Source organism: Leucoraja erinacea, chromosome 15 (genome assembly GCF_028641065.1).
Source record: "Leucoraja erinacea ecotype New England chromosome 15, Leri_hhj_1, whole genome shotgun sequence".
NCBI classification, from domain to species: domain Eukaryota; kingdom Metazoa; phylum Chordata; class Chondrichthyes; order Rajiformes; family Rajidae; genus Leucoraja; species Leucoraja erinaceus.
Window position 1 is genome coordinate 42,079,599 of NC_073391.1, and position 114,347 is coordinate 42,193,945.

At 46.3% G+C, this 114,347-nt stretch overlaps 1 protein-coding gene across 3 annotated transcripts; it reads left to right on the plus strand.

The window, feature by feature from the left end:
- Nucleotides 1-28,761: 28,761 nt before the first annotated feature.
- Nucleotides 28,762-98,354, plus strand: minpp1b (multiple inositol-polyphosphate phosphatase 1b). 3 transcript variants are annotated; one of them, XM_055647252.1, is made up of 5 exons: nt 28,762-30,228; nt 35,896-35,993; nt 36,960-37,093; nt 72,235-72,586; nt 94,599-98,354. In XM_055647252.1, exons 1-5 carry the CDS (start codon nt 29,460-29,462, stop codon nt 94,671-94,673), a joined length of 1,428 nt encoding a protein of 475 aa, XP_055503227.1. In that variant the 5' UTR covers nt 28,762-29,459; the 3' UTR covers nt 94,674-98,354. The 3 variants fall into 3 exon arrangements, with proteins under 3 accessions (XP_055503227.1, XP_055503229.1, XP_055503228.1); XM_055647254.1 differs by lacking the exon at nt 94,599-98,354 and adding an exon at nt 78,801-80,019; XM_055647253.1 differs by lacking the exon at nt 94,599-98,354 and having other exon boundaries at nt 28,766-30,228; nt 72,235-73,577.
- The last annotated feature ends 15,993 nt before the right edge of the window (nt 98,355-114,347 follow it).

Below are 114,347 nucleotides of genomic sequence, written 5' to 3' on the forward strand. Positions count from 1 at the left end.
ACCCTCTGATCCCCTTAGCCACAAGGGCCACATCTAACTCCCTCTTAAATATAGCCAATGAACTGGCCTCGACTACCCTCTGTGCAGAGAGTTCCAGAGATTCACCACTCTCTGTGTGAAAAAAGTTCTTCTCATCTCGGTTTTAAAGGATTTCCCCCTTATCCTTAAGCTGTGACCCCTTGTCCTGGACTTCCCCAACATCGGGAGCAATCTTCCTGCATCTAGCCTGTCCTACCCCTTAAGAGTTTTGTAAGTTTCTATAAGATCCCCTCGCAATCTCCTAAATTCCAGAGAGTTGAATCCAATGAATCTAAAAAAAGTTGAATCCAATTATTGCTGAAACCAATTACAATTTTATTTGCAATGGTTAGTTTGAAAGGCACATTATAATTGGATGGAATTAAAACTATAAAGTAAAATACATGGTAAAACGGTTCATTTCTTGATATATTAAAGCTGACTCAGTGTTAAACAGGACTTCAAACTGAATCCAGATAACATAATGTCACTCCTAGAGTGACCGATTAGATACTGTGATGACACAGGAAATCTTTATTCCATTTAGTCTGGTTTTAAATAGTAAGGCTAACTCCATGTTAAAATTTAAAACTTTCATTGAATGTGTATCAATGTTTCTGTTGTAGTTGATACTCTATGGATCGTTGCATGAATAATCTCACAACAGTGAGATTGATTAAATATCCACCTGAGGCACTTGTCAATTAATCTCAAGACACTTCTTCAACTGTGTTCATGTCAATGTGTAATCGAATGTATATTCTTTGTTTCTATCTGCGTCTGGCTGTCAAAGTGCAGCATAATCTTAGCTTCCACTGAAGCCTCTACAGGATTATTTTATGTGAGTTTATCAATCAAATGAATCGAATTGCCAACAGTTGTCACAATTGAAACAAATAAGTTGACACGTGACTGTCACTGAGAAGAGATATAGCTGGTATCCATTATTTAAAAGCTATTAGTCTGCTCGGATTCTGTTTGTTAAAGATAATCTTCAATGTAGCTGCATCTTCAACAAAGGCAAACAATATATATGTGTCAGCTTTGAAATCCTTCATTTCTATTCATTTACCTCTACACCTCTGTCAGCAGGGGCTATCTATATTCCTCCAGTGCTCAACGCAATGACCCTTAAAACAGGCAAAGAGTCACTAACGTACTTAGCACGACATAGACGGCCATTTGACCCATGCCAGAGCAATGTTAGCTGTCCCTTTTCCTCCTTATTTTAATTCCTTCTAGCCTTCGACCTATTCCCTTCCGAGTGCCCACTGAATCCCCTCTGCATCTTTTGCTACCTACCTATACGAAGGATATTTTGCAGTGGCTAATTAACCAACCAGGACATGTTAAGAGGTGTGGGAGGAAACCAGAGAGAGTCATCCATTGCCAGAGAGAATGTTTGAACAGATACTATGTAAGGTCAGGACCAAACCCAGATCACTGGACCTGTGAGGAAGCAACGTTCACTGCTGCACCACCCTGACACACAACGCGTGATTCACCAACAATGTGTCTGTCCTCTCCTTATTTCACGTGTCAAACCATCAATAAAGTGACTAAAACCATCATGCACGGCATGAAGCTTAATTGTGACTCTTAAAGGGGAAATGAATATGAAGAACACATTTATTTGGCTTAGTTTAGTTCAGAGATACAGCATGCAAGCAGGCCCTTCAGTCCACCGAGTCCGCGCCGACCAGCGATCCCCATACACTAGCCCTATCCTACACACTAGGGACAATTAAACTACAAACATGTACGTCTTTAGAGTATGGGAGAAAACCGGAGCACCCGGAGAAAAACCAGGCGGTCACATGGAATGTACAAATTCCGTACAGACAGCACCCGTGGTCAGGATCGAACCCGGGTCTCTGGTGCTATAAGGCAGCAACGCTACCGCTGCGCATCTGTGCCGCCCTTACCTGACCTGGCAATGTTCACTTTTGCCTTTATTCTTGAGAATGCAAACCAGTTAGTACACTCTCCACCATACACTTCTGGAAGTTCAATTGAATATCCAGTAACAGACTCTCCTTAAGACCTTTAAGAAAGAACTGCAGATGCTGGAAAAATCAAAGGTAGACAAAATTGCTGGAGAAACTCAGCGGGTGAGGCAGCATCCATGGAGTGAAGGAATAGGCGACGTTTCGGGTCGAGACCCTTCTTCAGAAGGTCAGAAGATCAGTCTGAAGAAGGCTCTCGATCCGAAAGGTCGCCTATTCCTTCGCTCCATAGATGCTGCCTCACCCGCTGAGTTTCTCCAGCATTTTTGTCTACCACCTTAAGATCTTGCTTGTTTCATTCAGATCATCTTTCATTCTTCCAAAACACCAGGATAGCAAAAGGATTTGAGTATAGGAGCAGGGAGGTTCTACTGCAGTTGTACAGGGTCTTGGTGAGACCACACCTGGAGTATTGCGTACAGTTTTGGTCTCCAAATCTGAGGAAGGACATTATTGCCATAGAGGGAGTGCAGAGATGGTTCACCAGACTGATTCCTGGGATGTCAGGACTGTCTTATGAAGAAAGACTGGATAGACTTGGTTTATACTCTCTAGAATTTAGGACATTGAGAGGGGATCTTATAGAAACTTACAAAATTCTTAAGGGGTTGGACAGGCTAGATGTAGGAAGATTGCTCCCGATGTTGGGGAAGTCCAGGACAAGGGGTCACAGCTTAAGGATAAGGGGAAAATCCTTTAAAACCGAGATGAGAAGAACTTTTTTCACACAGAGTGGTGAATCTCTGGAACTCTCTGCCACTGAGGGTATTTGAGGCCAGTTCATTGGCTATATTTAAGAGGTAGTTAGATGTGGCCCTTGTGGCTAAGGGGATCAGAGGGTATGGAGAGAAGGCAGGTACAGGATACTGAGTTGGATGATCAGCCATGATCATATTGAATGGCGGTGCAGGCTCGAAGGGCCGAATGGCCTACTCCTGCACCTAATTTCTATGTTTCTATGTTTACCAGGGAATCTATTGTAAGTTCCATAGATACGATCTGATTTCAGTGTGCATTACCACGGGGTGGTCAGTTTAGACTTTATTTTACTTCAGAGATACAACATGGAAACAGGCCCCTCAGCCCACCGGGTCCAAACTAATATTTTCCATCGCCTACATAGGTACATACTTTGCAGGCAGCACCCCATCTGTTCTTGAAAAAGCAACTTATTCTGATTGAAATTAATTTTTAAACTCATACCAGCTTCATGCAGAAGAGAATAAAAGATGCATGCCTTCATTATGGGAGCAGTCTGCGAATGGAAACTGTCAGTGAGTTACTTAGATGAGGAATGGTGTTGAAATGAATACATTAAGGTACAGATGGAAATCTGAATTCACTTTCCTACAATTGGTGCAAAACGGAAGGGTGACTTGACGTCACCAATGTGTTTCCACGAATGTTACGTCACACCAAAAGACAGACTTTATCCACCGATAGTCTCCTTCCAGAATGTTCATGAGTTCTAGGAGCAGAATTGGGCCATTCGGCCCATTACGTTTACTCCGCCATTCAATCATGGCTGATCTATCTTTCCCTCTCAACCTCACTCTCCTGCCTTCTCCCCATAACCCCCGACACCCGTACTAATCAAGAATCTGTCAATCTCCACCTTAAAAATATCCAATGACTTGGCAATGAATTCCACAGATTCACCACCCTCTGACTAAAGATATTCCTCTTTATCTCCTTTCTAAATGTACGCCCTTTTGTACTGAGGCTGTGGCCTCTGATCCTAGACTCTCCCACTAGTGGAAACTCTCCACATGCACTCTATCCAGGTCTTTCTATGTTCGGTAAGTTTCAATGAGGTCCCCCCTCATCCTTCTAAACTCCCGCAAGTACAGGCCCAGCGGCAGCACCGTCAAATTGTCCGTTAACTCAATCATTCCTGGGATCATTCTCGTAAATCTCCCCTGGACCCCCACCAACGCAAGAAAAGAGGTTAGTTGCTGCATGCCTTTTCTTTGGAAATGTCTTTTTAGACCCTTGTTAGAGGTTTGTATACCCTCACCTTTCCTCTTGAAATGCCTTGTTAGACCCACACGCTAAAGGCTTGAAAATCCTGCTGACCTGATGAGATTGCTCTAATTGGAGAAACAAGGAACTGCAGATGCTGGTTGACAAGATAAAAACAACACGAAGTGCTGAAGTAACCGAGCAGGTAAAACAGCACATGGACACAAAAAGCCGGAGTAACTCAGCGGGTCTGACAGCATCTCTTGAGAAAAGGAATATGTGACGTTTCGGGTCGAGACCTTTTTTCACCTATTATTTTTCTCCAGAGATGCTGTCTGACCCGCTGAGTTACTCCAGCTTTTTGTGTCTATGGTATAAACCAGCATATGCAGGTCCTTCTATAGGCTAAACAGCATCTTTGGAGAACATGGATAGGTGACGTTTCAGGTCTTCAGATGTCACCCATCCATGTTATCTAGAGATGCTGCCTGACCCGCTGAATTATTCCAGAGGTTGCTCTAAATGAGAGAAATAAACACTCTCAACGTTTCCTCTCGCTTGGTTTCAAATTCTCATGATGTCACCTGCATGAGACACATCTAAGCAGCCACGAGGGAAGTAAATATACACAATAATCAGAAAACATAAACTGCTTTTTGGCATTTCCAATTTACTAATCTGTAATATACCTTGTTATGTAATTGGCAACATTTGGTTTGAAGCTAAAGCTAATGGTGAACAGCACGTGCCATGCTGTAGTACCCACTTTGCTCTGATGTGCAACAATTGAATATTTACGGTATATCTATGCAATGCAAGGATATTTAGATCTGAATGCCAGATTTCATCTGTTCCTCGATTTACACCCTACTTTTACCTTTACATGGTCCACCTATGACTCCTTCCCATTCCCAATTTCTCGGCCACCATCTTAAGAGATAAACCAGTGACAAATATCCATTGTTTAAGAAAGAACTGCAGATGCTGGTAAAATTGAAGGTCGACACAAAATGCTGGTGTAACTCAGTGGGTGAGGAAGCATCTCTGGAGAGAAGGAATTGGCGACGTTTTAGGTCGAAACCTTTCTTCAGACCCTTCTTCAATCTGGAGAAGGGTCTCGACCCGAAACATCGCCAATTCCTTCTCTCCATAGATGCTGCCTCACCCGCTGATTTATTCCAGCATTTTGTGTCTACCGACAAATATCCATTCCCAGTCCTTTCTATTCCCAATCTCTCGGTCACCATCTTACGAGATAAACCAGCGACAAATATCCATTGCCAGTCTATAGACTGCTACAGCTATCGTAATGTACTTCCCCACCAACCTGTCTCCTGTAGCAATTCCATTCAATTCATCCACATTCTCCGTCTCCGTCACATTTACTCTGAAGATAAATATTTCCCTGCCGATGCCTCTGAACTCCTATGCATGATCTTGAACCAAGGCGTCTCCTCAAACTCATCCATATCCCATCCATTTCCACTGGAAACTCGAAATTCCAGGAGACATCCTTCACAATTTCTTCCATCCTCTATGGAAAACCATCACCAGATATATTTTCATATGTTCATAAGTTTGAGGACCAGAATAAGCCATTTGGACATCAAGTCTACTCTGCCATTCAATCTTAGTTGATCTATCTTTCCCTGTCAACCCCATTCTTGTCCTCCCAAGCCTCTTCCACCCCTTGTTCTCTGTGCAAAGACCTACTCATCATGTCATCTTTAAAACTCCTCTCTCACCTTAAACCTTTGCCTTCTTGTTTTTTAAACCCACCCCATGAGAAATAGATTTTGACTAAATACCCTATTTCTGCCTCATAAAGTAATATACGTCTATCAGGTTAGCCCTCAGTTTCTTTCTCTCTGAGGAAGACAAATGTGACATCCTGACCTCGGGTGCTGTCTATTTGGAGTTTGCACGTTTTCTCTCTGTGACTGCATGGGTGTCCTCCGTGTGATCCGGTTTCCTGCCTCATCCCAAAGACGTGCAGGTTAATTGCCGCTAGTGTGTAAGGAGTGGATGCGAAAGAGAGATAACATCGAACTAGTGTGAATAGATGATCGACGGTCGGTGTAGACTTGGCAGGCCGAAGGGCCTGTTTTCACGCAGTATCTCTCTAAACTTCTAACTCTCTAAAGTTCAATGGCTATATTTAAGAGGGAGTTAGATGTGGCCCTTATGGCTAAAGGGATCAGGGAGTATGGAGAGAAGGCAGGTACAGGACACTGAGTTGGATGATCAGCCATGATCATATTGAATGGCCTACTCCTGCACCTATTTTCTATGTTTCTATTAAGTCTGCTCTGCCAAGTTAGGCAGCAACTCTGGAGTAAAAGGATCAGTGACATTTCATGTCAGGACCCTTCCTCATTTTGTTAAACCTCTTCCCGATGTTGGAGGAGCCCAGAACCAGGAGCCACAGTTTAAGAATAAGGGGTAAACCATTTAGTATGGAAACGAGGAAACACTTTTTCACCCAGAGAGTGGTGAGTCTGTGGAATTCTCTGCCTCAGGGGGACGGTGGAGGCTGGTTCTCTGGATACTTTCAAGAGAGAGCTAGATAGGGCTCTTCAAGATAGCGGGGTCAGGGGATATGGGGAGAAGGCAGTAACTGGGTACTGATTGGGGTGGATCAGCCATGATCACATTGAATGGCAGTGCTGGCTCAAAGTACCGAATGGCCTACTCCTGTCTATTGAGCAACCTGTCCAAAGCCTCCACATCCGTCCTGCAATGAGGCCATCAGAAATGCGCACAATAATTCAAATGTGGCCCAACCAAACGACCATAAAGTTATAACATGACTTCCTAATGGGCCTGTCCCACTTAGGCGATTTTTTAGGCAACTGCCGGCGACTGTCATAGTCGTAGCAGGTCAGCGACAACCTACGTCATCCTGGCGACACCTTACGATAGCACCTACGCCAGGAGAAGTCAGGCCATGCTCATTGGCTTAAAGCCACTGTCCCCAAAACATGTCGAAAATTTAGCGGCGACCAGAAAGACGCTTCGACTTTGTGCGCGATGGAGGAGACGACTCTCGGTGACCAACTGGCGAACATGTGGCGACAAACTAGTCGCCTGTAGTTGCATTTAAAAAATCGCCTAAGTGGGACAAGCCCATAACTCTTGTACTCAATACCACAATTCAATATTAATTTCTACAACTTCTGCTCCCCGACTTTCTTGGCCCATGTCAGTTCTGCTGTAGATTATCTATCGGTTATCTTTGCTCAGTTTTTCTCACTCTGGTAGCATATCCTGCAGTTCTGCACTTTGCAGTATCTTGTTTATGTTCTCAGTCTCTGTTACAGTTGTTGGCTGTGTGTCCCTGTGTGTCTAATTGTCCTTTTAGCTCATCAACTTGAATGACAACATCCCTGACATATCCCCAGTGGCCTCACCTAATCAGAGATGTTTATTCCACCCATCCCTGTCCACTCTCTCTTCAACATCCTGCTGCTTCTGTCAAAACATGTTTGGATGGGAACAGTAAATTCATCATTTCACTGATGCTGCCAGATACGTTGAGTATTTCTACCATTTCCTGTTGTTTATTTCAGATCACCATCATTTATTTTAGTTTAAACGTTTTCCTTTACAAGGAATTGAATTCCCCACAGCAGGTTTTCCAGCTATTGCCGGCACCTATCATGGTACAAGTTCGTTTAGTTTAGAGATATGGCATGCTTTGTGAAAAGCATATATAATTGCATTTTTGAGTTTGGTTTATTCGAGTTACTTATCCCACAGTGAAATAAACGTATTTACAATACAATACAATATTTATTGTCATTTGAGCCTCAGTGAGGCTAAAACAAAATTCCGTTTCCACAGTCATACAAACAAAGACAATTTCCTACAGACATACACACAATTTAATTCACACAAACATCCATCACAGTGAACCCACTGTGATGGAAGGCAAAGTATTTTCTCTCCCCTGTTCTCCATGTCTCTCCCAATGTCCAAGCCCCAGGCGGGCGATGATAAGTCCCACGGCCATTTTAGGCCGTGCCGGGCGATTTACGGCCCCGCTCCCGGTCTAAAAGTCACAGGCGGGCGCTGGAATGTCCCACGGCCATGAAGCCGTGCCGGGCGATGTACGTCCCCGCTCCGGGACGTTCCAACCCCGCGACACGGGCTGGAGAAGTCGCGTTGCGGGAGCTCCGGAAAGCGGTCTCTCCCCCCGGACCCGCCAGCTCCCGATGTCCCAGTGCACCGGACCTGCGGCTGCGTTGCTGGAGCCTCCGAGCCCCAGGAGTCGAGTTGTAGCAACTCCACGATGGTGAGTAGTCCGCAGCTCCGCAGTCTCCCGAGCCCCCAGGTCGTTCAGGTTGGAGGCCGCTACACGGTGCTAGGACCCAACGACAACGGAGACCCAACAGGGAAAAAGTCGGGTCTCCCGGACAGGGAAGAGATTTTAAACGGTTTCCCCCTTCCCCCCCTCCACATATACACATTTAAAACCAGTATTAAAAAACACCAACACTACATTTAACTAGACACAAAATAAAAAATAGACAGACAGGCTGTAGGGGCCGCTGCAATGGGTGAGTCGCGCCGCCAAATTCTTAACTACGGGTTAAGAATTTGTTCCCTATTGTTCTGAATTATGCATGTATTTGTATTTTCTTTGGTTTTCAGAGATACAGCATGGAAACAGGCCCTTTGGCCCACTGAGTCCACACCCACCATCGACCGACCGCCTGTTCACTCTAGTTCTATATTTCCCACTTTCTCATCCACTCCCTACACTCTCCAGGGACAATTTACAGAGAGCCAATTGAGCTACAAACCTGCGCGTCTTTGAGATGTGGGAGGAAACCGGAGCACCCCTGGTGGAAATCCACACAGTCACGGGGAACGTGAAAACTCCACACAAACAGCACCTGGGGTCAGGATGGAACCTGGGTCTCTAGCGCTTGTGAGGCAGTGTCAAAATTGGATAATGACACATTATCTGTCTTCCTTATTTCTAGAAAAAATAACTTTCATATATTTACAAATTTAACACATTTAATCAAGCCAAAGGTTTCGAATGTCTTTTTTTGACACATGTACCAATTAAATGCCCATTACCATACAGCCGTACGAAAAAACCACAACAAGACACACAACTACATAAAAGTTAACATAAACATCCACCACAGCGGATTCCCATCATTCCTCACTGTGATGGAAGGCAAAAAAGTCCAATCTTCGTTCTCTTTATTCCCCCGCGCGTTCCGGGGCATCGAAACCATGTTTGAGATCACCGGGCCGCTGTGTCGAACTCCCCGCGGCGATCAATGCCCCTGTGGCTTGGAGTTCCCCGAAGTTGATCTCTGACGAGATCGCTGGCCCCCGCGATTTAAAAGTCCGCAGGCTCCCGCGGTTTGAGCTCTAAGGTCGATCCCAAACAAAGGGAGCGCGGGCTCCGTGATGTTAAGTCTGCAGGCAACCGCCGGTGGATCTCTCGAAATCGGTCTCCAGCAAAGGCCCCCAACTTCGATGTTAAGCCGCAGGTGCCGACGGAGTATACAGCATTGCATTAAAAACCATAACTAGACACAAAAATAAAAAATAGACAGACAGGCTGTAGGGGCCGCTGCAACGGGTGCAACTACGGGTTAAGAATTTGTTCCCTATTGTTCTGAATTATGCATGTATTTGTATTTTCTTTGGTTTTCAGAGATACAGCATGGAAACAGGCCCTTTGGCCCACTGAGTCCACACTGACCATCGACCGACCGCCTGTTCACTCTAGTTCTATATTTCCCACTTTCTCATCCACTCCCTACACTCTCCAGGGACAATTTACAGAGAGCCAATTGAGCTACAAACCTGCGCGTCTTTGAGATGTGGGAGGAAACCGGAGCACCCCTGGTGGAAATCCACACAGTCACGGGGAACGTGAAAACTCCACACAAACAGCACCTGGGGTCAGGATGGAACCTGGGTCTCTGGCGCTTGTGAGGCAGTGGCTCTACCAGCCGTGCCAAAATTGGATAATGACACATTATCTGTCTTCCTTATTTCTAGAAAAGTAACTTTCATATATTTACAAATTTAACACATTTAATCAAGCCAAAGGTTTCGAATGTCTTTTATTGACACATGTACCAATTAAGGTTGTGATATGCGAATTACCATACAGCCGTACGAAAAAAAAACACAAGACACACAACTACGTAAAAGTTAACATAAACATCCACAACAGTGGATTCCCCACATTCCTCACTGTGATGGAAGGCAAAAAAGTCTAATCTTCTTTCTCTTTATTCTACCGCGGTCGGGGCAGTCGAACCATCCGTTTGAGCGATCGAAGCTCCCGCAGCTGGCGGTCGAAACTCCCGCGTCGGGGCGATCAATGCCCCTGTGGCTTGGAGTTCCCGAAGTTGATCTCTGACGAGATCGCGGGCCCCGCGATTTTAAAGTCCGCAGGCTCCCGCGGTTTGAGCTCTAAGGTCGATCCCAAACAAAGGGAGCGCGGGCTCCGTGATGTTAAGTCTGCAGGCAACCGCGGTGGATCTCTCGAAATCGGTCTCCAGCAAAGGCCCCCAACTCCTCGATGTTAAGCCGCAGTGCAGACGGAGATACGATACGGGAAATAAATTGCATTAGAAAAAGTTTCCCCCAACACCCCTCCCCAACCCCATACATAAAACAAGCTAAAGAACACTAAAAACATACATTTAACATACTATTAAATCACAAAGAAGGAATTCAGGCTATTGGCGAGGCATCCATTGTTGGCGCCATCCAGTGGTTAATGTGGTCAATGATTCCTCTCGAGTAATCTTTGATTTGAACAGGTTACAGGGGTTTTGCGGAGAAAGCAGGAGAATGGGATTAGGAGGGAGAGATCATAGATCAGCCATGATTCAATGTACACAAAAATGCTGGAGAAACTCAGCAGGTGCAGCAGCATCTATGGAGCAAAGGAGATAGGCAACGTTTCGGGCCGAAACCCTTCTTCGGACTAATAGGGGTTGGGGGGAGACGGGTAGAAGAAAGGAAAAAGGAGGAGGAGCCCGAGGGCTGAGGGAGAGGTAGGAAGGGGAGGAGACAGCAATTGGGAGAATTCAATGTTCATGCCACCAGGATGCAGACTTCCCAAGCGGAATATGAGGTGCTGTTCCTCCAATTTCCGGTGTTGCTCGCTCTGGCCGTGGACGAGGCCCAGGAAAGAGAGGTCGGATACGGAATGGGAGGGAGAGTTGAAGTGCTGAGCCACCGGGAGGTCAGGATGGTTAGTGCGGACCGAGCAGAGGTGTTCGGCGAAACGATCGCCATGTTTGAACTGCGGAGTAGACTTGATGGGGCCGAATTACACTCCCATTCCTTATGACCTTGCGAGTAGCTTGTGGGATGCAAGCAGAAGCCTCCAGGTGGCGCATCCCGGGCAGTGCTGATGACAGAAACTGTACCACAGTGACCGACTGAAGTAGCCAATTCTGCAACCACCACTGCAACCATCAACCGTCACCGACCGACCGGACAGACGTAATATGGAAGATGGCCGGACACGAGGAAGAAGAAGTAACTTGTTACGTGGTACATTTGTGGGCGAGAAAGTTTGTGTTTTATTTGTGTCAGGCCCAAATTCTACCAAGAGGGTTGCCTTCCAAGGTATTTGAGATTAGAGAAAAAGAGGTGTCAGTGATAGTTCAAGTGAATTTGAGGTCAGGGTGGAAGTTAGTGGTGAAGTTAATGAAATCAACAAGTTCTGAACGGGTGCAGGAGGCAGCCATGAAGTAGTCGTTGGTGCTCTCAGCAGAGTCTTGATCGGAAACATCACCTATTAATTTTCTCCCTGCAAGCTCCCAGCTAGCTCTGTGTAGCTGACCAGGACTGAGTGAGGAGGGACGTCGGCGAGCGAGAGGGTCATCGGACCAGTAACCCGCCTGAACGCTCGGTCGGTTGGTGGGACTGGGAACACGCACAAAGGCTTGTCGGACGGCGTAACCGGGAGGGAGCTGGAGGCTTGTCGGAGGCGAGGAGCAAGGGCCGGCAGGAGGGTGAACCACGGTAAAGCCTCCAGCACCTTCAAGGCGGCCTCCGGGACACAAAGATGGCCGGGAGAGGAGAGGGACGTCAGATCGCAGGAACTGCTCCAGCACATTGAGCGCGCGGGCCGACCAGACTTTGGACTTTGAATAATGGCGCCAAAACATTGCGGGGCCCACACGTGTAATACATCCAAAGTGAATTTCACTGTGGAGTTGCACATGTGACAAATACACACCATTCACCTTGTCTACTGACCCTCTCCAGAGATGCTGCTCGACATTGAGTTAAGGGCCTGTCCCACTTGGCGATATCTTCGGCGACTCCCGGCATCGTTGACTGATGTATCAGGTCACCGAAAACGTAGCGGTGTGATGCGGGGGTGACGCGGCGTGATGACGTATTAACGCGCAGTGTTTCCTCAGGTGTCGCAACATTTTTTTTGTGTCGCCACTGGATTTTGAAACGTTTCGCCTGCAGTCGGCAAAAAAAAACGGCAAGTGGGACAGGCACTTTACTCCAGCCCTTTGTTCAAAGTCAGCTGCTCCCATCCCTGCAGCCAGACTCGCCGACATAAAGCCCAATAAAAGAAACTGTGCCGATGTCATCCGTTACAATGCATTTAGTATCGGCTGCAAAATAATTGTCTGTCACTGTGAGGCTGCTACCTCATTTAGTACAGTGACATGTGATTTGCCTGCTGTCTGTTTATAGCGATCGTCTGCATTATCTTGCTGAACCACTCTGCAGAGGCCCTGGACAGGAACAATGGAGCAGAGACGTAGAATATAACTCGAATTAATCTATAAATGCTGAGAATTTCCATTCAGCTTAGAGACACAGCGTGGAAACAGGCCTTTCAGCCCATCGAGACCACGCCATCCAGCCATCACCCCGTGCACTACTTCTATCATACACATTAAGAACAAAATACAGGAGCCAATTAACCTACAAACCGTTGGCTGAAGAAGGGTTTCGACCCGAAACGTTGCCTATTTCCTTCGCTCCATAGATGCTGCCTCATCCGCTGAGTTTCTCCAGCAATTTTGTCAACCTACACACCCTCACGCCTTTGGAATGTGAGAGAAAACTGGAACACCAGGAGAAAGCCCATGCCGTCATGGGGAGAACATACAGACAGCACCCGTAGTTAGGATCAATCCCGGGTCTCCGGCGCTGTAGGGCAGCTACCACTGCACCACCGTGCTGCCTGAGAAGGTCAGAAGAGTTTTTGCACTGTTCCTGTTTTGTATATAGTTATTATTCAGAATAAAGTTTATTTTTTAGGGGGTGGAAAAAAAGACACCCCTCCAACAAGGGCAGGGATAGCAACCCAGTGCCCACATCAGTGGCAAGGGTGCTTGGTTTGAGGATAGTTTTGTGAACATGACCGAATATAACACTAATGAATGTATAAACCCTGAGAATGTCGGCCTGAGAGTTCTTGCACTGTTCCTGTTTTGTGCATTTTTATTATTCAGAAGAAAGTTTATTTTGGGGAAAAAGAGATGCGTCAATAGACAATAGGTGCAGGAGTAGGCCATTCGGCCCTTCGAGCCAGCACCGCCATTCACTGTGATCATGGCTGATCATCCACAATCAGTACCCCGTTCCTGCCATCCCCCTTATCCCCCGACTCTGTGATCTATAAGAGCTCTATCTAACTCTCTCTTGAACGCATCCAGAGAATTGGCCTCCACTGCCTTCTGAGGCAGAGAATTCCACGGATTCACAACTCTCTGGGTGAAAAGGTTTTTGCTCATCTCCATTCTAAATGGCCTTATTCTTAAACTGTGTCTAGTCGATTCTTTGCCCACGAGATTATACATAAACCCCAGGGATTGGCAACCAGGATGCGAGTATCTGGGAAGGTGAACCATGTAAAGAAATATATGGTGTGTTGGGAACATTGGAAGTAAAGACAGCAAAACCTTGCCCAGGAGCTTGTTGTGTGACTAAAGGTGGCGCGGTGGCACAGCGGTAGAGTTGCTGCCTTATGCCCCTGTCCCACTTAGGAAACCTGAACGGAAACCTCTGGAGACTTTGCGCCCCACCCAAGGTTTCCGTGCTGTTCCCGGAGGTTGCAGGTGGTTGCCGGAGGTTGTAGGTAGTGGAAGCAGGTAGGGAGACTGACAAAAACCTCCGGGAACCGCACGGAAACCTTGGGTGGGGCGCAAAGTCTCCAGAGGTTTCCGTTCAGGTTTCCAAAGTGGGACAGGGACATTACAGCGCCAGAGGCCCAGGTTCGATTCTGATTTTAGACTGTAGTGACACAGTGTGGAAACAGGCCCTTCGGCCCAACAAGTCCATGGCGACCAGCGATCACCCCGTACACTATTTCCTACACACTGGGGACAATTTAACAAATTATGGAACCAATTAACCTACAAATCTGTACGTCTTTGGAGTGTGGGAGAAAACTGGAGCACCTGGAGAAAACCCACACGGTCACAGGGCATGGGCGAGTAAGGCCTAAGGGCCCGATTCCATTCTCGATGACTCTAAAGCATGGATAATATTAAAATTTGAAAACAATGGGACTGGAGAACATAGAACAGTACAAGACTGGAACTTGCCCTTTGGCCCACAATGTTAGTGATGAACAATTTGCCAAGATGAACCAATCTCCTTAGCCTGCACATGATCCATACCCCAATAATAACATTAAGATAGAATGTGGGTGCTGGGGCTAAAGGTCAGTCCATCATTGTTAGCTTGCCTGTCTAGTGTCCTCCAATGTAAATTGTGGATCAAATGAAGAGATGTATCTCTTAAAAAAGACATTCTGCTACAGAAATACATTTTTCAGAATATCCTTGAAATAATATTTTGTCTCTGGCACCCACCGTGGGCTCGTCCCATGTTTCAAGTCGAGACCCTTCTTCGGACTTCAGAAGGGACTGATGTTGGCCCCTTCTTTGTTCTTTCAGACACAAAAGGTCTGCAATCCACAGAGGCGATCAATTAAATGCTGCGGTGTTACAGTGTGCTTAGACAGGTGAAGCGGATGTAGCCGTGATGCCTCGCGGCGGTGGGGCCTTGGTGGTAGTGGTGGAGCCTCGCAGCGGTGGGGCATAGCGGCGGTGGGGGCCTTGGCGGTAGTGATGGGGCCTAGCGACAGTGGGCTTGGCTAGTGGTGGGGCCTAGCGGCGGTGGGGGCCTTGGCGGTAGCGATGCGGCCTAGCGGCAGTGGGCCCTTGGCGGTATTGGTGGAGCCTAGCGGCGGTGGGGGCCTTGGCGGTAGTGGTGGAGCCTCGCGGCGGTGGGGCCTTGTCGGTAGTGGTGGAGCCTAGCGGCGGTGGGGCCTAGCGACAGTGGGGCCTTGGCAGCAGTGGTGGAACCACACTGGTCGACCCGCAATCGATGGTCGATGAGAGCGTGGGGGGACTGCCGTGAGGAGGGGAGGAGAAGAACAATGGAGGAATCGGCGTTGGGGGGCCTGCCGTGAGGGAGGGGAAGGAACAATGGACAATGGGGTGGGAGGGGGGTGAGGGGAGGAAGAACAATGGAAACCCAGCATGGGGGAACCGGTGTGGGGGACAGGGGACTGCAAACGAGTAGCCGGCGTACTTTGTAACTTTCTCAGCACCTTAGGTGGCCGCTATTTGCATACCTTGGGTATGCAAGCAAAGAATTCCACTGTGCCTTGTCAATAATGTACTCCATTCCAAGATCGATGGGGGAAATGTGCGGTTGGAATCTGATGGTCATGGATTCACCTACAGTACAACTAATCACGGCCTTTCCATTGACATGCCTGGTGAAATGCTGAAGTATACAATTAAAGAGGAGAGCAGCAGAAGACAGATGGATGAGCGCAATGGGAGTGCGATCGATGAAAGCACTCACTGCAAGACAGATGAAAAGCCACAATAATTTGGCCTCAAGGACCTCGCGACCAAAGAAGATGCAAAATCAGCTCAACCAAGAATGAATATTGAAAAGCAAGACCACACAGCAATGATCAGCCCACGCAAGCATGGAAAGCAAGGAGGTCAAAAGGGCAAAAGTGGAAAGATGCAGTGTTTGGTATAGACCGAAGATAGACACGTCAAAGCTGGAGTAACTCAGCGGGACAGGCAGCATCTCTGGAGAGAAGGAATGGGTGATGTTTTGGGTCGAGACTCTTCTTCAGAGTGAGAGTCAGGAGAGAGAGCAACTAGAGATATGGAAAGGTACAAAGGGTTTGTAAGGTGAAAAAAAGACAGATCAATGTAGACGATGACAAGGAAATGTACAATGGTTCATTGGTGGCTGAGGCGAAGGTGACAACGAGGCATAGACTGACAGACTAGAAACAGACCCATAGGCCAACCCAGTCCACGCTGACCATCAATCGCCCATTCATTCTCGTTCTATTTTATCCCACTTTTAATCATTAGGGGCAATTATTACAGAGGCTAATTAACCTACAAACCCGCACGTTTGTACAGAGGGGGAGAGGGGGCGAGAGATTCAAGTAGCCCTTGCTTTCCCTCTCTCTCTCCTTCCCCTCCCCTTCCCAGTTCTCCGACCAGTCTTACTGTCTCCGACTACATTTTATCTCTGTACCGCCCACATCTGTTAGAAGAAGGGTCTCAGCCCGAAACGTCACCCATTCCTTCTCTCCAGAGATGCTGCCTGTCCCGCTGAGTCACTCCAGCATTTTGTGTCTAACTCAGAACTCTAATGTTAGCGGCTTGTTTTATTTTGAAGGTAGTATATCGTGGTGTGTTCCTAGGATACTCTAATGGAGGGGACACTCCATTCTAGTTAAAAGATGCCTATGTTCCATGTTCTGTGCAAAAAGCTAAGCTAGGTAGCTGTCAAACTCTACCAGGTTCCCTGTTGTTATCCTCTGCCATCCTAGCAGGCTCTACAATCACAGCCAACCTGCAGTTTAATCAAGATATTGATTAATCACGAATATTTTGTCTTGTGCTCACAGATCTGTTTTATATTATCTTATCCCCAGCACCGACTACTGGGTATTTTTTGTTTGGATTTTTTCATCGATTGAAAGATACAGCATGGAAAACAGGCCCTTCAGCCCACTGAGTCTACGCTGACAACCGATCACCCGTCCACACTCGTTCTATGTTATCCCACTTTCTCACTCACTGCCTGCACATCACGGGCAATTTTATTTTTGCAGAAGCCAATTTAACTTACAAGCCCGCATGTCATTGGGACGATGGGAGGAACCTGGAGGTAATCCATGCAGTCTCAGGGAGGACGTGCAAACTCCACACAGACAGCACCCAAGGCCAGGATTGAACCCGGCGCTGTGAGGCAGCAGCACTACCAGCTGCGTCAACATGCCTTTGTGTGTTGTTGTGCATTTACATCATGTGTTTCTCCAGATGCAGATGACATCTTAATCCAAGGCCTTACAATACTCAGACCATCCCCCTCTGAGCCGGGTGGCTGCCAATTCCAGATGCGATGCCTGTGTTTCTTTGCATTCACTGCCTGTTTTCTTTCCCTTTGCTGATAACAGCTCTTGGCCAGCTGGGATGAAAAGGGGTCAAAGGCTGAGCTGTGATAGAGCTCACAGGATAACAACGAAAGAGATAAGAAAGAAAGACTGCACATATCTATGCCATCTGCAGCTGCTTTGTGTCACAAAAGACTGTTGGAGAAGTGTAGAGATTGAGGAGTCTGAAGAAGGGTCTCGACCCGAAACGTCGCCCATTCCTTTTCTCCAGAGATGCTGCCTGTCCCGCTGAGTTACTTCAGCTTTTTGTGTCTGCCTTTGGTTTAAACCAGCATCTGCAGTTCCTACACAGAAGGAATAACTCTGTAGATGCACTCACCAATGGACTTTCCTGCCCCAGTCAGTCACAGAGTCTTTCCATCATCGATAGACAGATTTCTCCTCCATGGGTTAAAAAACTGCAGGTACATTTTTCAACATTGACAATAAAAAGTAAACAATATTTACATTCTACACTTTAGTGATGAAGCGCTGAAACAAGCCCCAAGGCCCACCGAGTCCGCGCCGAACGGCGACCACCCCATTCACTAACACTATCCTACACAAAATTTATAATTTTTACCGAAGGCAATTAACCTTCAAACCTGTACGTCTTTGGAGTGTGGGAGTAATCCAGAGCACCTAGAGAAAACCCACACGGTCACGGGGAGAACATCCAAACTCCGTACAGCCAACTCTCGTGGGCAGGATCGAACCTGGGTCTCTGGTACAAACTCTACTGCTGCGCCACCGTGCCACCCTCGTGTGAAGAAAGATAGAAATACAAAGTGCTAAGAGGGAGAGAGAGCTGAAGAAAAAGAAGCTTTTCAAAAAGGGGGATGGCATGACAGGATTACAAAAAAACTTAATGTGAAATAATGTGGGTTCAGATTCAGCCACTCCCGCCCGGGGACGGGAGAACAGAGAACTGGCCGATTGGGAAGGGGTACCAGGGTTACGTTTCTGATTTTCAAGCCTGCAGTAAAACTCATTCAGGTCGTTCGTCAGCTGACGATTTTATTGCTGGTGATTTCTTGCATGCCCTTCCAAACTGAAGAAGAGTCATTAGCCGAGTACCTCAACTTCTCAGCGTACCTTTCCTTGGCAGCTCTGATTCCTCTTCTCAGCTCTTTATCAATTAGGCTATCTTTTAACTCTTTAACGATTAGGCTATCGGCTTGACGCATATTTTCCCCCAACGGGGGCCCAGCTGGGCGGGGGGGGGGGGGATGGGGGGGTGGGGATGGGTTGGGGAGGGAGCTGGTGTGGGGGTGGGGTGGGACCAGCGGGGGTGGCATGCGCCCAGCGGGGGTCAGCGGGGGTGGCGAGGCCCGGCGGGGTGGCGTGGGCCCAGCGGGGGGTGGCGTGGGCCCAGCGGGGGTGGCGTGGGCCCAGCGGGGGGTCAGCAAGGGTGGCGTGCGCCCAGCGGGGGTGGCGTGGACCCAGTGGGGGGTGGCGTGGGCCGGGGGGTCAGGGGTGGCGTGGGCCCAGCGGGGGTGGCGTGGGCCCAGCGGGGGTGGCGTGGATGGAAGATGGCTTGGGCCCTGGCGGCGGGGGGAGGCGAGGGGAGCGGGCTCCACCACAGCGGTGTCTGGTGTTGGGGTTACAGCCGTTGGGTTCAGATTCAGCCACTCCTGCCCGGGGACGGGAGAACAGAGAACTGGCCGTTTCCAAAGTGGAAACGTTTATTTTTTTCCCCCGATTTTTTTTTTGGTGACTTTTTTCTTAAGGGGAAAAAACGAGGGGTGCGGTCGCACCCAACGCACTCCCCCCTTCGGACGGCCATGGTTACCCAACCAGATACAACTAAATTTAAAGTAGCTCTTTCTTCCCAATAACCCTTTCTCGCTTAAGCCCTCCCTTTACCACCTCCAGTTTAAATTCCATTTGGAATATTTTGGAGGACCAAGAAACCAAGAAAGGCAAAACTTCTTAGAATCTGAAGAAGGGTCTCAACCCAAAACGTCACCTTCCCTTTTCTCCAGAGATGCTGCCTGGCCCGCCGAGTTAACCAAGCTTTTTGTGTCTATCTTCGGTGTAAACCAGCATCTGCAGTTCCTTCCCACACAAATCTTGTTAACTGGGATTCGAAAGTTTCAGTGAAACACAATCTTATTGTCATCTCTACTTTTAATAAATGTCTTCACTGCGGTGCTCCACAAAGTGAAAACACGTACCAACATTACTTGTTATTTTGTCAACTGCTTTGTGGGGGAAGAGGAGGATTGGAGCAGAACTGGTTGTTTACACTAAACAATACAAAAACATTGAACTCAGGAAAACATATTATTCAATAAGAGAACAGATCAAAGTACTTACTGTGTGCTCCTGGCTTGCTGTTGTGTGCGTGCGTGCTGTTTAAACACATTATGCCGTCTCTTGCCAGCTGTTCGTTAATCCAATTTGTTGTTGCATTACTCCATTGATTGATAATAAAGGAGAATAAAAGTTTCTAAGCTGCTGCAGGTTTTCCACCGGCCACTGCCGAGGTTGCTTACCTCACATCTTCAGACTGCAAAACGGCCAATGAGGGCTGAAGTTTTGCTTCCTTAATCTGCACCAGGAGCGTCGACTTGTCTGGGACAGAGGAGAGGGGAGCAAAGCAGTGCATAGAATAATAGTCTTGCATCATGGAAACAGGCCCTTCGGCTCAACTTGCCCACACCATCAACATATCCCAGCTACACTAGTCCCACCTGCCTGCGTTTGGCCCATATCCCTCAAAATCTGTCCCATCCACGTACCTGTTTCTTAAATGTTGGGATAGTATCAGCCTCACCTACCTCCTCTGGCAGCTCCATACACCCACCTCCCTTTGTGTGATAAAGCTACCCATTAGATTCCTATGAAATCTTTTCCCCGCACCTTAAACCTGTCTCCTTGTTCTTGAATCGCCAACTCTGGGCAAGAGACTCTGTGCATCTACCCGATCTATTCCTCTCATGATTTTATACACCTCAATAAGATCACCCCTCATCCTCCCGCGCTCCAAGGAATAGAGTCCCAAGCCTACTCAACCTCTCCCTATAGCTCAGACCCTCGAGTCCCGGCAACGTCCTCATAGATCTTCTCTGTACCCTTTCCGGCTTGACAACATGATGGTGATGCAGGCGATCCAGAGAACTGGAGGGGCCCTGAGATGCTATTTCTTTAGCTGAAGTACAGCAGCGAGTTAGATGTGACAATAGACAATAGGTGCAGGAGTAGGCCATTCGGCCCCTCGAGCCAGCACCGCCATTCAATGTGATCATGGCTGATCATCCACAATCAGTACCCCGTTCATGCCTTCTCCCCATATGCCTTGACTCCGCTATCTTTAAGAGCTCTGTCTCGCTCTCTCTTGAAAGCATCCAGAGAACCTGCATTAATTGTGCAGAAGGCAGAGTGATGTTATTGCAGAGAGGTCAAATAGCTTCGAGGTCGGAGTTGTGCCATCGTCGGAGTCTCAAGGTCGGGCCCAGGTGGACGGTCTGCGTCGCCAAGAACATAGGGGGACCCAGCGTGGATTGGCCGCTGAGAACTAGTGGGGAGGGGGGGGCGACAAAGAAGGGACGAGTACTTTTTGAGGAACAGCTTTTCCAATAACACCATTACACTGCTGAACTCACAGTCCCGTCGCTAGCTATCTTTAGACTCTCCCATTTGTATACACTTATTTGCCTATGTACCAGTTTAATTCATCCACAGTCCACACATTGTTAACCAGTATTTTTATTTCTACTATCTTGCACTATAACCAGACGCTAAACTGCATTTTGTTGTACCTGTACTCGTATTTGTGCAATGACAATAAAGTTGAATTGAATTGAATTTTTGTAACTTTGTCGCCGCCTTTGTGGCGACACTTTTGTGCACTGTGTAAACAAGAAAAAAGAATCTCACCGTACCTACGTGCGTGTGACAAAAAAGTACCATCATCGTCATTCTAGGGATTGGAAGATTTTGTTTAGTTTAGAAGTACGGCATAGAACCAGAAGGACTCAAAGTGCTGGAGTAACTCAGCGGGTCAGGCAGCTTCTCTGGAGACCATGGACAAGTGACGTTTCGGGACAGGATCCTTCCTCAGACTGGAGTGCAGTAGAAATATGGGGTGCCACAGTGGTGGAGTTGCTGCCTCACAGTGCCAGCGACCCGGGTTCGATCCTGACCTCGGGTGCTGTCTGTATGGAGTTTGTCCATTCTCCCTGTGGCCGCATGGGTTTTCTCTGGGTGCTCCCACACCTCAAAGACGTAGAGGCTTGTAAGTTAATTGATTTTGTAAATTGTCCCTAATGTGCAGGATAGTGCTAGTGTTTGGGTGGATCGCTGGTCGGAGTGGACTCGGTGGGCCAAAGGGCCTGTTTCCACACTGCATCTCTGAAATCTAGTGAAAGGGAAAAGGGAAAGCAGTGAGAGATGGTCCAGTTTGAAGAAGGGTCTCAACCCAAAACATCTCCTATCTATGTTCTCCAGAGATGCTGCTCGACCTGCTGAGTTACTCCACCTTTTGCATATTAATCAGAATTTGCCGTTTGTTTCTACAGCATGGAAACTGTCACATCAACCCACTGAGTCCACGCCGACCATCGATCACCCGTTTACACTAGTTCTATGTTACCGAACATTCCTATATACTCTCTACACACTAGAGGCAATTTAGAGAGATCAATTAACCGTCTTTAGGGTGTGGAGGTTATTCTGTGTACGTGTACGTTACTGACTCAGCTAGTCAGTCGGCGGATGATGAGAGAATCTTCTACATCCTGAAGAGATTCCTATGTGTTTTGCAACCAATGTTAACAGAACATGTAGCAGACAAAAGACTCCCAACACAGATACACTGCCATGCGAGGAAATAGATAAATGGACAGAAAAAATGTCAAGAATATGTTGCAAGCTGCCTTGGAGAAGTTCACCTTCTCTGTTGACACTTTTAGAGGTACAGTATGGAAACAGGCCCTTCGGCCCACCGAGTCCACGCCGACCAACGAACACCCCATACACCACAGCACTCTACTGCACAATAGGGAAAATTTACAACTTACAGAAGCCAATTCACCTAGAAACCTAGACGTCTTTGGAGTGTGGGTGGAAACCATAGCACCCAGAGAAAACCCACAAGGTCATGGAGAGAAGGTATAAACAGCACCCCTAGTCGGGATCAAGCCCAGGTCTCTGGTGCTGTAAGGCAGCAACTCTACCGTTGCGTCACCGTGCTGCCCCATGGGAGCAGTTGGCCTGTGACAGCTGAAAGTGGAGGATTATTGGGAACCACAAGGCCATGCGTTAGGGGACAGCATTAGGAAACGCACCACCCCTCTGCCCTTTCAGCCATCTCCGGCTGCACTCGGATGGGATACTGGCCTCAACAGACACCTCAGAACCGACAAAACCAAAGTGGAACTTAGACATCCTCAGTCCCGAGGGACGGCCTGCGGGAGAAGAGATGCCTGAAGTGATAATTTGTAGGCAGAGGAACAAGGTTCCATAAATAACAAATGAATAAACAGCCATTTATCAAGTGCTATAAATAATTGGACAGAAACTGGTCATCTATCCCAAATGTCTGCAGTTGATTTTTACGCAGCTCACAAGCCTCTTGCCGCTAATTATCTATTCCGACTCTGCTCCTGCATTCTACGGTATCTCTTCCCTCACAATGTTCCCAACCTCCCAAAAATACTTTATCACCACCAGCTTCAGGAATAAAATCGTAATCAAACAACACCACTTCCATCAGTCCATGCTGCAGTAGGTTTCAATCTTTCACCACTTTCTTCATGAAGAAATTATATATATGTATATATATATATATTTGGACCATTCTTCGGAAAGTGAACCAAACTGTCACACGTTACAAAATGGCATCACATAAAGTAATACATTAAAACATTCTTGTAAGAGATGAATCGTATTCATTACTATTTTGCTACCTACAGAACCATAATGCATGTCTGCTGAAGATATGAACATTCTAGCCTTTTAAAATTCACAAGAGTTTGTAAGATAATTTATGAAAAAAATGCTTCCGTGGGGTCACACACGTGACCAGTCTTGTTTGACCTCTGAGCCTAAACAATGATTTTGTCAGCATTACAAATGTTTCACTGAAAAATATATATACAGTACAAAACAATAAACTCATAATGCTTTCAGAATCAGAAGAGATGTGTTCCATATTTTTCATATTTTTTGGTCATACACGTGTCTGCAGGCCATTTGTGAGTGTGTGTGTGTGAATAAATAAGCACACACATATTTCTTTGCATAGAAAGTGTTGAAAATTTGAATATAAATATATAAAACAAACATATCCACATATATATTTTCTACCTGAGTCAGCCAGAAATGGAAGCTTTTCATTCCAAGAGCAGCTCAAATTTGAAATAATAAACATCATCTCCCGCTCCCTCAGTCTGAAGAAGGGTGTTGACCTGAAACCCCACCTATTCCTTTTTTCCAGAGATGCTGTCTGACCTCCTGAGTTACTCCAGCATTTTGTGTATATCTCCCATTCATCTCTCCAAATCAATTATCTTGCCTTAGATTATTATCTAAATGGTGGCCGATTGGGAAAGGGGGAGATGCAGCGAGACCTGGGTGTCATGGTACACCAGTCATTGAAGGTAGGCATGCAGGTGCAGTAGGCAGTAAAGGAAGCGAATGGGATGTTAGCTTTCATTGCAAAAGGATTTGAGTATAGCAGCAGGGAGGTTCTACTGCAGTTGTACAGGGTCTTGGTGAGACCACACCTGGAGTATTGTGTACAGTTTTGGTCTCCAAATCTGAGGAAGGACATTCTTGCAATAGCGGCACTACAGAGAAGGTTCACCAGACTGATTCCTGGGATGTCAGGACTGTCTTATGAAGAAAGACTGGATAGACTTGGTTTATACTCTCTCGAATTTAGGAGATTGAGAGGGGATCTTATAGAAACTTACAAAATTCTTAAGGGGTTGGACAGGCTAGATGCAGGAAGATTGTTCCCGATGTTAGGGAAGTCCAGGACAAGGGGTCACAGATTAAGGATAAGGGGGAAATCCTTTAAAACCGAGATGAGAAGAACTTTTTTCACACAGAGAGTGGTGAATCTCTCTGGAACTCTCTGCCACAGAGGGTGTTGAGGCCAGTTCATTGATTTAAGAGGGAGTTATGTCCTTTTGTGGCTAAGAGATGTATGGAGAGAAGTCAGGTACCTCCTGAGTTACTCCTAGATCATATTGAATGGCGGTCTCCCTCGAAGGGCCGAATGGCCAAATGCACCTAATTTCTTGCCTTAGAATTATAGTATTTATGATCTCGCCACAGTAAAGACGTAGTCTGGAGTGGAGCCATAATGGTTCCATCAGAAAAGTAAGGTTTCCCAATTACTAAAGGTTGCTGAGGTGATCTGCAGCTGAGGAAGGTGCAAAAAAAACTTTGGAGATTGAAATGAAAAAGAAAATGTCGGAAAAACTCAGCATGTCATGCAGCATGTACAGAAAGTGAAATTGTTATGTGTAGTAATTTTAAGACCCTTGCTGTATATAATCTTTTGCCAGCAATTCTGCAGCCATTGCTACAGCACATGTGAGCAGAAGGGGTGGCACAGTGGTAGAGTTGCTGCCTTACAGCACCTTACAGCACGAAAGACACGGGTCCAATCCTAACCATGGGTACAGACTGTACGGAGTTTGTATGTTCTCCCTGTGACCGCGTGGGTTTTCTCTGGGTGCTCTGGTTTCCAACCCACCCTACAAAGACTTATGGGTTTGTAGGTTAATTGGCTTCGGTAAGTTGTAAAGTTGTCCCTAGTGTGTTGGATAGGGTACAGGATGATCGCTGGTCATTGTAGACTCAGTGGGTCGGAGGGCCTGTTTCCATGCTGTACCTCTGAAACATCTAAAATCAGAACAAGCAAATTTGCGTGAAAGACAGACGCCAAGAGTAAGAATAGTGATGATTAGTTGATATTTGCATGTAATTTAAAATATCAACTTGGTTCCGTTTTGCATTCACTAGCTTTTGTTATGATAAACAGTTGAGTGAAGGTACTTTATTGTCACATGTGGCAAGTCACAGTGAAATTCTTTGCTTGCATACCCAAGGTATGTAAATAGTCGCCAATAAAGGGCTCTGACAAAGTAACAGAGTATCAGCGCCAGGTTCCCCCCCCCCCCCCCCCCCCCCCCCCCCCCCCACGCCGAGTCCTCCATTGTGCTTCCCCCTCCCTCATGACGGACCCCCACGCCAGGTCCTCCATTGTTCCTCCCCTCGGCAGCGGTGTCCTCACTTCCACATGTCCGTCCTCGTCCATCGGTCGGTGTCATCATCGACCTGCACCAACCTCGTCACTATCGCTGCCGGGTCCTCTCTGGATCCCTCTGTGGCGCTGGCTCCGGCTGCAGCAGCCCGCCGGTAGGCGTCTGCCACAGATGGAAACGATGGGGATTTGTTTCACTATATTCATAAATGGAGTGTGGGCATTACTGACTGTTGCCCATCCATAATCTCCCTATATAAGGAAGTGAGGGATTACCTTCTTGAGTCTTGGACTCAGCAGCTGCCAAACCAAATATATTGACGCATCCTGGTAAGATGCTTCTAGAGTGCATTTGAAGAAATCGGTAAGAGTCATTGAAGACATGCCAATCTGTCCAAGTCTTCTGAGAAAGCTGAAGCACTGCACCATCTCTGTAGCTGTAACATAATTTTGAACTCTTTATTTTCCTCTTTGCACATCATCTCCGTCTTTTTCTTTACTTGCTTCATAATAATATTTCATCATAATTAGTGAGTGCAACAGTGCCATATTTTGTCATATTATTAAATTAAGTATTATATGTTTTATTGTACTAGTTATACACTGGGATGTAGTGATAGGCTATAATATTGTTTGACCCTCTTGGGAGACCAGCTTGCCCCCCGCAGAAAAACCTGAAATGATGCTCCTGTTTGCCAACTCCGGCACCTACAAAATTAGCACTGCAACACTGTCCAGAGGTAATATTGTAACCCTAAGTATTCCTGTGCAGCTCAGTCTGTAGATTCAAACATAGTCAAGTATTTCTAAACTTCCTGACCTTAAAACACATTACAGTAGTATAACGTGTGTTTATGTATAATAAAATAAATTTTACAGCGAGTCTGAAGAAGGGTCTCAAACCGAAACATCACCTGTTGCTTTTCTCCAGAGATGCTGCCTGACCCATTGAGTTATTTCAGCTTTTTGTGTCTATTTACAGTGAACCTGTTGAGTTCAATGAGCATTCTGGACTCCTGTTCCAGCCACAATCTAAACCTCATTTCTAATAAGACGATTGTGGAAATCTGAAATAAAGATGGAAAATGCTGGAAGTACTCAGCTTGTCAGACCACATCTGTCTCTTCCTGCAGATACCTGATCTATTTAATATTTCCAGCTTTTCTTGCTTTTTATTCCACATTCTGGATCAAAGCAAGGCTGCAGCCACACTCCAGACTCTCACTTCTGATGCGCACCCTACTTGGTGGTGAATCTGTGGAATTATTTGCCACAGAAGGCTGTGGATGAAAAGTCAGTGCATATATTTAAGGCAGACATAGATAGATAGATTCTTGATTAGTGCGGGTGTCAGAGATTACGGGGAGAAGGCAGGAGAACGGCGTTAGGAGGGAGAAATAGATCAGCCATGATTGAATGGCGGAGTAGACTTGATGGGCCAAATGGCCCAATTCTACTACTACTATCACTTATGATGATCTTGCATTCAGGACTAATGAGTGAACCAGACGCAGTACAATCAGTATTTCTGAACACTCAATATCATAGTATCAGAGTTTTAACTATAAAAGATCTAATCTAGCCTCCAACAAAGCCATGAAGTTGCAGATGAACCACATTTTACTCATTAGGGCAGCACAGTGGCGTATTTCCCATTTGTGTATTTTTGCCCGTACAATTTCTCAGTTCTATCCACAATAACTCTACATCTTCTGATTCTATGTCACCCCTCGCAAAGGACTGAATTTCATTCCCTACCAACAGTTCCCATGCCACACAAGGTACATCTGCCCATCTCACTGCCCTTTACCTTTACAAAATGAGGTTTACTACAATTATTACGTAGTATTTACAAACCCACAAACCACTAAAACACCTACCAAAACACCACACTATCATAAATCTTAGACACAAAGAACCACAGATGTCGGTTTACCAAAAATAGACAGTCAAGTGTGTTTTATTGTCATAAGTCCTGAAAAGGAACAATCAAATTCTTACTTGCAGCGGCACAACGTGTATGTAAACATAATACCCAGTATTATACATAATAAAAAAACAAGTTTAATAAATAAAAAAACAATATAGTGCAAAAAACAAAAACATTGCCTGTAGTGCTAGAGTGTACTCGTGTGTACTGCATCAGCATAATCTATATTCTTACACCTTTTCCTTAAGTATGATTGTACTTATGTATAATATGTATAGAGGAATTTCTTTAGTCAGAGAGGGGTGAATCTGTGGAGGCCAAGTCAACGGATATTTTTAAAGGGGTTAAGGGGAGAAAGTAGGCGAATGGGGTTGAGAGGGAAAGACTGAAAAATTCAGCCTTGGTTGAATGGCAGATTAGACTTGATGGGTCAAGTGGCCTAATTCTCCTCCTATAGGGTGATTTAACCAAAGGTCAAATGAGCGTAGATCCCCCCCTCACGTGACCGAAAATTTTAACTGGAGGACATATCTCAGTTCGGTACATGTTAGTGAATGGGGAAACGCGCACTTTGCCACCCGTTAAAAACATCGGAAACGGCCGATTTTTAAGCTGAAATTTTCTGTGCTAGTCGGGGTGACCGTGAAGCACAGCGACCTAAATTTTCAGGCAAAAAAAAAGATAGAAAGTAAGGTAATTACAAGACGGAACTGAAGGTAGAAAACAGCGGAAGTGAACAGCAGCCATTTGCCGTGGAAATTTAGATCCAAAATATCGGGAATTATCGCGTTTGCTCGCTGAATTTCATCAAAAGTAAGTTAATAATTCCTTACTTTTGATGAAATTCAGCGAGCAAACGCGATAATTCCCGATATTTTGGACCTGTAAATCACCACGGCAAATGTCAGCTGTTCACTTCCGCTGTTTTCTACCTTCAGTTCCCTCTTGTAATTACCTTATTTTCTATCTTTTTTTTTGCCTGAAAATTTAGGTCGCTGTGCTTCATGGTCACCCCGACTAGCACAGAAAATTTCAGCTCAAAAACGGCCGTTTTCGATGTTTTTAACGGGTGGGAAAGTGCGTGTTTCCCCATTCACTAACATGTACCAAACTGAGATATGTCCTCCAGTTAAAATTTTCGGTCACATGAGGGGGGATCTACGCTCATTTGACATTTGGTGAAATCACCCTATAACGGGAACATGAGTAAGATCTTATGGAACTGTATGCAAATAAAGAAGGCAGGGAAATAGGGTTCGGAGGGAAATATGGAGCAAACATCAATGAATGACGGAGCAGACTTGATAAGCCAAAATGCCTAATTCTGTTCGTATAATTTACGTGCTTATGTTTATTTATTGAAATTTTGATCACTGGTTTATTAATCCGTGTAATTCATGAACCTATGAGCAAGATCTCACTGATGTGGATGGATGCAAAAAAAAAATTCACTGTACTTGTATGTGGCCAAAAAAGTACCATTGATGGAGCAACTCAGTATCTGGCCTCAAACGCCGCCTGTCCTGTTCTGCAGTGATGCTACCGGACCTGTTGAGCGACTCCAGCCTTTTGTATGTGGGGTTTTTTTTTCAGAGCATAAATCTCAAACGACTAGTGTTTGCAGTTCTCAGTGTAAATCAGTAACCGGAGTACTCTCCCTGTACCAACTATAATTCAACACCGCTGCACAACCACCCACCCCTCCCCTCCCTCCTTTTCACAGCTACACCGGGTTTATCGCTAAGGTAAACCCCCTCCCTTGTGCAAGTACTTGTAAGCCGAAGCTTGAAGCCGCCGCGGCATCCAGCGGGGAGAAGGAGACGAGGAGGTGGCGGCGGCGGCGGCGGCAGCAGCAGGGGAAGTGATCCCATGTCGACTGTCTGGGGCAAGGCCGCAAGCCGCGGGCTCGGCCGGCGTCCGCTGCTGATCCTCTGTGCTTGTCTCCGGCTGTGCTCCACCTCCACCGACGGTCGTGGCGGAGGTTCTCCCTGGGCCGAGCATTACGGCACCAAGTCGAGATACCGGGCTGTGGAAGGTGGCGGCGAGGACGGCCCGTCACCATGGCGACCGCCGGCCCGCTGCGTCCAACTTCACCTCAGCGGCCTGATCCGCCACGGCACCCGCTACCCCACCAGCAGGAACGTGCCCCGCATGGCCGAGGCGCACCGGCTGGTGAAGGAGCGGGCGGACACCGGCCTGGGGCTGGTGCGGGACCTGGCCGCCTGGCGCATGTGGTACGACGGGCGGATGGACGGCCGCCTCCACCACCTGGGCGCCTCCGAGATGGCGGCGCTGGCCGAGCGGCTGTCCGCCGGTTTCCCGCGACTCCTGCGGCTCCGGAGCCGTGAGACGGAGCGCCTCCAGTTCTTCACCAGCTCCAAGCACCGCTGCGTCAACAGCACCCTCTCCTTCATCCGAGGCCTGGACGGAGCCTCGGGCCCAGGCCCAGGGGGCCGCTGGCAGGTCGATGACGGCCTCCTGCGCTTCTACGACACCTGCCAGAAGTTCATCCGGCAGGTGGAAAACAACGACACCGCCCTGTACCAGGTGGACAAGTTCAAGCAAGGCCCCGAGATGGGCCGAGTGGTCGGCAAGATGGCGAAGAAGCTTGGAGTGTCACCGGACGCCATCAGCGTTGGTGAGTACCCTCATCATACATACACTAAAAATAACTCTCCCTTTACGGTCTGAAGAAGGGTTTCGGCCCGAAACGTTGCCTATTTCCTTCGCTCCATAGATGCTGCTGCACCCGCTGAGTTTCTCCAGCTTTTTTGTGTAACCCTCATCATACATGTTCAATTCTCGGTCACTCACCTACAAGTAACTCACTCCTCCCCCTTTCCCACTTCCTCCCCCTTCTTTCTCATGGAAAATGGGTGCAGGAGTTGACCATTAGGCCCCCACCGCCACTCAATATGATCATGGCTGATCATCCAAAATCATTACCTTGTTCCTTCCCAATCCCCCCCTTCTCTCATTCACCCCCCCCTTCTCATTTCCCCCCCACCCCCCCCCCTTCTCATTTCCCCCCCTCCCCATTCCCCTTCTCATTCCCCCCATCTCCCCCCTCCCCTTCTCCATTCATCCCCCCCCCCCCCCCCCCTTCTCACCCCCCCCCCCCCTCCCCTTCTCATTCCCCCTTGATTCTGGTTGGACTTGAGAATGATCGTGTGGTCTGACTATAGATGGGTCTTTGTCTATACATTGTGTTCACTTTTACGGCATACGTTCTACCCGAGACCTGCATGGGTTTTCTCTGGGAGCTCCAGTTTCCCCCCCACACTCCAAAGACATACAGGTTTTTTAGGTTAATTGGCTTGGTAAAATTGTAAATTGTCCCTAGTGTGTGTGCAGGCGTTCATCGTCAGTTGATTAATATCACGAAAAAATGTTAACAGTTGAGATGACCTCTTGCAGTTCTCAGCTTCTGAGGTCTCTTTGTTTATTAGGGTCATAGCATGTCCTTTCATGTATCAACCCTTGTAAAAACTCTTAATCATGTTTCAGCCATCTGAAGTTGGCAGCTATCCAGTGGAAATTAATCGGTGAAATTAATCTGTATTTTGTCCCATCGGTCGCATGTTTGGAGAACACGATTTTAATCAAACGATCAGGTTGCAAGACATTTTCAAGGTTGAAATGAATACGAGGTAAATCATGAAGCAGTGACTAAAAGTCATTTATCACAGATTTACAAACTTATAATCGGTGAAAGAATTAAGTTTGAAGACGAATCCAACTTTAACTATGTTTAGCATCAGAGAAATGTTTGTGGTTCAGCATGGAAACAGGCCCTTTGGCCCACCAATTTCGCACCGACTAGCGATCCCCGCACATTAACACTATCTACACACACTAAGGACTATTTACATTTGTACCAAGCCACTTAACCTACAAACCTGTATGTCTTTGGAGTGTGGGAGGAAACCGAAGATCTCGGAGAAAACCCACGCAGGTCACAGGGAGAACATACAAACTCCGTACAGACATGCACCCGTAGTCAAGATCGAACCCGGGACCCGGGGTTCTGGTGCTGTCAGGCAGCAACTCTACCGCTGTGCCACTGTGTCACCCAGAATTATTTAGATCAGGAGAGTATTTGCTGCAGGTTGGTACAGTATATCGAGAGTCAAGAGTGTTTAATTGTTAAATGTACTGAGTGTTTCACGGCACTGGGCCTGTACTCACTGGAGTTTAGAAGGATGAAGGGGAACCTCATTGAAACTTACCGAATAGTGAAAGGCTTGGATAGAATGGATGTGGAGAGGATGTTTCCACTAGTGGGAGAGTCCAGGACCAGGCTGAGGCCATAGCCTCAGAATAAAAGGATGTACCTTTAGAAAGGAGATGAGGAGGAATTTCTTAAGTCAGAAGGTGGTGAATCTGTTGAATTAATTGCCACAGAAGGCTGTGGAGGCCAAGACATTGGGTATTTTTATGGCTTAGATTGATAGATTCTTGATTGGTACGGGTGTCAGGGGTGATGGGGAGAATGCTTGAGAGGGAAAGATAGATCAGCCATGATGGGGGGTGGAAGATTGCAACCTTCACGTGGTCCACCCTGTTTCGACGAATGCAATCAACTCGACGTGCACAAACGGAAGATCAAATAGAACATGTGGTCCAACAACTTTAGCCTGTGCACGCTACACGAAAGAAGAAGAAGAAGCCATGATGGAATGGCAGAGTAGACTTGATGGGCCGAATGGCCTAATTCTGCTCCTATAACTTAGGAACTATGTCCAACCATCTGCCTCTTAACCCCCCCCTCCCCCCCCCCCCCCTCGCCTGTGATTGTCTGACCCGCTATGTTACTCCAGTTTTTTGTGTCCGACACCTATTACCTGCAACACTTCGTTTTGTCCCTCCACACAGTTTTTTCCCCTACCCCCAACCCCCACAATCAGTCTGAAGGAGGCTCCTAACCTGATACATCATCTATCCATTTTCTCCTGAGATGCTGCCTGACCCACTGAATTACTCCAGCACTCTGTGCCCTTTTTTGTACTCCAGTACTTTGGGAGTTTTTTAAAAATCTGATTAAATTTGGGAGTGACTATTGTTTCATTCCTGCTCCATTTTAGAAGCCAAGATTTGCCCTGTAGTACGAGCATCCGAATGGTGACCATGCAACAAGTAATGGTCAGCTGTGACGAGTGTACTGCACTTTCCCAGAGCCATAATGCAATGCTGGGTTTGTACAGTAAAGTCATATAGCAGTCGAGATAAAATGGCCAAGTTCTCTACCATTATGAGTCTGTAGATTCACGCCCACTTCCTTGTCGTCATAGAGTGATACAGTGGGGAAACAGGCCCATCGGATCAACTTGCCACACCGACTAACATGTCCCAGCTACACTAGTCCCACGTCTGCATTTGGCCCATATCCCTTTAAACCTGTCCTATCCATGTACCTGTCTAAATGCTTCTTAGACGTAGCGATAGTCCCTGCCTCGACAACCTCCAGCTTTTTCCATACACCCAACACCCTTGTTAAAAAAGTTACCCCTCAGATTTCTATAATATCTTTCCTCCTTCACATTAAATTGATGCCTCTTGGTTCCGGCAGATACTTTCCTTCATTCTGGCTGTTGTAGGGGAAAGAACAGTGAGGGCTGATAACTAGTAAACGGGAACATGTATTGTGCTCATGTGATGACAGGGAACCGCAGACAAAGTCTAAAAGTAGAGGCATGAAATGCAGCAATAACAACGGCCACATTTCAGGAACTTCATTGATTATGTTCTGGAGTGTACCCATTGTTGTAACAGAAAATTGGATCTACTGTCAACTCCGTTAAAGTTGTGGATAATCATTTTATTCTGTGATCAAGACCTCATTTTATTGTTAATCAAGTTCTTGTGTAATCCTTGTGTCGGTAGTAACTGCAGATGCTGGTGTACACCGTAGATAGACACAAAACGCTGGAGTGGGTCAGGCAGCATCTCTGGAGAAAAGGAATAGGTGATGTTTCGGCTCGGGTTGAGGTCTGAAGTAGGGTCTCAACCTGAAACATCACCTATTATTTTTCTCCAGAGATGCTGCCTGATCTGCTGAGGGACTCCAATTTTTTAATATCTATCTGTGTAATCTAGCCAACTGAGAATATAAAATCGGTATGTACCAAAGTCGAAACTTGGCAGGTAGGCTTTGGCTTTTAATAAGTCGCCTGTTACTTTGAACGGCAACTTCATGTGGCCTTTTGCTCCTACACGGGCCCCATCTTCTTTCAGTCTCAGTGGAGGATGTTACTGAGTTGAGGTTGCGGACTAATACCCTCCTTGTCCTTCCTTTGAAATCTGCTCATAATTCGAATCAAATCGTTGACAAGGAATATATGGGCTAATGTTTTAATCAGTGAGCGTCTCCCCAGAGTCTAATCATTGTGCAATTAAGGTTGCATGCAAAAAGATTCAAGATTCAATTTAATTATCATATGTACCAATTAAGATACAGTGAAATTCGAGTTACCATACAGCCATACTAAGTAAAAAGCAAAAATACACACAGCACATAAAATACAGTTTAACATAAACATCCACCACAGTGGAATCAACATTTCTCACTGTGACAGAAGGCAATCAAGTTCAGTCATCTTTCTCCTTTGAATGGGGCCGTTGCTGACAGTCCGCTCTCGTCGGAATGATCGAAACAGCGTAGGGACAGATCGGAACACTCCGCGGCATGGAGCTCCCGAGTCGGCCGCTTCTTACCGGAGACCGCTGCTTCACGGTGTTAAAGACCCCAGGCCCCGCGGTCGGAGCTGTAATGCTGGCGATCCTCAGCAAAGGATCCCAGGCTCCGCGATGGTAAGTCCGCGCCGCAACCGCGGCTTGAAGCTCTGGGCCGGTCTCCAGGAAAGGCCGCAGCACTCCACATTGTAGGCCGCAAAGGGGGCGGAGATGCGACATGGAGAAAAATCACATCTCCGTCGAGGTAAGTGACTGAAAAAGGTTTCCCCCGATATCTCCCACCCCCGCACCCCCTACATAAAGCATAACAAGGGACATTAAAACAAACATTCAAGACATATTCAAAATAATGAAAACAGAGAAGGAACAAGACAGAGTGCTTGCGAGGCGGTCATTATGGGCGCCACCCGTTGGTGATGCACTACGCACAGTGATGAAAATTCCAAGCTCCTTGTGTCCATTCGGCAGATGTTCTGCCATGTGCTGGGTGAACCACAAGGTGGTGTTCTTACTTTGTTTGCTGGTGCAACATGATAGATTATTGTGGGAGAGGGGGGGAGAGGGAGAAAGAGAGAGAGGAAGGGAGGCAGAGTGAGTCACTGAAGTGTCACTAATGTGAAGGCAACACATTTGATCACACTGAGCTATACATTCTGATTATGAATTTATAATAGATTTACAGAGCTGTTTATGGAGTTTAAACTGTACATGTCCAGGAGTAACTCAGCAGGTCAGGCAGCATCTCTGGAGAAAAGGAATAAGTAACGTTTCGCATCGAGACGTTACTTCTTTGGACTGAAGTAGTCTGAAGAAGGGTCTCGACCCGAAACATCACCTATTCCTTTTCTCCAGAGATGCTCCAGAGATGCTGAGTTACTTGTGTCTATATTCAGTGTAAATCAGCATCTGCAGTTCCTTCCTGCACATATCCAGGTGTGAATTAAGTCCCGACGAATTGCAGCAAGAGTTTTGTTCTCCTAGCCCTTTGCAGTAATGGGCAATGTACCATTTGCTTTCCTAATTGCTTGCTCTACCTGAATGTTTATTTTCTGCACTTTATTGGACTAGTCTATCAGAGTCCCTCTGCACACCTGAATTAAATAGTTGAAACAAAGAACTGCAGATGCTGGTTAATACACAAAATGATACCAAGTGCTGGAGTAACTCAGCGGGTCATGGGCAGCTGACGCTTTGGGTCAAGACTGAAGAAAGGTCTCGACCCAAAATGCCACATGTCCATGTTCTCCAGGGATGCGACCTGACCCGTTGAGTTACTGCAGCACTTTGTGTCCTTTTGACTGTTAATAATTTATTGTATTATTGATTGTTATATATTCACCTGCGTGTTATTGCGTTAATGGTCCTGCAGCGCGTAAGAATTTCATTATTCTGTTGCCAGTATATATGACTATTAAACAATCTTGACTCTTAATCATTAACTGAGATCGGTCGATATTATACTTTATCTGTTTCCCCTTCATTATAACCTGCCCATATCCTTTTGTAAACTCATTGTGTCCTCCCAACATTGACCCACAGATCAACAGAGAAGTTGTCTATACTCTAATTAGCAAACCTGGATGGTCATGTTGTTTTTATTTTTGTATTGCAGATGTGGTGGAAGCAACATTTTATCTCTGCACTTACGAATTCATCCTTAAAGGCATCGTTTCTCCCTGGTGTGATCTTTTCGATAAGAAAGATGCAGAGGTAAAAATGAATTCATTGCAAATAAACTCTTAACAATTAAAGATAGACTCAAAATGCTGGAGTAACTCAGCGAAACTGGAATAACATTGAACTAGTGTACGGGTGATCGTTGGTCGGCGTGGAGTCGGTGGGCAGAAGGGCCTGTTTCCAGGTTGTATCTCTAAACTAATCTAATTCAGCAAATGCTGCCACATCTCGGCCTGGTGAATCATCTAAATATAATACACTTGTACACCAGTTATTGATCAAAATGGCCACTGCAAAAAATGGCTCAGTGCAAGGCTTGGATAGAGTGGATGTGGAGAGGATAGTGGGAGAATCTAGGGCCAGAGGCCGTAGCTGGAGAATAAACGGGTGCACTAGTATTTTCAGCAGTGGGAGACTCCAGGAACGGAGGGCACAGCCTCAGAATTAAATGGCATATCTTTATAATGGAGATGAGGAGGAATTTCTTTAGCCAGAGGATGGTGAATCTGTGGAATTAATTGTCACAGACGCCAGAGGTGACCAAGTCATTGGGTATTTTTTAGGGATTGATAGGTTTGTGATTAGTAAGGGCGTCAAAGATTACAGGGAGAAGGCAGGAGAATGGGGTTAAAAGAAAAAAATGAATCAGCCATGATTAAATGGCGAAGCAGACTCGATGGGCCGAATGGACAAATTCTGCTCCCATGTCTAATGATCTTATGTTTGTAATGCAGTGAGAGCAAAAAAATTATTCTCGTCATCGATACCAAAAAATGTCTAAACAGTACACTCATTTAAAATCAATTATCGCTCTCCAAGGGGTAAATCGGGCATCTGGCATATCACAAGAGGAAATATTGCTTTGTTGTCTAGAACACCATCTGTTACATCTGTTCATTCGCATTTAATGTTTTTGCTTGCTTTGCATGAGTAATGCTTCAATTGGAAAATCTAGAAAACCAATAGACTGACTGTTCCGATTATCTGTTTGGTTATCAGGTACTGGAATACTTGGGTGACCTAAAGCAGTACTGGAAGAGAAGCTATGGATATAAAATAAATGGTCTCTCTAGCCACAAGCTATTCCAGAACATATTCCAATATATGGACCAGACCATCGAAGAGAATGAGAGGTAATGATGATACCTTTGAAACGTGTCACAACACTGGATTAACTGTGTGTCAGTGTAATCAAGCCATGATTCTTGTGCAGATACATTATAGTTAATAAGCACAGGAAAATACTTTATGTTTTCAAATTGGATGCCACGATTAAACTTTGTACATTGTTTATCCTCCAAATTATAGTGCACTTAATCCCAAGGGTAACCAGAGCGCTGGGGGGGGGGGGAAAGTCCCAATCCAAAATGTCACCTATCCATGTTATCTGAAGATGCTGCCTGACCTGCTTAGTTATACCAGCACTTTGTGACATTTTTTCATAAACCAGCATCTGCAGCACTTTCTTTCTACAGCGAAATCGGATGTATCACCAGGCTGAAAGAGAAACAATAGTCTGTGGTCTCAGTGTCAGCAATGTGGCTGCATACTTAGAAAAACGGGAGGCAAAATGAAGGCCAAATGCATAGAACTTCTTCTAAGACCTTGTAAGAGGACCTTTCCAAACAAAACTCAACTTGCACTCCGCTTTAACCTTTCTTTTTAAATCATCAAATCTAATGTTATTATCTCAGCGACATTATCTGCTGTTCCAGGTGTGGGTTCCTGTAGGTGAGACCAAGCGCAGGCTCCGCGATCATTTCGCTGGACACCTCCGTTCAGTCCACCTGGACCTAAGCGATCTCCCGGTTGCCAAACACTTTAACTGCCCCCATACTGACCTTTCTGTCCAGGGCCTCCCCCACTGCTATACACAAATTGGAGGAACAGCACCTTATATTTCGCTTGGGCAGCTTACAACCCAGCGGTATGAATATTGATTTCTCTAACTTCAAGTAACCCTTGGTTTCCCTCTCTCTCCGTCCCTGTCCCACCGTAGTTCTCCGACTGGTTTCACTGTCCTCCTGATTCATTTTACTGATTGTATGCTTTGTCACCTTCCCCTCAACCAACAATGTACATTTCCTTCATCATCATCTACTCTGATCTGTCTTTGTTTCACCTTACAAACTCTCTGTACCCTTCTATATCCCTAGTTTCCCTTTCCCCTGACTCTCACTCCGAAGAAGGGCCTCGACCCAAAACGTCACCCATTCCTTCTCTCCAAAGATGCTGCCTGTCACGTTGAGTTACTCCAGCGTTTTGTGTCTAATCTTCTAATGTTATTATCTTTTGTTATACAAGTTTCCTGACAGCAGATGGGGATGTGAAACCATGATTAGTCAGATATGCAGCCTTTCCATAACCCTGTGGAGAGGAAGCTCTTTTGATGTCAAAGAATTCCAAAGGGAATTCCAAAGGCCCTTCTTCGTTTGGGTAGCATACACCCCGGCAGTATGAATATTGACCTCTAACTTCAAGTAACCCTTGCTTTCCCTCTCTCTCCATCCCTCCCCCTTCCCAGTTCTCCAACCAGTCTGACTGTCCCTGATTACATTTTATCTCTGTTTGCTTTGTTGTTACCTTCTCCTAGCTAACAATGATCTATTCTACGTTTTACTTTATCTCCACCCCTTTGATGTCTTGTTCTCACGCCTTACTTCCTTATCTCTCTATCTCACCCTCCCTTGACTCTCAGTCTGAAAGAAGGGCCTTGACCCGAAATGTCACCCATTCCTTCTCTCCAGAGATACCACCTGTCCTGCTGTTACTCCAGCATTTTGTGTCTATGGAATTAAAACACTTTGTTTTACGAGCTTTTGTTCTTCATGGGGAGTAAATTTAAATCTGTACATGGGTGAAACCTTGCTATCTCTTTTTAGCGTTGTTTTGTTTGTAATGTTGAACACCTAAACCAAAGGATACCATCCTAAAGTCTGTTTTCAAGGTCCCTTTTGTGAATTCTAGGCCAAAGTCAATAATTAAATCCGTGGGTGTACTAGGGCACTGTACTATACTGCAGAGCTTCCACTATTAATGATCTCTAATTGTTGAAATTGTGGTGCGTAGGTCCCGAAACGAAAGAGAGGAGTCAGGTATTTCGAGAGGCAGCTTTATTTATGTTCTTCCTGGTTGTAGGGAAGTCCACGAGAGAAAGATGGCACCCAAACCCTTGCCTTTAAACCCTCTGGTTAAGGGCCGCCTCTGGACTGAATCATTCCCGTGCCGAGGGGTTTGACAGTTAGGACGGCCCGACCCTTGGGAGCCGCCACAGGATCCCCCCCCCCCCCCCCAGAACGCGAGGCATGAAAAGCACCGGCGGGCACTCAACCCGGCCGGACTGCGTGCGGAAGTCAGCCGACTGGGGGGCTGGCGGAGGGACAGGTTGAGGGACAGGCTGAGGGACCGGCGGGAGGACAGGTGGAGTGACAGGCGGAGGGAGCCGTGAAGGGGGGCGCCCTCGAGGCCGAGGTTGGGCAATCAGCACCGGATTTTGAGCCGCCACAAAATATACAAATGCTTTATGTACTCAACATATAGTCCTTGGAAGAAACATAAAATCCTTAAGGGATTGGACAGGCGAGATGTAGGAAAAAAGTTCCAGATGTTGGGTGAGTCCAGTTTAAGAACAAATGGTTGGCCATTTAGGACTGAGATGAGGAAAAACGTTTTCACCCAGAGAGTTGTTAATCTGTGGAATTCTCTGCCACAGAACGCAGTGGAGGCCAATTCACTGGATGTTTTCAAGTGAGAGTTAGATTTAGCTCCTAGGACTAAAGGAATCAAGGGATATGGGGAAAAAGCAGGAACGGGGTACTGATTTTAGATGACCAGCCATGGTCATATTGAATGGTGGTGCTGGCTCGAAGGGCCATATGGCCTACTCCTGCACCTATCTTTCTTTGTTTCTATGCTGGTTTACACTGAAGATAGGCACGAAATGCTGGAGTAATTCAGTGGGGCAGGCAGTATCTCTGGATGGAAGGAATGGGTGATGTTTCGGGTCGAGATCCAATTTCAGACAAATCTCCAGCCTTTAAAAACATTTTTGATATTCAAGCGATGCCAGGTAACTTGGAGTGCGTTGGAATGCAGTGTCGCAATCAGAACATTCAGTCATTATCTTACTGAATGTGGAGAAGAATTCTGGGGCCTAATAGCCTACTACTGCTTCTGATGTAAAAACAAGGAACTGCAGATGCTGTTTCATTTTGAAAAAGAGTTCTGGTGTAGTTCGGCAGGTCAGGCAGGATCTCAGGAAACATAGAAAATAGGTGCAGGAGTAGGCCATTCGGCCCTTCGAGCCTGCACCGCCATTCAATATGATCATGGCTGATCATCCAATTCAGTATCCCGTACCTGCCTTCTCTCCATACCCCCTGATCCCTTTAGCCACAAGGGCCACATTTAACTCCCTCTTAAATATAGCCAATGAACTGGCCTCAACTACCTTCTGTGGCAGAGAGTTCCAGAGATTCACCACTCTCTGTGTGAAAAATGTTTTTCTCATCTCGGTCCTGAAGGATTTCCCCTCTATCCTTAACCTTGTCCTGGACTTCCCCAACATCGGGAACAATCTTCCTGCACCTAGCCTGTCCAACCCCTTAAGAATTTTGTAAGTTTCTATACGATCCCCCCCCTCAATCTCCTAAATTCTAGCGCGTACAAGCCGAGTCTATCCTGTCTTTCTTCATATGAAATTCCTGACATCCCAGGAATCAGTCTGGCGAACCTTCTCTGCACTCCCTCTATGGCAATAATGTCCTTCCTCAGATTTGGAGACCAAAACTGTACGCAATACTCCAGGTGTGGTCTCACCAAGACCCTGTACAACTGCAGTAGAATCTCCCTCCTCCCTATACTCAAGGGAGAACCTGGATAGGTGATGTTAAAATGCCGAGATGCTGCCTGACCTGCTGAGCTACTCAAAGTGCACCATCCCACACTTGCTCAGATAAATTTCCATCTACCATTTCTCCACCTTACCTGTAACTGGTCTATGGCCCGGTGTATCCTGTGACAGCCTCTCACGCTGTCCATAGCTCCATCAATGTTGTTGTTATCTATAAACTTACAAATCAACCCATCCTCCTAACCCCATTCTCCTGCCTTCTCCCCATAACCTCTGACACCCATATTAATCAAGAATTGATCTATCTCTGCCTTAAATATTTCCACTAACTTGGCCTCCGCAGCCTTCTGTGGCAAAGAATTCCGCAGGTTCACCACCCTCTGACTAAAGAAATTTATCCTCATCTCCTAATTCTGAGGCTCTGACCTCTAGTCCTAGACTCTACCACTAGTGGAAACATCCTCTCCACGTCCACTCCATCCATTTTATCTCTATCTATTTGTTGTGCTTTGATCGCCGATAAAGTCAGGGTTTGACTAGGACTGGTGGCTTCTGGCCTGGAATTTGTTTTGTCTCCACGGATGGGACTGGATTTAAACGTAGAAAATCCTACCACCGTACTGGCTTCAGCTCTGCTGTTGTAGCCAGCATCGATCAAGATGTTCTGGAAGATTAGAGGAAAAAAATAAACAGGTGCTTGGTCCAGAATTCAACAATCACAAATTCCAGGCCATCCTAATCAAATATCAAGCATATACAGTAAGTGCCTGTGATTCCGTACATTTTCTTCTCGTAAATATGCTTTAAATTTCTTCATTACATGGCAAACTTTGCTGCCAACAGTAGTTTAGTGTAGAGATACGGTGCGGAATCAGGCTCTTGAGCCTACCGAGTCTGTGCCGACCAGCGATCACCACACACTAGTGCTATTGTACACCCACCTGGGACAAATTATGATTTTGCCAGGCCAATTAGCTTACAAACCTGTACGTCTTTGGTATGTGGGCGGAAACCGGAGCTCCTGGAGCTAAACTACACTGGTCGTGGGGAGAATGTACAAACTCCATACAGACAGCACCCGTAGACAGGATTGAACCCAGATCTCTGGCGTTGTGAGATCTGGGGTCAACGGGTGCTGTCTGTATGGAGTTTGTACATTCTCGCCACGACCAGTGTAGTTTTTCTCTGGGAGCTCCGGTTTCCTCCCACCTGAACTCTACCACTGCGCCACCATTCCTCCAAGTAATTTAGTTTAAGGATTTTATAATAGGAAGGTTCTGCTGATGCTGGTTTATACCAAAGATAGATGCAAAGTGCTGGAGTAACCCAACGGGTCAGTCAGCATCTCTGGAGAAAAAGGATAGGTGACGTATCAGGTCTGCCAGTCTAAAGAAGGGTCCCGACCCGAAACGTCATCTATCCTTTTTCTCCAGAGACGCTGCCTGACCTTGTGTGCTATCCACTCAAAGAAAATAATCAAGAATCAATGAATACAATCAAGCCATCCACAGTGCACAGATAAAGGATAAAGGGGGACAACATTTTGTGCAAGATATAGTCCAATAAAGTGTGAACAAAAATAGTTAAAGGTTTCCAATGAGATAGATAGGTCAGGTCCGCACTCTGTAACTGATGAGAGGACCGTTCAGTATTTTCAAATGATGTCTTGAACAGTTTGGTTTACTTTGTGATTACCCATTTTTTGGCCTTCATTCTGATATGCTATTTGTAGACTGTTTCTGGTGTTAAATGTTGTGACTGTGAGCAGTTAACTCTGTTGGCCCGAGCTGTGAACTGCCCGAGGCAACATTCATACATATTTATATCGGTGAACCTTGTAGCATTGACTGATGCATTATATAAATGAACATCTAGCCCTGTCCTGCAGTTCCTTGCAAAGATCATAGATGGTCCACTTGGCGAAAAAGCCGTAGTAGGTCATGGGTAATTTTTAGCGCCATCTTCGGAACCGGCTTTGCGATTAGTATCTTTACCTGCAAGTGCAGAGAATGCAGCGCCCCTTTGGTTTCTTGTGTCTCCATCTAACCTTGTGAAGTGAAATGTACAGTTTTGCTCCTAAGAAAAAGAATGTATGTGTTTCTATGAAAAGTAATACATATCCTCTTTATGAAGGTGCAGCACAGTGGCACCGTGATAGATTTGCTGCCGCCTTACAGCTACAGAGACTTGGCTTCAACCCTGACTACAAGTGCTGTCTGTACGGAGTCTGCATGTTCTCCCTGTGACCACGTTGGTTTTCTCCGGGCGCTCCGGTTTCCTCCCACAGTCCAAAGATGTGCAGGTTTGTAGGGTTAATTGGCTTCCGTAAATTGTCCTTAGTGTGTAGGATAGAACTGTGTGTACCAGTTGATTTATTTCAGAGATAGATAGATAGATTCTTGATTAGTACAGGCGTCAGAGGTTATGGGGAGAAGGGAAGAGAATGCGGTTAAACCCCCTTTTCACGGGGCGACTTGACGCAAGAGGTAACCAGAGTTTAACATCGTGGGAACCTCGTGCGATAACAGTATGGCATTCGTGGACCACCGTGGCGCTAACGGCAGGTAATCGTGTAACTTGGGTACTCGGGAGAAAATTCAAACATGTTTGAATTTGTCCAAGAGTGACTTGTACACTTGTGGTTGAGCATTGCAACATTTTATGAACGTAGTGGCCAGTGCGATATCCGTAGTAACTCTTGCGGTCACCGTGGGAACTCCTGCGAACGGTGAACCCGGAAGTTGGATAGAGTGAATCCAGCCATTTACATACAAATCTAATAAAACTAGCTAACAAGCATTTCATTAATGTCAGTGTGTCTCTTTTTGTCTGAAAGCAGTTTCTAACTGGAGGAACTCCGCGGGCCAGGCAGCATCTACGGAGGGAAATTGACAGGCGAGCCTTTCCTCAGGCTGCCTTATCTCTCTCTACACCCCCACCCCCCCAACTCCCACCCACACACACAAATGCTGGAGAAACTCAGCGGGTGCAGCAGCATCTATGGAACGAAGGAAATAGGCAACGTTTCGGCCCGAAAAGTTGCTTATTTCTTGTGTATGTGTCGGAAGGAACAGCAGATGCCGGTTTAAAGAGAATGAGTTCGACGGCAGGCAGCATCTTTGGGGAGAAGGAATGGGTGACATTTCGGGTCGAGACCCTTCTGATATGCTGCTTGTCCCGCTGAGCTACATGTTGTGTCTATCTTCGTTTTAATCCAGCATCTGCAGTTCCTTCCTGGCCGAACCCGATTGAAAGATGAGAGGCTGGGCGATAGAAATCATTAATTGAATTAAATAACTAGATACCTGTCTAATCGTATCTACAGGATTGTACAGGCTAGATGGAGGAAGAATGTTCCCGATGTTGGGGGAGTCCAGAACCAGGGTCCCAGTTTTACAGTCTACCGTGGGAACTCTTTAATTACAGCGGGAAACCTTCAGTTTCCCAGGGGGTCGGGACGGGACTGGAGTTGGGAGGGAAAGGTGGGGGAGTCGAGGGGAGAGGAGGGGGAGACAGAATGGGGGTGTCTTCATTTACTGGCGGTGGGTGTCTGTCACTGAAACAGGCAGGTGAGATTTCACATTCACCTTGTGTGTGCCACTCTCTCTCTCTCCCTCCCTCCCTCCCTCCCTCTCACACAGGCATGAATGGAGGAACTCCGCGGGCCAGGCAGCATTTACGGAGGGAAATGGACAGGCGACCCATTCTTCAGGCTGCCTTATGTCTCTCTCCCCCCCAAACTCCAACCCACACACGCGAATGCTGGGAGAAACTCCGCGGGTGCAGCAGCATCTATGAACGAAGGAAATAGACAATGTTTCGGCCCCACTGCACCCGCTGAGTTTCTCCAGCATTCGTGTGTGTGGGTGGGAGTTGGGGGGAGGGGGGGGGAGAGAGACATAAGGCAGGCTGAAGAATGGGTCGCCTGTCCATTTCCCTCCGTAAATGCTGCCTGGCCCGCGGAGTTCCTCCAGTCATGCCTGTGTGAGAGGGAGGGAGGGAGGGGGAGAGAGAGAGAGAGAGAGAGAGAGAGAGGCAGTCCTGGTCAGTCCTTTGAAGATAGACACCAGTTGCTTGGAGCAACTCAGCGGGACAGGCAGCATCTCTGGAGAGAAGGAATGGGTGGCGAATGGGAAGGTCGAGAGCCTTCTTCAGACTGAAAGTTTCACCTCTCAGTAGATCATAAAATAACACAATCATCACGGTCAATGTGAGACACAGTCTTTATTCATATTTGACAATATAAAAAGACGACTTCTTGCACATATTGAGAGAAGGTGCATCACACCAAACAACATTTGTCTAAAAAAACACAGATTATTCTTCAGCTCATTAAAGAGCTCGGGTGAAAAAAACGAATATAGTGTGTGACAACAAAGTAACATCATTTGTGCCACGTGATTAACTACACTACAGTCCACGATGTTCATTCACGATTAACGGGAAAGATCGGGAGACGGACAAGTCACTCGCACAAATGACAGAATTGCCGAGTACCGTGGGAACTCTTTACTCTACCCCCGTTATATCGTGTGATATCGTGCTAGACCACGACCACTCCACTCTGGCTACATCTTGCGTCAAGTCGCCCCGTGAAAACTAGCCATTAGGAGGTGGAAGATAGATCAGCCATGATTGAATGGTGAAGTTGAGTTGATGGGCCGACCAGCCTAATTCCGCTCATTTCACTTGATCTTATATTGTTGACAGGACTGTGCTTGTGTATTATGAGCTGTCGTTCACAATAAGTCAGATGATGTTTAGTTTAGAAATATGGAGTGGAAACAGGCCCTTCAGCCCACCGAATACATGAAACATGAGATTGCGCGAGGGCGGGGGGGGTGAAGGGAGTCCGTCTACCCCACGACAAAAGGGGGAGGAGTTGTACAGTTTGATAGCCACAGGGAAGAAGGATCTCCTGTGGCGTTCTTGGTGGAACCAGTCCGTTGCTGAAGGTGTTCCTCAGGTTGACCAGTATGTCATAGAGGGGTCATTTCCATTTGTCATTTCCATTTTTGAAAAAATTATACACATTTCAGCTCTCAGCAAACCTTTGTATTCGTAATAATTAATTTAATAAGGGTAATGAAGGGTTGATAAAGGGATAGGGTTAATAAAGATTCAGACATTTTGTATCAGATATGTGACTTCCTGTGTATGTTTGCTCAAGTTGAGCAAAGGAATTTGTAACGTGGATGTATACCAGTCTACGACATTGCATAGAAAATACGTCTTGCATAGAAGTGTGACACAGGATATGCATCCTTGAAGCACCATGCTTAAACCATATGATAGATCTTTATTCATCCCCAGAGGGGAAATTGCCAACAGTCGTAACACACAACAAGGTACACGAAAACTTGACATTATAATTAAGGTGAAAGTGTTGGTTGGCTGTCGTGTGCACAGCGCTTTAACTGGAACGAACAATCAAACAAACGTAGGCTTATTCTCTGGGCAGAGGATTTTAAACCTAGAGTGCCTCCCTCCCCACACTGGGTCCCCCTTTGTTCTCCCACCGTCCCACATGGCTGTCCCCCCCCCCCCCCCCCCCGCCGCACCGGGTTCCCATTGTTTTCCCCTGTCACAGATCGATATTGTCACAGGTAGATAGAAACATAGAAATTAGGTGCAGGATTAGGCCATTCGGCCCTTCGAGCCTGCACCGCCATTCAATATGATCATGGCTGATCATCCAACTCAGTATCCTGTACCTGCCTTCTCACCATACCCCCTGATCCCTTTAGCCACAAGGGCCACATCTAACCCCCTCTTAAATATAGCCAATGAACTGGCCTCAACTACCTTCTGTGGCAGAGAATTCCAGAGATTCACCACTCTCTGTGTGAAAAATGCCTTTCTCATCTCGGTCCTAAAAGATTTCCCCCTTATCCTTAAACTGTGACCCCTTGTTCTGGACTTCCCCAACATCGGGCACAATCTTCCTGCATCTAGCCTGTCCAACCCCTTAAGAATTTTGAAAGTTTCTATAAGATCCTCCCTCAATCTTCTAAATTCTAGCGATTACAAGCCGAGTCTATCCAGTCTTTCGTCATATGAAAGTCCTGACATCCCAGGAATCAGTCTGGTGAACCTTCTCTGTACTCCTCTATGGCAATAATGTATTTTCTCAGATTTGGAGACCAAAACTGTATGCAATACTCCAGGTGTGGTCTCACCAGGACCCTGTACAACTGCAGTAGAACCTCCCTGCTCCTATGCTCAAATCCTTTTGCTATGAATTGTTGTGCTGGGGAGGAACAGTGAATGTTCAGCGTGTAACGCATCCTATTTTTAAAATTATTGCAATCTTTGTTTTCATTCCTAGTGCATTCTAAGAAGGCAAGATTTAATTTGTGTTGTACTGTTCAACAGGGTTGAAGTTTAACATTTGCCTGTGTTGTTCCATTGAATCACATACAAAGGTTAAAATAGTAAGCATCACCCATACCGACAGTCCAATTGTCCCAAAGGCTAACAATTAAATATTGGTCTAATTAGTCTATTGTTTGAGGGAATACCTTGATCAAGATAGACACAAAATGCTGGAGTCACACAGCGGGTCAGGCAACATCTCTGTAGAAAATGACTTATTTTTCTCACACCAGTTTTTCTCCAGAGATACTGCATGACTCCAGGGCTCTCACTTAACTTTTTTTCCCTGTTGCCAGCCGGGCAACCTTGGCAGCTTTTTAGGTTGGTTATTTAAGATGGCTTGCATGACGCAAGCGATAATGTGCTCGGACGAAGTGCGTAGTTACCAGTCGGAATTATACTCAATGAAGCATTCACATATTATTTCTGCTTCAAATAAAGTCACAAACTAAACATTCACCAATCAAGATCTGTGCAGGATGAATGGGGGATCACTACAGGATGAATGAGGGGAAGGTGCAGGGTAAGTGGAGGGTGGGTCAGTATGGGATGAATGCGTGGATTACAGGATGGATGGAGGAGAAGTGCAGGATGGATGGGAAAGGGGTAAGTACAGGGTGAATTGGGGAACCAGTGTAGGATGGGGGGTGACAGGAGAATCAATGCGAGGTGGATAGGGTGATCAGCGCAGGATGAATATATTGGGGGGGGGGGGGGAGATGGGGAGGGAAGCACAGGGGATGTCAGTGAGGACTGAATAGAGGCTGGAATGGGGATCAGTGCGGGATGGAGAGGAGGGGTCCCAGGATAAGGGGGGGGTGGTGGTGGAGGGGGTGTACAAGAGAGAGAGAGAGAGAGAGAGAGAGAGAGAGAAGGGGGGGCGAGGTGTGGAGGAAGGAAGGTCAGATTCAGATTCAACTTTAATTGTCATTGTCAGTGTACAGTACAGAGACAACGAAATGCATCAGCGCTCCTCGGACAATATCGCCCCACTGCCCTGGCCGTTGGGAATTCCTCGCCACCGCCTCCCTCCTCCGCCAGCCAACAGCAAGGTGCGGGGCCGAGCGGTGCAGCATAAAGATCCCATAGGATCTTTGGTGCAGCTGCTTCAGAAGTGTCGGAGCGAATGACGGGTCCCGCACAGCGGCAGCAGTGGCTCCATCTCCTCCTCCCTGATAGCGGCCGCTGCTTGCAAACCCGCTAATGGCGATAACCGCTTTTTTAAAAAAAACCCTCCCGCACCCCGAGGCCTCCCCCTCCCGTCCCGGAGGGTTTTTTTTTTTTTAAAGCGCCGTAAGCGGATTTGCAAACAGCGGCCCTTATCAGGGCGGGCGGGGTGCGGGAGGAGGAGGAGATGGAGCCGCTATGCGGGGCCCGTCATTCGCCCCGACCCTTCGTCACCCCGCACCTAGTATCTTTCCCAGCCGTCATCGTCGACACAAAACGTCGCGTTCCTTTTCTCCAGAGATGCTGCCTGACCCGCGAGTTACTCCAGTTTTTGTGTCTATCTTCGGTACAAACCAGTATCTGGTTGCCAAGCCGGGCAAAATGACTCGGTGTTTAGGTTGCCCGGCGGCGCTTTGAGTGGTCAGTGGCACCCGGGCAACCGTTAATTTCGAGCCTTGGACTCGCTGAGTTACTCCAGCATTTTGTGTCTATCTTCGGCAGCAGCATCTGCAGTTCCTTCTTGGACATGCCTTGATTAAGGTCAGGAATACTGAGGCTGTACCCAACACACTGCCTTTGGTTTAGTTTAGAGACACAGCGCGGAAACAGGCCTTTCGGCCAACCGAGTCCGCACTGACGACCCCCGAACATTAACACTATCTTACACACACACACACACACACACACACACACACACACACACACACACACACACACACACACACACACACACACACACACACACACACACACACACACACACACACACACACACACACACACACTACAGACATTTTACATTTTTACCAAGCCAATTAACCGACAAACCAGAACGTCTTGTGGGGAAAACCAAAGTTCTCGGAGAAAACCCACATAAGTCACGGAGAGAGAGCACACAAACTCCATACAGACAAACACCCGCAGCCAGGATCGAACACGGGTCTCTGGCGCTGTAAGAGCCGCAGATGCTGGATAAAATTGCAGGTAGACACAAAATGCTGCAATAATTAAGCGGGTGAGGCAGCATCTATGGAGAGAAGGAATGGGTGACATTTCAGGGTGACCTGTCTCTACCTTCGTTGTCGAATCATAACTGAGGTTCATCAATTTTACTTCGGAGTCACGTGAGTGACTACGTGAAGAAGCCCGCCCCAGCACGCATTGCGGCATTACGTTTCAGCAGGCAACAGCGGCAGGCGGGAGACAGGGCTCCCGCAGAAACGAGAAAAACTAAGTTTAGGTAAGTACGTACCTTTATTTTTACAGCCCCTTTGCGTCAGCTTGTTCCCCGCAGGGCATGCAAGCGGCCCCTTGGACTCCGGGAGGAGTTTTTTCCGTTGTCGGGAGGGGAGGAAAGACGCTACCAGGACCGCACTCACCGGCGGACCATGGATGGGAGCTGTGCCGGTGCCGGTAACTCTCCACAGGGGCGACATCAAGAGAGCGCAGGAAGACGGCGCTAGCACTGCGTGGAGGTTCCTCTCAGTCCTCGCTCGCTCTCGAGTACTGTCCAGGTGAGGCAGGCAGGCGGGCGGGAGGAGGCTTCCGACTTTTGTGGAGCCGGTAAGGGGACCCACTGTGCAGTGCTGGCGTGAGTGCGCTGCAGCCCGAGTGCAGGTGAGCAGCAGCCCGAGTGCAGAGAGAGAGAGAGAGCAAGGACCGCTAATCAGCGGGCCGCTCCCGACACTGCACCAAGCCCGTCAGCATCAGCTGCGGGCTGGGGAAAATGCTGCACCTGCCCGCTCGACGGAGGAAACGTCATTGGGCAGCAACAGGCGGTAGGACCGCTTAGGGGGCGGTCCGCAAACCCGACACCGCGACCGAGCCAGCCCGCTAGCGCCTGAGCAGCGGGCTGGATGTGTGTAAAACCGGGCGGTGGAGCCGACATCGGACTGGGACGTCTCTCCACCCAGGAGGGGGAGAGACAGCCGCCTGAGCTGCAGGAGCGGCTCTTGGGCATTGCAAAGGTGAGTTTGCAGTTGTGTTTTATTACAGATTTCAGGAACACAACGCAAAAACTCGCAAAGAGAAACTGCCCCGCTCCAACTCTACCAGCGGGGCAGCAACCGGCGGCAGCGTCGCTCGCAGAGCGTTTTTCGCTATCCCTGAGACCGAGCCAAGCCAGTCTCGCCAGAGCCTGCACGGCGGACTGGGAAAGCGGCCAGGAAGCCAAACGGCCGGTCGTCTCCGACTCGTCGGAGGGGGACATGTCTCTACCAAAGCAGAGAGAGACAGCCGCCTGAGCTGCACTTAGCAGCTCCTGGAGGAGAAGGTCCACCGGGAACAGCAGCGCTCCCGGCGAGACAGGACAGGCACCTCCTCCATAGTGTCGTGTAAGGCACTGCCCTTTGCTACCCTCATACCACGGGTTGGAGCAGGAGGCTAGCATTGGTGACCAGGGCAGGGCTGGTCTGCAAATGGGGCAGGCGGACAAAATCGGGAGTATGCATGAGGTGCAGGATCAGGAACAGCTGTTGGGTATGGTGGACCGCTTCGTAGCAACCCCACGGGCTGGAGCACCGCCGGAGCCAAAACAATGGCAGCCAGCACAAAACTCTACTAAAAAAGGTGCTCGCCGAGGAGCTGCAAGAATATACAGCACCAGAGAACTGTGAGGCCCTTAAGGGGAATAAGCCTCAAACAGCAAAATCTGCGATTGTGGGGGCCCTTATGCGGGCATAAAAACTCAAGCTACAGCGGATCCGAAGGCTCCTGACGTCAGCTATCACAGTCTATGCTCGTTCTGTGGAGATAACGAGATGAACACATACCACCAGAAAGTGCTGGTATTAAGGTGTACCACACAATTCGAACTAAACAATCTCCGAAGGGAAATATAACACCTGCCCTCAATCTCAAAATTTGCAGGCTTGAGCAAAGCCCCAGCTGCGGAGGCAGACTCACTGCTATTTGGGAGAGATCGGAACAAAAAGCTGAAGGAGATGGAAGAGACATCAAAAACCTTCGGCATCATGAGGGCAGGCCCCGGGACGAGCAAACCACGACTTCCGATACCCAAGCAGCAGCACCTCACGGCATCCACCAGTCGATGTCTAGAATATGGGACTGGTGAACGCTTGGAGCCGCACTATCCCCAAAGATCTTTTAGATCAGGGCCCGCCGCGGACCCCCTGGAAAATACGCCTCCCCCCAACGTCGCCAGCACGTCCTCAGAACAAAAGCACTCAGAAAACAGAAAACACAAAACCGCCAATAACCATGGAGGTAGGTGGGTCTGGTTCCTACCAGCATATAGAGTGCTTTCTTGGACTATCTTGGCTTTCATATTAATTCAGTCCACGTAACTATAATGTTGCCAAGAGACAACATAGTTGAATTGGCACAAACAAGCAACAAATTAATGGTCAAACTACCAACTACTCGACAAATAACAGAGTAATTGGGAAAAATGGTACCATTTCTGTCTACATGATTCAGATGTTAGTATCAAAAACAACATATAGGTTGTCATTGAGCATCTCATGAAGTTACCCACTGAAGTAATATCAGAAAGACAGTGGTGGGGTTACCACTTATACTGGGCATTAATTATCTAAAAAATGTTCGGGTGAAATTTATGAGTTTTAAGCACTTGCATGTATGGGTATAAATAGACTACACTATGGAGGTGGCCTATATTAACCATATGGCAGCATAAAGTCTGTATCATATGACAAGTTGGTCAAAACAATTTGGCAATGGTATGTCCATAGAGGTATTGGACTATCAACAACTTACCTGCCCGGTAAGCAAAATACAGTGACAGACACCAGGTCACATAATATTAAGGACAACATCAATTAGATGTTTTCATATAAAGTTTTAACAAAACTATCAAGCTATATGATGCAACAGATATTAATGCATTTCATTGTCTCTGTACTGCACACTGACAATGACAATTAAAATGGAATGTGAATCTGATATCGATTATTTGCATCAATGCTATATCACCAGGTATTCGGGGATGTCCTATGTATGTCGCGGGGGAAACCAGACCCTGGGGCAGTGGAATCCTCATTAATAAATTTCTCTGGGACAGATAGTTCCAGCAGAAAGCTCGTCAGCTATATATATTAACTTTTCTGACCTATAGGTCATGTTGTCATTCAACAATGTATTTATAATATTGATAGACAAATGCGTTCACGCTGCATTGGTGAAATTAATTCTATGTATTTTTTCCCTTCTGCCTCACCAATCGAGAACAACGCACAGTACAAAAGGATTCTGCTTCAGGTATTTGATAGTACCTGACGGACTTACGCAGCCATTGTTTCACTTACGCCATGACATGGTTGTTGGAACTTGGATGGTATTTCCCAGTACCCAGACGGAGCCGGGCACAAGTCAACTGTGCCATGGAAAAAAAAAATAAAAATAAAATAAGCTCCTGAGCTGCAGATTCTGCGCAAGCCTCTGGGACTGGGATTGTTATACTGAACAATCGACACCATGTCAGCATCCTTTTGAACATCCACTGGACTACAACACTTGTCCAGCATCAAGAGAAGTACTGCAAGGACGAACTGGAATTCCTGGAGAACCTTCATCACGATGAAGGATTCGGCTACAGTACCATCAACACAGCTAGAATTGCCCTGCCTGTTGTTTCAAAACAGCTACAGGACAACAGGCCATGGGGTCACTGGCTGGTGGTAAATTTGAAGGGTATTAAAACTCTAAACCCCTAGACCAGGTACACCCATATATGGGATGTCACAGTGGTTAACCATACTTCAGGGGATACCCACCAGCCAGAGCCCTAAACCTGAACCTTCTATGCACTAAACACATTGTTGAAGGTACACGGAGCAGCACAGAGGGTCCAGTCACTACTCCTATTTACTACTGGACACCATGCTCATAGCTTCAGACCAGATCTCTATCATTGTCCAGGGAATGGTCAAACCAAACCAGGAACACCTTATCCAGTCATAAAAACCGGGCTTACCCGCCAAGAAACACGGTAATGTGCCATGACCCTATTACCTTACATAGACACAACCTAATTATTCGAGGGAGATGAAAAGCCTTGTGGGTTGGTCACAAAAAACCTTGTGGTCGGGTAACAAGCCTTTTTTGAGATGGCTCAAGCAGGTATTAAAGCTCCTGGGATAAAACTAACATGTACAAAGTTTTTCATTCCAGGACAAGCTTCCACGTCAACGGCAAAAGAATAGACGTGCCTGTAAACCACATCCTGGCTACAGCAGAATGGTGGGGGTAAACGTTCAGAGAAATAATTTATTATAAACAGTTGACAAAACCTGTTTTATTTGCAGGGAAGATTCCGATCTGCAAATATTTTAAATTAGCCAAGGGGAGCATTTAAATTTCTTCAGTGTTATTGTAAAAATACCATTGTTTTTCTATAAACAGATTCATTGGTTGATTATGATAACACGCTTCCTCCCTCAAAGGCTTCGGCAGCGAGTGATATAAAGCTGTTACACGGTTTGAAATCACAGAAGCTTTGAAATCTTCACGTAGTCACTCACGTGACTCCGAAGTAAAATAGTAAGATTAAACGAGAACTTACCAGTTTGAAGTTTGATCTGTATTTTATGAGGAGTTACGATGAGGGATTACGTGCCCTCCGCTCCCACCCTCATTACATGGATCAAACTGATAATTGATGTCTCTGTATTCTTTACTATGTTACTTCAAATCTTGTGTCTATCTGTGATTCCACACCGCTGCTTTGAAGTATGCCGCAATGCGTGCTGGGGCGGGCTTCTTCACGTAATCCCTCATCGTAACTCCTCATAAAATACAGATCAAACTTCAAACTGGTAAGTTCTCGTTTAATCTTACTAGTTTACCTATCTACCTGGAAGGTGTTCAGATGTTTCAGATGTTAAAAATATAATAGCTCATAACTTTGAAAACTTTTGTCTTTCTCGGAGTTATGCTGAATTTCGATTTCTCCACTTGTGGGAGAGTCTAGGATAAGAGGTCATAGCCTCAGAATTAAAGGACGTTACTTTAGAAAGGAGATGAGGGGGGATTTCTTTAGTCAGAGGGTGGCAAATCTGTGGAATTCATTGCCACAGAAGGCTCTGGAAGTCAATGGATATTTTTACGGCAGAGTTAGATAGTTTCCTGATTTAAACAGGTGTCGGGTTATGGGGAGAAGGCAGGAGAATGGGGCTGGGGGGGGAACGATAGACCAGCCATGATTGAATGGCAGAGTAGACTTGATGGGCCGAATGGGCTCATTCTGCTCCTATCACTTATGACATGATTTCTAGCTCTTTTACAATTTGACTATCCTACAAAACACACACTTTATCAAAACTGTAAGAATGAAAAAAACAATTTGTGTCAATTGATTTGCAATATTCCTTTTGATTTTAAATTGAATGGCCTTTGCATAGTACTGATCTACTGCTCGAGTTACACGGAGGCAGCACAGTGGCCAAATGGTGGAGTTGCTGCCTTAGAGCACCGGAGGCCCGTGTTCGATCCTGGCTACGGGGGCTGTCTGTACGGAATTTGTACGTTCTCCCTGTGACTGCATGGACTTTCTCCGCTTGCTCCGGTTTCCTCCCACATTCTAGAGGCGTACAGGTTTGTAGGTTAATTGGCTTCTGTAAATTGTAAATTTTTCCTTCATGTGTAGGTTAGTGCTAGAGTTTGGGTGATCGCTGGGCGGCACAGTGGGCTGAAGGGCCTGTTTCCACACTATCTTTAAAGTCTATAAAGTAAAGTCTAAAAAGTCCAGTAATGGGCCTGTCCCACTTTCATGACCTAATTCACAACCTTTTTTACTCGTGGACATTTTTCATCATGCTAGAAAAAATGCCCCGACCTACTTGATGCCATGAGTAACTACGACTAGCATCACATCCTGCTACGACCTACCTACGACCTTGTGACGACCATGCTGCGAGTATGAGTCAAGGGCAAACTCGGCAGAGGTCGTGAATTAGGTGGTGAAAGTAGGGCAGACCCTTACAAGAATGATTTCATACTAAAATTCTTGAAGTAAGCTGTGCTATTCTTCACACTGTTATTGCAAGATTTGAGGGGGGAAATGGTGACGTGGCTGCAGCTTTAACCACATTTCCTTGTTGCACAACACACTAATGTTATCTCTGTCAACGGCCCAGGATTTCAGTTAATAGATGTAGCCATGAGTATCTCATTCAGGAGCCCTTTCTCAACACGTCATCAAGTGCTGGCATTTGAACGTGAGGCACAACGTTACTGAGCCAGGCAAATGGACTTTGGTCAATCTTGTCACCTCCTTATTTTCCACCACCGTTTATTGTTTGGTGATTAGAAACATAGAAACATAGAAAATAGGTGCAGGAGTAGGCCATTCGGCCCTTCGAGCCTGCACCGCCATTCAATATGATCATGGCTGATCATCCAACTCAGTATCCTGTACCTGCCTTCTCTCCATACCCCCTGATCCCTTTAGCCACAAGGGCCACATCTAACTCCCTCTTACGTATAGCCAATGAAGTGGCCTTACTACCTTCTGTGGCAGAGAGTTCCAGAGATTCACCACTCTCTGTGTGAAATATGTTTTGTTCATCTCGGTAGCAGAAGCAGAAGCATTGGCTGATTTTAATCTACCTCTTCGGCCCAAGGAACGTTGGAGCCATTTTGAACACGCCAATGGCTGTGATTTATTCCTTTTATTCCATTGTTCTCTGTACCTTTTCACACCTCTAGTTTCCTTCTCCCTTTGACACTCAGTCTGAAGAAGGTTCTCGACCCGAAACGTCACCTGTTCCTTCTCTCCATAGATGCTGCCTGACCCGCTGAGTTACTCCAGCATTTTGTGTCCATCTTCGGTGTAAATCAGCATCTGCAGTTCCTTCCTACACGCCAATTGGAAAGTTGGAGTTTCGTGTGATTTTGTTAATGATTGGAGCTCCCATTTCTAGTAATTTCAAAAATATTTCATCTTAACCTTTGGGACCCGACACTGAGCCCAGTACATTTAGTTTATCAACCGTTCCAGTCTTTTATCACACGTTTCCAGGATTCTGAGATTTTGTTTTCTCTCTCTCTCCTGGCATTTCATATTTCATTCACCTCCTCCTACTTTGTGCTACTTCCTTTCAGCCCACTGCCACGTTGTGTCATTCCATCTCCCCTGATCTCCACCCTGCCTCACACCCTCCCTTTTGTTCCGCTTGCAACCTGAAACCTGCGGCACTTCTAAATTTTCCGTGACCTGCTAAGATTATCCGGCCTTACCTGTTTATAATTTCTGTAACAAAAGGGCGCTGTGTCGCCAGGTGAAAGAAGAAAGCTATTGAGAAACCTGTCACTTTTCAGGGTGAATGAACAATTGCCATTGTAGCCCAGGGCTGCTGTCTTTTTCGTGAGACACTAATTGCAAGTTATGTCCACGCTCCTACATGAAGAAAACACGCAATTGTGCTCAGATGCATAAAAGAATGCAGCACCGGCAGAAGCCATTAGAACGGTAAAATAATTGCAGATGCTTCAAATCCAAAAAATAAATCAAAAAAATTAGAAATGCTCAGCAGGTCATAGAGTCATAGAATGATACAGCGTGGAAACAGACCCAGACCGGCCAACATGGCCCAGCTACACAAGTCCCACCTGCCTGCGCTTGATCCATATCCCTCCAAACTTGTCCGATCCATGTACCTATAACTGTTTCTTAAACGTTGGGATAGTCCCAGCCTCTGGCAGCTTGTTCCATACACCCACCACCCTTTGTCACGCAATATTTGGAAAGAGAGGGGAAAAAAGCTTAATAGTTTAGGTGACCTTACACCATGTTAGTGCTGGTACTTTGGAATGCGCTGATAATCCGAGTTCCACCCACTTTCCCCATGGTCCACGAACGTCTATCACCTTTAAACATTGAACAGAATTGAAAAGTACAGAATAGTGAAAGGCTTGGATGGAGTGGATGTGGAGAGGATGTTTCCACTAGTGGGAGAGTCTAGGTCATAGCCTCAGAATAAAAGTACGTTATTTTAGGAAGGAGATGAGGAGAAATTTCTTTAGTCAGATGGTGGTGATTGATCAGCCATGATTGAATGGCAGAATAGACTTGATGGGCCAAATGGCCTAATTCTACTCCTATCACTTTTGATCTTATGATCATCCCATAAGCTCCTTAACCTGCACGTGATCCATGATCCCTCCAGTACCGGCAGATCCATGTGCCTATCTAAAAGTCTCTTCAATACCACTATTGTATCTGCTTCCGCCACTCCCTGGCCAGGAACCTGCCACTTTTTTGCGTTTAAAAAAAAAAAAAACTTGTCGTGCACATCTCTTTTAAACCTCCCTTTTGTGCCATTAAAGCAATGCTCTCTAGTCTTTGACATTTCCACTGTGGGGAAAATGGTTCTGACTGTTTGCCTAAACTATGACTTTCATAACTTTATACACTTCTATCATGTCCCCCCTCAACCACGGATGGCTCGGAGAAAACAATCCAATTTTGTCCAACCTCTCCTTATAGCTAATACACTCTAAGTCAGGCAGTGCTGGAAGGAGCTGCAGATGTGCAGGAAAGAATTGAGAGATCGCGCCTCTCCCGCTGAGTTACTCCAGCATTTTGTGTCATGCTGTTGTGGTAAGCCACTTCTAAACCCTTTTTTAATCCCCAAAACATCCTTCCTGTAATGGTTCAAGGTCTTTTATTGTCACGTGTACCAATTAAGGTGCAGTGATATTCGATTTACCATATAGCCATACTAAAGAATGCAACAAGGACACACTACATAAAGGCTTAACAGATACATCCACCACAGCAGATTCCCCAATTCCTCACTGTGATTGGAAGGCACTAAAGTTCCAATCTTCTTCCCTCTTTATTCTCTCGCGGCTCGGGACTGTCGAACCATATTCCGCAGTCGGAGTGAATCGAAGCCCCTGCATCTGGCGCGGTTGAGGCTCCCCGCTCCTGTAAAATCGGAGCAAGTTAACTCATTTTACAAAGAAGTGTCTGGAGATTAGAGATAACCTGTTACAACAGAGGTTTTCTTGTTATTATCCTTTTAACCATTTCCTTCCTTTCTCCCGTGTTGTTTGTTCCTCCTTTTGCATTCTCGGGGTGTAGTCACACTCTCTCATTACTTAATTGAAAATCTTCCTGAACCGGATTTTAAACTATGTGTTCATTCTTAATAATCACTGGCTTATTAATCCATGTGTTTGTTGAGCTAAGCCGTTCAGGTGATGTTTGCCTCATGCCCTTCAATTAAAGTCGCGGCTTGTTCTGCGAGGTGCCCTTCGACATGGGTTTTTGTTCTATACTACTGATTATAATATATAGTTTCCTTTTAGCCTAAGTACAGCGATGGTATGGTGATGAGGGGGAAGGGGAGTGAGGGGTGGTGTGGGGACAAAGTAGATGTTGATAATAGTTATTGGTCTTTCTGTCGTTGAATGTTTGTTTTTGACACCCAGTAAATCATGAGTTGGCAACAGCACATCTGCGTCGAAGGGATAGCGAGACTCCTGAACCTACTGGGTTCTCGACCCGAAACGTCACCTGTTCCTTCTCTCCATAGATGCTGCCTGACCCGCTGAGTTACTCCAGCATTTTGTGTCCATCTTCGGTGTAAATCAGCATCTGCAGTTCCTTCCTACACGCCAATTGGAAAGTTGGAGTTTCATGTGATTTTGTTAATGATTGGAGCTCCCATTTTTAGTATTTTCAAAAATATTTCATCTTAACCTTTGGGACCCGACACTGAGCCCAGTACATTTAGTTTATCAACAGTTCCAGTCTTTTATCACACACTTCCAGGATTCTGAGATTTTTCTTCTCTCTCTCTCTCTCTCTCTCTCCTGGCATTTCATATTTAATTCACCTCCTCCTACTTTGTGCTACTTCCTTTCAGCCCACTGCCACGTTGTGTCATTCCATCTCCCCTGATCTCCACCCTGCCTCACACCCTCCCTTTTGTTCCGCTTGCAACCTGAAACCTGCGGCACTTCTAAATTTTCCGTGACCTGCTAAGATTATCCGGCCTTACCTGTTTATAATTTCTGTAACAAAAGGGCGCTGTGTCGCCAGGTGAAAGAAGAAAGCTATTGAGAAACCTGTCACTTTTCAGGGTGAATGAACAATTGCCATTGTAGCCCAGGGCTGCTGTCTTTTTCGTGAGACACTAATTGCAAGTTATGTCCACGCTCCTACATGAAGAAAACACGCAATTGTGCTCAGATGCATAAAAGAATGCAGCACCGGCAGAAGCCATTAGAACGGTAAAATAATTGCAGATGCTTCAAATCCAAAAAATAAATCAAAAAAATTAGAAATGCTCAGCAGGTCATAGAGTCATAGAATGATACAGTGTGGAAACAGACCCACACCGGCCAACATGGCCCAGCTACACAAGTCCCACCTGCCTGCGCTTGATCCATATCCCTCCAAACTTGTCCGATCCATGTACCTATCTATAACTGTTTCTTAAACGTTGGGATAGTCCCAGCCTCTGGCAGCTTGTTCCATACACCCACCACTCTTTGTCACGCAATATTTGGAAAGAGAGGGGAAAAAAGCTTAATAGTTTAGGTGACCTTACACCATGTTAGTGCTGGTACTTTGGAATGCGCTGATAATCCGAGTTCCACCCACTTTCCCCATGGTCCACGAACGTCTATCACCTTTAAACATTGAACAGAATTGAAAAGTACAGAATAGTGAAAGGCTTGGAAATGATGGAGTGGATGTGGAGAGGATGTTTCCACTAGTGGGAGAGTCTAGGTCATAGCCTCAGAATAAAAGTACATTATCTTAGGAAGGAGATAAGGAGAAATTTCTTTAGTCAGATGGTGGTGATTGATCAGCCATGATTGAATGGCAGAATAGACTTGATGGGCCAAATGGCCTAATTCTACCCTTATAACTTTTGATCTTATGATCGTCCCATAACCTCCTTAACCTGCACGTGATCCATGATCCCTCCAGTACTGGCAGATCCATGTGCCTATCTAAAAGTCTCTTCAATACCACTATTGTATCTGCTTCCGCCACTCCCTGGCCAGGAACCTACCACTTTTTTGCGTTTAAAAAAAAAAACTTGTCGTGCACATCTCTTTTAAACCTCCCTTTTGTGCCATTAAAGCAATGCCCTCTAGTCTTTGACATTTCCACTGTGGGGAAAATGGTTCTGACTGTTTGCCTAAACTATGACTTTCATAACTTTATACACTTCTATCATGTCCCCCCTCAACCACGGATGGCTCGGAGAAAACAATCCAATTTTGTCCAACCTCTCCTTATAGCTGATACACTCTAAATCAGGCAGTGCCGGAAGGAACTGCAGATGTGCAGGAAAGAACTGTGGATGTTGGTTTAAACCGAAGCTGGTCACAAAATGATGGAATAACTCAGCGGGAGAGGCAGCATCTCTGGAGAGATGGGATGGGTGACGTTTCGTGTCGAGACCCTTCTTCAGACTTCAGAAACGTCACCCATTCCTTCTCTCCAGAGATGTCGCCTCTCCCGCTGAGTTACTCCAGCATTTTGTGTCTGCGTTGTGGTAAGCCACTTCTAAACCCTTTTTTAATCCCCAAAACATCCTTCCTGTAATGGTTCAAGGTCTTTTATTGTCACGTGTACCAATTAAGGTGCAGTGATATTCGATTTACCATATAGCCATACTAAAGAATGCAACAAGGCACACTACATAAAGGTTAACAAAATACATCCACCACAGCAGATTCCCCACATTCCTCACTGTGATGGAAGGCAATAAAGTCCAATCTTCTTCCCTCTTTATTCTCCCGCGGCCGGGACTGTCGAACCATCCGCAGTCGGAGTGATCGAAGCCCCTGCATCGGCGCGGTTGAGGCTCCCCCGTCTGTAAAATCTGAGCAAGTTAACTCATTTTACAAAGAAAGTTACTGGAAGATTAGAGATAATTACACAAGGTTTGTTATAATCCTTTAACATTTCTTTTCCCGTTATTTTTTTCCTCCCTTTGCATTCTCGGGTTTAGTCAACATTCCTCTCATTACTTAATTGAAATCTTCACTGAACAGGATTTAAAACTAGGATGTTCATCTTAATATCACGCTTTTATCTAATCCATGAGTTTGTTGATCTACCTGCAGGTGATGTTTGCTCATCCATCCAAATAAAGTGCGGTTTCTGTGTGCCTTTGATGGATTTGTTCTAGCTACTGGATATTAGAATATATGTTCCTTTTAGCCTAACTACAGGAGGGGAGGGGGAGGGGAAGGGGAGGGAGGGGGGGTGTGGGGAGCAAAAGCAATTTGAAAATTATTGGTGTAGAATGTTGTGTTTTTGACAACCAAGTAAAATCATGAGTTGGCAAAAGCACACCTTCGAAAGGATAAGCGGGGATCTCAATGAAACCTACTGGATAATGAAAAGCTCAGATAGAGCGAACGTGGGAAGGATATTTCCAGTAATGGGAGAGTCTAGAACCAGAGGACACAGCAAAAAAGGACTTACCGTTAGAATGGAGATGAGGAGGAAGAGGGTGGTCCCGGACCCCCGGGTGTTGAAGGCCTCCAGCGGCCCGCTCCACCATCGAGGCCGTGCATTATTCCCCGCAGTCACTCTGCCTACCGGCCCTCCGTCTGACCCCTCTGGGCGGGTGAGCTGTGCCTGCCGAGCGGGTCAGAAGGTCATAATCGACAGGAGTTGAATCGGGCCATTCGGCCCATCAATTCTACTCTGTCATTCAATCATGGCTGATGTATCTCCTAACCCCATTCTCCTGCCTTCTCCCCATAACCCCTGACACGCGTACTAATCAAGAATCTCTATCTCTGCCTTAAAAATATCAACTGACTTGGCCTCCACAGCCTCCTGTGGCAAAGAATTCCACAGATTCACCACCCTCTGAAGACATTTCTCCTCGTCTCCTTCCTAAAAGAACATCCTTTAATTCTGAGGCTCTGACCTCTCGTCCTGGACTCTCCCACGAGTGGAAACATCCTCTCCACACCCACTCTGTCCAAGCCCTTCACTATTCTGTTCAATGAGGTCCCCCTCGTTATATTATCTAAATGGTGGCCGATTGGGAAAAAGGGAGATGCAGTGAGACCTGGGTGTCATGGTACACCAGTCATTGAAAGTAGGCATGCAGGTGCAGCAGGCATGAAGAAAGCGAATGGTATGTTAGCTTTCATAGCAAAAGGATTTGAGTACAGGAGCAGGGAGGTTCTACTGCAGTTGTACAGGGTCTTGGTGAGACCACACCTGGAGTATTGCGTACAGTTTTGGTCTCCAAATCTGAGGAAGGACATTCTTGCCATAGAGGGAGTGCAGAGAAGGTTCACCAGACTGATTCCTGGGATGTCAGGACTGTCTTATGAAGAAAGACTGGATAGACTTGATTTATACTCTCTAGAATTTAGGAGACTGAGAGGGATCTTATAGAAACTTACAAAATTCTTAAGGGGTTGGACAGGCTAGATGCAGGAAGATTGCTCCCGATGTTGGGGAAGTCCAGGACAAGGGGTCACAGCTTAAGGATAAGGGGGAAATCCTTTAAAACTGGAACTTTTTTCACACAGAGAGTGGTGAATCTCTGGAACTCTCTGCCACAGAGGGTAGTTGAGGCCAGTTCATTGGCTATATTTAAGAGGGAGTTAGATGTGGCCCTTGTGGCCAAGGGCCAGAGGGCCGAGGCAGGTACAGGATACTGAGTTGGATGATCAGCCATGATCATATGAATGGCGGTGCAGGCTCGAAGGGCCGAATGGCCTACGCCTGCACCTAATTTCTATGTTTCTATGTTCCCCCGAACTTCAGCGAGTCCAGGTCCAGTGCCGACAAAGGCTCATTATAGGTTGACCTACTCATTTCTGGGATCCTCCACCGTACGAGATCCTCGGTCCGTGGCGGGTGAGCCAGGCCCACCGAGTGAGGCGGGCCCGCAGTGAGCAAGTCTGCAGGCACTGGTGATGTACTTCCAAATCAAGATAATGATAGAGTAGGGACTTGGGATGATCCTTTGGGCGACGTTCCCATAGGAATATTGCCTCTTTGCTGAAAGAGGTGGTTGCATAGAGCTGCCATCAGAAGGAAAGAATGAATCGACTGGGCTTATATTCACTGGAATTTAGGATGAGAGGGGAACTCATAGAAACATGTAACATTCTTATGGGATTGGACAGGCTAGATGCGGGAAAAATGTTCCCTATGTTGGGGGAGTCCAGAACCAGGGGTCACAGTTTAAAAATAAGGGACTGAGATGAGGAAAAACTTTTTCACCCAAAGAGTTGTGAATCCGCAGAATTCTCTACCACAGAAGGCAGTAGAGGCCAATTCACTGGATGTTTTCAAGAGAGTTAGATATAGCTCTTAGGGCTAACGGAATTAAGGGATATAGGAAAAAAGCAGGAAAGGGGTATTGATTTTGGATGATCAACCATTGAATGGTTGTGCTGGCTCAAAGGGCCATATAGGCTATTGCAGTTATTTTCTATGTTTCTAAGAGTCTCAGCGAGTAACTATTGGATATTTATGGAGATGGATATTAATTCAAACAAATGCGAGATATTGCACATTGGTAGATAAGGATAGAGGGGAAATCCTTTAGGACCGAGATGAGAAAAACATTTTTCACACAGAGTGGTGAATCTTTGGAACTCTCTGCCACAGAAGGTAGTTGAAGCCAGTTCATTGGCTATATTTAAGCGGGAGTTAGATGTGACCCTTGTGCCTGAAGGGATCAGGGGGTATGGAGAGAAGGCAGGTACGGGATACTGAGTTGGATGATCAGCCATGGATCATATTGAATGGCGGTGCAGGCTCGAAGGGCCGAATGGTCTACTCCTGCACCTTTTTTCTATGTTTTCTATGTAGGTCGAATGTAAGCGGAAGGTCTATGGTGAATGGCAAGACCCTTAACAGTATTGGTATGCAGAAGTATGTTGGGGACTATGACCACTGCTGGAAAGTGTTAAATTGGTAAAGTTTGTACGTTTGCCTTCATCGGTCGGGGCATTATGAGGTGATTGAGAGACTGGTACTCAAAATAATCCTAGACAATACTTTTGTATATTGTGGCTCCATTTTCATGTGTTTAAAAGAAAAAGCCCTTTGTACGCTCTCTGAAAAGTGCAACACGCACAGTCGGATAAAGTGCACAGAAATGTTAGTGTGCACAGGGGGGAAAAATTAACAGACGTATTAGCAAAACCAATCCTGCACAAATATCGCAATGTTGTGTCTAGGATTGATCATAACCAGATTTAGATTGCATTACATAAAGTACATTTAGCATTCCAGTGATTAGGACATTCAAAATAACAATATTCAACATATTTAATAGTGACCTTTGATTTGAGAGTATGTCGCCGACTAAAAAATATTTTTATTAAGTAGCCTTTCCAAGAAAGTAATAGGCAGGAAAATAAGTCTTCTTGCCTAGAAGGTAGATGGAGTGCAGCTGTTACACAATTGAAACATAGAAACATAGAAATTAGGTGCAGGAGTAGGCCATTCGGCCCTTCGAGCCTGCACCGCCATTCAATATGATCATGGCTGATCATCCAACTCAGTTATCTGTACCTGCCTTCTCTCCATACCCCCTGATCCCCTTAGCCACAAGGGCCACATCTAACTCCCTCTTAAATATAGCCAATGAACTGGCCTCAACTACCCTCTGTGGCAGAGTTCCAGAGATTCACCACTCTCTGTGTGAAAAAAGTTCTTCTCATCTCGGTTTTAAAGGATTGCCCCCTTATCCTTAAGCTGTGACCCCTTGTCCTGGACTTCCCTAGCATCGGGAACAATCTTCCTGCATCTAGCCTGTCCAACCCCTTAAGAATTTTGTAAGTTTCTATAAGATCCCCTCTTAATCTTCTAAATTCTAGAGAGTATAAACCAAGTCTATCCAGTCTTTCTTCATAAGACAGTCCGGACATCCCAGGAATCAGTCTGGTGAACCGTCTCTGCACTCCCTCTATGGCAATAATGTCCTTCCTCAGATTTGGAGACCAAAACTGTACGGAATACTCCAGGTGTGGTCTCACCAAGACCCTGGACACCTAATTGAAAATGATTTCACCGACTGAAGCACAAGTACAATAATTTCAGGATCATTTGGTGTCGTACTTGTAAACTTGATTAACATTTCCCAGAATGTATTGCATTTACATTTTGGTTGAAGTTTCCATGTCAGAAATTAGTTTAGTTTAGTTTAGAGATACAGCGCGTAAACAGGCTCTTCAGCCCACCGAGTCCGCACCGACCAGCAATCCCCGCACATTAACACAAGCCTACACACACTAGGGACAATTTACACTTATCCCAAGTATACAAACCATAGCCAATTAACCTACAAACCTGCATGTCTTTTGTGTGAGCGAGGGAACCGGTGATCCCGGAGAAAACTAACGGGGGAGAACGTACAAACTCCGTGCAGACAGCACCCATAGTCGTGATCGAACCCAGGTCTCCAGCTTTGTAAGGCAGCAACTCTACCGCTGTGCCACAGTGCATGTTACATTATTATTTCGAAAGACACAAGTGCTGGAGTGACTCAGCAGGGTCCCACTGAGTTCCTCCAGCATTTTGTATATATTTTTCGTATACCAGCATCTGCAGTTCTTCGTGTCTCCTTCTTGCATTATTGTTTGTTCATTACTGTTTTAGTGATCCTGCTGAAGAAATTGGACAGCTTGGGCAGCTTACAGCCCAGTGGTATGAATATTGATTTTTCTCCAGAGCTGCTGCCTGTCCTGCTGAGTTACTCCAGCTTTGTAACTGTCACTGTATGTCATATTGTTATTTGTGGGCGGAGCACCACGGCAGATTCCTTGTATGTGAATTCCTTGGCCAATAAACTTACTTACTTTTTGTGTCTATCTTGGGTTGAAACCAGCATCTGCAGTTCTATCTTACACACTAAAATAACTCCTGTACTTACAGGTTTTCCTTTGGTCTTCATAACCCGCCCCGCTCCAATCTCTGTCCTGCATTACTCCCCCACACCTTGTCCTTCGAGCCTTCTCCATACCTTCCCTGGCCTTAAACCTCCTGATCAGCCCAAGCTCCCTGCACTCCCAGCTTTACGTCTCAGCCTAATGTTTTTTCTGCCATATGTGAAGAAGTCTGTGTTTAGGCTTCGATTGACATTTGAAAAGATTTTTGTTCCAATGTTTTAACCTCTTTGAAAACCAATTTAACTAAAAATATCATTGTCATAATCATGTAACACCCAACTTGCCCATACTGACCGGGATGCCCCCCCCATCTATGCTAGTCCCACCTGCCAGCGTTGGCCCAAATCTCTTTAAATCTTTACTATCCTTGAACCCGTCAAAATGCTTTTAATGTTGTTATACTACCTGCCTCAACTATCTCCTCTTGCTGCTCGTTCATATATCGACAACCCCCTGTATGGAGAAAGTTGTCCCTCACTTTCCTATAAAATCTTCCCCCTCTCACCTTAAGTCTATGTCCTCTGGTTCTTGAAACCCCCTTTTCACGGTGCGACTTGACGCAAGAGGTAACCAGAGTTTAACATCGTGGGAACCTCGTGCGGTAACAGTACGGCATTCGTGGACCACCGTGGCGCTAACGGCAGGTAATCGTGTAACTTGGGTACTCGGGAGAAAATTCAAACATGTTTGAATTTGTCCAAGAGTGACTTGTACACTTGTGGTTGAGCATTGCAACATTTTATGAACGTAGTGGCCAGTGCGATATCCGTAGTAACTCTTGCGGTCACCGTGGGAACTCCTGCGAACGGTGAACCCGGAAGTTGGATAGAGTGAATCCAGCCAGTTTGCTATTTACATACAAATCTAATAAAACTAGCTAACAAGCATTTCATTAATGTCAGTGTGTCTCTTTTTGTCTGAAAGCAGTTTCTAACTGGAGGAACTCCGCGGGCCAGGCAGCATCTACAGAGGGAAATTGACAGGCGAGCCTTTCCTCAGGCTGCCTTATTTCTCTACCCCCCAACTCCCACCCACACACACAAATGCTGGAGAAACTCAGCGGGTGCAGCAGCATCTATGGAACAAAGGAAATAGGCAACGTTTCGGCCCGAAAAGTTGCTTATTTCTTGTGTATGTGTCGGAAGGAACAGCAGATGCCGGTTTAAAGAGAATGAGTTCGACGGCAGGCAGCATCTTTGGGGAGAAGGAATGGGTGACATTTCGGGTCGAGACCCTTCTGATATGCTGCTTGTCCCGCTGAGCTACATGTTGTGTCTATCTTCGTTTTAATCCAGCATCTGCAGTTCCTTCCTGGCCGAACCCGATTGAAAGATGAGAGGCTGGGCGATAGAAATCATTAATTGAATTAAATAACCTGTCTAATCGTATCTACGGGCTAGATGGAGGAAGAATGTTCCCGATGTTGGGGGGAGTCCAGAACCAGGGTCCCAGTTTTACAGTCTACCGTGGGAACTCTTTAATTACAGCGGGAAACCTTCAGTTTCCCAGGGGGTCAGGACGGGACTGGAGTAGGGAGGGAAAGGTGGGGGAGTCGAGGGAGAGGAGGGGGAGACAGATGGGGGTGTCTTCATTTACTGGCGGTGGGTGTCTGTCACTGAAACAGGCAGGTGAAATTTCGCGTCCACCTTGTGTGTGCCTCTCTCTCTCTCTCTCTCTCTCCCTCCCTCTCACACAGGCATGAACTCCGCGGGCCAGGCAGCATTTACGGAGGGAAATGGACAGGCGACCCATTCTTCAGGCTGCCTTATCTCTCTCTCTCCCCCCCCCCCCCCCCCCCCAACTCTCCCACCTACACACGCGAATGCTGGAGAAACTCAGCGGGTGCAGCAGCATCTATGGAACGAAGGAAATAGACAACGTTTCGGCCCCGCTGCACCCGCTGAGTTTCTCCAGCATTCGTGTGGGAGTTGGGGTGAGGGGGGGGGGGGGGGGGGGGGGGGGGGGGAGAGAGACATAACGCAGCCTGAAGAATGGGTCGCCTGTCCATTTCCCTCCGTAGATGCTGCCTGGCCTGCGGAGTTCATCCATTCATGCCTGTGTGAGAGAGAGGGAGGGAGAGAGAGAGAGAGAGAGAGAGAGAGAGGCTGTCCTGGTCAGTCCTTTTTGAAGATAGACACCAGTTGCTTGGAGCAACTCAGCGGGACAGGCAGCATCTCAAGAGAGAAGGAACGGGTGGCGTTTCGGGTCGAGAGCCTTCTTCAGACTGAAAGTTTCACCTCTCAGTAGATCATAAAATAACACAATCATCACGGTCAATGTGCGATACAGTGCTAATTCATATTTGACAAAATAAAAAGACGACTTCTTGCACATATTGAGAGAAGGTGCATCACACCAAACAACATTTGTCTAAAAAAACACAGATTATTCTTCAGCTCATTAAAGAGCTTGGGTGAAAAAAACCAATATAGTGTGTGACAACAAAGTAACATCATTTGTGCCACGTGATTAACTACACTACAGTCCATGATGTTCATTCACGATTAACGGGAAAGATCGGGAGACGGACAAGTCACTCGTACAAATGACAGAATTTCCGAGTACCGTAGCAACTCTTTACTCTACCCCCGTTATATCGTGTGATATCGTGCTAGACCACGACCACTCCACTCTGGCTACATCTTGCGTCAAGTCGCCCCGTGAAAACTAGCCATGATTCCCCTACTCTGGGTAAAATACTCTGTGCATTCATTCCTCATCCTCCTGTGCTCTAAGGAATAAAGTCCTGGCCTGCCTAACCTCTCCCTATAACTCAGGCCTGGCAACACTCTTGTAAATCTTCTCTGCACTCTTTCCAGCTCCTATGAGATCACCCCTTAGCCTCTTGCGCTCCAAGGAATAAAGTCCTAGCTTGCCCAATAGTTATCAATACATAGCTCAGGCCCTCGAGTCCTGGCAACGTCCTGGTAAATCTTCTCTGCACGCTTTCTAACTTAATGACATCCTTTGCTTAGCAGGGTGAACACATCTGACCATGGAACAAGACATACTTTAAATTCTATTTATTACATTTTCTAAATTAATTTTCTTTTCTGCAATAATATTTTACTGAATAGCAGCACAATGTTTACCTGTTTATTATTTATTTCGTGTCTATTTATTATTATTTTTAATTTATTTAATAATTATGTTGAGGTTTTGTTGTATGTTTTAAGTCATTCAAATCTGAGCAAGTTAAATCATTTTACAAAAAAAGCTACTGGAAGATTAGAGATAATTACATAAGGTTTGTTATAATCCTTTAACATTTCTTTCCTGTTATTTTTTTCCCTCCCTTTGCATTCTCGGGTTTAGTCAACATTCCTCTCATTAGTTAATGGAAATCTTCACTGAACAGGATTTAAAACCAGGATGTTCATCTTAATATTTTCCTGTCACTCTTTTATGTAATCCATGTGTTTGTTGACTTACCTGCAGGTGATTTTTGCTTATCCATCCAAATAAAGCGTGGTTTTTGTGTGCCTTTGATGGGGTTGTCTTAACTACTGGATATTAGGATATATGTTCCTTTTAGCCTGACTACAGGAGGAGGAGGGGAGGGGAGGGGGGAAGGGGAAGCAAAAGCAATTTGAAAATTATTGGTGTAGAATGTTGTGTTTTTGACAACCAAGTAAAATGATGAGTTGGCAAAAGCACACCTTTGGAAGGATAAGCGGGGATCTCATTGAAACCTACTGGATAATGAAAGGCATAGATAGAGTGGATGTAGAAAGGACGTTTCCCATAATGGGAGAGTCCATAACCAGAGAACACAGCCTCAAAAAAAGAGGACGTACCTTTCAGAATGGAGATGAGGGGGAAGAGGGCGGTGAATCTGTGGAATTCGTGGCCACAGACGGCAGTGGAGGCCATTAAGTTATCATAAAATGATAAAAATCATTTAAATGGTTACATTATTTTTGGAGGGCAATCCATTGGGTACTTGTCTGTACGGAGTTTGTATGTTCTCCGGGATCTCCAGTTTCCTCCCACACTCCAAAGACGTACAGGTTTGTAGGTTAATTGTCTTTGGCTTTGTCGGTTGTTGGTTTTGGTATTGTCTTTGGTATCATTGTAAATTGTACCTCGTGTGCGTAGGATAGCGTTAGCGTGCAGGAATCGCCGGTCGCTGGTGCAGACGCGGTGGGCCGAAGGAGCCTGTTTCCTGCGCTGTATCACCAAAACAAAGAAGTAGGATTCGGCAATATTCCGCCATGTTTGGAATAAGTTAAAGATTGAACTGCTTTTGAACAAGTAAAGAATTTGCGGAAGACAAAGGAAGCAGAAGCAGGGAGGAAGCAGATGGAGATTGTGCGCAGGTCACCGTTCAATGCCGCATGCAAACCTCCAAATCACAAGTGCTGTGTTTAAATTACATTCCATAATCTTCCCTGCTGTGAGCAATGTTAGAGGTCACATATGCTTTTTCCTTTAGATGACTTGCATCAAGATATTTAAATCCAAAAAGTTTGCTTGAATGACTTCCTTTGATTAAGGCTCATTGGCCATGGTACCCCATTTTTTCCCTCCTCTCTTCCTTGAGCGCCTAGACTCCCATCCATCCTCCCCCTTTCCCCGCCCCGTCCCCTTCCACCAGCTTTGTAATTCGCACCTCAGCTGTCCTTTATCTCAATCTTTTTGCCTTAAAAACTCCAGCCTTTGCCCAATCATCAGTCTATCATACCCCTCCCCCCTCACCTGTCTCCACCTGTGACTTGCCTGGAGGACACAAGGTACTGGAGTACCTCAATGGGTCAGGCTGCATTTCTGGAGAACATGGATAGATGGCATTTACTGCAGGACCCTTCAACAGCTATCTTCACCCACCTGCCACCTCACCCATCCATCAGAATCATTCTGAAGATGGGTCCCAGCCCAAAACTTCACCAATCCATATTCACCGAAGAAGCTGCCAGATCTGATGACTTTCTCCAACACATTGTGTTTTTTTTTTCCAAAACCAGCACTTGCAATTCCTTGTTTCAGCAGACTGAATAACCTGGTAAACTCAAACCACTTGAGAGGCAATACAGATACATGTATTGGATGGTAGTACTGGATTGCGGGATGAAACCGGAGATCCCGGAGAAAAATCACACAGTTCACGGGACAAGCACCCGTAGTCAGGATCGAACCCGGGTCTCTGGCACGGTTAGGCAGGAACTCTACTGCTGCGCCACCATGCCGCCCATATTTTAACCCTTTGACTTCTGCAGCTATTATGTAAGAATTCTTTGTAAGAATTATGCCATACTTACAGCTTTGGCATGCAGAGCCCCAGTCAGTTTACATTCTGGTTGGCAGATTATTTCTAATTGCCTTTAGCTGTTCCTTTGTCCCATTCGTTAAAACAGACTAGGGAAAAAACAATTAGCATGCTAGCTCTGCTCTCCATATTATGTTGTCCTGTAACTCACAAAGTACAGGGAAACGGATTAGCATTCCCTTGACGCTCTCATTTTATGCGTCTGAGCATTCTCTTTATCCAACTTGGAAACTTTGTAAACCTGAAGCATTGCCAAATTCTTTCCCCTCTGAATCACAGCCAGTCAGACTTTGTGGAAAATTAGTGCAAATAATTGGGGCATTTGAGGTGTCTGGTGCTTTACTGTTTTGAATGTTGGAGTTGGCTAGATCATTTGGGTTTCGTTGTAACAAAAGGAAAAATTTGTGACTGGAGGGAATTTGACTAATTTTCCCCAGGGGCTTCAAAGACACAAAATATTCACAGCGCAATGTGCAGAATAAATACAGAACCAAATTTAAAAGATCGGATGATGTTTTGACAAAAGTAAAGAACTTATGTTAGTATAAGCACAAAATGGCAGAAGGCACTTTGCTGCAAAATCCCTGAACTCAAGGGTGACTGTAAATTCTCCACTAATGAATACAAAACAGTAACGGAGTCAGTCTGTAGAGGCTCACTTTGTGCCAAATCCTTCGAAAAGTATTTTCATAATGACTCTAAGTATTTTCCTTCTCTTTTGTACACAGGAACCAAACGATATCACACCCCGCTGTCTTGCGATTTGGCCATGCAGAGACCCTCCTGCCAGTTTTGACTCTCATGGGGTATTTTCAGGATGAACGGCCCTTACTAGCGAGCAATTTTGAAGAGCAGAGGAATCGCAAGTTTAGAAGCGGGCGGATTTCGCCTCTTGCCGCAAACCTGATCCTTGTGCTGTACCAATGCCATGAAGCCCAGAGCCTCGGGGAAAAGTACAAGCTCCAGTTGTTCCTGAACGAAAGGCCTCTGCCGTTTCCTCAGAGCGGGAAACTTGTCTCGGACTACGACGAAGTGAAGAACCACTACCAGCATCTTATTGACACACTGAAGTTTAGCAATGTATGTGAGTTTGCCTCGAGGGAAGAGTTAGATAGTGCACAACGTGATGACCTATGAGCTGGGAAGAAACTGCAGACGCTGGTTCAAACCAAAAGCTGGAGTAACTGCGGGTCGGGACCGGAGGAAAGGAATAGGTGACGTTTCGGGTTGAGAGTGTGGGAAAATGGAAACGAGAGATATAAACAGTACTCCGTCCCTCCCCCACCCTAGTCATCGTACTACTTTTACTGTTGTCCTGTTGAGTTCATTTGTCTGCATAACTCGTTGTCATCTATCCCAAACCCAACAATGGCCTAGATAAACCCAAAGTGCTGGAGTAACTCAGCGGGACAGGCGGCATCTCTGGCGAGAAGGAATGGGTGACCCGAAACGTCACCCATTCCTTCTCTCCAGAGATGTGCCTGTCCAGCATTTTGTATCTATCTTCGATTTAAACCAGCATCTACAGTTCCTTCCTACCTAACAATGGCCGATTGCTTTACCCTTGATTGCCGTTGCTTTTTCCATTCATTTCTCCTAAGTACTGTCTCTATCTCTCCTTCCCCTTTCCCCTGACTCTCAGTCTGAAGAGGGGTCTCGACCCGAAACGTCGCCTAGCCCTTTTTTCCCAGAGATGCTGCCTGAACCGCTGAGTTACTGCAGCTTTTTGTGTCTGCCTTATGATGACTCATGAGTTAACTCAGATGGGGGTTGGGTTGGTTTTGTTTAATTTTTAGTTCGTCTTCTTTTCCACACAACTCAAAATGTGACTCAATATATTTCTTGAAAATCGGCTGGGAACAAATTGCATATTTTGGGACAGGAAATTATAATTTCTCTTATGTGTCACACTCACTTCAGTCGTTGTTAACTGATGTTCTCTGTAAGCAGCATCGCGGGTGTAGCTGTTTCGAATGGATTTGTTATCGTTGAAAGTTTCGAAACTCCTGTACGTCTAAAGAAAAGATAGGCACACTCTTTTTCTCCAGAGATGCTGCCTATCCCGCTGAGTTACTCCAGCATTTTGTGTCTATCTTCAATTTAAACCAGCATCTGAAGTTCCTTCATACACACCTCTAAAGAAAAGGTTGCGTTGGGTTTGTATGGATCTTTGGCAATTAATCCAACAGCCGGTTCATCCGAGATAAAAATAGAAATTTCTCTAAATGCCCAGCAGGACAGGAAACGTCTGTACACGGAGACACAGGTAACGTTTCCAGTCCAAGCCCTCTCAGAATAGAAAGATGGACATCTGATGATCAGCCATTGATGGAAAATCATCTAGCACCTGAATTACAGGCCCACCACGGATTTTCCGGCACGCTTGGTTCCAGAGTCTTTCTGGAATTATTTATCCGTTTTGCCGGGCCAACAGAGGTCACGGCCTCCGGAAGGGGCCGCCGAGGGGCCGAGATACCGGCCCGCAAAGTCGGCTGTGGGAACGGATCTGGCGGCTCCAACCGGGCCGGAGTTCCAGAGGCCCTGCCACAGGGGGCAAATTTGACCCACCTATCAGCCGCGGAAGTACGGATAAGGTCGAGATCCGCTGCCTCACCCGGCCTAGAGCTCCACATTTAAGGGGGGACTTCCAGAGGGATTTCAAGTGCACTCGTAATTTTCTCCGGATCAAAGGAGGCGCTGGACCACCTGTTGCTGGGAGATCAGTGATGGACCTGTATTATGCTTCTCTTTTGGTTCTAACGAGGTTGTTTATTAATGATTCATAAATTTATTGGTGAAGTTCCACAAAAATCATGTGCACATGTATATTTCCCAGCCATTATTATGTTAACAGTGCAACAGTATTTTCATGTCCTTTGTGTTGTAACTTGGTGACCAACAGCTGCAGAAGTTCAGTCTGAGCTCTTAAGTTAAGACCAGTGTGGCATGAAATTGCACTCAGACCAGTGTGACCTGGCTTCTTTGCGACCACTTTTCATAAGTTCAGAAGAAGTGATTCCAAAGCTTCGCTGTCCCTTATATTAATTTGTGCTCGAATAGCATTTAAGGAAGTGAAGTTGAAATATTTTTTGTACCTTACATAATCTCTCTACACTTGTAAAATTCTTTAGATCCTGACCCAAAACATCACCTAGTCATGTTCTCCAGAGATGCTGCCTGACTCGTTGAGTTACTCCAGCACTCTGTGTCTTTCCCAGCATTGTTTGTCTTTTACATAATCTCTCTATACTTATATAATTCTAACTAGTTGTTCCAACTAAATGGAAACACAAGGAACTACAGATGCAGATTTACAGGAGAAGACACAAAATGCTAAAGTAATGCCCCTATCCCACTTAGGAAACCTGAACGGAAACTTCTGGAGACTTTGCGCCCCACCCAAGGTTTCCGTGCAGTTCCCGAAGGTTTTTGTCAGTCTCCCTACCTGCTTCCACTACCTGCAACCTCTGGCAACCACCTGCAACTTCCGGGAACCGCACGGAAACCTTGGGTGGGGGGGCAAAGTCTCCAGAGGTTTCCGTTCAGGTTTCCGAAGTGGGACAGGGGCATAAGTCAGCGGGTCAGGCAGCATCTCTGGAGAAGGTGGATAGGTGACATTTCGGCTCAGGATCCTCCTTCTGACCAAACATCACCTATCCATGTCCTCCAGAGATGCAGCCTGACCTGCAGAGTTACTGTAGTGGCTTACCTATAATTGGTATTTGCATCTTACGTAACACTTTAGAGTTCTAACTCCCCAACCAAATGGAGAACTACAGATGCTGGTTTACAAAAGGAGACACAAGGCACTGGAGTAACTCAGTAGATCAGACAGCATCTCTGGAGGATGTGGTTAGATGACATTTTGGGTCAAGACCCTTCTTCAGAAGGAGGACCCCGATCCTAAAAATCACGTATCCATCTACGTTCCCCAGAGATGTTGCCTGACCAGCTGAGTTACTCCAGCAGTTTGTGTCTTGTTCTGTCCCAACTAATGTTTGTTTCCAAGCAAGTATCATCCTGACAAAATATCTGATATCCAATATTACAGCAGTTGAATGAAAGTGGATCAGCATTTGTTTAGTGGTCAGTGGAAAATCAGTGAATTCAGTGCTAGTGTGCAGGGCTCAGTTGGATGTTATTTACAGACTTGGATAGTAGTGATGTTACAGAGGATATATATGAACGGAGATCAGCAAAGCATGAGAGACTTTTGTTTTCCACATCAAATAGCCAGAGTGATAATAGCAAAGATATTTTATGGGAAGTTTTTATGAAAAAATATATTTTTGGAACTGATCGGTGAATTAGCCATACCTGGCTTAGTTATGAGTAACAAGCCCAAATGAATAAATAATCTGAAAGGAGAGAAGTGTCTTGAGATGTTTTTAACATGATAAAGATTGTTATTAAATTCTAGATATAGCAAGACCACGATAAAATCAAGTAGGGCAAAGTTTGTGGAATGGGGTGCAATCTAGATTCATTTTTTAAAATAATTTAAGTTAGTTTAGTTTAATAGTCACATGTACCAACATACAGTTAAACATCTTTGTGTGTGTGCTGTTCCTTTAACTCATTACTATACATGCGTACAATCAAGACATACACAGGTACAAAGAGAAAAATGCCAGATTGTTATAGCCTAATAGCATTGCAGGTATAGAGAAAGTGTTGATTATTTTTAAAAACAAGTGCAAATGCCGCAATGAAGCAGGCTGGAAGATCAGGACTACACTTTTAAATTATGAGAGTGGAGAAGCTGTTCCTGAATCTGCTGGTATATGCGCTTTTGTGCTTTTACATCTTCTTTCCAACAGCAGAGGGGAGAAGAGGGAATGTTCAGGATGTAAATGGTCCTTGATTTTGTTGGCTGCTTTCCCGAGGCAGGGTGGAGTGTAGGTGGAGTCCATGGGGGAGGAAGGTAGGTTTGTGATGGATGGGGGTAATCCACAACTCTCTGCAATTTCCTGTGGTCCTATACGGACCTCTTGTCAAACTAAGTTGTGATACCTCCCTTCTATAATGCAGAAGTTCGTAAGTCGTTGGAGTCATGCCAAACATCCTTTGTCTCCTGAGCAAGGAGAGGCATTGGTGTGTTTGCTTAGCCGTAGCTTCAGTGTGCAGCTTGGTCCAAGACATATTGTAGGTGATATTTACACCTGGGAGCTTGAAGCTATCAACCTTCTCCACTTTGACACCATTACTGACTGGAGTATGTACACTACCCTGTTTCTCCAAGTCAATAATTAGCTCCTTTGTCTTGCTGACATTGTATAAAATCACGAGAGGAATAGATTGGGTAGATACACAGAGTCTCTTGCCCAGAGTAGGTGAATCAAGGACCAGAGGACATAGGTTTAAGGTGAAGGGGAAAATATTTAATAGGGATCTGAGGGGTAACATTTTCACACAAAGGGTGGTGGGTGTATGGAACAAGCTGCCAGAGGAGGTAGTTGAGGCTGAGACTATCCCAACATTTAAGAAATAGTTAGACAGGTATATGGATAGGACATGTTTGGGGGGATATGGACCAAACACAGGAAGATGGGATTAGTGTAGCTGGGACATGAGGGGCAAGTTGGGCCAAAGGTCCTATTTTTGCACACTGTATCACTCTATGACTCTGTTGAAGGACAGATTGGCGTATTGACTCCATGTGACTAAGTTCTCTATCGTTTCCCTGTACCCAGTCTCGTCTTTGTTCATCCAGCCCACCATGGCAGCGTCTTCGGCAAACGTAAGTGTAGTTCGGGCAGGAATTGGCCACACAGCCGTAGGTGTCTGATGGCGTCTGCCATCTTACTGTGTCTTATCGCGAGGGTAGGCATACTGCAGTGGATCAAGGCTGTCTGGGAGGCTGGAGTTAATGCGCGTCATAACCAGCCTCTCGATATATACACACACACACTTCGCGATGGCGGATGTCAGAGCCACTGGGGGTGGGCTGTAGTTATTGAGACACACTACCTTGCTTTTCTTTGGCACCAGGAAGGTAGTGGTCTTAAAGCGCAGGTGAGAACGACTGAATGGATTAGGGAGGTTAAAGATGCCTGTGAATACTCCTGCCAGCTGGCTCTTGTAGCTTCCGAGGATATGAGCTTCAATCATATATGTCAGCAATTGAGGTAAGATGGAGTTCAACAAGTTCCCTGCGGCAAAGACAATAGTGACAGAGTAAACTAGCATTCAACAAACAGCATAAAACAAGTCAAGAGTCTCAGATCAAACAATGAAATTCCTACTTACATGCAGCAGCACAACAGAATATGTAAACACAGTACACTGTAAACAATATAATAAACGAGAGAGGGAAAAAAACTTATATTGCACAAAAACTGCATATATATATAGAAGGTAGACACAAAACGCTGGAGTAACTCAGCGGGACAGGCAGCATCCCTAGAGAGAAGGAATGGGTGACATTTCTGGCCAAGACCCTTCTTCAGACTGACAAAGGTCTTGACCCGAAACATCAGGGTTTAAAAAGCAGATTTGCTCAACCAACTCCCTGTTCCTTTCCCCGATAGAAGAGGAGAACACACAACAGTACAGCACAGGCAAAGGCCCTTCGGCCCACAATGTCCCTGCCGAACATGACGCCAAGTTCAACTACTCGAGTCATAGAATGAAAGAGTGTGGAAACGGGTTCTGGCGCTGAAAGGCAGCAACTCTGCCGCAGCGCCCCCAATAGTTGCCCCATTTCAATGTTGAATATTGTCATGGTTCTTACCGCAGCCACGAATACTGGAAATAAATTTTGCTTCATAATCTCTGGTAATTTACAGTAATATATCTTCGATAGTTCTACAGTCATAGAGTGATACAGTGTGGAAACAGGCCCTTCAGCCCAACTTGCCCAAACCGACCAACATGTCCCAGCTACACTAGTCCCACCTGCCTGCGTTTGGTCCATATCCCTCCAAGCCTGTCCTATATGTGTCCTGTACCTGTCGAACTGTTTCTTTAACATTGGGATAGCCCCTGCCTCAACTACCTCCTCTGGCAGCTTGTTCCATACACCCACCACCCTTTGTGTGAAAAAGTTACCCTTCAGATTCCTATTACATCTTTTCCCCTTCATCTTAAACCTTATTATGTCCTCTGGACCTTGATTCACCTACTCTGCATCTGCACGATCTATTCCTCTCACGATTTTACACACCTCTATAAGATCACCCCTCATCCTCCTGCGCTCCAGGCAATAGAGTCCCAGCCTACTCAACCTCTCCCTATAGCTCAGACCCTCTAGTCCTGGCAACATCCTTGTAAATCATCTCTGTACCCTTTCCAGCTTGACGACATCTTTCCTCTAACATGGTGCCTCGGACTGAGCAGAATACTCTAAAAGCGGCCTCACCAACGTCTTCTACAACTGCAACAGGACCTTCCCAACCCCTATACTGAATACTCTGATGAAGGCCAATGTACCAAAACGCACGTGACCCATATCCCTCCATTCCCAGTGTAAAATAAAATACCAGTGATAGATGGAAAAATTCCAAATGGATCAAGGGGAGGAAGATATTGGATTTCAAATTGTAATGGAGGAAATAAAGATAAATCTGGAGAACGTCATAATTTTTCACAACAGATTATCAATCTAATTATATGAGAGGATTGCAAATGTTCCGTCATGTCCTTTTAAAGCATCATTGATTCAGGAAGTATTTAAGAAGAGCCAATTCAGTGATTCAATGATTTTTTTATTGCCGCCTATACCTAGGCATGGTGACATTCTTTGTGTTTGCATACAATACACAAAGTACATGAAGAATCGCCATGTAATCGTCATAAGGTCCCGATAGTCCCTCTTAGTTCTTGGCGGCCCGACCGTTTCTCCACAACCTACGGTTCACCAGCGAGCCGTCCCTCTTCTCTCCAGTCCATCGGTCTTCGTGCCCTCGGGACGTCTTGGAGGAAGTGTAGAAGACGCTTTACGAGGATGTTGCCGGGACTACATTTTTTTCCGCGGTTGCCGGCGTCATGTCAGTGTCGCCAAAAGATTTTGAACATTTCAAAATCCAGTGGCGACACAAAAAAAATGTAGCCACACTTGAAAAAACACCGCGCATCAAACGTAGTCGCGCCCCGACACCGCCGCATCACGCACACATTTTTTGGTGACCCTTTAGATCAGTCAATAATGCTGGGAGTCGCCGAAAAAAATTGCCAAGTGGGACATACCCTTAAAGGGTCTGAGCTATAGCGAGAGGTTGAGCAGGTTGGGACTCTATTCATTGGAGAGCATGAGGATGGGGGGAGATCTTATAGAGGTGATCTTATAAAATCATGAGGAGTGGATTAGGTAGATGCACAGAGTCCCTCGCCCAGAGGACATAGGTTTAAGGTGAAGGGGAAAAGATTTAATTGGGAATCTGAGGGGTAAAGATGGCAGATGGCGCGCAAAGATTTTGTACATCCCAAAATCCTGGGGTGCCGCGCGCGATCGCGCATCAATGCTTATGTCACAATGCATCATGCGTGCGTAAATTACGCGCAAATTACCAAAGGGTGGTGGGTGTATGGAACAAGCTGCCAGTGGAGGTGGTCGAGGCTGGGACTATCCCAATGTTTAAGAAACAGACATGTACATAGATAGGACAGGTTTGGAGGGATATGGACCAAACGCAGGCAGGTGGGACTAGTGTAGCTGGGACATGTTGGCCGGTGCGGGCAAGTTGGGCCGAAGGGCCTGTTTCCACGCTGTATTACTCTATGACTAAGAGGAGATGGTATAGGAGCAAGGTCACCACAATGGCTTCCTCCCTCTACCTTCCCTCAGGCAACTAGAAGCTGGTCTTGCATGGCTTGCCTATGCCCTTCTCCCTTTCCTTTTACAGAGATGCTGCCTCGCAGCGTCAAGTGACCCAGGTGCTGTCTGTGTGGAGTCTGCACGTTCTCCCTGTGACCACGGTTTCCTCCCACACCCCAAAGACTGTTGATTGCTTCTGTAAAATGCCCCTGGTGTGCAGGGAGCGGATGTAAAAATGGGATGACATGGAACTAGTGTAAACGGGTGATTGATGATTGGGCCATTCTCGGTGGGACCTGTTTCCATGCTATATCATTCAATCATTCAGGTAATGAGAGATCCGCATACCCAACTAAGTGTAGAACCACTTACCTTCGTACAGGTGAAGAAAAATAATTTACAGAATACATCTCATTGTTGGTAAAATATCTATTCAAACATGTCGCAGAAAGTCTGCCGTTATACATTACAGATGTATAGGGAGGAACTGCAGATGCTGGTTTACACCGAAGATAGACACAAAATGCTGAAGTGTTCAGCGGGATGGGCAGCATCTCTGGAGAGAAAGAACTGGTGACGTTTCGGGTCGAGGCCCTTCTTCATAGAAACATAAAAAATAGGTGCAGGAGTAGGCCATTCGGTCCTTCAAGCCTGCACCGCCATTCAATATGATCATGGCTGATCATCCAACTCAGTATCCTGTACCTGCTTTCCCTCCATACCACCTGATCCCTTTAGCCACAAGGGCCATATCTAACTCCCTCTTAAATATAGCCAATGAACTGGCCTCAACTACATTCTGTGGCAGAGAATTCCTGAGATTCACCACTCTCTGTGTAAAAAATGTTTTTCTCGTCTCAGTTCTAAAAGATTTCCCCTTTATCCTTAAACTGTGACCCCTTGTCCTGGACTTCCCCGACATCGGGAACAATCTTCCTGCATCTAGCCTGTCCAACCCCTTAAGAATTTTGTAAGTTTCTATAAGATCCCCCCTCAATCTTCTAAATTCTAGCGAGTACAAGTCGAGTTTATCCAGTCTTTCTTCATACAAAAGTCCTGACATCCCAGGAATCAGTCTGGCGAACCTTTTCTGCACTCCCTCTATGGCACGAATGTCCTTCCTCAGATTAGGAGACCAAAACTGTACGCAATACTCCAGGTGTGGTGTCACCAAGACCCTGTACAACTGCAGTAGAACCTCCCTGCTCCTATACTCAAATCCAGACTGAGAGTCAGGGGAGAGGAAAATTAGAGATATGGAAGGGGACAAAGAGCATGTACGTGTGAAAAGGACAGATCAAAGCAGACGAAGACCGAGGAAATGTAGAATGGTTCATTGTTGGCTGAAGGGAAGGTGACAACGAAGCATACAAACAGTAAAATTAATCAGGAGGACAGTGAAACCAGTCGGAGAATTAGGCTGGAGGAGGGACGGAGGGAGAGGGAAATCAAGGGTGACTTGTTGTTAGAGAAACCAATGTTCATTCCACTGGGTTGTAAGCTGCCCAAGCGAAGAAGGACCTGTTCTTAGCTCCGAGACCAAATGAATGTGAAATGGTGTGTATCCCTTTCAGTAACGTATGAAAATCTACAAAGCCCAGTTTATTGCTGACCATTGCTGTTAGAAGAACTGCTATGTATCAGAATAATTACTGATCCCTTCAACCCAGGCAACCAAGCATAATAAGACTCTAAAAAGATTTGGGAACTCAATTCAAATGCACACCTTTACATGATTAACCAAGATGGTTTCTTGTACTAAACATAGACACAAAATGCTGGAGTAACTCAGCGGGACAGGTAGCATCTCAGGAGAGAAGGAATGGGTGACATTTCTGGTCGAGACCCTTCAGAGGGAGAGGCACAGGAGAGGGAGACAGAGATATGGATGGGTAAGGTGTGAAATCACTTATCAAAGGGGACAAAGTTCCTGGTAATGTGGAATGATTCATTGTTAGCTGAGGGGAAGGTGACAACAATGCATACATCAGTAATATTTAATCAGGAGGACAATGAATGTGGTCGAAGAACTAGGGTGGAGGAGGGACGGAGAGGGGGAGAAAGCAAGGGTTACTTGCAGATAGAGAAATCAATGTTCATACCAGTGGGGTGTAAGCTGTTCAAGCAAAATATGACGTGTTGCTCCTCCAATTTGTGTTGGATCTCACTCTGATAGTGGTGGGGGTCCAGCATTGTATGATTGTGTACACACTGATTGTATGCCTCGTTGTCAGCTAACAATGTACCATGCGTATGAAGGAACTGCAGGTGCTGGTTTAAACCAAAGATTCACACAAAATGCTGGAGTAAATCAGTGGGACAGGCAGCATCTCTGGAGAGAAGGAATAGGTGACGTTTCGGGGTCTCGACCTGAAATGTCACCCAATCCTTCTCTCCAGAGATGCTGCCTGTCCCGCTGAGTTACTCCAGCATTTGGTGACTATCTTTGGTGTAAACCAACATCTGCAGTCCCTTCCTACACGTTTCATGTATTAAATTTGCATTCCAGTTTGGTCACCTATCTCATTAACAAATGAGCATGAATATTACAACGCATACACATCCACCTGTCTGAAAATCCCCAATAATGTAGTTACTGATTGTTACATTCGCTAATAACGCTGGAAATGTTAGATTTAATTGTAAGAATTTTGAAAAGAACTATGCATAGTCATAGAATGTGGAAACAGGCTCTGTAGCCCACTTGCCCACATCGACCAACATATCCCATCTATACTAGTCCCACCTGCCTGGGTTTGGCCCATATCCCTCTAAACCTGTCCTATCCAGGTACCTGTCTGGCTATCCAGCTACCTGCCACATTAGGCAGGAAATGGTGTTGGATAGACTGCTGGGACTGAAGGCTGATAAATCCCCAGGGCCTGATGGTCTGCATCCCAGGGTACTTAAGGAAGTGGCTCTAGAAATCATCGATGCATTGGTGATAATTTTCCAATGTTCTATAGACTCAGGATCAGTTCCTGTGGATTGGAGGGTAGCTAATGTGATCCCACTTTTTAAGAAAGGTGGGCGGGAGAGAGGAATTACAGCCCAGTTAGCCTGACATCGGTGGTGGGGAAAATGCTGGACATCTTCAGGATGTCCAGATAGCAGTAACAGGATAGATTTACGAAGGGGAAATCATGCTTGACTAATCTTCTGAAATTTTTAGAAGATGTAACTAGGAAAATGGACAAGGGGGAGCCAGTGGATGTAGTGTACCTGGACTTTCAGAAAGCATTTGATAATGTCCCACATAGGAGATTAGTGGGCAAAATTAGGGCACATGGTATAGGGGGTAGAGTGCTGACATGGATAGAGAAGTGGTTGGCTGACTGGAAACAAAGAGTGGGATTAATGGGTCCCTTTCAGAATGGCAGGCAGTGACTAGTGGGGTACCGCAAGGCTCGGTGCTGGGACTGCAGCTATTTACAATATACATCAATGATTTGGATGAAGGGATTCAAAGTAACATTAGCAAATTTGCAGATGACACAAAGCTGGGTGGCAGTGAGAACTGTGAGGAGGATGCTATGTGAATGCAGGGTGACTTGGACATGTTGGGGGAGTGGGCAGATGCATGGCAGATGAAGTTTAATGCGGATAAATGTGAAGTTATCCACTTTGGTAACAAAAACAGGAAGGCAGATTACTATCTAAATGGCATCAAGTTGGGAAAAGGGGAAGTACAACGGGATCTGGGGGTCCTTGTACATCAGTCTATGAACGTAAGCATGCAGGTACAGCAGGCAGTGAAGAAGATGAATGGTATGTTGGCCTTTATAACAAGAGAAATCGAATATAGGGGCAAAGAGGTCCTATGCAGAGAATGGAGCAACTGGGCTTGTACACTCTGGTGTTTAGAAGGATGAGAGGGTATCTCATTGAAACATATAAGATTGTTAAGGGCTTGGACACACTAGAGAACATGTTCCCGATGTTGGGGGAATCCAGACCCAGGGGCCACAGTTTGAGAATAAGGAGTAGGCCATTTTTTCACTTTTTTCACACAGAGAGTGGTGAATCTCTGGAACTCTCTGCCACAGAGGGTAGTTGAGGCCAGTTTATTGGCTATATTTAAGAGGGAGTTAGCCCTTGTGGCCAAGGGGATCAGAGGGTATGGAGAGAAGGCAGGTACGGGATACTGAGTTGGATGATCAGCCATGATCAGCCATGATCATATGAATGGCCGAATGGCCTACTCCTGCACCTAATTTCTATGTTTCTATTTAGAACGGAGACGAGGAAACACTTTTTCTCACAGAGAGTGGTGAGCCTGTGGAATTCTCTGCCTCAGAGGGCGGTGGAGGCCAGTTCTCTGGATGCTTTCAAGAGAGAGCTAGATAGGGCTCTTAAAGATAGCGGAGTCAAGGGATATGGGGAGAAGACAGGAACGGGGTACTGATTGGGGATGATCAGCCAAGATTACATTGAATGGCGGTGCTGGCTCGAAGGGCCAAATGGCCTACTCCTGCACCTATTGTCTATTGTCTAAATGTTTCTTAAACAATGCGATTCTAGCTGCCTTAACTCCGGCCGCTCGTTCCATACACCCACCACCACTTTGTGTCAAAAAAAGAGTTACTGAAAAATTCAGGTTGGCTGAATGTAACTCCAAGAAGCTTGACAGTTAAGTTTAGTTTTAAGATACAGCATGAAAGACTGTGGCAACCATCGATCATCCATACACAAGTTCTATGTCATACACACTAGAGGCAATTTACCAAAGCCAGTTAACCGACAAACCTGCACGTCTTTGGAATGTGAATGGAAACCGGAGCACCCGGAGAAAACCCACGCGGTCACAGGGAGAACGTGCAAGCTCCATGTAGACAGCACCCACAGTCAGGATCGAACCCGGTTCCTGGGCGCTGTGAGGCTACCACTGCTGCACCACTGTGACAGTATACAGCACTAAGCATCGCGCATGGGGTGGGAGATGGCAACCTTCACGTGGTCCGCCCTGTTTCGACGAATGAAATCAACCTGGTGTGCACAATCAAATAAGATCAAATAGAACAAGTCCTACAACTTTAGGCTGTGCACACCATACGCAAAAAGAAGAAGAAGCATTCTGCATAATTGATCTTGCCCAGTGGCTGGTGTTCACTACCCATGAAATGCATTGAATTTACATGGGCGTTATCTTCCAGGGCTCAACCACAGCCATCGAGAAAAACCAGGGCAGTTGATGCATAGAGGGGGGACATTAGAATATGCCCGTTCTTCTCCAACTCACACATCATGTTGAGTTGAAAAATATGTTCCCTTTCAAACATTATAATCGGATACAAATCCTAGAGAATTCTGTCCCAACAATATTGTGAGAGTGCCTTCACTGACAGAGTACAGAAGCTCAAGTAGATGGCTTTCCACTACTTTCTCCAAGGCAATCTTAGGGCGGCACGGTGGTACAGCGGTAGTTGCTGCCTTACATTACCAGAGACCCAGGTTTGATCCTGACCACGGGTGCTGTCTGTGTGGAGTTTGTACGTTTTCCCCATGGGTTTTCCCCAGGTGCTCCGGATTCCTTCCACACTCCTAAGACGTAGGTTAATCGGCATTGATAAAAATTGTAAATTGTCCCCAGTGTGCAGGATAGCGTTAGTGTACGGGGGGGGGGAACGCTGATCGGCGTGGGCTCGGCGGGCCGAAGAACCTGTTTCCGCACAGTGTCTCCAAACTAAACAATGAAGATGGATAATGAAGGCAGAGCTTGCCAAATATGCCCACATCTCACCAAAAAAAATAGTTAACGTCAATATGAAGGTTATTCGCCCACATTCAGCCTAGGCTGAATTATAAAAGTTGAGTTCAGCAAATATCTAGACTAACACCAGTAAAGAAAACATCCAAATTTCATGGCAATGAAACAGTCTCAATGATGTCCTTTGAGGGAAGCCCAGCCAAGCTCAGGCTCTAAAGGGCCTGTCCCACTGTACGAGGTAATTCAAGAGTTCTCCCGAGTTTCCCCTGATTCGAACTCGGAGAATTACGGTAATGGCCGCTCGTAGGTACTCGCGGCTCTCGTGGACATTTTTCAACGTGTTGAAAAATCTTCACGAGTCTTCACGAGCTTACCGCGTTTCCCGAGTACCTGCCGTTAGCGTTACGAGCCGCTAAGAGACGTCCCGAGCTCCGACGTACCCGCTATGTACATTCTACGTGCTTACCACGAGTTTGATTTTTTTTTTATTCGGGAGAGCTCTTGAATGACCTCGTACAGTGGGACAGGGCCTTTAGGCTCTAATCCGGGCCTGCAGGTGATTCTTCATGGAACAGCCGACAAAACTATAAAAACAACCATGATTCACTAGTTGGCGAAAGTAGCTGAATGCATCATTTATGGATGGTGACTAAAAGCATCCTTGTTAGAGGAATGCAATGCCATAGGAAAAAGTAAATGTAAATATTACAGGGATAAACAGAACGCCTCTTTATCCTTCACAACTGAGGCTTTTGTTTGAAAACTTGATCCTTTCCAAGAAATTCAATTCTGGCTCGAATGTTAAGACTGATTCTCAACAGCTTCTTATCTGCTCCAGACCTGTCCATTGCTGCAATCTTATGCTGCAATTTTGTAGGGGGACCTCTGTAGCGATCTAATACTCTGAATTGTCGCTCAAGACTGTCCAAGCATTTTGCTGCCACTACACCATCACCAAAGAAAAGTTTATATTTTGCTCTTGAGAACTTCTGGGATTTCCCTCTGGGTGTTAGCAGACCGGGTGTTGCTGTGCGGCACGGTGGCGCAGCGATAGAATTGCTGCCTTACAGCGCTTGCAATGTCGCACACCCGGGTTCTATCCTGACCATGGGTGCTGTCTGTACAGAGTGTGTACGTTCTCCCCATGACCACGTGGGTTTTCTCCGAGATCTTCGATTCCCTCCCACACTCCAAAGACATACAGGTTTGTAGGTTGATTGGCTCGGTGTAGGTGTGAATTGGCCCTGGTGTGTAGGGATCGTGTTAATGTGCGGAGATCGCTGGTCGGCGCGACTCGGTGACTGAAGGGCCCGTTGCAGCACTGTATCTCTAAACTAAACTAAACAAGATGCAGAGCAGAAACAGGCCCTTCGGTCCACCGAGCCCGCGCCGAATACCAATCCCGTACACTAACACTATCCTACACACATTAGGAACTATTTACAATTGCACCAAGCCAATTATCCTGCAAACCTGTACGTCTTTGGAGTGTGGGAGGAAACTGGAGACCCCAGAAAAAATACACGTAGATCACAGGGAGAACGTACAAAGCACCTGTAGTCAGGATTGATTGAACCTGGGTCTCTGGCGTTAATGGACACTAGGCAATAGGTGCAGGAGTACGCCATTCAGCCCTTCGAGCCAGCACCGCCATTCAATGTGATCATGGCTGATCATCCCCAATCAGTACCCCATTCCTGCCTTCTTCCCATATCCCCTGACTCTGCTATTTTTAAGAGCCCTATCTAGCTCTCTCTTAAAAGCATCCAGAGAGCCGGCCTCCACCGCCCTCTGTGGCAGAGAATCCCACAGACACATGCCATCTGCAGTGTTGGAAGGAACTGCAGATGCTGGTTTAACTCAGCAGGTCAGACAGCATCTCTGGAGGAAAGGACTAGGTGACGTTTCGGGTCAAGACCATCTACAGTGCAGCTATCCGCCTCGTTGCAGATGGGTGCGAATCTTGTAGAAATAGAGCAATATAATAGTAAGATTAAACGAGAACTTACCAGTTTGAAGTTTGATCTGTATTTTATGAGGAGTTACGATGAGGGATTACGTGAAGAAGCCCGCCCCAGGACGCATTGCGGCATACTTCAAAGCAGCGGTGTGGAATCACAGATAGACACAAGTATTTGAAGTAACATAGTAAAGACAAAGAGACATCAATTTATCAGTTTGATCCATATAATGAGGGTGGGAGCGGAGGGCACGTAATCCCTCATCGTAACTCCTCATAAAATACAGATCAAACTTCAAACTGGTAAGTTCTCGTTTAATCTTACTATTTTACTTCGGAGTCACGTGAGTGACTACGTGAAGATTTCAAAGCTTCTGTGATTTCAAACCGTGTAACAGCTTTATATCACTCGCTGCCGAAGCCTTTGAGGGAGGAAGCGTGTTATCATAATCAACCAATGAATCTGTTTATAGAAAAACAATGGTATTTTTACAATAACACTGAAGAAATTTAAATGCTCCCCTTGGCTAATTTAAATATTTGCAGATTGGAATCTTTCCTGCAATTAAAAACAGGTTTTGTCAACAGTTTATAATAAATTATTTCTCTGAACGTTTGTAGCCAGGATGTGGTTTACAGGCACGTCCATTCTTTTGCCGTTGACGTGGAAGCTTGTCCTGTGGAATGAAAACTTTGTACATGTTAGTTTTATCCCAGGAGCTTTAATACCTGCTTGAGCCATCTCAAAAAAGGCTTGTTACCCGACCACAAGGTTTTTTGTGACCAACCCACAAGGCTTTTCATCTCCCTCGAATAATTAGGTTGTGTCTATGTAAGGTAATAGGGTCATGGCACATTACCGTGTTTTCTGGCGGGTAAGCCCGGGTTTTATGACTGGATAAGGTGTTCCTGGTTTGGTTTGACCATTCCCTGGACAATGATAGAGATCTGGTCTGAAGCTATGAGCATGGTGTCCAGTTGTAAATAGGAGTAGTGACTGGACCCTCTGTGCTGCTCCGTGTGCCTTCAACATATGTGTTTAGTGCATAGAAGGTTCAGGTTGAGGGATCTGGCTGGTGGGTATCCCCTGAAGTATGGTTATACCACTGTGACATCCCATATATGGGTGTACCTGGTCTAGGGTTTAGAGTTTTAATACCCTTCAAAGATTTACCACCAGCCAGTGACCCCATGGCCTGTTGTCCTGTAGCTGTTTTGAAACAACAGGCAGGGCAATTCTAGCTGTGTTGATGGTACTGTAGCCGAATCCTTCATCGTGATGAAGGTTCTCCAGGAATTCCAGTTCGTAGTAACTGTATCGGATGAGTAGGTTATCCCTGTATCCTTGCAGTACTTCTCTTGATGCTGGACAAGTGTTGTAGTCCAGTGGATGTTCAGAAGGATGCTGATATGGTGTCGATGGTTCAGTATAACAATCCCAGTCCCAGATGAGGCTTGTGCAGAATCTGCAACTCAGGAGCTTGATTTTCCCATGGCACAGTTGACTTGTGCCCGGCTCCGATTGTTAATAATTCTGGGTACTGGGAAATACCATCCAAGTTTCAACAACCATGTCATGGCGTATAGTGAACAATGGCTGCGTAAGTCCGTCAGGTACTATCAAATACCTGAAGCAGAATCCTTTTGTACTGTGCGTTGTCCTCGATTGGTGAGGCAGAAGGGAAGAAATACATAGAATTAATTTCACCAATGCAGCGTGAAACGCATTTGTCTATCAATATTATAAATACATTCTTGAATGACAACATGACCTATAGGTCAGAAAAGTTAATATATATAGCTGACGAGCTTTCTGCTGGAACTATCTGTCCCAGAGAAATTTTCAATGAAGATTCCACTGCCCCAGGGTCTGGTTTCCCCCGCGACATACATAGGACATCCCCAAACACCTGGTGATATAGCGTTGATGCAGATAATCGATATCAGATTCACATTCAATTTTAATTGTCATTGTCAGTGTGCAGTACAGAGACAATGAAATGCATTAATATCTGGTGCATCATATAGCTTGATAGTTTTGTTAAAACTTTATATGAAAAACATCTAATTGATGTTGTCCTTAAATTTATGTGACCTGGTGTCTGTCACTGTATTTTGCTTACCTGGCAGGTAAGTTGCTGATAGTCAAATACATCTTTGGACATACCATTGCCAAATTGTTTTGACCAACTTGTCATATGATACCGACTTTATGCTGCCCATATGGTTAATATAGGCCACCTCCGTAGTGTAGTCTATTTATACCCATACATGCAAGTGCTTTAAAACCCATAAAATTCACCCGAACATTTTTTAGATAATTAATGCCCAGTATAAGTGGTAACCCCACCACTGTCTTTCTGATATTACTTCAGTGGGTAACTTCATGAGATGCTCAATGACAACCTATATGTTGTTTTTGATACTAAGATCTGAATCATGTAGACAGAAAAGCTACCATTTTTCCCAATTACTCTGTTACTTGTCGAGTAGTTGGTAGTTTGTTGACCATTAATTTGTTGCTTGTTTGTGCCAATTCAACTATGTTGTTTCTTGGCAACATAATAGTTACGTGGACTGAATTAATATGAAACCCAAGATAGTCCAGGAAAGCGCTCTATATGCTGGTAGGAACCAGACCCACCTACCTCCATGGTTATTGGCGGTTTTGTCTTTTCTGTTTCCTGAGTGCTTTTGTTCTGACGACGTGCTGGCGACGTTGGGGGGAGGCGCATTTTCCAGGGGGTCCGCCGGGCCCTGATCTAAAAGATCTTTGGGGATAAGGCGGCCCCAAGCGTTCACCAGTCCCATATTCTAGACGTCGACTGGTGGATGCCGTGGGGTGCTGCTGCTTGGGTATCGGAAGTCGTGGTTTGCTCGTCCCGGGGCCTGCCCTCATGATGCCGAAGGTTTTTGATGCCTCTTCCATCTCCTTCAGCTTTTTGTTCAGATCTCTCCCAAATAGCAGTGAGTCTGCCTCCGCAGCTGGGGCTTTGCTCAAGCCTGCAAATTTTGAGATTGAGGGCAGGTCTTATATTTCCCTTCGGAGATTGTTTAGTTCGAATTGTGTGGTACACCTTAATACCAGCACTTTCTGCTGGTATGTGTTCATCTTCGTTGTCTCCACAGAACGAGCATAGGCTGTGATAGCTGACGTCAGGAGCCTTCGGATCCGCTGTAGCTTGAGTTTTTATGCCCGCATAAGGGCCCCCACATTCGCAGATTTTGCTGTTTGAGGCTTTTTCCCCTTAAGGGCCTCACAGTTCTCTGGTGCTGTATATTCTTGCAGCACCTCGGCGAGCACCTTCTTCAGTAGAGGTTTGTGCTGGCTGCCATTTTTTGGCTCCGGCGGTGCTCCAGCCCGTGGGGTTGCTACGAAGCGGTCCACCACACCCAACAGCTGTTCCTGATCCTGCACCCCATGCATACTCCCGATTTTGTCCGCCTGCCCCATTTGCAGACCAGCCCTGCCCTGGTCACCAATGCTAGCCTCCTGCTCCAACCCGTGGTATGAGGGTAGCAAAGGGCAGTGCCTGACACGACACTATGGAGGAGGTGCCTGTCCTGTCTCGCCGGGAGCGCTGCTGTTCCCGGTGGACCTTCTCCTCCAGGAGCTGCTAAGTGCAGCTCAGGCGGCTGTCTCTCTTCTGCTTTGGTAGAGACATGTCCCCCTCCGACGAATCGGAGACGACCGGCCGTTTGGCTTCCTGGCCGCTTTCCCAGTCCGCCGTGCAGGCTCTGGCGAGACTGGCTTGGCTCGGTCTCAGGGATAGCGAAAACGCTCTGCGAGCGACGCTGCCGCCGGTTGCTGCCCCGCTGGTAGAGTTGGAGCGGGGCAGTTTCTCTTTGCGAGTTTTTTGCGTTGTGTTCCTGACCCTGCAATAAAACACAACTGCAAACTCACCTTTCCAATGCCCAAGAGCCGCTCCTGCAGCTCAGGCGGCTGTCTCTCCCCCTCCTGGGTGGAGAGACGTCCCAGTCCGATGTCGGCTCCACCGCCCGGTTTTTACACACATCCAGCCCGCTGCTCAGGCGCTAGCGGGCTGGCTCGGTCGCGGTGTGGGGTTTGCGGACCGCCCGCTAAGCGGTCCTACCGCCTGTTGCTGCCCAATGACGTTTCCTTCGTCGAGCGGGCAGGTGCAGCATTTTTCCCCCAGCCCGCAGCTGATGCTGACGGGCTTGGTGCAGTGTCGGGAGCGGGCCGCTGATTAGCGGTCCTCGCTGTCTCTCTCTTTCTGCACTCGGGCTGCTGCTCACCTGCACTCGGGCTGCAGCGCACTCCACGCCAGCACTGCACAGTGGGTCCCCTTACCGGCTCCGAAATGTCGGAAGCCTCCTCCCGCCCGCCTGCCTGCCTCTCCTGGGCAGTACTCGAGGGCGAGCGAGGACTGAGGGGAACCTCCAACGCAGTGCAAGCGCCGTCTTCCTGCGCTCTTTTGATGTCGCCCCTGTGGAGAGTTACCGGCACCGGCACAGCTCCCATCCATGGTCCGCCGTGAGTGCGGTCCTGGTAGCGTCTTTCCTCCCCTCCCGCGAACTGAAAAAACTCCTCCCGGAGTCCAAGGGGGCCGCTTGCATGCCCCGCGGGGAACAAGCAGACGCAAAGGGGCTGTAAAAATAAAGGTAAGTACTTACCTAAAACTTAGTTTTTCTCGTTTCTGCGGGAGCCCTGTCTCCCGCCTGCCGCTGTTGCCTGCTGAAACGTAATGCCGCAATGCGTCCTGGGGCGGGCTTCTTCACGTAGTCACTCACGTGACTCCGAAGTAAAATCTAATATATAAATACCTTGGTGAACACACAGAGTCTTTTTCTCAGTGTAGCAGTATCCAGAACTGCAGGACATGGGTTTAACGTGAGAGGGGAACCTGAGGGGCAAGATTTTCCACATGGTGAAAAGTACATACAGGTAGCAAAGCATTCACATCCATAGAAGGTAACTTGATTGATTGTAAATCCAGTGATGGATTCCTTGCATAACGGCAGTTACCACACTGAGTTTTTTTGTGGTGTCAAGGTAGTGGGCAAGGAGTAGATTCTCACAGTGCTTTAGGTGCTAAGTGAAAGGAGCAGAATTAGGCCATTCGGCCCATCAAGTCTTCTCCGCCATTCAATCATGGCTAATCTATCTCTCCCTCCTAACCCCAATCTTCTGCCTTCGCCCCATAATCCCTGACACCCGTACTAATCAATAATCTATCTATCTCTGCCTTAAAAATATCTATTGTCTCCACAGACTTCTGTGGCAAATAATTCCACAGGTTCATCACCCTCTGACTGAAGAAATTCCTCCTCATCTCCTTCCCAAAGAACATCTGAGGCTATGACCTCTGGTCCAAGACTTTCCCACTCGTGGAAACATTCTCTCCACATCCACTCTATCCAAGCCTTTCACTATTTGCTAAGTTTCATTGAGGTCCCGCCTCATCATTCTAAACGCCAGCGAGCACAGGCCCAGTGCCATCAAACGCTCATCATATGCTAACCCACTCATTCCTGGGATCATTCTTGTAAACCTCCTCTGGACCCTCTCCAGAACCAGCACATCCTTCCTCAGATATGGTGCCCAAAATTGCTCACAATATTCCAAATGTGGCCTTGCCAGCAACTCATAGAGCCTCAGCATTACATCCCAGTTTTTGTATTCTAGCCCTCTTGAAATAAATGCTTGCATTGCATTTGGCTGTGGCTAAGTCTAGCATGGAGTATAGTTCAGTTCAGCTTAGTTCATTGTCACGTGTGCCGAGGTACAGTGAAAAGCTTTTGTTGCATGCTGTCCAGTCAGCAGAAAGACAATACATGATTACAAGCAATTGATTACAATCAATGCGTTTACAGTGTATAGATACATAATAATAATAATAATAATAATAATAATAATCTTTATTGTCATTGTACAAGACAACGAAATTTTTTGTTGGAGCAGTCCTCCAGCTGCACAGGAATATGAGTATAAAAATAATCCCTTACATAATATGGGAATAACGTTTAGTGCAAGGTAATGCCACCAAAGTCCGATCAAGGATAGTCCGTGGGTCATCAAAGAGGTAGATAGTAGTTCAGCACTGTTCTCTGGTTGTGGTAGGATGATTCATATGCCTGACATATACCTAACATCACTAATTCTACCAGACAATAAATCGCCTTTGTGTTAAATCTTTTTAATTGAGAAATCATTGTTTAAATGCAAAGGTGAACAAGATTGTCATGGAACATATCTCTTAACCCCCCTGCCCTCTCTCTTTCACGTGCCCCCCCCTCCCCCTCCACACCAATGCCAACCCATTACTCGCACGACGCTGCCCCTCATGCCCTAACTGTCCCTCCCCTTCCACTTCCAACGCTATCCCACCCTTTCACTTCACATCAGTCACTTGCCCTGCCTAGTTCCCTAAGTGTAGAGTCAAGCTTTGCCTACTCCTCTGTAGGGCCCTCTACATATATCGCCTGGGAAAACTATCCTCAACACACCTGACAAATTCCACCCCATCTCAATCGTCAGTACTATAGCAGTCCGAGTTTATACTTGGAAAGTTAAAATCCCCCACTATGTCAACCCCACTAGTTTTGCAGCTGTCGCAATTCTATCTGCAGTGTTGTGTGGTTAATGTTCGTGTTTTAAAACAAGGTGATTTTCTACACTGGACACTAAAATCCTCTCTCTCTTCCACAGATCTGTGATGACAGCAACTGCTACAATTTTATTTTCTTTCTCGTTCTCATTTTATTATTTATAGCTTATTTTTAAATTTATCCTCGGTTTGAAATTCTGCGTCCATATATCACGCTCTGTAGGATTTATACTCCAGCATCGTATTGCTCTGTAGCTCAGAAGGGAGCCAGACAGCCTGAAACATTTAGGCAATGAATCCTACATCCTACCACAAGTTCACCTCATAAGTGATAGAAGCAGAATTAGGCCCTTCGGCCCATCAAGTCTACTCCGCCATTCATTCATGGCTGATCTATCTCTCCCTCCTAACCCCATTCTCATGCCTTCTCCCCATAACCCCTGACACACAAACTAAGCCATGATCACCATGAATGGTGAAGCAGGCTCGAAGGGCCAAATGGCCTCCGCCTGCACCTATTTTCTATGTAATCAAAAAATCTATCTGTTGCTACCCTAAAAATAATCCATTGATGGCCTCCACAGCCGTTTGCGGCAACATTTCAGACTTACTTTTTTTTTTCCATGCACTTTATTCAATTAGCTGTCGTCTGCTTTCATCACATTTTCAGCTATTTTGGATCAGCGTCGCAAATAAATATCCTACTATTTCCTATTTCGATCGTGTAACAAGAAAAATAACCCATGTTGGAGGGTCACATTTCCTCAGAACTCGAATAATGACGTTATTCTTTCGGCCTCACTTTGTTGCTGCCACTGTTGTGGAAACTCACTTGAGAAAAGTAGAACAGTTTCAGACATAGAAACAAAGAAAATATGTGCAGGAGGAGGCCATTCGGCCCTTCGAGCCAGCGCCGCCATTTATTGTGATCATGACTGATCGTCCCCAATCAATCAGCCCCCGTGCCTGCCTTCTCCCCATATCCCTCGATTCCACTAGCCCCTAGAGCTCTATCTAACTCTCTCATGCAACACATGCGACACTTGCACCTTTCCAAGCTTAGCCAGACCAGTTAGATTCCAGACTCCACCTCTCCCACCGATCTGATTAAGGTCAGATCAGCAAAGCAATCGAGAGGAGGCAGAAAAATTAAGATGAAAAAGGACAAAAAATGCAGCTGCACTTATACAACTGGACTGTTACCGAATGTTTAAGGAGGAACTGCAGATGCTGGAAAATCGAAGGTAGACAAAAATGCTGGAGAAACTCAGCGGGTGAGGCAGCATCTATGGAGTGAAGGACATAGGCAATGTTTCGGTTCGAAAGCCTTCTTCAGACTGTTACTGAATGCTGGTCTTCAGAAGTAGCAAGCGGTCCACAGGTGAAGGTATGAAGATTGGAAACTAATTTCTTCTTTCGAGCTGCTTGAGTATAAAAAAAATACAGATCATGGCGCGTCAAAAAAAAAAAAAAGTTATTTATTGTAAATTCCACTTGGGGTTGGTGGATTCTGCGGTGGCAAATAACGATGATAAATTATATTTGCTCTGTGCTATTTTTTTTCTCCTGAGGTTTCTGGAAAGCATAGCGTGGAAACCGGCCCTTCGGCCCACCGAGTCGGCGCCGACCATCGATCTTCACACACTAACACTATCCTACACACACACACACACACACACTGGGGACAATTTACACATACACCAAGTCAATTAACCTACAAACCCGTGCGTCTCTGGATTGTGGGAGGAATCCGAAGAAAACTCGGAGAAAACACACGCAGGTCACAGGGAGAACGGACAGACTCAGTACAGACAGCACCCGTAGTCGGGATCGAACCCTGGTCTCTGGCTCGGCAAGGCAGCAACTCTACCTCTGCGCCACCGTGCCGCCGTAAAATAATCATAGCACTTTAGGAAATTGAAAGCACACTCATAGATAACTATTCATCGCAACTACCACTGGGGGTTGGTGCATTATACCGTCGCACATAATGAGAATAAATTATATTTGCTGTGGGTCATTTTTTCCCCGTAAGGTGTAGAGGATTAAAGCAATTATGATTAAACAATGCTGCATCAGATAAAGCAATGGATGAGACTATACAATCAACTATTGGAATGCAGCATTACGCAGCAGCTGTAACCCCGGCACTCCCTCTCTCCCCATCCCTCCCCCGCCCAACTCGCACCAGGTTCCTGTTCTCATCTAGCAAGCAGCTCACAATCACCTGTTTCCTTTATCATCGTTATTTTTTTGCATACCTTTCATTCATTGTTCTATATCTCTCTACGTCACCGTCTATTTCTCTCGTTTCCCTTTCCCCAGACTAGTTTGAAGGAGGGTCGACCCGAAACGTCACCCATTCCTTCTCTCCAGAGATGCTGCCTGTCCCGCTGAGTCACTCCAGCATTTTGTGCCTTATCTTAAGTTTAAAACAACATCTGCAATTCCTTCCTGCAGTTAACAGGTGTATGCATGTAAATGTATCACAATACATGGCAACATCACGATATGCAATAGGGCTTGTTTAACTGGGAAACATAACAAGCCATGTCATGGATGCATCACCAGATAAATACCTGTGACTAGTGCAGGCATCCATAGAAACATAGAAACATAGAAAATAGGTGCAGGAGTAGACCATTCGGCCCTTCGAGCCTGCACCGCCATTCTATATGATCATGGCTGATCATCCAACTCAGTATCCTGTACCTGCCTTCTCTCCATACCCCCTGATCCCTTTAGCCACAAGGGCCACATCTAATTCCCTCTTAAATATAGCCAATGAACTGGCCTCAACTACATTCTGTGGCAGAGTCATCATGAGACCATCCAGTCTCATCATGAGACCAGTTGCTCCAGTCAAGGTTGTTGACCTGCACGGAGATAGTTGGGGCGAGGAGAGTGGGGCCAGTCGAGGGCACTGTTTGCGCTGAAGATTCGCCTATTGCAACCCAAGCAGACTTTACAGATCCAATCCAAACAAATTGATGAGTTTACTTTGTGCAAAGAGGCCTGCACGACGGCGCAGCAATAAAGTCGCTGCCTCAAAGCGCCAGAGACCCAGGTTCGATCCAGACTATGGGTGCTGTCTGTACAGAGTTTGCATGACCTGCGTGGGTTTCTCCTGGTGCTCCAGTTTTCTTCCACACTCCAAAGACGTACAGGTTTGTAGGTTAATTGCCTTGGTAAAATTGAAAATTGTCTATTGTCCATAAGTGTGTGTAGGATAGCGCTAGTGTAGACGGTGTAGACGGTGGGTGGAAGGGCCTGTTTCCATGCTGTATCTCTAAAGTCTAAATGGTGGCCGTTTGGGAAAGGGGGAGATGCAGCGAGACCTGGGTGTCATGGTACACCAGTCATTGAAGGTAGGCATGTAGGTGCAGCAGGCAGTAAAGAAAGCGAATGGTATGTTAGCTTTCATTGCAAAAGGATTTGAGTATAGGAGCAGAGAGGTTCTACTGCAGTTGTACAGGGTCTTGGTGAGACCACACCTGGAGTATTGCGTACAGTTTTGGTCTCCAAATCTGAGGAAGGACATTATTGCCATAGAGGAAGTGCAGAGACGGTTCACCAGACTGATTCCTGGGATGTCAGGACTGTCTTATGAAGAAAGACTGGATAGACTTGGTTTATACTCTCTAGAATTTAGAAGATTGAGAGGGGATCTTATAGAAACTTACAAAATTCTTAAGGGTTTGGACAGGCTAGATGCAGGAAGATTGTTCCCGATGTTAGGGAAGTCCAGGACAAGGGGTCACAGCTTAAGGATGAAGGGGAAATCCTTTAAAACCGAGATGAGAAGAACCTTTTTCACGCAGAGAGTGGTGAATCTCTGGAACTTTCTGCCACAGAGGGTAGTCGAGGCCAGTTCATTGGCTATATTTAAGAGGGAGTTAGATGTGGCCCCTGTGGCTAAGGGGATCAGGGGGTATGGAGAGAAGGCAGGTACGGGATACTGAGTTGGATGATCAGCCATTATCATATTGAATGGCGGTGCAGGCTTGAAGGGCCGAATGGCCTACTCCTGCACCTAATTTCTATGTTTCTATGTAAAGGTTACAATGTGGACATTCCGCTGGCCAATAAATTTGAGCAGACAATTATATTTCCAAGTTGAAATATTCTTTTGCAGGACCTTTGCCAGCGATAACATCGAGAACAACTCGGGGCGGGGGTTACGGGTAAAGATGGTGAAGCTTTGCTTTCTGTCACATCTGTCAAAGATGACCCAGAAATTTAGTTGTCTTTAGTTTAGACATACAGTGTGGAAACGGGCTCTTCGGACCACCGAGTCCACACCGACCAGCGATCCCCGCACACTAACACTCTCCTACACACCCTGGGGACAATTTATAATTATAACAAGCCAATCAACCTACAAACCTGCACGTCTTTGGAATGTGGGAGGAAACCTGAAGATCTCGGAAAAAAATCCACGCAGGTCACGGGGAGAATGTACAGAGAAGCACCTGTAGTCGGGATCGAACCCGGGTCTCTGGCGCTGTAACGCAGTAGCTCTACCAGCTGCCACGCTAACTAAAGTTGAAGAAAATTATGAAAATGTGTAAACACTGTTTAACAACAAATAATAAGGATTTGAACAGGTAAAAGCAATTAGGTATAATTGTCTGAAGAAGGGTCTCGACCCAAGACGTCACCCATTCCTTCTCTCCAGAGATGCTGCCTGTCCCGCTGAGTTACTCCAGCTTTTTGTGTCTATCTTAGATGTAATTAAAATTAGTTTTGTTTGGTTTAGGTTAGAGATATAGCGTAGAGCCAAGCCCTTTGGTCTACCATGTCTGCATCGACCAGTGATTGCCCCCTACACTAGCACTATCCTATACAGTAGGAACAATTTACAACCCTAGTGCCGCCAAACGGTTATTATATGCCTACAGGGCTGCAGCATGACTTCCTGACGTTTACATTCAATGCCTTAATGAGATCAGACACCAATCTATTTCGAGGGTGAACTGCGGTGAAGTACTCCACTATCCAGAAACCGGAAATACAAACTTCTTGGTTTGAGCTGGAGACTTTAGACTTGGTTTGTGTTTGCACTGGGTTGTTTATTTTTTAATTTATTGAACTTTTTTTGTTGGTTTAATGTGTTATCTAATGAGTACTGTGTTTACAAACCTGGTGTGCTGCTGCTGCTAGTAAGAATTTCATTGTTTGTTTCAGGGTATGTGACAATAAAACACTCTCGACTCTTGGCCTTGGCTGGTTTTTTACCTTCTCCAACCCCATGTTTCTTATGTTCTCGTGTAGATAATTAAAAGCATTTAATTTCGTTTAGAGATGCAGCACGGAAACAGGCCCTTCGGCCCACCGGGACCGCACCGACCAGCGATCCCCGCACATTGACACTACCCTACACGTACTAGGGACAATTTACACTTACACCAAGCCAGTTAACCTACAAACCTGGTCGTCTTTGGAGTGTGGGATCAAACCGAAGATCTCTGAGAAAACCCGATGTTCTTATTACATTATTTACTTACCCTTGTCCCTCCTAATCCAACATTTCTGATCCCCATTGAAATCATTGAGTCTCAGATCCTCTGCTGATGTCTTAATTCGTGGAGTATCTGGGTATCAATGTCCCAGTAGGGTGGCACAGTGGAGCAGAGGTAGAGTTGCTGCCTTACAGCGCCAGAGACCCGGATCCTATGCATTAGGGGCAATTTACAATTTTTACCGAAGCCAATTACCCGACAAACCTTCACCTCTTTGGAGTACGAGAGGAAACCGAAGATCTCGGAGAAAACGCACGCAGGTCACGGGGAGAACGTACAAATCCGTACAGACAAGTGGCGGTGGTCAGGATTGAACCTGGCGCTGTAAGGCAGCAACCCCACCAATGCGCCACCGTGCCGCCCCTGAGTTTATTACAGACCATTCTCTTTTTATTTTTATTTATTTTATTTTGTTTTTTTGTTTTTTTTTTTTTTTTTTTTTTTAAAGTTTTTTTTGGCCTTCCATCACAGCGATGTGATGGATGTTTATGTAAAATGTAAATTATGTTGTGTCTGGGGTCTATTTGTTTGTAATGTATGGCTGCAGAAACGGCATTTCGCTTGGACCTCAAGGGGTCCAAATGACAATTAAATTGACTATTGACTATTTATTAAACTTCAGACTGAGCTCTTACACAAAAAGATTGGATTATGGCCAAGGAGTTGAGAGGATACCAGTCTTTTCCCACATCAATTTGCTGCTTGACACAGAATGGACAGCTATATTGCCATAGAGGGAGTGCAGAGAAGGCTCACCAGACTGATTCCTGGGATGTCAAGACTGTCTTATGAAGAAAGACTGGATAGACTTGGTTTATACTCTCTAGAATTTAGGAGATTGAGAGGGGATCTTATATAAACTTACAAAATTCTTAAAGGGTTGGACAGGTTAGATGCAGGAAGATTGTTCCCGATGTTGGGGAAGTCCAGGACAAGGGGTCACAGCTTAAGGATAAGGGGGAAATCCTTTAAAACCGAGATGAGAAGAACTTTTTTCACACAGAGAGTGGTGAATCTCTGCAACTCTCTGCCACAGAGGGTAGTCAAGGCCAGTTCATTGGCTATATTTAAGAGGGAGTTAGATGCGGCTCTTGTGGCTAAGGGGATCAGAGGGTATGGAGAGAAGGCAGGTATGGGATACTGAGTTGGATGATCAGCCATGATCATATTGAATGGCGGCGCAGGCTCGAAGGGCCGAATGGCCTACTCCTGCACCTAATTTCTATGTTTCTATAAAGGGGCATCGTGGATCAACTTGTAAATGTACTAGCATATATGCTTGAAATTCCTACCACAACTAGAGAGCATTCCTGAACTTCCTCATTGGTGCCCCTCGGGCTATCTATGATCGAACTTCGCTGGATTTACCTTGAACTAAATGTTATTCACATATATGTATTTGTCCACAGTGAATGGCTCGATTGTAATCATGGACAGTCTTTTCCGCTGACTGGCTAGCAAGCAACAAAAGATTTTCACCGCACCTCAGTGCACGTGTCAATAAACTAGACTGAACTGTAGTTGTTCCGCTCTTTGTTGAAAAATAATAAAAAAATATAACTCAACACTTTAACTCCCCCTCCCATTCCCACACTGACCTTTCTGTTCTGGGCCCTCCTCCACTGTCAGAGTAAGGCCCAGCGCAAATTGGAGGAACAGCACCTCATATTTTGCTTGGGCAGCTTACACCCCAGCGGTATGAACATTGACTTCACCAAGCAACCCTTGCTTTTTCTCTCTCTCTATCCCTACCCCTTTCCAATTCTCCGACCAATCTTACTGTCTCCGACTACATTTTATCTCTGTTTGCTTTGTTGTTGTTAGCTTCTCCCAGCTAACTATGATCTATTCTTCATCTTCCTCTATCTCCGTTCCCTTTGTCCTATTTTCACACCTTACTCTTCCTTATCTATTTATCTCCCTCTTCCCTGACATCAGTTTGAAGAAGGGTCTCGACCCGAAACGTCAAACATTCCTTCTCTCCAGAGAAGCTGCCAGGCCCGCTGAGTTACTCCAGCGCTTTGTGTCTATTCCAGACCTAAAATACCACCTATCCATTTTGTCCATGGGTGGATTCTGAGCTGCAAATATTCAATGCCACCTTTACCACAAAGCAAAAGTTTGATTAGAACAGTACAGCACAAGAACAGGCCGTTCGGCCCACAATGTCTGTGCTAGGGTTGCCAACTTTCTCACTCCCAAATAAGATTGAGGGGGGATCTTATAGAAACTTACAAAATTCTTAAGCGGTTGGACAGGCTAGATGCAGGAAGATTGTTCCCAATGTTGGGGAAGTCCAGAACAAGGGGTCACAGTTTAAGGGTAAAGGGGAAATCTTTTAGGACCGAGATGAGAAAAACATTTTTCACACAGAGTGGTGAATCTCTGTAATTCTCTGCCGCAGAAGGTAGTTGAGGCCAGTTCATTGGCTATATTTAAGAGGGAGTTAGATGTGGCCCTTGTGGCTAATGGGATCAGGGGGTATGGAGAGAAGGCAGGTACAGGATACTGAGTTGGATGATCAGCCATGATCATATTGAATTGCGGTGCAGGCTCGAAGGGATGAATGGCCTACTCCTGCACCTATTTTCTATGTTTCTATGTAAGGGACAAAAGGTTAAAATAAGGGAGAAATTCCCGACGACAATTAATTGACCGACTGGGCCGTGGCTGGGTGAACGATGAATTGGCCCGGGTGCTGGACTGCACACAAAGCCCAGCCGGCGGTCCAGCTCAAGAGTTTTGGCTTGGGCGATGTCTCACACAAAGTCCGGCACCCCATCCAACTCATGAACCGATGATCGGCCATGAGAAGGAAGGGTGGTGGTGTCGGCGGTAAGCGAAGGTCGAAGGTCGGACAGCTGGCCGGGCTGCCGACCGACGGGGCCACGGGCGAGGCGCTGCTGCTGCACTCCATGGGCTCCACTACGTCGGGACGGGTGAGGCGGGGCCGGATGCGGCGCTCCGACCCGACAGTCCCCTCGACCCGAGTAGTAGCAGTCAAATACGGGGCAAGGGCGGTCCTGTATGGGACAAACCGATTTAGCCCAATATACGGGATGCCCCGGCTAATACGGGACAGTTGGCAACACTAGTCTGTGCCAAAACCAACTCTTATGTGGATGTGTAGGAAAGACAACGCATGATTACGTTCGAGCCATCTGCATGGTCTTAACTGCCAGAACATAATCTTTCCATTCCCTGCAAATCCATGTGCCGATACACAAGTCTCCTAAACGCCACTATCATATCCGTCTCCTTCTCCACAACCCCCAAAGGGGATCAGGTTACAAGCGATTAGTGATGGTATGAAAACATCATGCGTTCAAAAATGTAAGATTGTTTAGCTGGCAAGGGTCTTCGTCATTCAGTGAACAATATCATCTCTCTCACTACAGCAACATGCCTAGTCTTGTTTGGTTGAGAGGTACACACATATGTTTCTAATTTTTATGTCTAAGTATAGAGAGGTTCTCTCTCCGGAAACCTACTGCTTCCAAGCTCATAACATATTTTAGGATCTGCACTGTATTCCAGTTCATTACCTTAATAGACACAAAAAGCTGGAGCAACTCAGCAGATCAGGCAGCATCACCGGAGTAAAGGAATAGGTGACGTTTTGGGTCGAGACCCTTCTTCAGTCCGATGGAGGATATCGATCCGAAACGTCACCTATTCCTTTGCTCCAGAGATGCTGTCTGACCCAAAATGCTGGAGTAACTCAGTGGGTCAGGCAGCATCTCTGGAGAGAAGGAAAGGGTGACGTTTCGTGTCGAGACCCGACTGAAGACTGAAGACTGAAGACTGAAGACTGAAGAAGGGTCTCGACAAGAAACGTCACCCACTCCTTCTCTGCAGAGATGCTGCCTGACCCGCTGAGTAACTCCAGCTTTTTATGTCTATATTCGGTTTAAACCAGCACCTGCAGTTCTTCCCAACACAACTTTACCTATAAACTCATTTGGGAATCACAGACACATAGAAGGAAGCATGATGTGTGCAGAATGTCTCGCATCACTTAATGTGTTTGATCTTCTGTCTGTGAACCACCCAGACATGTATTTGTTTAGTTTAGTTTAGTTCAGTTTTCTTTAGTGATACAGCTTTGGAACAGGCCCTTCGGTCCAGCAAGCCTGTGCCGACCAGCGATCCCCATACACCTATCCCAACACACCAGGGACAATTTACATTTTTTACCAAAGCCAATCGACCTACAAACCCGTACGTCTTTGGAGTGTGAGAGAAACCCGGTGCAGCTGGGGGGAAACCCAGGTAGGTCGTGGGGAAAACGTGCAAACTCCACACAGACAGCACCCGTAGTCAGGATCGAACCCAGGTCTCCAACACTGCAAGGCAGCAACACTACCGCTGCGCCATCGTGCCGGCTTGATAATGATGTGCATTAACTTCAGCCAAAAACTAAGAAGTGCCGTAGGGCACTCTACATATGTATTTCATGGGAGAGGTTTTTCACAGAACCATCTGGTGACCATATTAAAAATTTGTTTTCCTTTTGTTGCCGTGGCCTGACTTTTAATTAAGTCAACTGGGCTGGGCATGGAGTGGCATGTGTGCAACAATCAAAACCTGCACTGCCGTGTACAGTCTACCTAAAGTAATTAAAAATGCAGATTTAATTTCAAGTGTTTTCAAAGTGACATCATTTTGTGATTTGCAGATTTCAAGCAACTTTCTTCTCTGAAAAGATTGTTTCCAGAATCGGAACATTGCTGGAAGATAGACACAAAAAGCTGGAGTAACTCAGCGGGACAGGCAGCACCTCTGGAGAGAAGGAATGGGTGACGTTTCAGGTCGAGACCCTTCTTTGGACCCAGATGAGAAAATCATTTTTCACACAGAGAGTGGTGAATCTGTGGAATTCTCTGCCACAGAAGTAGTTGAGGTAGTTCATTGGCTATATTTAAGTTAGATGTGGCCCTTGTGGCTAAAGGGATCAGGGGGTATGGAGAGAAGGCAGGTACAGGATACTGAGTTGGATGATCAGCCATGATCATATTGAATGGCGGTGCAGGCTCGAAGGGCCGAATGGCCTAGTCCTGCACCTATTTTTCTATGTTACTCTCCAGACTCATTCCTTCTCTCCAGAGATGCTGCCTGCCCTGTTGAGTTACTCCATCATATTGTGTCCATCTTGAATTTAATTCAGCATCTACAGGTCTTTCCTGGGGTCAAGGAAAGAGCGTTCACATCTCGGCCCTGTTTCCATCAATCTTTCCACCACCACGCACAAGAAGGACAAGAAGCGACAAGACAGGCACCCATTGTATGCAGATGCCGAGACTTGTGTTCAGCTCTGGCTGGCCAACTTCTAATCTTGTGTGTGGACTCGATAAGGAGAAAAAGGTCTTTCCTACACCTAGCTGGAACATGCCTGGGCCTACGTGATCTCTCAGTTGCCAAACACTTACATTTTCCTTCCCATCCCCACACTAAACGTTCTGTCCTGGGCCTCCTCCACCGTCAGATACAAACGCAAACGCAAATTGGAATGAAACCACCTCCTATTTCGCTTGGGCAGCTTACAACCCAGCGGTATGAACATTGATATCCCTAACTTCAAGTAATCCCTTGCACCTCCCCTCCCTCACCGTCCTCCCCCCACCCTGGACATTGTACTAGTTTCACTGTCGTTCTGCTGAGTTTCTCCCATCATTTCCACCTAGCCCACAGCTAACGGCGGACTCTTTCCATGATCGGCGTTACTTTTTTGCATATCTTTCGTTCATTTGTTCTACGTCTCTCGTCTGCATCTCTCGTTGCCCTCTCCCCTGACTCTCAGTCTGAAGAAGGGTCTCGACCTAAAACGTCACCTTTCCTTTTTCTCCAGATATGCTGCCTGACACTTGGCAGCAGCAGGTGCCTCGGCGGCAATGGGAACCTTGGTGGCGGTGGGAATGTGAGGGTGGGAGGCCGGGGAAGACAATGGCGGATGCGGCACGGAGGGGCCACCATGAAGAACAATGGGGACCCAGCATTGGGGGGGGGGGGAACAACTGCCATGAAGGATGGTGGGAGGGAGGCGGGAGCACTCTAGTTTTAGAATCCTCTACCTGGGGGGATAAGCCTGTGTTCATTTGCTTGTTTGTCCGTCCATTCCGGTCAAGGCGCTGTGCACACGGCAGCCAGCCAACAGTCGCTTGTCCTTATTTTTTGCACATTTAATTTCAAGTTTTCGTGTACTTTGTGTGTTGTGACTGCCAGCAGACCATCCGGGGATGAATAAAGTTTGATCGTATCGTATAGCACACAGAACATTGCTTTGTCTGGAAAGATAAAAAGGAGGAGAATATTAATGAGATTTTTGCAACAGTTAACCACGACATTTCTTTCGAAATGGATTCAAGTTCAAGTTCAAGTTCAAGTTCAAGTTACATTTATTGCCACGTGCACTCATTGGTGCAGTGAGACTTGAGTTACCATAGGACCGTACGAATAAAAAGAACACAACACACGATAGAGTTTAACATGAACACCCCCACGCAGTGGAATCAACATTTCCCACTATGAGGGAAGGCAATAAAGTTCAGTCATCTTCCCCTTTGTTCCCCCGTGGCCGTGGCCTTTGAGCCCTTCGCAGTTGCCGCTACAGACGGCCCGATGTGCAGGCCCTCTCGCCGGGATGATCGGAGCTCCGACGTCGGAACGGAAGAACACACTCAGCGGCTTGGGGTTTCCGAATCGGCCATTTCCTACTGGAGAACGCGACTTCCGAAGTCCACAGGCCGATTCCATTTAGGAACGAGGAGTTGGCTTTATCCGCTGAATAGTTCAGGTCCATCACTGATTTTCAGGCAACTGGTGCTCCGGCACTTCCTTTGAAGATATGGAAGGATGCAGGGTGGGATAGGGCGGCACGGTGGCGCAGCGGTAGAGTTGCTGCCTTACAGCACTTGCAGCGCCACAGACCCGGGTTCGATCCCGACCACGAGTTCCGTCTGTATGGAGTTTGTACGTTCTCCCCGTGACCTGCATGGGTTTTCTCTGAAATCTTCGGTTTCCTCCCACACTCCAAAGATGCACAGGTTTGTAGATTAATTGGCTTGGTGTAAATTGTCCCTAAGTGTGTGTAGCATAGTGTTAATGTGTGCGGGGCGGACTCGGTGGGCTGAAGGGCCTGTTTCCGCGCTATATCTCTGAACTAAACTAAACTAACGTCCACCCTAAAATGTGGCGCCTAGGCTGGGTGAGGCGGCTGATTCCGACCTCATCGGGACTCCCGCGGGCGGCCAATTGTGCTGCCCGTAAAAGGTCATTTCAAAAAAGCACTAGTTCTGTCTCACATAATATAAAGTTATTCGTCAAATAGTGGGATATTTTCCCAGTAAATGGCACAGTTTGGAATAATGGAAAATCTTGTGTATAACTAAGAAAGGTCCTCCCATGGTTACGGATCAGCTACTCATTGAAATTCTTACAGTTAGTAAGCACTCATGGCTGATCCAAGAATGACTTCATTGCCACAAGTGCTCGGAAGAGTAAAAGAAGTCCTGGAAATCTCAAGAGTCTAGAGGCAAGAGTGTTTTGTTGTCATATGTCTCAAAACAGAACAATGAAATGCTTACAGGCAGCAGCTCAACAGATATGTAAACATAGTACACTGTAAAACATGAAATCCATATGCGTGTGTGCGCGTGTATGCGCGTGCATGTGTGTGTGTATGTGTGTGTGTGTGTGCGTGTGTGTGTATGCGTGTGTGTGTATGCGTGTGTGTGTATGCGTGTGTGTGTGTGTGTGTGTGTACATGTGTGTGTGTGTGTGTTGTGTGTGTGTGTGTGTGTGTGTGTGTGTGTGTGTGTGTGTGTGTGTGTGTGTGTGTGTGTACATGTGTGTGTGTACATGTGTGTGTATGTGTTTAGGTGTGTGTGCGTGTGTGTGTGGTGTATGGCGTGGTTGGGCGTGGTTGTGTGTGTGCAGGAAGGAACTGCATTCCGGGTCCATATATAGAGGAAGGGTCACCCATTCCCTCTCAGCAGAGATGCTGTCCAAGTGGAACATGAGGTGGTGTTCCTGCAGTTTGTGACAGGCCTCAGTCTGGCAATGGAGGAGGACCAGGACAGAGAGGACAAGGTGGGAATTTGTAGATGAATTGGCCTCTGTAAACTACCCTTAGTGTGGACGCGAAAGTGGGCTAACATAGAACTGGTGTGACTGGGTGTTTGATGGTTGGCGTGGACTCGATGGGCCGAAGGGCCAGTCTCCATGCTATATCTCTAAACTAAATTAAAGATACTTTGCAGAGTGTTTGGTACTTACAGCTGAGGGGCCAAGTGTGCGAAATATTGGATGGGACAATCAGAATAAATGAGGAAGTTCTGAAAGTTTGGCATTTTGGGAAGTGTAATAAGTAGTTCACTACATGACGAACATCGCAGGCTGTTAAATGAAGCAAGGAAGGAAATTGCAAAGGCAGTGACCATCATATCCTTGTCACCCCCGTCTGACAGAGTGGGGCCCTAGGATTAAGAAACTATTAACTCTGCACTGTTAAGAATGGAGGAAGTTTTAAGCAGAACAATTTTACTGGTGGCGTGTGAGAAGGAACTGAAGATTGCGAGGATAGACACAAAAAGCTGGAGGAACTCAGCGGGTCGTGCAGCATCTCTGGAGGAAAGGAATATGTGACATTTTGGGTCAAGACCCTTCTTCTGACTGCCTGACTAACTGGTTAACTCACTGACTAACTTACTGGTTAGTCAGTTCAATTACTGGATTAACACAATATTGGATTTGATTCTGAGGACTAGTATAGACCTGGGGTGGGAGATTGCAACCTTCACGTGGTCCGCCCTGTTTCAACGAATGTAACCATATAACCATATAACAATTACAGCACGGAAACAGGCCATCTCGACCCTTCTAGTCCGTGCCGAACACGTATTCTCCCCTAGTCCCATATATGTAATCAACCCGGCGTGCACAATCAAATAAGATCAAATAGAACAAGTTGTCCTACAACTTTAGGTTGTGCACGCCATACGCTAGAAGAAGTATTGGACCTTACTTTAGAAACTCGTAGTGTAGTCAAGAGTCAAGAGTCCTAATCTGAGGAAAGACATTCTTGCCATAGAGGAAGTACAGAGAAGGTTCACCAGACTGATTCCTGGGATGTCAGGACTTTCATATGAAGAAAGGCTGGATAGACTCGGCTTGTACTCGCTAGAATTTAGAAGATTGAGGGGGGATCTTATAGAAACTTACAAAATTCTTATGATTCACGGTATGGTACAGCAGCTGCACTGCTGCGGACAGGAAGGCACTACAACGGGTGGTGAAAACCGCGCAGCACATCATCGGTGCCCCGCTCCCTGCCATGGATGCCCTCCACCGAAAACGGTGTCTGAGACGGGCTGGGAAGATCATCAAAGACCCCTCACACCCCAACCATGGACTGTTTGCCCTCCTCCCATCAGGGAGGTGGTACAGGAGCCTCAGGTCACGTACTAGTAGGATGAGGAACAGCTTCTACAACAACACAATCACATTGCTGAACTCGGAGTCCCGCCGATAGATTTCTCTGGTCCCTCCGTCCCCATTGTTTAATTATTCTGTATTTCTTGATTATTCTGTATCTTCTCTCTTTCTATTTTTTTTCCTTATGTACAACTACTACGGACTGACGCAAAACTGCATTTCGTTGTACTCATACTTGTATTTGTGCGATGACATTAAAGTTGAATTGAATTAAGGGGTTGGACAGGCTAGATGCAGGAAGATTGTTCCCGATGTTGGGGAAGTCCAGAACAAGGGGTCACAGTTTAAGGATAAGGGGGAAATCTTTTAGGACCGAGATGAGGAAAACATTTTTCACACAGAGAAACATAAAACATAGAAACATAGAAAATAGTTGCAGGAGTAGGCCATTCGGCCCTTCGAGCCTGCACCGCCATTCAATATGATCATGGCTGATCTCTGGAATTCTCTGCCACGGAAGGTAGTTGAGGCCAGTTCATTGGCTATATTTAAGAGGGAGTTAGATGTGGCCCTTGTGGTTAAAGGGATCAGGGGGTATGGAGAGAAGGCAGGTACAGGATACTGAGTTGGACGATCAGCCATGATCATATTGAATGGCGGTGCAGGGTTGAAGGGCCGAATGGCCTACTCCTGCACCTATTTTCTATGTTTCTATGAAACACTGCTGTTATCACCCTACCACAACCAGAGAGTAGTGCTGAACTGCTGTCTATCTCTAAGGTGACATTCGGACTATCCTTGATTGGACTTTGCTGGCTTTACCTGGCACTGAACATTATTTTCTTATCATGTATCTACACACTGTAAATGGCTCGATTGTAATCAACCTACTCCTGCATCTATTTTCTATGTTTCCATGTTTAACTGTCATTTGTACTGATAACAGAATCATGACATTCTTACATGTTTAGTTTAGTTTAGATACACAGCGAGGAAACAGGCCCTTCGGCCCACCGAGTCCGTGCCGACCAGCGATCACCCTATACACCAGCACTATACTACACACTAGGAACAATTTACAATTTTTACCAAAGCCAATTAACCTACAAACTTGCACGCCTTTGGAGTGTGGCAGGAAACTGGAGCACCAGGAGAAAGCCCTCGGGTTCACGGGAAGAGTGTGCAAACTCCACACAGACAGCACCCGAGGTTAGGATGGAAGCCGGGTCTCTAGCTCTGTGAGGCACTTGCAGCAGCTTAATAGGCTCTAAAACGCAATGCACACAGTTCATTTATAAGAAGGTAGACACAAAAAGCTAAAGTAACTCAGTGGGACAGGCAGCATATCTGGAGAGAGGGAATGGGTGACGTTTTGGGTTGAGACCCTTCTTCAGACTAGTCGGTTTAAACCAGCATCTGCAGTCCCTTCCTACGCATTTCGTCTTCTCCACCGCAAAATCTCCTCAGGGTGTGTCAACTTTGAAGAAGTTCTCCTCCTCTCCCCGACGAGAGTGCTGCAAGATCCTCTCTCGCTGCTCACCCCCTGTGACTCAGCGTTACTTTTTGGCAAATGTTTCATTCATTGTTCTTTATCTCTCTACGTCATTGTCTATACCTCTCATAGAGTCACAGAGTGATACAGTGTGGCAACAGGCCCTTCGGCCCAACTTGCCCACACCGGCCAACATGTCCCAGCTACGCTAGTCCCATCTGCTCACGTTTAGTCAATATCCCTCCAAACTTGTCCCATCCGTGTACCTGTCTAACTGTTCCTTAAACATTGGGATAGTCCCAGCCTCAACTACCTCCTCTGGCAGCTTGTTCCATACACCCACCACCCTTTGTGTGAAAAAGATACCCCTCAGATTCCTATTAATTTTTTTCCCTTTCACCTTGAACCTTTGTCCTCTGTTCCTTGATTCCCCTACTCTGGGCATTTTGTGTATCTACCTGATCTATTCCTCTCATGATTTTATACACCTTTGTAAGAGATTTATCTCTATCTTGCTTCCCTTGTCCCTAACTAGTCTGAAGAAGGGTCTCAACCTGAAACGTCACCCCTTCCTTCTCTCCTGAGATGCTGCCTGTCCCACTGAGTTTTACTCCAAATGTTTGTGTTTATCTTCAGTTTAAACCCGCATCTGCAGTTCCTTCCTTCACATTAGCACATCAGGCCCTTAGTGATGAAAACTAGTACATTGATACATTGAGGGTAATGGGGCCTCAAGTTAGCGAGCTGCTTAAAAAATTAAAAAGTGTATGTTACAGATTATTACTGAGCTTTAACTGATAATTTGATATATTTATTGTTTGCAGCTGTCTAAGAGAGGTCAGTCACCATTGTTAATGGCCATGAGCATTGAGCTTATGTAAGCAAGAGAGAGGTTTGTTATCAAGGGCTCCCGGAACTGGTGACTGCAATATTTCGTACAAAGTTCAATGTTAGTTTCAACTGCATTTAGTTTTTTAATTTAGTTTGGCGATGCAGCGCGGAAATAGGCCCTTCGGCCCACTGAGTCCGTGCCGACCAGCGATCCTCGCTCACATCCTATTGTAGGGGGCGGAAATCGCTATCGAAACATGGGGGGGACATAATTTCTTTGCGCATGCATGCGCACGCACACGCACAGACACACACACACACACACACACACACACACACACACACACACACACACACACACACACACACACACACACACACACAAACACACACACACACACACACACACACACACACACACACACACACACACACACACACACACACACACACACACACACACACACACACACACACACACACACACACACACACACACACACACACACACACACACACACACACACCACACACACACACACACACACACACACACACACACACACACACACACACACACACACACACACACACACACACACACACACACACACACACACACACACACACACACCCAAGGCTTCGGCTGTGGATCCTGTGGATGGTAACATCTGGAGCTGCCCTGTTTGGTGACCGATTCCGAACTCCAGCAACAGCAGCTTCGTCCGCTCCAAATCGTGGGGCTTGAATTGGCCCGTTTGCGGGGCTTTTCATCGCCCGGCGCGGATTAAAATCTGCCGGCGGGGGCTTCAGCACCGGGAGCCTCGATGCAGCAGTTCGATTTTAAGCCGCGCCGGGCGGCGATGAAAGTCCCCGCGAACGGGCCGATTCAGCTCTTAGAAAGCGTCACCCCCTGTCTCCCTGAAAGCGGAGATTTTACGGTTTTTTTCAACGGATTACAAAACAGGGGGGGGGGGGGAGATTGTCCCCCACCTCTCAAAACCTGGAGGGGACGTGCCCCCTTCCACTGACCCCCTTCCCCCAGAATTTCCGCCCATGATCCTACACGCACTAGGGACGATTTACAATTTTACCTGAAGCCAATTAACCGCCAAGCCTGTACGTCTTTGCAGTGTGGGAGGAAACCAGAGCACCCGAAGAAAACCCACGCGGGTCACGGGGAGAACGTACAATCTCCACACAGAAATACAGACAGCACCGGATCGAACCCAGGTCTCTGGCCCAGGTCTCTACTGCTGCGCCACCGTGCCGCCATTTGAAGAGTTTTTAAAAATAATTTTGCTCTTAAGCCTGTTAAGGTTTCACAATTCCATAGTTTCTCAAGACATATCCGTACTTATTTTAATTAAAATTTTTAAAGTAGCAGCCTCCTCGCAGCCCCAGGGAGCCGGGTTCGATCCTGACCTTGGGAGCTGTCTGTACATTCTCCCTGTGATCATATGGGTTTCCTCCACATGCTTCAGATTCCATCCCAAATCCCAAAGATGTGCGGATTTGTGGGCTTATCTGGCCTTTGGTAAATCACCCTAAATGTGAGGGAGTGGTTGCAAGAGTGGGGTGACATAAAACTTGTGATACAGGCCCTTCGGCCCACCACGTCCGTGCCGACCAGCGATCACCCCGTACACTAATACTACCCCACCCACTCGAGATCATTTACAATTTTTTTACCGAAGCCAATCAACCTACAAACCTGTGCGTCTTTGGAGTGTGAGAGGAACCCGGAGCACCTGGAGAAAACCCACACAGGTCATGGGGAGAACATACAAACTCCATACGGACATCTTCTGTGCGTGGGTGGAATTCATTGCCATAGACGGCTGTGGAGGTCAAGTCAATAGATATATTTAAGGCAGAGACGGATGGATTCTTGATTAGCACAGGTGTCAGGAGGTTATTGGGCGAAGCGTTGAGAGAGAAAGATAGATTGGCCATGTTTGGGTGGCGGAGTAGACTTGATGGGCCGAATGGCCTACTTCTACTCCTATCACATGAGTGTGTCCATGGCAGGCTGGAGCAAGTGAAGGGACTGTCCCACTTGGCGATTCATTTGGCGACTGCCGGCGTCGTTGCATGACGAATCAGGGTCGCAGAAAGATATTGAATATTTCAAAATCCATAATTTGGCGACAAAAAAAATATTGCGACACTTGAGGAAACACCACACGTCAATTTGTCATCACGCCACAACTTTTTCGGTGACTTGATATGTCAGTCAATGATGCCGGCAGTCGGCGAAAAAAATCACCGTGGGACAGGCCCTTAAGACAGCTCTCTCCGAATTCACACACTAGCTCTCTGTGGTCTTTTAAATGTGGTTCCCAGATCCACTGCTTGATGCCAGGTGGCCCAACCAGTTTTCATTTTATTTTATTCCAATGTAATTTATTTTCCCCCAAAATACACTAAAGCTAAGCTGTGCTAAGCTGAGCTAAGGCTAAGTTAGGCTGGGCAAAACTAAAGCAAAGCTTAGCTTTTGCAAAAAACTTTTTCAAACACCGAATACAGTGCAAGAGCAGGTCTTCTTTCACCACACTAGGCAAGTCACTCCT

Bases quoted from the DNA above. Each gene is read 5' to 3' on its own strand.
- minpp1b (XM_055647252.1), top strand. From the start codon at position 29,460: ATGTCGACTGTCTGGGGCAAGGCCGCAAGCCGCGGGCTCGGCCGGCGT. The intron at 30,229-35,895 runs GTGAGTACCCTC...TTTGTATTGCAG, and splicing joins ACCGGACGCCATCAGCGTTG to ATGTGGTGGAAGCAACATTT. The intron at 72,587-94,598 runs GTATGTGAGTTT...TCTCTTCCACAG, and splicing joins ACACACTGAAGTTTAGCAAT to ATCTGTGATGACAGCAACTG.